Genomic DNA, 139564 nt, shown 5'->3' with positions numbered 1-139564 from the left:
CTTTGAAATATTCCGGATTTAGATTCAAATATTCTATTTTGTTCATGTGAATTCACTTACTTTTCATTCAACTCATTTAAACTGAAATAAGACACCAATAGATTTAACATCTATAATCTTTTAAATAATTATCTATACTTGTGTTATCGTTGTTGCAAAAATATTTATGTTTTGAAAGTATTTGTAATTTTATCGTTACTATATAGTTTAATCATTTTGAATATATTTGTAAATTATTTTATTCTTAGTTATTATCTCATGTTTGTTTAAATGTAGTTTCCGTATTGGTATATAATATTTCATTAATATCTTAAATCTGTGATCATTTTATTAACAATAATTTGATGTTTATCTTCAGTTACAAATGCAATATTATCATTTCTCTGTGTTGTTATTTAATTCATTCCTGAATAATACTTACTATTAATTTACTTGATAATTTTGTCGTCTTTGTCTTTCTTTAGTTATTTTTACAATATTTTCATCCAGCTTTTTTTTTGTGTGTTCTGTAAAATATATAATGGAGACAGCTGTTAACGTTGATCTTTCCTTTATTGAGTCTCGTCAAAAAGTTACAAACAAATATCAAATACAAGTAATCACAGTCTGATTATAAGACTTGTTGTAAATGTACATGATACATAATGAAATTATCGAATATAAATTTAACTGACAAGTCATCTGTGTATATGGGGAAATTAGAGGTAGAGATAAATAAATCTTGGCTATGTGAGGGTTTTACAATATGAAAGCCAGGCCATAAATATCATTAATTGGTATTTAGCCAATTAAAACTAAAATTAATTAAGTTATATGAACATCAATATATATCTTCCAATGATTCTGAATAGAATTTAAGTCCTCACAATTATGCGTATTAAAACCTGAACTCAAGTTCTAATAATCATTATAAGGAACAGTAATAATAATACATCATAAGTACATATATTTCAATCAGATTCTAAACTGAGATAACAAATTACAAGATCTGACAGACAAAAACAATTTAAGATAATTTCATAACTTTGCAAGATAAAAGTATATATTAATATTTAAAATTCAATACAAAGAAATGGAACTAAATCTATTAATAATTAAGTATCAGAATTAAGGGGCAATAACTCATAAATAATTCATAAAATGATATCTAATTGAAACATACAATATTTCACAAGAGACTAATAAATTGTGCATAAAATGCTTATGGTTGAAAGCTTTACAATAGATAAACATTTTCAATTACGGGAACACTATTCTTTGCATTTCACAGACAAGAATAAAACATAAATATTTAACTACATAAATCAATGCAAATACAGACGTATGAAAGATAATATCGAACACAGAAAAATAATAATAAAATACAAAGTGTGTCAATTAACAATATGGAAATAGACTAAATGTACATTAGTAAGAAAGTGTGCTCACCTGTAAAATATATAATGGAGACAGCTGTTAACGTTGATCTTTCCTTTATTGAGTCTCGTCAAAAAGTGATACGAAAACTTAGATTTTATGAAGATCAAGCTGTTCTCCGGACACAGGCATGCGCAATGGTAAGCGTCGGTAAAATTCCAAAAATATCTAAATCACTAACAAGTGGGCTCCTAGCCATAACCTATTACGTAATGGCCACTCACCACACAAAGGGTGTTGACCAAGGGCTAATATAAAATACTAGTGTAAATCCTTAGTGCCGATACAATCACAATTGACCCTTCCGTGTCTATGACACTTTACAATTTAATTGCTTTAACTCTTCCTAACATATGAAAGGTTAAATATATCTTTGTTGACTTGTGAATGTTATAATTATGTAACAAGATTAATTGACCAAATGGACATTTAGTGTATAAAAAAATCTGTATTGAATAAATTGTACTTTTTAAAGAAATTCGTTTGTTCCAAATGAATTTCATATTTAACTTTGAGAATATTTAATTTATATATAGAAAATGAACTATTTAAAAGAAAAGAGAGAATTTTATCATGAAAATATCATTGCTGAAAATGTAGAACTGTTCTGCCGGATGTTTATTTTTGTGTTTGTGTGCATAACGAATATTGACAAAGCGTACAAATACTGGTGTGTTGATCAAGTAATAGAATTATTCTTGACCTTACTGGCGAGAGTAGTCTAAAAAAAAAAAGGTTGTACTACGTCCCTGCGGAAGGATACCATCAACTCTGGTCGTACTACGTCCCTGCGAAAGGATACCATCGACTCTGGTCGTGCTACGTCCTTACGGAAGGATACCATCGACTCTGAGTCATTTATCTCCAGTACTACGTGCAAGTTGCTAGGCTGCTGGGACCTTTTTAGTACTGAAAAGCATAACAGATAAGATAATGGCGGTTTCTCAACCTTGCTGAAATAAAGATTTGAGCAGGAAATTTATCGATCAAAACCAGATCAAGGAACCACGTGTTAACATCTGAATGAATAATGGTTGTCTCGTGAGAACAGGGCTTGGAACAATAGTAATTAAACCCTCTCAACAGTTTGTATTGTTTTCGTTTGTCTTTACCGTCCAATGTCTACCTCTTACGTCAACATGACATGAGGATGATACAATGTAAAATAATGATAAAAAATGTTTTTTTTACGATACGTCTATGATATATTGTCACGTGATATACATTTGAAGAACCAGTGGAAATACATCACAACAGTAAAATTTCGATCTGCATGTTTATTTATACTTTATACAAAACATACTATACTAGTGCAGATTAACAGCTTAGAAACCTTTGCTCTTGGACCTCAGCTAAGTATCCGAAGACAGTCACACACTCGTCTGTTCTCTACAGAGTTCGAACCCTTAGCTATAGACCTCAGTTAGGTATCCGGAAACAGTCACCCATACGTCTGTTCTCTACAAAGGAACTCCCCCCTCTCCCCGTATGAATAGACCTGAAGCCTTGACAGCCCCATTGACCTAAGGTCAACTCCCGGCTAAGCCATTAGCCGTGTCAATCTGTCGACTATCAGCACGGTCCCCCTTCCGGTGTCAATAAACACTGAAATATATAACAAATCATTCCCCATTACCATATATATGCCTTCTCCCCGAATGCATTATATACATGATTAAGAAGACACAATACTAATACATTACACTTCATAGTGATCGCACCTGTTCAAGTCATGATACCGCTCAGATACCATAGGTGCTCAATACATACACACTGTATAGTATAGTAATAATCCCGGAAAATGTGGTAATATCGCCGACCGTAGATATATTGATAAACAGACTGGATAAATATTGGCAAAATCAGGAACTGCTCTATAATTATAGATCTTAGAATCATTAACAAGTAACGTCGCATTCACTTTCATTTTAATTTTTATGTCATGTTTTTAGTCCGATGAAGAGGATCTTATAAGTGTATTGGTTAATAAACTTGACTTATAAGTTAGGTATGTTGTGTCCTATATCAAGAACTTAGATATGGAAGGAAAGGCGACTATATATAAGTCCGTGCATATATATAGTTTGTGGAAACAATATTGTCAAATAGCACTGAACTTCTTATCATTGACATAGATTTTAATTACAAAAAATGTATGAAACACTCAAACGAAAGCTTATTCGACAAAGTCGATATTGATATTTATAGTTTTCTAAACGTAAAATGCGTATTAAATATTTAATAGGAATGCAATTACCTGTTTGTTTTTCAAAAATATTTTTATTATAGAAAATATTATGTTAATTTAGAAAATGTGTATTGAAAAGATAAGTTTGTTTACAAATAAAAAAAAACAACGAGGCATCATTATTCCAGCAAATATAAGCTTTATTCTAGCAACCAATAAGATATTTCCACAAAATAGCTTTATTCTAACAACCAATAAGATATTTACAAAAAATATAAGCTTTATTCTAACAACCAATAACATATTTACAAAAAATATGCTTTATTCTAACAACCAATAACATATTTCCACAAAATATCATTATTAAACCATTACATTACGTCCAAGTAGTTTTAAACAAATTACTTAAATCATGTTTCAACTAATTCACCTGAGTTCAAGGTGTCAGGTCATCAATATATGCTTTACTGTCTGACTGAATGTTAAAAGACAGTTTCAAAACCCCTATTCAGGTTTGAGAGAACAATACCAGTTCAAATATTCTCCTTTCACATTGTATTCTCACAAAATCTGGTAAATCGTCTCAAGATCCTGTCTAGGACAAACCCCAAAGTTAGTAAAAATTAATTTTTAGCAACATTGTCATAGATATTTGAACGTATATTTGCAAAACCCGCTTTATATCACAATTTATATAGCTAGGAAGATAGCGATAGGAATTCGATATCATAAAATAGTTACAATTATTTTCTTTGATCAGCTCAACTAATGGAATGTCACGATATTCACATATAGCTTCAATTAACAGGTGTCCTCGACCTTCAATTTATAAAATCCTATTACACAACTATAAAAAATGCACCTTGTGCAATTAACATATTATCAAAATGGTTTTATTTCAATCTCAGTAGAGACTGTATACATGACACACAATTGAATAGTAATTCTTCATATATATTTTGAAATAAAATAATTTTGTGATTTATTGGGATTGATTTAGAATTATATACAAAAGGGCCAAATAATGGATTAACTGTATGTTATATCTGTTTCGTCCTTCCAGCAAGACAGAGTCGAATTATTATATTATTTAAAACACCAAGACAGCTAACTCAAAACTGAAGATGCCATCGGTAACTTTCAAAATACAAAGATGCGTCAATCTGAATATTGTAACAGATGTGATGGTTTTGTCGAATAAATTCCGATTGAATATCCCTATTTAGTCATTTTTAAAGTCATTTTTTTACTATTGCAAATGTTTTGGCCCATGCATCAGCGAACTGAATGTCGGCTTCTTCGAGATATCCTCGTGAATATAAATCTTTGAACAACTCCAATAGGTTTGGGTGATTTCTACTCGTTTCAGATGAAAGAAGATTCACAAATTGTTTACTTTTTTGGTACAAATCCAACTCTGCATTAAAATCTCTTAAAATATTGTGGGTATTTCTTTCTTGTGTGACATACGGTGGCGAAAATGCCAAGCGGACATCATTTTGGTGAAGAAAGAATTGAGCAATGTAGCTTCTCCAAATATCACTGACACGCCCATTTACACTGATAGGTAATGCTAGGTAAGGAAACGCCGACGGTAGCCATAAAGTCGCCTGGGCATTGAATGGGGCAAACATATTAGCTGGCACAACAATTGGAAGGTGAGATTTTGTTGTTGCGCGAAAGGTAAAAGGAGCGTCACGTGTAAGTCTATAAATAGCATCAATGTCCGGCTGTTGATTGGCTAATGATTGTACTATGCCCAGGTGGACAGTATCACTTGCGTGACAGAAGTTAGGCATTGAAGTTTTGTTTTTAATGTCTTGTAGTGGAAAACCTCTTGGCCAGGTATATGTTTCTGTGACACCGAAATAGGGATAGGGGTTCATAAGTGGATTATGAGTGGTGTTACAGATTGTGACGTAATCAAAATGATCTGTTTTGAAATCGTCCAAATCCACTATACCATTATTATCATCATCGAAGTCCCAGATGTATTTAGCTTTGTGATGTATAGCATACATGTAACCGATATTTTTCCTTCCAAAGTGTTGGATTGGGATAACATCCGCTAACAACGGGTACAAGGTATATTGTTCCTCCAACGAAAGATATTTTACTGTTTTTGATGTTTCTTTATTAAGTTCAATCTCAGAAAGGTATGCAGCTTCAGGTGGAGTCTTTGTGTCAGCTACTATGACCAAACACCAGTTTAAAAGCGATGATATATATTTCACAGCTTTCGAAGGAGGAAAAATTGTAGTAACAACCGCCCAGTTGTCACATGCTGGTATCTTGTCTAAAACTGCCAAACACTGATATTGCTTCGTTGGTACCTTGGGTAACCCTGACCGAATCACATCACCCGAGAACAGCGATCCTGTCACAGCACCAGTGTAGGAAATGTTTAAGGATGTGAGACGATTGTTATGTTCATGTAATTGTTTCATTATTTCCACAGATGATTTATGGTTCAAAATGAATTTGGAACAAAAGTTTGGCTTTATGTTTTGTTTAATTTCTTCATTGTCAATGATATGGACAATGATATTGTTATCAGGGCGGTAATCTACGTCATCATATATCGACAACCAGGATCCCAAAGATGTACCTCCAAAATTAGTATCGATTAAATCTATACTAGGATTACATCTCCTTCCATAACAATATTTTCGCTTTGAAATTCTTTCTAGTAGCTCTCTACCAAGAACTACAAACATTTCATCCATACGTGTACGTGTATTTATTTTCTGCCCCGAACCATGGGTCCATCCGTAATACAGTTTCGTTGATTTTAGTTGATCAATCCTTGTGAAAACTTGTGGAACACATAGAAAAACGTCATCATCAACCTTGGCCCCAAGTAAAACGTCTGGATAATTTTCATAAATATATTTAAACCACACATACAATTTCTCTCCGAATCTTACTGCCCTTCCTTGACTTGTGACATTCAGAAAAACAATATCGTTGTAGACTTTTTGTTCTATTATAGTCTCGTTTGTAGGGCGGTCGATAAGAAATTTATAAGTAATCGTGAACGGCAGCTGGTTTTGTAACATATTTACAGTTGACAGCCACGTCGATCGCTGTCCGTCCCTGTACGCGGTATTGGCATGTGATGTTAACATTCCTAATACGAAACGGGGTCTTTTAATTGACACGTGACTGTCATATACCTCGTTATAATGCGTATTCAGTGCCGTGTTGGAAAATGACATTTTCTTAAGAAAAGTCATGAAATAACAGACAATGAAGATAATCCCGACAGAGACTACGACAACCTTTATCTTGGGCTTTCGCAAATAGTTTCCGTTGTTCCATTTCATTTTGTTGCCTTTTAGCCGCTACTGGAATAATCTGAAAAGAACGATTTCCATATTCAATTAAAATATTCACAATTATCCAGTTAATGCAATAATAATTTATTTAACAGTAACCTTTGCTACAGTAAGTAAATATCGAAAAAATAACAGCGATTTTTTACATCGATTTTTTTATTCTTTTGTAAGTTTATATACAACAATGTTACTTAACACTGTGATATAAATTTTATACATTTTTAAGAGTTCCAAATGTTAAACGGTTTTACCACTTAATTATATAAAGAATGATAAGACAAATGTATATTATTCTAATATTATTAAGTTAGTTCATAACATCATTTACAGTTTTTGAGTCACCAGATATTTCATCCTTGCCTTTCTTTTAATAGATCTTATCCTTCATTGTGTATTTTTCAGTCTGTTTTATGTAAACGCGACGTTCATATATTTTTTCAGCCATTTCCCGAATAATTATAGCAGTAAGTATTGTAATTTTGCATTGTTTCGAAGGCAATTGGTTTGTGTGTATTAACGTTATTTAAAGTAACAACAAATAAATAAACAGTTTATTTCAGGGATTAGATTGAACGCGTTATTTTCCGTCTGTAGAGCACAATTCTCATTCTAATGTCATATTAACTTTCTTCCATTTCTTTCATTTGAATTCTAGATATATCTTGTTTAATAAATTGCTCCATTTTCACAGCTTTGTGTGAGAAAAATTACATGATATTAAAAAGTCTTATTCTTTTGCGAAATTAATCGTCATTGAGACGACAATAAATTTTGGGATCTTTCATTTAGGTATACTTGATAGTATTTCGTTGGAACGTAAAATACAACACGGACGCCAATAAATAATTAACAATTTATATAATAAACCAACAAATTCAAGATAGACCGATCACATGTTTTTCCCTACTAACAGTGTGTGAAAGTCACTTCCCTCACAGCGCTCGAGCTCGGGTTCTCGCGGTCATGGTGTACAAATACAGAGTCAAAGTTCTCTCTTTAACCCACTAGTTAAACTCTTAAACAACACATGGGGTCTGTCTTTTCTTCATCATGGTATCAGCATAGTCTTCTTCGCTCACCATCTTCCCGCCTCCTCTACCCAAGCCGATCATCCGAACCTCTCGGACTTCTTCGCGATAACATATTGCTTTTAATCGTAAACAATTTTACTTGAAATAAAAAAAAATTGGTTTTCAAACATGATACAAAAGTCTTTCTCAAAATCTCGCTCTCTGTCTCTCTCTGTATATATATATGGGGGTTGAGAACTATTATATAGAGGTTTGTCTCAAGTTTCAGCAATGGGATTGGTCATGAACTCTTATATTACACAAATGAAGGATTTTTTCTATTATCTTTAAATCCTATAGTTTTGTTTAATTACCAAATAACTACAATCAGAATACAATATTAAATCTCCTTGATCAGTTTTCTAAATCTATTACCCACGGTTCCATCTTACTAGCATCAAGTGCAAATAAAATGTAAATCTAAAAACAATTGAATTGGTTGAAAATCAATCAAATCTGAGAAAAAGACCAGCTCCGTAATGCTCCCGTTTACACACAACCTGGTAAATTTTTATATCTTATAAACGAATATCATTAGGCACACAATTCCTTTACTCCATCTAAAACAGTCCGTTACGATACAAGATCCAAACAATTCCTTTAATCCATCTAAAACAGTCCGTTACGATACAAGATCCAAACAATTCCTTTAATCCATCTAAAACAGTCCGTTACGATACAAGATCCAAACAATTCCTTTAATCCATCTAAAACAGTCCGTTACGATACAAGATCCAAACAATTCCTTTAATCCATCTAAAACAGTCCGTTACGATACAAGATCCAAACAATTCCTTTAATCCATCTAAAACAGTCCGTTACGATACAAGATCCAAACAATTCCTTTAATCCATCTAAAACAGTCCGTTACGATACAAGATCCAAACAATTCCTTTAATCCATCTAAAACAGCCCATGCTAAGATAGCATAAATAAAGCTAAATCGTATCACGCGGGTTTAATAACGAAAATAAAGATGAAACAATACCCATATCCTAATGCTTCTAATTATATTTTGTGTTATAATTTGGAGCGAGGCTAAAAGTCTTACATCAACGGTAAATTATTCAAGATTTGGGTCCTTCACCACGACTTTCGTTGAAAGAATGAAGTTCGATGTTTTTGTCACTTGTACAAAATTCTGGAAACAAATGTTGTCAGTACCAGGCCTTCTGTCAGATTTGTTTATCGTTACACCCCTTTTGAATGTAAGACCATTCAAAGATTGGCAGCCGCCCTTATAGAGAGAATATTTCCTAACAATTTTACATATTGTTTCTATACAGTGTTTGTGTTTAGTGAGCATTCGCTACACAAAATGTGAGCCGACCAACATAGATTTTCGTCAATTTTACCTCTCAGAAGGTTCTTTCATGCTTTATCTGTCCGAGATTCTCTTAATTTAATGACAGGTTAAGTACATCATTATTTCTACTTTCTGTTTGTGTTTATAACTTTACATTTATCATTAATCATTTAATTAATATAATACCGTCTAATGAATCCAAATTTTATGTTTGACCATATCAAAAGCTTTTGTTAAATGGTTTTCTCAATTATTCATGATACTGGGAAAGACAGTCTCACGTGAGTGATTTTTATGAAACCCTAATTGTGAGGAAACTTGTAGCTTATGATATTTTATGTAGGAATAAAACATCGATGAATATGTCTTTTAAAATATTTGACAAAACAGACACATTGTAAGACCGAAAGTGTCTTTCCAACTTGGAAATTTGTTAGATGTGTGTGGTTATGTATGTGTGTGTGCGCGCGTGTGTGTGTTTTTTCTGTTTTTTTTTTCAGTTAAATTAACTAAGCAGGGTGTTGCAGAAATATCCTAAACACCAGTCTATAACATTAACTAAGGAGGGTGTTGCAGAAATATCCTAAACACCAGTTTATAACATTAACTAAGGAAGGTGTTGCAGATATATCCTAAGAACCAGTCTATAACATTAACTAAGGAGGGTGTTTATTTGAAATAACATCCCAGCCTAAAGTTGATAAGCATACAGAAAAGATATCGATATGTAGCACATTTCATAGAACAACAAGGGAGGTAACTTCTCCATCCTTATTCTTGAGTACAGCTTTAGCTCGTCGCAGCACGAGCTACAACTATTTGGACAGTGAATTTAGTAGTTTGTGCCTTTGGCAGCAATGATTTCATTATTCGCTGATTCCTTTTTTAGATCCTCGTATATTACGACAAAAACGACGTAGTTATTATTGTTTTATATCAGAACATTTTTTCTAACTTAAGAAGTTCCAACGACTTCGTGTCCCCTTGCTGATTAAATAGAAAGTAAAAGTTCTTCATTAATAACCTCCTAACTGCAAAATACTGTCATCTTTGGTTAGGACTGAAGGCAGTCCCCTTGTGGTATTGTTGATTTCAGAATACATCTGAGTTGACGGTTTTTTTTCTCTTCATACATTGAATCTGGCGTCGGTCAGAAACAAAGGGGACTTTCAGTGTGAGTGTGTGTGTGTTGGGGGTGTGTGTTTGGAGGGGGATGGGGGGGGGGGCTTGGCAGGGTAGTATGGGAACTGACATGTTACTATAACTTATATGTTTACCCCGATATGGAATTCCGTGTCATGATGCTCAAGCAGAAAATTCGATTTGTTTTTAGATATATCATAAAAGATGATATTGAATTAGCACGCTTTTCTTATGACCCTGCTCATTTCAATTTCTAGAGTGCTCTTTTCCTGAGGTCATGCTTGGCAGACTATCTTCTAGTATTGTGTCCCCTGAGTAGAATCGGGGCTCTAGCATGAACTGTCTTTTCCTGCTGTCATATCAAAGTGTTGCTTTCCTGTTATTAGCTGATAATCTGAACAGCTTATTTTCTGAAGTATAAAATTTACTCTTTTTTCCAGACTGAATTCTGTCGCAGGTTCTGTTTAGATTATATTACATGTAAATAAAAATGTAAACTAGTTTGCTGAATTACACGGTTGTAATACTGACTAGTACATAGAAATACACTGTTGTAATACTGACTAGTTTACAGAATTACACAGTTCTGATAATAACTAGTACACAGAATTACACTGTTGTAATACAGACTAGTATACAGAATTACACAGTTGTAATACTGACTAGTTTACAGAATTACACAGTTGTAATATTGACTAGTATACAGAATTACACAGTTGTAATACTGACTAGTATACGGAATTACACAGTTGAAATACTGACTAGTATACAGAATTACACAGTTGTAATAGACTACTTCACAGAATTACACAGTTGTAATACTGACTACTACACTGAATTACACTGTTGTAATACTGACTAGTTTACAGAATTATACAGTTCTGATAATGACTAGTACACAGAATTACACAGTTGTAATACTGACTAGTTTACAGATTTACACAATTGTAATACTGACTAGTTCACGGAATTACACAGTTCTAATATTGACTAGTACACAGAATTACACAGTTGTGATACAGACTTGTACACAGAATGACCCAGCTGTAATACTGACTAGTACACAGAATCACACAGTTGTTATACTGACTACTACACTGAATTATACAGTTGTAATACTGACTAGTTTACAGAATTACACAGTTCTGATAATGACTAGTACACAGAATTACATTGTTGTAATACAGACTAGTATACAGAATTACACAGTTGTAATACAGACTAGTATACAGAATTACACAGTTGTAATACTGACTAGTACACATAATTAAACATTTATAATACTGACTAGTTTACAGATTTACACAGTTGTAATATTGACTAGTACACAGAATTACCCAGCTGTAATACTGACTAGTACACTGAATTATACAGTTGTAATACTGACTAGTTTACAGAATTACACAGTTCTGATAATGACTAGTACACAGAATTACACTGTTGTAATACAGACTAGTATACATAATTACACAGTTGTAATACAGACTAGTATACAGAATTACACAGTTGTAATACTGACTAGTACACTGAATTATACAGTTGTAATACTGACTAGTTTACAGATTTACACAGTTGTAATATTGACTAGTACACAGAATTACACAGTTGTAATACTGACTAGTACACATAATTAAACATATATAATATTGACTAGTACACTGAATTATACAGTTGTAATACTGACTAGTACACAGAATTACACAGTTGTAATATTGACTAATACACAGAATTACACAGTTGTAATAGACTACTTCAATGAATTACACAGTTGTAATACTGACTAGTACACAGAATTACCAAGCTGTAATACTGACTAGTACACAGAATTATACAGTTGTAATACTTACTAGTACACAGAATTACACAGTTCTAATACTGACTAATACACAGAATTACACAGTTGTAATAGACTACTTCAATGAATTACACAGTTGTAATACTGACTAGTACACAGAATTACTCAGCTGTAATACTGACTAGTTCACAGAATTACACAGTTGTAATACTGACCATTATACAGAATTACACAGTTGCAATACAGACTAGTATACAGAATTAAACATTTGTAATACTGACTAGATTACAGATTTACACAATTGTGATATTGACTAGTACACAGAATTACACAGCTGTAATACAGACTAGTACACGGAATTACCAAGCTGTAATACTGACTACTACACTGAATTATACAGTTGTAATACTGACTAGTTTACAGAATTATACAGTTCTGATAATGACTAGTACACAGAATTACACTGTTGTAATACAGACTAGTATACAGAATTACACAGTTGTAATAAAGACTAGTATACAGAATTACACAGTTGTAATATTGACTAGTACACAGAATTACACAGTTGTAATACTGACTAGTTTACAGAATTACACAGTTGTAATACTGACTAGTTTACAGAATTACACAGTTGTAATATTGACTAGTACACTGAATTACATAGCTGTAATACTGACTAGTACACAGAATTACACAGTTGTAATACTGACTACTACACTGAATTATACAGTTGTAATACTGACTAGTTTACAGAATTACACAGTTCTGATAATGACTAGTACACAGAATTACACAGTTGTAAAATTGATTAGTTCACTGAATTACACAGTTGTAATAAAGACTAGTACACAGAATTACCCAGCTGTAATACTGACTAGCACACTGAATTACACAGTTGTAATACTGACTAGTTTACAGAATTACACAGTTTTAATATTGACTATTACACTGAATTACACTGTTGTAATACTGACTAGTTTACAGATTTACACAGTTGTAATACAGACTAGTACACAGATTTACCCAGCTGTAATACTGACTAGTACACTAAATTACACAGTTGTAATATTGACTAGTACACAGAATTACACAGTTGTAATACTGACTAGTTCACGGAATTACACAGTTCTAATATTGACTAGTACACAGAATTACCCAGCTGTAATACTGACTAGTACAGAGAATTACCAAGCTGTAATACTGACTACTACACAGAATTACACAGTTCTAATACTGACTAATACACAGAATTACACAGTTGTAATAGACTACTTCAATGAATTACCCAGCTGTAATACTGACTAGTTCACAGAATTACACAGCTGTAATACTGACTAGTACACAGAATTACCCAGCTGTAATACTGACTAGTACACAGAATTACCCAGCTGTAATACTGACTAGTTCACAGAATTACACAGTTGTAATACTGACTATTATACAGAATTACACAGTTGCAATACTGACTAGTTTACAGAATTACACAGTTGTAATACAGACTAGTATGCAGAATTACACAGTTGTAATACAGACTAGTACACAGAATTAAACATTTGTAATACTGACTAGTTTACAGAATTACACAGTTGTAATATTGACTAGTTTACAGAATTACACAGTTCTGACAATGATTAGTACACATAATTACACTGTTGTAATACAGACTAGTATACAGAATTACACAGTTGTAATACAGACTAGTATACAGAATTACACAGTTGTAATACAGACTAGTATACAGAATTACACAGTTGTAATACTGACTAGTTTACAGAATTACACAGTTCTGACAATGACTAGTACACAAAATTACACTGTTGTAATACAGACTAGTATACAGAATTACACAGTTGTAATACAGACTAGTATACAGAATTACACAGTTGTAATACTGACTAGTACACAGAATTAAACATTTGTAATACTGACTAGTACAGAGAATTACCAAGCTGTAATACTGACTACTACACTGAATTATACAGTTGTAATACTGACTAGTTTACAGAATTACACAGTTCTGATAATGACTAGTACACAGAATTACACAGTTGTAAAATTGATTAGTTCACTGAATTACACAGTTGTAATAAAGACTAGTACACAGAATTACCCAGCTGTAATACTGACTAGCACACTGAATTACACAGTTGTAATACTGACTAGTTTACAGAATTACACAGTTGTAATACTGACTAGTACACAAAATTACACAGTTGTAATACTGACTATTACACTGAATTACACTGTTGTAATATTGTATAGTACACTGAATTACACAGTTGTAATACTGACTAGTTTACAGAATTACACTGTTGTTATACTGACTAGTACACAGAATTACCCAGCTGTAATACTGACTAGTACACAGAATTACCCAGCTGTAATACTGACTAGTACACAGAATTACCCAGCTGTAATACTGACTATTATACAGAATTACACAGTTGCAATACAGACTAGTTTACAGAATTACACAGTTGTAATACAGACTATTATGCAGAATTACACAGTTGTAATACTGACTAGTACACAGAATTACCCAGCTGTAATACTGACTAGTACACAGAATTACCCAGCTGTAATACTGACTATTATACAGAATTACACAGTTGCAATACAGACTAGTTTACAGAATTACACAGTTGTAATACAGACTAGTATGCAGAATTACACAGTTGTGATATTGACTAGTTTACAGATTTACACAGTTGTGATATTGACTAGTTCACAGAATTACACAGTTGTAATACAGACTATTACACTGAATTACACAGTTGTAATATTGACTAGTTTACAGAATTACACAGTTGTAATACTTACTAGTACACAGAATTACCCAGTTGTAATACTGACTAGTACACAGAATTACACAGTTCTAATACTGACTAATACACAGAATTACACAGTTGTAATACAGACTAGTTTACAGAATTACACAGTTGTAATACTGACTAGTACACAGAATTACACAGTTGTAATAAAGACTAGTACATAGAATTACCTAGTTGTAATACTACCAGAACACTGAATTACACAGTTGTAATACTGACTAGTTTACTGAATGACCTAGGTTCATTAAAAATACGCTCAAAGATTAAATACTTCTCAACCAAACTGACTATAAAAGCCAAAACTTCGAAATAAAAGATACATATTTTCTGTTAAGTTTTTGTTTTATTTCACTTCTGTCGTCACAAAATTACTAAACCCACTTACTTATCTTTCTCCTCTTAGGTCGTGTTTTCCATCTTCCTTTGATCTTTAACTATTTCGTGTGCGCAATGTTCAAGGAGTTGAAAAAAAAAATTATGAAAACTTGTGTTGAATCCATTTGATGTACTAAAGCCAAATAAACGTTTACTTCTGTTGTAAATGCTGTTGGTTTACTTCAGTTATTGATTTTTGTGATCTGTACACCGACTTATATGTAATAGTATTTCATGTATGTCTCCGATCCCCGACGAAGAGGGATAGGCAGAGGGACGATGGTTGCGCAATCCCCCCCCTCTCTCTCTCTCTCTCTCTAATTAAAATAAGGGATCGAGCAGCTGTTCGTACTTCAATCATTTACCGATAGACGATACATTCTGGTAAAGTGATGTTGTGTAAGTGAAATCGGATTCTGACCCTATATTGACCCCTGCAGTCCCCATAAGCGCTACATACACTTGTGTTTTATCAGCGACTAAGCCCATTTTACTGACTTTTTTTCGAGACAACCTTCCATACACATGCGTGTACCACTGTGTACTTAACGTGTTCACCTGCCAAAATAGATTCTACTGTCACTCAAAGAAAACACAGAGAAGTCAAAAACCGATGTTATCTCGTATTAGCGTCCGATAAAGTACTCAGATTCCCTTGGTACACGCAGTTCACACATTACCATCCTCACCATCTCGTTTCCATAGCAACGCGATCACGCCTTATCTCTATATTTTTCATCATATAAATAACGCACTGATAAAGTTATCCCCCCTAACTAACAGCGTTTCACGTTGTCATGTCTGTGGTCAGCGTACGGTGAACTTCCACACCACATCGAATACTCTCGTTTTCTGTTTGTGATGCTTGTGTTACTACTGTTTGTAAATCTTGAAAAGAAAACTGGTGTTAATGCTGAATTTATGTATGAAATTCCCTAAATTAAAAGTTCAAGTATTTGTCTTCGTCACAAATCAGTTTTGAATGATAATTTCATTTTCATTTCTATATCAAACTCTAAAATTTGTTATCATCCTGTTTGTATCGAATTCGTTTCGCCTAATCCAGCCTAAGTTTTAACTTAAATTATGATTTAGTCGCCGTCATCTTTAAAAAAATATATTTAAAAACCAGTTACTAAAAATATCCAATTTTGAACTTTTTTAACAAATGGACAATGGCTATCGTTCTTTTGGTTATGAAAAGTCTGGTTTTGCTATTTGAATCAGAAATTAACTGGAACTGACTAGTGAAAGTATCCGTTTTTTTACTCTTATGTATAAAAAACCGAAATGTTTTGACAGGTATAATGTGTCAAGAGGTTATTCGTCTATGATATACACATGCAGGTTCACGAAATCACGCGGTGCGGGGACAGCACGTGACAGGACACACATTACATATTTATGACAAGCACACATACACGAGAGACAGCCGCGCAGCAACGACACTGAATAGTAAAGGGAAAAATGATAGGGAAAAACATCCCGGGACATATTCGAAGCAGACGACAAAAAAATAAATACTCTCCTGTCCAACGCAAGCATTTTACTTATTGAAACTTGATACTATTTTGGTATATTTGACCGTGATACTTAAAAGACGACAACTATGTAAATCAATTAAAACAGGATTAGAACATATTATTTAAATCAGACCTGCACTGACAGGTTATCCAAAATGTCTGCCAATGACAAGTTATGTCCGTCTGATGTTGAATGTGTGAGTCACGTAATGTTATAATACTCGGTACGTAAACATTACATATGTCTATAATATGAGGGCAATAAGACAAAGGAACTAGGATGATTGAATCAGACTTATATGAATCAATCTCATTTTCAATACTACCGTTATGACATCACTACAATCCACTATGATTCATCTTCGAAAAATAGTTCTCCATCATTGTGACGCGGAAGGATAGACCGCAGACTGAGCTAAAGACACGCCTTGTATTGCTACGACAGCACTACAAGCTCGCATTCGGACCCGTGTTGTCGTACAGGGAGGTAGTGAGGTACACTTTCTACGGTCGTAAAGCAACCTTATCAATGTAAGTATACAATCTTCATGTTTTATGTATAATATGCAGACATTTAATTATTTAGTTCGTTACGTCAATTCGTGTGCAATTATGTGAAATTTATCGCCAATCTATTTTAACGGGAATGAAAAAAAACTGGGTGAAATGAATTGGTGCTGGTGTGTTTAGTTAGTTACTCTCGCGAGACAAATAGAAATCATATGATTGGCATTTAAATGTACCGTGATTAAAACTCCGGTATAAACAGTTTAATTTCCATTTAAACTATTCAATTAGAAATGTTGGAGTTATTATGTTAATGACAAGAACGATAATCTGAATATATAAGCAGAATGATTTGAGGAAGCCTCGCATGATTCATGGCTTCAGAAATTCCAGGTCTTTCTCCAGATTTTTTTTTAAAAACTTTGTTATCGACGACGTTAGAAGATTTTATTTTGTGTTCATACAGAAAAAAATGGACGACAAACCAGACGTATCCGAAGTAACAAAATTCGATAAAACGAAGCTTAAAAAGACCGAAACGGCAGAAAAGAACTCATTGCCGACGAAAGAAAGTAAGTTTTGACATTGTTCTACATCACTCTCTCTAATCGTGAATTTTCAAGATTTTAATTGGCTTTGTGATTGTCTTCATTCTCATCATAAACCGTTACTGCTTCTTGTAATATATTATTGGGCAGGTTTTATAATGCTTCAAATATTATTAAAAGTGCATGTTTTATAACCTTGCAGACTATACTTGGTCTCAGCGTTAGTCTAGTGTTGTACAACTAGGGCCTGTTTAAGTCTGGATAGGAAATTCGAGTGTATGAAACGTAAGGATCGATTATTATAATAAACCAGTAAGCTGGCTGAGCTCCACACATCTCGCCATCGGCGTGCTCTCCACGCTGTAGACGTGTTAGCTTGGCAGGTTGAATGTCTGTGGTTTTACCTGTGGTATTATCCTGTTGGGTTTCATCTTCAAACAATGAAGAAAGACAGATGGAATTTAAAAAGTTTTACGCGATCTATTTATCAAGTCGTTGCTCGTGGAAAGACGGATTTTAAGATTTTGTAACACGGTTTTGATTGAAATGTCAGCTCCATGTGTGTTATAAGCTGCTTTTTGAATGGTCAAAAAGGAAGAAAGCTGATAAAACACCTATTCAGTGTTGGTAAATAATGCGTCCATTCGCCGCACAGGAAACTGATTACAGATGATATATTATGATGTTTTGTCAGCATGAACTTTTATGTCGAGGCTGAATAGATTTCATGGGTCACAAAATTTTCACCCTGGCCAGTTTAAATTTCTCCCGTCCCAAAATCTATTTATAGACCTATAGGAATGGGTATATTATTAATTTATTAATTTTATATGTAACAGAGCGAGGAGGTAGCCTAACTATGTTATGGATCGGTCATTTTTAACAGTATACCCCCTGTTCTCGTCCGTAACGCATGAAAGGAGGTTAGATTTCGTATGTAACAAAGTGTAATGAAAACAGTTTGTAAATATGATGGAAGTATACAGAGCATGACCTTCCATTTACATAGATTACTCTGAAGCACTGAAATACAGCGGGTCACATTCCAGGCATACAACATAAACTACAATCTTACTCCACTCACACTGAGGCCAGGACCCGCAGAATCTTACGTGTGTGATACAATAATCTATTGTACTTGCACCGCAGACGTAAACTTGCTGACATTCACATATGCATTACTTGCACGCGTGTTTTGTACGCGGTCGTGCCTCATTGCGTTTGATTGGCGAGTTCAGTCTGGTTAGTCATCATAGAACATCTGTCATTAAACTCGGGGCATTAAAGGGGGAGTCCATCCAGTCAGCAAATACTTTAAAGCAGGAATTTTTTTTAATCTCATAAGAAAGTTGACGACAGTCTGGGGTAGGGATTTCCAAGTGTTTCATAATCGTATGAAAGACATTTCATATTTGATCTTCAACCGAAAGCGAATGTTTAAGGGTCGTTATAAATTGTGCTGCCTGTAAACAATGGTCAGGCACATTAGCATTGCCTACGCGACATAATCCAAACATTTTTATTGTCGAACAGTTTCAAGTTCCCCATCATGAGCCCCAGCGGGTTCCTCGTTACTTGGTGAATGAAACACGAAATCTGATCTTGAGCATGTCTGATTTCATCGTCTGCGATTTTTCCGACACATCTGCTTGGCCTTTGTGACAGGGCTGTCGTATGCCCGTATTATTCTACTCCCATGTACATGGGATGCAGTGTTGAAATATATCCCATGCCAGCTTCTTCAGTCACCGGTAAACACGTGTTTTTATTGTAGTTGTATTGAAGTTTCATAGAAGAGGAAAAAACAAACGAGCATGACACACGGAAATTGGGATTTAATATGACTTAAAGATTTAATATATCTGTAAATATGGAATGGGTTTAGAAAATGTTAAAAGCCGGTTTTCTAGAGCGACGAACTTACAGCTGTGTATCCGGGTTTTATGCGTGTTATGTAGATGTGTAGATCAAGTGGCTACAGTGGAACTTACACGAAAACCTGGTTTGTTATTGATGCTGGGTCATTGTGTCGAGGTACAAATTAAATGCGGGGAGTGGCATTCACTAGTCCGATTCGTTAATCAGCGATGTTTTGTAACCAAGATCGTTGTCATGGATACTGGTTAACGCTTCATTGTTCAAGAAGCTGAGCTGGTCTAAAAGTTGATCACGCGAGCATTGCCCAATGCGACAAGATATGCACGACCTGACAGTTTCCCCCTATTGTATCAGAAACAGCATAATTATAAAAAAAATCAATAACATCATACCCAGCTCCCTACGTAATTCTAGTACGATCAAGTCCAGAAACCGAGTCGTGAAACCGTTAGTAATAAACATGGATACTAGATAATGGTGTAGAGAGATCCGGTAGTCACAAGAATCATAGTTTTTTTCTGACTACATAACAAAACTTGGAGGTTTTCCAATTCGGAGAATTCGTTTTCACGGTACCGATCTCCTCTACACAACTGGAATCAGACTTAGAATTTTTATCGGGCAATATTCCGAAGGTTTTAACGCTCCGAAATTCTTACGGGCTACACAGAGTAATATGCATGTTAAAAGCAGAATTAGATAGAAAATGAATTTACCAGACTTATGTAAATTTCATTACCCTATGGGATTTTTTATCCCCTCCCCCCAATTTTTTTTTTTTTTTTTCCGTTTAAGAGACAAGGCGGCAAATAAATGCTATGTCCGGAAATGAACAATCTTTTTCAATAAACAAATAAAATCTCATAAAAATGTTTTGGAAAATGAACATAAAACAAACCATAATGTTTCACAATACATACGCTGCCTATGTTCAGGGACGGGTTATGGACGAAACACCTGGCTGGGTATTTCACTACTTGCTTCAGAATTACAGATAAAGATATCGGGAATGTCCAGTATAACTTATCTCTAGTCCGGGTCTCTGAGTCACTCTTGGAGAAGATGCGTTGATACTGTAGATTACATTTATCTTGGCTCGCTCGCATTTAGACGGGCCAGGACGCATGTTCTGCTGTAATAATTTATTATTTAGTCCCCGATGTCCTGCTGGATGATAGCTGTACAGTTCATCATTCTGTCAGTACCAAATTATTCGTGACCATTTCGTTTTGATAAAACCCCGGGCATTATATGAATATTTATGCGTCCATGTAAGTATTCTGTTTTACAGCACTGAAACACTGGATGCTTATTTTGCGTTGTGAATATAGATTTTTTCAAAGTACAGCCAACATGTCTACATTAAACCGTGGTTTGGGAAAAGCGGGATCTGGTGTGATGATGGATTCCACTTCGTCATCCCCACTCCTCCTCCCCAATTCCCAATCCCACCATGGCTTGTTATGGGAAGGAGTGGCTAATGGGGTGATTCAATACAGCGAGCTCCAACTTTGCCCTAATATATTTACAAACTAGCACCATATGACTGTTTGGGTTTCAAATTATGTCTAAGCGGTACCGAGTCCCAGACGGAAAGCGTTGGTCAGTCCACACTAGAACCAGTTATCTTTTTGGAAAGTTGTGTTCACAAACAGCCAGCTTACAGAAACCTGTATACAGTCTAAAAGACTGTTTAGGGGTGGTGCGAGACTCGTGTTTGTACATCTCCACATGCACAGTCGCAATTCAATTCTAAACCTTACATTGACGACCATTCAACGGATTTATATAAGTCTACAACTTCAACTAAGCATCCAGGTGTGAAAATACATCTGAAGAAATTATGTAAACTAATATCATTCAAACATTTGATTGTTTTATAAAATCCAATATTAAAGGCGCAAGATTGAAACTGTTGCGAAATGCCATTATATATTTCAATAACACGGACTTGGCGACTCAGTTTTAACCTGCATTCCGCACAAGTGGGATAGGTGCATCATATATTATGTATAATCCTCTCTCGACAAAACTCAAGTGGGCGGTTATTCATTTTACTGACTATAAACACTTGTAGAACGTTCTGCTTCACCAGGGATGCTGCAGTGGCACGTGAATTCTATTGATCCCAGACATGACGTCATAGCTGATGGCGAGTAATCAATGCAGCATACAACAGGAATTGGTTTCAATTTCTGTTGCTAACTTTAACATTTCAATCAAGCACTGAATCTCCGTACTGTAGACCTTTGCGGAAGGGCTGCTACAAACACTGGGGAATGTCTCTGAATGTGTTTAACTGACGGAACTATTTTCCTAATGCCTTTTTATGCCATTCTTGTGTCAGTTTGTAGGTATGTAACAGGGATACAGTTTGTAGGTAGAACACAGTATTAGGTGGAAGTATGTCTAGCAGCTACAGCATCAATAGAAAACCACGAACATTAATGGAATTGTGTTATGAAATGAAAAGTTGGCTTGTTTCTGAAGAGGTATCGGATTGCCATACCAGAACAAATTGGTTTACTATTTCACGAAACTTGCACGCAAATCTCTAGTTTATGTGATGTAATACTTACAATTGAAATTACACTGACTTGTTCACTGTTGGAATTTCCTGGCTTTACTTAGAAGTAACCAACCCCATTTTTTTCTGTCTTTGCAGCGATCGAACAAGAAAAACAGTCCTGAAGAGGGTCTCAATGTCACGTGATAAGGATGGGGATTATACGTCCATGTTGTCTTTGCCAGTGGAAACAGTGCTTTTCGGAAATCTCGCGGGATTTCTGCTATCATTATACATATAAACATTTTATATTATAAGAATTCCATTTGTACATTAAAATGACCAATATCAGTAGAATGTTTTCATACCAACTTACTAACATTCAGCTTTCATATGTTTATTTCTTTGTGTATTTACTCGACGTGCCGTGATCGAAATCAGGAGTTTTATTGAAAATAAAATTTTGAGGTCGAGCTACGGCTCGCTCGAGGCTTCTTGTATCAAATGTGTTTGTTTCCCTTTTTACAACAATTGCATGCCAGATATGGGAGTTATACCGCGCAGTAAAAAAGTTATCGTCCATTGTCTAGACGGACAAATGTCCCATGTTATTTAACCACATACAAATAACTATTTACACTTCCGGATGTGAGCGGAACTCTGGTGTGAAACCACAGTACAGCGTATATTACTTTTAAGGCTTTTATCTTTTCAAATGTCAAAAGATATATTTACTTTTGTTGGGCCATGTCACCATATAAACTAACCAGAAAGATGTGTGATTTATGATGCAACAAATGCCATCCAGCGCGTGACCCGTTATGACGTCAGTATTGTTGGCATAGAAACTGCCATCAAAATGAATTCTATTTGAAGAAATACACAGTCGATAATGGAGTTTTTAGTTTAAATGACGAGCAATTAGGACGACTAAAAGGACAGAGAATGTAAATAATTATAAGATATGTTCTTTTTTATCTTAAAAATGCAATAACAAGGCAGTTTGTGTTTATTTTGCTTGTGACCTGAATTTCAACACAAACATTTTTACACAGCACAAGTGTTCACTCTTTGATACTTAGAAAGCAGATTTCTTAGAAATATTAAGTTATTACGAATTTTCATCATATTGAACAATAATATCTGGTTATAACTAAGAGGTTTATATAACCCAATGAATTTCATTATGGCGGTGTTAGTACATAAATATAAAATTTCTTCACTAAAACTCAGTTTTATTGATTGGTACTAAACTGTAGAAAGTTTAAATACCAAACGCATGTAGTCTGTAAATCGTTTCAAGAGAGGGTAGACAGTATGATGCCAAACGTCGGATTTTGCATGTGACGTTACTTGTGGAATAGCCCTCTGTATCTTTAAAAATCTCAGATCTCCAGTATATTTGTATAGAATGTGTACAACACGGACAGTGGTGCTGTAATAGATTACCGGACACATGGAACGGTCGATACCATAACTGTTTCCCGCAGTGGTGCTGTGTTTTGTCTAGATCATCAGGATGTTGGTTACACAAAACACCGGAAAATCAATAAGAAAGCATAAATCAAATGGTTTCTTATGTCATCCGTTGACGAGGCATTCCGATACAATTCAGTTGATATCGAATAACTATGTTACGTCTCGAGGCTGTTATTTTAGGGTCACGTGACGCGAAGGATCGGGATGGTCTATATCCATTGTTTTGTGTCCTTAGTGCGCCGTCCCCCGAGCGTATACTTTACATTCAAATGACTCCAAAGTAACCGAAATGTCTTACATTGTGCATATATCGGGCTGTCGTGAATGACTACCAAGTTTGTTCAAAAATGAATGACATTGACCCACTGTCAAGGTCTCGGGGAGAGGGGGTAAAAAAATATATAAATAACTTTTCAACCAAAACGCCCAGGGTGCTGATATTTGGCCTGTAGCATACTGGAATGAATGATATTGGCCAACTTCCAAACTCACAGAGGTCAAACGTGTTGAAAAAGACTTTAATAACCGAAGGGTCCAGGGTGTTGATATTTGGCCTGTAGCATATGGAGATGAAGGGCTACCACGATTCTTCAAAAGAATAATATTGACCGACTATCAAGATCACTATAGTCAAATATAGTAAAAACCTGAAAAGACTTTTCAGTAAACAAGGCCTTCTAAGGTGCTGATATTGGCTTGAAGCATGCTGAAATGATGACCTGCAAAATTTGTTCAAATGAATGACCTTGACCCACTTACAAAGTTTCGGGGGTCAGTTGCGTTAAAATATTTAAACGACTTCTCAATTACTAAAAAACTTCATTCATATTCACACTAGAAGACATTCACGCACAGTTCTACGCTTAATTTAGTCATTGGTCAAGGTTAAATAATCACAGGTAACATTTTCAAACACCGTTTTTCTTTGTGAACACATGACATCGAGGATAAATTTCATTGGTCGTCCGAAATAAGTTGATGTACAAATCATAAACTCCGCAACATTCATATTAACTCTGCTCTATCATGTATCACATCACGTTCAATTATTTTCAGAGAAGCAATGGATCAAAGCAAAGAAAATACCAATATATCAACAGAATCGCCATCTCTAATCTGACAAAGTACAAGGAGAATAAGACCAGGCGTTCTGTAAGAGTAGTCTTATGTTTCAAAGACGACACCCGCTATGTAAATATTCGTCAATAAATATAAATAAGAATTATCGTGTACTGAAATAAGAACACACAAGATAAACAACGGAATTAACAAAATACACAATGGAACTCGTTCGTAACTATATATATATATATATATATCGGAAGGAAGCTGGTTATGTCATTTGCTATGACAATGGATATGACTGAGTGTTTCTGTCCTTTCACAGCGGATTACAAATCAACAGGTTTTAAACTGCATTGTAAGTCCTTTGCTCTGATTACTCTCATTTCCATTGGACAAAGATAACCAAAATTCTTATAAATATTGATCAAATAATAATAATAATAATAATGTTGGTGTTTAAAGCGAGTCGGGCAGGATAAGGAAATATAAAGTCCGACTTTGACAAGTCTCTAACAGACCTTGTTTCTAGTGACCTCGTGTACTTATGCCTATCTGTAGTCTTTATGTATAGGGGATTAAAACAAAATAACTAAAGCACATTCTTTCTTCGTTGATGTGTCAGATATCCCGCGGAAAACTTTGAGAAGAGATTCAGAGATTGAATAATAACTAGGGCTGGTATGGTGCACGATAGAGAATGTTAGTATTTTCATTTTAAACTATAAGTCGTGCTACACAAATAAATGATTAATGGCGCCAAGAAAAATGGTTGTGCAACTAAAACACCAATATTATCATATTTATATTTGTGTTTGAAGTCGGCGAAATTCTAACACCCAGAATTTTAAAGTATATATGCAACTTCATAATTACATTTTTAACATCGAATTATACGGTCGACTTCACACAAACATTCTTGTTAGTATGTAAAGCAACACGCATCAGTGGGTTATCTTTGGGTTAAATCAGATTTGCACTCTTTATTTCAATAACTCAATGTATTACAACACTGTACTATGAGAACTACCAATGCACTCGAACTCTAGCTCCGCTAGGAAGTTACATAGCAAACTTGAATCAGATCAGCTTTATTTCCCCACTCAGCATGTTTTATGTGTGTTGTTTACATGTGGAATTATTTCCTGGTGGGATACCAGGAAATCATATCTTAAACAATGAACAAATAATTGTTGAAATCGATAATTGACGGGAAGAAGGAAGAAGACAACGGCTCCTCGGAGATTATACCCGAGATAAAGTTTGTCCGATCCCAGTTTACAGAGCAGGAAGGAAGGGTCCAAATAATTCCAAATCGAACCTTTGTCTGGCCTCAATCTATAGTGCAAGTCTTCAGGTTCAGTTAATTCTAATGGAGAGCGCCATGCAGTTTGGAAATCAGAGGCGCCAGGTTCGAACCCCGATCTAGATGTGATCGGGTTTAGACATCCCAGATGTTCAGCTGTATTCAAAACCTGTCTGAAATATGGCTTGTGTGTGACTCGATTCGTTAGATAAACTGTTGAAACGTCCATAACATGGACTTAATGTCGTTTTCTTCATGATCAATCGAAGAGGATAATGTAACACATTGTCTGAGTTTGTATATATTTAAGGACATTTCCCGTCATGAAGTGTGTTTAGTAAATATTTCAGAATATCCCTTGTTTAAATCATATGTATACAACAAGTCAACACCTAAGACATAAAATTATTGTCACCGATATCCAGACATGCGAATATTATCCCTAATGATTCCACGCGTTACATTCTTCATATATTGATAACATTGTTTACTAATTATAAATGTCTTGTCTTACAGTCAAAAGTTATTGTTTTATAGTCTGTACATACGGCGCTCCGGTACAACCTCACCCGTAAGGTACACGGTTCATAGTGAAAGTAAGGGAAGTAACTCATGTCGAACACTGTACAGTCTTTGTCATCATGGACGATTTGGTAGGCATATTTCCATTGTCATTTTTTCTACTATTCAGTTTTCCTTCCTGGTAAATAATCGTTAATAAAAATAAGGAAACAGTGGCCTTTATCAGTATACACTCGAGGCGTCGAACAATGTCAATTACACCACTATATCTTAGTACCTTAAAACGGAAACTATATATACTTCCGGTAGCCATTCATGGCCTAATGATTGTGACCCGAATGCCGTAACACAGCTAAAAGGTCATGACATTGGTACGTGTGTGTAACAGACGTCATTTATTTCAATGCCTCCGCTAGGGATCGAACCCGGGACCCCTGGCGTACTAGTCTGACGTTCAACAAATCGAGCTAAAGAGAAGTTCTCTCTAGCTGAGTGGTATATTGCAGCTAAGGTTTACTAGGGTTACATGTACAGAAGTGACAATACTTGTATGTTTTCTTCGTCTGACTAGAACTATTAATGGTATCTCGTCACTGTATCCAGTGCGATCCACGACAGTAAAACCTAAAAATTGTTTGTAGGATTCCCCCGATCCCTACACCAGCGAGTGACACTTTTCTATAAATTGTTACTCTGACCTTAACTTGACCTTCACAAACTCACAACACGACTTCGTCCGAGACACTATTGTTACTTAAGACCTACATGAATTTGCCAGAATGACGATGCAATGATTGAGGGAGGCAGAAGACATTGGTTGAGACATCCTTCTCCAGCCCTTTCCCAGCCCTCCACTGACAGGAAGTAGGAAATAGTGATACATTGGTTTCTTTTCGATTCAGTCTATTCTATTTCCGTATTTCCCTTGTAGCTCTGGACTGTTTTGCATGATTACAGATGCACGGTTAAAGGTATACGTAAAAGACAATGTTTAGTGTGATGATATGAAATAAGCGACTACATGAAGAGCCGCAACAGACGATCCCAGTAACAGTAAAGCTGTTTATCGCACGGGAAGAACTTTAAACATCTGACTTAAAATGGTATCTACACCGTAAACTGCCTGTAAACTGAACGAAGGACGTAATTTAATTAGTATTTATTTTCTTAACGGCTGACAAACCGGAAATTAGCTCTGCGCAAGCGTAACGAGGTGAGGTAGGCTTTGTTACAGCGCTTCAAATGCTGTTTAACAATTTGAAGAGGTAACAGATAGGAAAAAAATGAAATGAAAGACAGCACTAAGAATTATACATGTATTATCTCTTCTTCATATGCGAACATGTCATTTTTTGTAAATATTACACACACAAATTTTCAAAAGTGTCTAAATCTTCTGGAGATGGGAGCCTTCTAGAAGCACAGAAAATCGATCAGTCGTTGATTTTAACCATAGGCAACATATTAACAGTTTTTTGGCCCGAGTGATTTCGAGGCAACTCAGTATTCGGAAACGAGGCCGTTTACATTACACACACAACAAGTTCAACTTTTTGAGATCCAACGTTAGTTCTGAGGTAAAATGCGTATCGAGTGATGACTCCTAGTTATAACGCTTTATAGTCATCAGTGGCATACCTGGGAACCGTTCAACATTTTCATTTTTGATAAATTTTCATATTTTGATCTACATTTTATAAACCCAAATACAAAATTTACAATGAACACGATTCTTCGAAGTTCGTCGAGTGTTCATAATAGCCCACTTGGGTATCAAAGGAACCGAGTTATGGAGATATTCGTGACTGTACACATTAAGTTTGATCATTCTGCCCACGTTGTATAAAGTTACTAAGCCAGTGCTGGTTGTATCATTGGATTCGCCTCACCAAATTGTATTTTCCAACATACGACAGATTATCAGTATCATGTCGAGAAGATTGCTACTACATGAAAATCTATAATTCTCGCGGCGTCAAGCCAAGCGAGATCAGGATAATGACTGGCTGTCATCGTATATCTACTGGTGTTTTTGATTACGAAATGTAGTTAGAACAAGTCGTTAAACACGTTACAGTAGCTAGCATACGGGTAGTCTCTCAGATGTTGTATAAGATCATGTATAAGTTATGTAGTTCGAATATGTTTTTTCCAGAATCAATCCAAATGTGATCATACCGCCTTTTCCCCCTTGAAATTGACAAATAAATATGCCATTTTTTCTTTGCCTGCAACTTTTGAACGAGTAAATGTGACAGTTATCACATATGGTGCAAATGATTTTACGTTTGACGGTATTTTTTCCCCGCGAGGAACATGAGACTGGGTTGTTTTAATGAGGCGCTGCATTCATATGATGTGACTAAAAACTAGATAATGCTTAGTAAAGCAGTAGTGGAATACAGTTATGTAAAAGTTTAACAAAATTTATTTCGGTCGCTTCTGTTTCTACATTTTGTTGGGAGGGGTTCCCACATTGGTCGCCTCCTACAAGGTACAGTGTGTAGTAGTGTTAATGTGATTTATGAAACATATCTCTACACAAGTAATTAGCATTGCGTTAATGTGCACGAGTATAAGACGTAATTGTGAATCAATGATTATTTAAATACATTAAAAATTCTTGAAGATTTTGCTGACTTGCGTGTAGTATTCCATTAAACCACTAAGCTTCAATTAATATCAACAACTCAATGATTAAAGATAAATCAAACTTTGCGCCAAATTAGGCATCATTATCTAAAGGACACCGGTAAATGTACTGAGTAAAAAGTAAGATATTCAGTCACAGAAGTATCGCTACCATTAGCAGAAACGATAAATTAAAAGTAAAATTCTTATAACGAATAGGTACTAGGATTGACCAACAAATGCAATGGATTCTGCAAAAGTACTGATAACAACGGGCCTAGTTACGCTATACACAGTGGATATTCATGTGGGTAGGTTTTACTAAGCCAAAACTAAGTGACTTTGTTTCCTCCGTCACGAGATAAAATTACTTTCTGCTTCCGGAAAAATGTACAGCTAATTTCCGGAATAGCTAAGGGCTCTTAAAGGCAGACCTAGCTCGACAACATAATATCGTTTAGGAACGCTCTCTAACAATCTGTACATTATATAAGAGGAAAATTATGTTTATTTAATCACAAAATCCTAAATTATGTGTTTTTTGGTTCCTTTGATACCCAGTACTATATCGGTATACTGTTTTCTGTTGTGTACTTTGATACCCAGTACTATGTTGGTATACTGTTTTCTGTTGTGTACTTTGATACCCAGTACTATGTTGGTATACTGTTTTCTGTTGTGTACTTTGATACCCAGTACTATAATGGTATACTGTTTTCTGTTGTGTACTTTGATACCCAGTACTATATTGGTATACTGTTTTCTGTTGTATACTTTGATACCCAGTACTATATTGGTATACTGTTTTCTGTTGTGTACTATCCATTACTTTGATACCCAGTACTATATTGGTATACTGTTTTCTGTTGTGTACTTTGATACCCAGTACTATATTGGTATACTGTTTTCTGTTGTGTACTATCCATTACTTTGGTACCCAGTACTATATTGGTATACTGTTTTCTGTTGTGTACTTTGATACCCAGTACTATATTGGTATACTGTTTTCTGTTGTGTACTATCCATTACTTTGATACCCAGTACTATATTGGTATACTGTTTTCTGTTGTGTACTTTGATACCCAGTACTATATTGGTATACTGTTTTCTGTTGTGTACTATCCATTACTTTGATACCCAGTACTATATTGGTATACTGTTTTCTGTTGTGTACTTTGATACCCAGTACTATATTGGTATACTGTTTTCTGTTGTGTACTATCCATTACTTTGATACCCAGTACTATATTGGTATACTGTTTTCTGTTGTGTACTTTGATACCCAGTACTATATTGGTATACTGTTTTCTGTTGTGTACTATCCATTACTTTGGTACCCAGTACTATATTGGTATACTGTTTTCTGTTGTGTACTTTGATACCCAGTACTATATTGGTATACTGTTTTCTGTTGTGTACTATCCATTACTTTGGTACCCAGTACTATATTGGTATACTGTTTTCTGTTGTGTACTTTGATACCCAGTACTATATTGGTATACTGTTTTCTGTTGTGTACTATCCATTACTTTGATACCCAGTACTATATTGGTATACTGTTTTCTGTTGTGTACTTTGATACCCAGTACTATATTGGTATACTGTTTTCTGTTGTGTACTATCCATTACTTTGGTACCCAGTACTATATTGGTATACTGTTTTCTGTTGTGTACTTTGATACCCAGTACTATATTGGTATACTGTTTTCTGTTGTGTACTATCCATTACTTTGGTACCCAGTACTATATTGGTATACTGTTTTCTGTTGTGTACTTTGATACCCAGTACTATATTGGTATACTGTTTTCTGTTGTGTACTATCCATTACTTTGATACCCAGTACTATATTGGTATACTGTTTTCTGTTGTGTACTTTGATACCCAGTACTATGTTGGTATACTGTTTTCTGTTGTGTACTTTGATACCCAGTACTATGTTGGTATACTGTTTTCTGTTGTGTACTTTGATACCCAGTACTATGTTGGTATACTGTTTTCTGTTGTGTACTTTGATACCCAGTACTATGTTGGTATACTGTTTTCTGTTGTGTACTTTGATACCCAGTGCTATGTTGGTATACTGTTTTCTGTTGTGTACTTTGATACCCAGTACTGTGTTGGTATACTGTTTTCTGTTGTGTACTTTGATACCCAATACTATATTGGTATATTGTTTTCTGTTGTGTACTTTGATACCCAGTTCTGTGTTGGTATACTGTTTTCTGTTGTGTACTTTGATACCCAGTACTATGTTGGTATACTGTTTTCTGTTGTGTACTTTGATACCCAGTACTATATTGGTATACTGTTTTCTGTTGTGTACTATCCATTACTTTGATACCCAGTACTATATTGGTATACTGTTTTCTGTTGTGTACTTTGATACCCAGTACTATATTGGTATACTGTTTTCTGTTGTGTACTATCCATTACTTTGATACCCAGTACTATATTGGTATACTGGTATACTGTTTTCTGTTGTGTACTTTGATACCCAGTACTATATTGGTATACTGTTTTCTATTGTGTACTTTGATACCCAGTACTATATTGGTATACTGTTTTCTGTTGTGTACTATCCCAGTTATATTGGTATACTGATACCCAGTACTATATTGGTATACTGTTTTCTGTTGTGTACTTTGATACCCAGTACTATGTTGGTATACTGTTTTCTGTTGTGTACTTTGATACCCAGTACTATATTGGTATACTGTTTTCTGTTGTATACTTTGATACCCAGTACTATATTGGTATACTGTTTTCTGTTGTGTACTATCCATTACTTTGATACCCAGTACTATATTGGTATACTGTTTTCTGTTGTGTACTTTGATACCCAGTACTATATTGGTATACTGTTTTCTGTTGTCTACTATCCATTACTTTGATACCCAATACTATATTAGTATACTGTTTTCTGTTGTGTACTTTGGTACCCAGTACTATATTGGTATACTGTTTTCTGTTGTGTACTATCCATTACTTTCATACCCAATACTATATTGGTATACTGTTTTCTGTTGTGTACTTTGATACCCAGTACTATGTTGGTATACTGTTTTCTGTTGTGTACTTTGATACCCAGTACTATGTTGGTATACTGTTTTCTGTTGTGTACTTTGATACCCAGTACTATGTTGGTATACTGTTTTCTGTTGTGTACTTTGATACCCAGTACTATATTGGTATACTGTTTTCTGTTGTGTACTTTGATACCCAGTACTATATTGGTATACAGTTTTCTGTTATATACTTTGATACCCAGTACTATATTGGTATACTGTTTTCTGTTGTGTACTATCCATTACTTTGATACCCAGTACTATATTGGTATACTGTTTTCTGTTGTGTACTTTGATACCCAGTACTATATTGGTATACTGTTTTCTGTTGTGTACTATCCATTACTTTGGTACCCAGTACTATATTGGTATACTGTTTTCTGTTGTGTACTTTGATACCCAGTACTATATTGGTATACTGTTTTCTGTTGTGTACTATCCATTACTTTGATACCCAGTACTATATTGGTATACTGTTTTCTGTTGTGTACTTTGATACCCAGTACTATATTGGTATACTGTTTTCTGTTGTGTACTTTGATACCCAGTACTATGTTGGTATACTGTTTTCTGTTGTGTACTTTGATACCCAGTACTATGTTGGTATACTGTTTTCTGTTGTGTACTTTGATACCCAGTACTATATTGGTATACTGTTTTCTGTTGTGTACTATCCATTACTTTGATACCCAGTACTATATTGGTATACTGTTTTCTGTTGTGTACTTTGATACCCAGTACTATATTGGTATACTGTTTTCTGTTGTGTACTATCCATTACTTTGATACCCAGTACTATATTGGTATACTGTTTTCTGTTGTATACTTTGATACCCAGTACTATATTGGTATACTGTTTTCTCTTGTGTACTATCTATTACTTTGGTACCCAGTACTATATTGGTATACTGTTTTCTGTTGTGTACTTTGATACCCAGTACTATATTGGTATACTGTTTTCTGTTGTATACTTTGATACCCAGTACTATATTGGTATACTGTTTTCTGTTGTGTACTTTGATACCCAGTACTATACTTTGATACCCAGTACTATGTTGGTATACTGTTTTCTGTTGTATACTTTGATACCCAGTACTATATTGGTATACTGTTTTCTGTTGTGTACTTTGATACCCAGTACTATATTGGTATACTGTTTTCTGTTGTGTACTATCCATTACTTTGATACCCAGTACTATGTTGGTATACTGTTTTCTGTTGTGTACTTTGATACCCAGTACTATGTTGGTATACTGTTTTCTGTTGTGTACTTTGATACCCAGTACTATATTGGTATACTGTTTTCTGTTGTGTACTTTGATACCCAGTACTATGTTGGTATACTGTTTTCTGTTGTGTACTTTGATACCCAGTACTATGTTGGTATACTGTTTTCTGTTGTGTACTTTGATACCCAGTACTATGTTGGTATACTGTTTTCTGTTGTGTACTTTGATACCCAGTACTATGTTGGTATACTGTTTTCTGTTGTGTACTTTGATACCCAGTACTATGTTGGTATACTGTTTTCTGTTGTGTACTTTGATACCCAGTACTATGTTGGTATACTTTTTCTGTTGTGTATACCAGTACTATGTTGGTATACTGTTTTCTGTTGTGTACTTTGATACCCAGTACTATATTGGTATACTGTTTTCTGTTGTGTACTTTGATACCCAGTACTATATTGGTATACTGTTTTCTGTTGTGTACTTTGATACCCAGTACTATGTTGGTATACTGTTTTCTGTTGTGTACTTTGATACCCAGTACTATGTTGGTATACTGTTTTCTGTTGTGTACTTTGATACCCAGTACTATATTGGTATACTGTTTTCTGTTGTGTACTTTGATACCCAGTACTATGTTGGTATACTGTTTTCTGTTGTGTACTTTGATACCCAGTACTATGTTGGTATACTGTTTTCTGTTGTGTACTTTGATACCCAGTACTATATTGGTATACTGTTTTCTGTTGTTTTCTGTTGTGTACTATCCATTACTTTGGTACACAGTACTATATTGGTATACTGTTTTCTGTTGTGTACTTTGATACCCAGTACTATATTGATATACTGTTTTCTGTTGTGTACTTTCCATTACTTTGGTACCCAGTACTATATTGGTATACTGTTTTCTGTTGTGTACTTTGATACCCAGTACTATGTTGGTATACTGTTTTCTGTTGTGTACTTTGATACCCAGTACTATATTGGTATACTGTTTTCTGTTGTGTACTATCCATTACTTTGATACCCAATACTATATTGGTATACTGTTTTCTGTTGTGTACTTTGGTACCCAGTACTATATTGGTATACTGTTTTCTGTTGTGTACTATCCATTACTTTGATACCCAGTACTATATTGGTATACTGTTTTCTGTTGTATACTTTGATACCCAGTACTATATTGGTATACTGTTTTCTGTTGTGTACTATCCATTACTTTGGTACCCAGTACTATATTGGTATACTGTTTTCTGTTGTGTACTTTGATACCCAGTACTATGTTGGTATACTGTTTTCTGTTGTGTACTTTGATACCCAGTACTATGTTGGTATACTGTTTTCTGTTGTGTACTTTGATACCCAGTACTATGTTGGTATACTGTTTTCTGTTGTGTACTTTGATACCCAGTACTATATTGGTATACTGTTTTCTGTTGTGTACTTTGATACCCAGTACTATGTTGGTATACTGTTTTCTGTTGTGTACTTACCCAGTATATATACTGTTTTCTGTTGTACCCAGTACTATGTTGGTATACTGTTTTCTGTTGTGTACTTTGATACCCAGTACTATGTTGGTATACTGTTTTCTGTTGTGTACTTTGATACCCAGTACTATATTGGTATACTGTTTTCTGTTGTGTACTTTGATACCCAGTACTATATTGGTATACTGTTTTCTGTTGTGTACTATCCATTACTGATACCCAGTACTATATTGGTATACTGTTTTCTGTTGTGTACTTTGATACCCAGTACTATATTGGTATACTGTTTTCTGTTGTGTACCCCAGTACTATATTGGTATACTGTTTTCTGTTGTGTACTTTGATACCCAGTACTATATTGGTATACTGTTTTCTGTTGTGTACTATCCATTACTTTGATACCCAGTACTATATTGGTATACTGTTTTCTGTTGTGTACTTTGATACCCAGTACTATATTGGTATACTGTTTTCTGTTGTGTACTATCCATTACTTTGATACCCAGTACTATATTGGTATACTGTTTTCTGTTGTGTACTTTGATACCCAGTACTATGTTGGTATACTGTTTTCTGTTGTGTACTATCCATTACTTTGGTACCCAGTACTATGTTGGTATACTGTTTTCTGTTGTACCCAGTACTGTTTTCTGTTTTCTGTTGTGTACTTTGATACCCAGTACTATTTGGTATACTGTTTTCTGTTGTGTACTTTTATACCCAGTACTATATTGGTATACTGTTTTCTGTTGTGTACTTTGATACCCAATACTATGTTGGTATACTGTTTTCTGCTGTGTACTTTGATACCCAGTCATATGTTGGTATACTGTTTTCTGTTGTGTACTTTGATACCCAGTACTATGTTGGTATACTGTTTTCTGTTGTATACTGTTTTCTGTTGTGTACTTTGCTACCCAGTACTATTTTGGTATACTGTTTTCTGTTGTGTAGTTTGATACCCAGTACTATATTGGTATACTGTTTTCTGTTGTGTACTATCCATTTGATACCCAGTACTATGTTGGTATACTGTTTTCTGTTGTGTAGTTTGATACCCAGTACTATATTGGTATACTGTTTTCTGTTGTGTACTATCCATTACTTTGATACCCAGTACTATGTTGGTATACTGTTTTCTGTTGTGTACTTTGATACCCAGTACTATATTGGTATACTGTTTTCTGTTGTGTACTTTGGTACCCAGTACTATATTGGTATACTGTTTTCTGTTGTGTACTATCCATTACTTTGATACCCAGTACTATATTGGTATACTGTTTTCTGTTGTGTACTATCCATTACTTTGATACCCAGTACTATATTGGTATACTGTTTTCTGTTGTGTACTTTGATACCCAGTACTATATTGGTATACTGTTTTCTGTTGTGTACTATCCATTACTTTGGTACCCAGTACTATATTGGTATACTGTTTTCTGTTGTGTACTATCCATTACTTTGATACCCAGTACTATATTGGTATACTGTTTTCTGGTATACTGTTTTCTGTTGTGTACTATACCCAGTACTATATTGGTATACTGTTTTCTGTTGTGTACTTTGATACCCAGTCTATATTGGTATACTGTTTTCTGTTGTACCCAGTACTATATTGGTATACTGTTTTCTGTTGTGTACTTTGATACCCAGTACTATATTGGTATACTGTTTTCTGTTGTGTACTATACCCAGTTTGATACCCAGTACTATATTGGTATACTGTTTTCTGTTGTGTACTTTGATACCCAGTACTATATTGGTATACTGTTTTCTGTTGTGTACTTTGATACCCAGTACTATATTGGTATACTGTTTTCTGTTGTTTACTCTCCATTACTTTGATACCCAGTACTATGTTGGTATACTGTTTTCTGTTGTGTACTTTGATACCCAGTACTATATTGGTATACTGTTTTCTGTTGTGTACTTTGATACCCAGTACTATATTGGTATACTGTTTTCTGTTGTGTACTTTGATACCCAGTACTATATTGGTATACTGTTTTCTGTTGTGTACTTTGATACCCAGTACTATGTTGGTATACTGTTTTCTGTTGTGTACTTTGATACCCAGTACTAGATTGGTATACTGTTTTCTGTTGTGTACTTTGATACCCAGTACTTTGATACCCAGTACTATGTTGGTATACTGTTTTCTGTTGTGTACTTTGATACCCAGTACTACATTGGTATACTCTTTTCTGTTGTGTACTTTAATACCCAGTACTATATTGGGATACGGTTTTCTGTTGTGTACTATCCATTACTTTGATACCCAGTACTATATTGGTATACTGTTTTCTGTTGTGTACTTTGATACCCAGTACTATATTGGTATACTGTTTTCTGTTGTGTACTTTGATACCCAGTACTATGTTGGTATGCTGTTTTCTGTTGTGTACTTTGATACCCAGTACTATGTTGGTATACTTTTTTCTGTTGTGTACTTTGATACCCAGTACTATGTTGGTATACTGTTTTCTGTTGTGTACTTTGATACCCAGTACTATATTGGTATACTGTTTTCTGTTGTGTACTTTGATACCCAGTACTATGTTGGTATACTGTTTTCTGTTGTGTACTTTGATACCCAGTACTATATTGGTATACTGTTTTCTGTTGTGTACTTTGATACCCAGTACTATATTGGTATACTGTTTTCTGTTGTGTACTTTGATACCCAGTACTATGTTGGTATACTGTTTTCTGTTGTGTACTTTGATACCCAGTGCTACATTGGGATACTGTTTTCTGTTGTGTACTATCCATTACTTTGATACCCAGTACTATATTGGTATACTGTTTTCTGTTGTGTACTTTGATACCAAGTACTATATTGGTATACTGTTTTCTGTTGTGTACTTTGATACCCAGTACTATGTTGGTATACTGTTTTCTGTTGTGTACTTTGATACCCAGTACTATATTGGTATATTGTTTTCTGTTGTGTACTTTGATACCCAGTACTATATTGGCATACTGTTTTCTGTTGTGTACTTTGATACCCAGTACTATAATGGTATACTGTTTTCTGTTGTGTACTTTGATACCCAGTACTATAATGGTATACTGTTTTCTGTTGTGTACTTTGATACCCAGTGCTACATTGGTATACTCTTTTCTGTTGTGTACTATCCATTACTTGGTAGACGTTCGCGTAGTAAAAACGAGAAAAAACAAACAAACAAATTCGAAAGACAAACAACAACAACAAAACGTGTACATTACTTGCTCGTTTTGATCCGATTGTGTTTTACTGGATTGTGGTCGGATCAGAAATACCACCGAGATTATGGCATGGGACGAGGTCTGTTTTCCCCGTATATGTCTGTCTGACATCCGGACATGAAGCATCAGAAAAAAATGTGTAAAAAATTTACACCGAAACACTATCACCAAAACCGTACAACCTATAAAAATATCGTGTATGATGGCATAGGGATCTTTCATTGTTAGTTACCGGCATAGAACGTAAGCTCACGTGATTCATTATTGAGAAGAGATATTAAACAGGACTGACTTTAAAGTAGCACTTCCATATCTTACAAGTACAATGTTTCCTTAATGATTTGAGTTTAAACACTGCTATGTGATCCCGTCCGATTAACAGATTGACATGATATAGACTGTGACAGAGACACAACAAAACATACATAATTGACACAATCAGATAAGACAGTTCAACTTTAAAAAAAAGTTGGGGAAGTAGACGAATCTCTGAGAAGTGTTAGATTCTTCGAGACCATCCCATTTCCTGGTACGCCTAAAACCCGCCTGGCCATACAGGTTTTTTCTGGTACATATCTACTGTTCATTCTTTTATATTCGTGAAGCGTTATGGTGTAGTTAATGGTTACTTCCTGGTACCTGCTACCAGGAAGTTCGGTTTTAAATATCTCTTTATTTAACACGATATGGTTACGTGTAAGATGTATTGTTTCTCAGTTTTCTAACAACTTAATACAATGTCACACTAATTTTTCTTTGCGGGGATTACTTTACACGATGTAAGAATGATTTCTTTGGTGTTGTATTAGGTTCAATGTAATCTTAAACTTGATAGTTACTTTCTGGAATATGGTAACCATTACACCAGGAACTTGTCACAAATGTTTCTCAGAGTAAATTAAAACAACATGTATTATGATATTTAAATGTTCCTGGTGGTGAAATAGAGCGGGTAAGAGAGAAAGGATGGGAAAAGGAAGGGAGAGAGAGAGAGAGAGAGAGAGAGAGAGAGAGAGAGAGAGAGAGAGAGAGAGAGAGAGAGAGAGAGAGAGGTGAGGGGGTAGAGAGAGCGGGGTAGAGAGAGGTGAGGGGGGAAAGAGTAGAGAGAGAGCTCTGATAACACCGTAGTTAGGCGACATTTTCCCGACTTTTACCCACGTTGTGGGACATCCTAACGACTGTGGAACATCCTTACGACTGTGGAACATCCTTACGACTGTGAGACATCCTTACGACTGTGGAACATCCTTACGACTGTGGGACATCCTTACGACCGTGGAACATCCTTACGACTGTGGGACATCCTAACGACTGTGGCTTACGACTGTGGGACATCCTAACGACTGTGGAACATCCTTACGACTGTGGGACATCCTAACGACTGTTGGGAACATCCTTACGACTGGGGAACATCCTTACGACTGTTGGGAGCATCCTTACGACTGGGGAACATCCTTACGACTGGGGAACATCCTTACGACTGTGGGACATCCTTACGACTGGGGAACATCCTTACGACTGTGGGACATCCTTACGACTTTTGGGAACATCCTTACGACTGTTGGGAACATCCTTACGACTGTGGGACATCCTTACGACTGTGGAACATCCTTACGACTGTGGGACATCCTTACGACTGTGGAACATCCTAACGACTGTGGAACATCCTTACGACTGTGGGACATCCTAACGACTGTGGCTTACGACTGTGGGACATCCTAACGACTGTGGAACATCCTTACGACTGTGGGACATCCTAACGACTGTTGGGAACATCCTTACGACTGGGGAACATCCTTACGACTGTGGGACATCCTTACGACTTTTGGGAACATCCTTACGACTGTTGGGAACATCCTTACGACTGTGGGACATCCTTACGACTGTGGAACATTCTTACGACTGTGGACATCCTTACGACTGTGGGACATCCTTACGACTGGGGAACATCCTTACGACTGTTGGGAACATCCTTACGACTGTGGGACATCCTAACGACTGTGGAACATCCTTACGACTGTGGGACATCCTAAAGACTGTTGGGAACATCCTTACGACTGGGGAACATCCTTACGACTGGGGAACATCCTTACGACTGGGGAACATCCTTACGACTGTGGGACATCCTTACGACTTTTGGGAACATCCTTACGACTGTTGGGAACATCCTTACGACTGTGGGACATCCTTACGACTGTGGAACATCCTTACGACTGTGGGACATCCTTACGACTGTGGAACATTCTTACGACTGTGGACATCCTTACGATTGTGGGACATCCTTACGACTGGGGAACATCCTTACGACTGTTGGGAACATCCTTACGACTGTGGGACATCCTTAGGACTGCTGGGAACATCCTTACGACTGTGGGGCATCCTTACGACTGGGGAACATCCTTACGCCTGTTGGGAACATCCTTACGACTGGGGAACATCCTTACGACTGTTGGGAACATCCTTACGACTGTGGGGCATCCTAACGACTGTGGGACATCCTTACGACTGTTGGGAACATCCTTACGACTGTGGGACATCCTTACGACTGTTGGGAACATCCTTACGACTGTTGGGAACATCCTTACGACTGTGGACATCCTTACGACTGTTGGGAACATCCTTACGACTGTGGGGCATCCTTACGACTGGGGACATCCTTACGACTGTTGGGAACATCCTTACGACTGTGGGACATCCTTACGACTATGGGACATCCTTACGACTGTGGAACATCCTTACGACTGTTGGGAACATCCTTACGACTGGGGAACATCCTTACGACTGTGGGGCATCCTAACGACTGTGGGACATCCTTACGACTGTTGGGAACATCCTTACGACTGTGGGACATCCTTACGACTGTTGAGAACATCCTTACGACTGTGGACATTCTTACGACTGTTGGGAACATCCTTACGACTGTGGGACATCCTTACGACTGTGGGACATTCTTACGACTGTGGACATCCTTACATCTTGGGAACATCCTTACGACTGTGGGACATTCTTACAATTATGGGACATCCTTACGTGGGGGCATGTACCTACAATTATGGTCACTTAAATTACATTGAAATTCACGAAATGCCAAGAAAATACATTTATTTAAAACCCCTACAAACTTTTTACTATCTCCATAATGCCCACAAAATCATACATTCGTCCTCTCTTCCTCGTGACTGCATAACGACATTATATCACATTTCTGTGAAGACATTGCTTAGATGTCCTTGCACCTTCGCGGATAAATAACTGCCCTTAAAAATTGTCTATTAAATTGAAAACTGACCAAGACTTATTCAATATTCAGTATAGATTGAGTTGGGTTGTTGAGTGATGTACACAAGCCTCTACCATACATGTATCTATGATATGTTCTCACAGTTACAGTGGAATCAGACAGGGGGAAGGGGAGAGAGAGAGAGCAAAACATTTAAATTCCAAAGATATTAATACATCATGAAAACACATGCAAAATGTTATGGAAGGGAAACAACTCCAACTGCTTTCCATGACGTAAACATTTTCTCTAGATGAATCTCCTGCGAGAAGAGAGAAATATGGGGTAGCTAGAAACAGTTCATTTGCATTTCTCTTGAAATTATTGGCCATGTTTGAGATATACAGGTATATGTATAGCAGATAGATTATGAAAAATACATCCTTACATGTATATATATATGCAATCTAGTCGGTCGTTATGTTTACCGACATGAATCGAAGATCACGTTGTGTTGTACACATAAATTGGAAGATATAATATAACACAAAACAATTTCATCAACCTCTCTCAGACCTTTAATAGAATATAAACGGAAACCGGCAGCGATACGTAATTATATATAAAAATAGATTTAGACGATAATTATTAAAAATATAAACATAGTTACATACCGTAACGACTGTCGATCACCAACGTATCGATGTCAAGCTCGGCAGTAGATATATATATAATTACATACCGGGAACGACTGTCGATCACCAACGTATCGATGTCAAGCTCGGCAGTAGATATATATATAATTACATACCGGGAACGATTGTCGATCACCAACGTATCGATGTCAAGCTCGGCAGTAGATTTATATATATATATATATATAATTACATACCGGGAACGACTGTCGATCACCAACGTATCGATGTCAAGCTCGGCAGTAGATATATATATAATTACATACCGGGAACGACTGTCGATCACCAACGTATCGATGTCAAGCTCGGCAGTAGATATATATATATATATATAACGATTTGTTTCTGGTACGCGATTTAGAAGTAATTGAAGGGAATTGAAAGAGAACTCTGTAATCTGAAATCGAAATGGACTGGTTGTAGAACCCCCATTCGCTCTCTCTACAGCCCTGATTCTCCGAGCCATAGTAAATTTACACCCCTCATTGGGATGTTGGCTCATTCTTCCAAGAGGGTTGGTCTCAGTTGGACCAGAATAACAGGGGGAGGCTGGAGTCGTCGACCCCGTCTACCCAGCTGGTCTCACAGGTACTCAATAGGGGATAGGTCGGGCCTGTATAGCGCCCAGTCCAGTTGGTGAATATTGTTGTTAGTGAGAAAGTCGCGCCATATCCTCGCTACACGGGGCCGATCATTATCCTACTGGAATGTGAGGTTGTTTTGCTGCAATAGCAGGGCAACATGGGGTCGGAGGATCTCATCTCTATACCTAGCGGCAGTTAAATTACCCGCTACCACAACCAGTAGTGATTTAACTTCATGTGAGATGCCTCATCACACCACTGCCACTGCCTTATTGGGAATATTCTGGGGGCATGTGCCGCCGCCTAGGCCGATGCTGGCGACGAGAAGCGGTAAGGGGCCGATCAACTTCCTGCGACCGTTTCCTTATAGTTTTTGCGTGGATAGGACGGTTATAGGTACCTATGTCATGAAGGGCACATTCAGTGGCAGTAAGGTGCCAATTGCGCAAATGCGCGAGACGAATAAACCCGTTGTGACGTTACGCGCGGACGCCCAAATCTAGGTCTGTCAGCGACCCGCCAGGTTCCACTTAAACGACTAACAAGACTTTCTATAGTGCAAAATATGCTGTATACCTGTATATGCCTTTAACTTGCATAATCATCGCAATCGGCCTGGCCTCTCTGAACTTCCGTCAGTCGTGCCATTATTTAATGCTATCAGAAATTAATCAAAATGTCGGAAAATGATGTGTAACTCAATGTCACGAAACTGCTGTCCACAAGATTTTCCCGTTTCGTGCTTTCCCTGGAAGGCATCGTCACGCAATACAATAAATGCAACGTCCATAGCCAGACTTCAATAATAATAATCTGAACTCCGCATAGCCGGGATCTAAAATTGGGGAGGGGGGGGGGGGGGCAAAATCCGGCAACGCCAGCGAAGCCGTGCGTCTCGAGTGCCGAAGGCGCAAAGCTTTGGCGAGGGGTCTGGGGGCCCTCCACCAGAAAATTTTGAAAATTTTGGCTTCATCTCCTGCATTTTTAGCGTATTTTGAAGGAAAATAACGACACGATAATACTGGGATAAGTCGATATAATATATTGAAATAAATCAAAGTTAGAAAAGATACAAATGGAAACAAGATAATGTCGGACAACATGTACATAACAATCAATAAAAAATATCAGTAAATGACAACATACTATAAACATCAAAAATCAGCATAGACTACTGCTCAGGTAAAAAAAACGAGTTGGTTAGGGTCAAATGGAGAGTTAGCTGGCGTTTTCTTTTTGATCAACAATATTCAAGCTCAAAGCTTTCTCGTTTAAAAAAAAACTCAAATTCAGCGTGTGCAACACATGTTCGAGTAGCTTAGATACAAACTGAGGTCGCTACTGTCATCCTTTTTCGCACGAACAAAACCAAACCATACTACAATATTAATCATATCAAAATCAAGTCGTCTCTTCCTTGTTGATCAACAAACTCGGACTCGCATCGATCAACCTGTCTTCGCTGCATTACTTGTTTATCCGAATTCGGATTTAAATGTGTTTATACATCATTCGGTTCTTTTGGGATGAATGAAATCTGACCGGTCAAATAATTTGTTGCATTTTATTTCTAATTTATATTAATGATATAGCAGATGTATTTGATTCAGCTTCAAGACTTTTCGCAGATGACACTTCTCTCCAATGTTCTTCTTCCTCCTATCAAGAAATTCAAACTATCCTTAACAAAGACCTTGAATCTCTTAATTCATGGGCTAAAACATGGCTTTAACTTTTAATCCTGACAAAACGGATGTACTTTTCATCTCTAATAATAATGAAATAGAAGGTTTGTTAGAATTAAAATTTGATGGAAATATTTTAGATTTCACTGATAGTCACAGACATCTAGGTGTTATTCTCAACTCAAGTATTAAATGGGGGGATCATATTAAAGTGAATTACTCATCTGTTATGAAAAAATAAATGTTTTGAGAAAATTGAAATTTGTATTAAAACGGGATGCGCTTTTAAGAATTTATCGTACTTTTATATTACCCATTCTAGAATACGCTTGTGAATTGTGGGATGGTTGTTCAAATTTGGAATCTGAAAAATTAGAAAAAGCCAAACGTGAAACAGCTAGAATTATTACAGGCCTTCCTTCTTATGCTAGTATTCATGCTTTGAATTTTGAAACGGGTTTAGAAACTTTGTCTTCTAGAAGGAAAAGAAGAAAACTTCAACTCTTCTACAAAATGCATACTAACCAAACACCTGAATACCTTTCCTCGTTACTTTCCTCTACTGTACAAGATCTAGCTCAATATTCTTTGAGAAATAGTAATAATTAGAGAATTCCCTTTTTCCGTCTTTCTTTTCTTTTTTTTTTTTTTTTAATGTCCAAAACTTTATTAAATCTAGTAATAGGTTCACTGCACGTCATCCGCCTAAACTACCCCCTCAATCCTCTCTCTCCTAAAATATGTAGTTAGTGTATTTGTTGCCATATGGCTATTGCGTTGTCTAATTATATTTTGTTATATATTGGGGAAAGGGTGTTTCATAAGTTAATAACTTGTACCTAATCCTGTTGTAATAATTTTTGCAAGAAAATATGTTTAATTCAATTTGTTGCATCCGTTTCCATCGCGGCTAACGGGAAAGTGAGAGTTCTGATTCTGTTACCTGAGCTGAGTGTACTTTGTGTGGCGTTAGTTTCGACAGAATGCAAGTAGAATCGATAAAATCACTGAAATATAGATATGAAAAATACAGATGCAGAAATCTGAAAAATGGGACGTGTAAATTGAAAAAACGTGTCCTGGCTTTCTTTCACAATTGTCTCACGTTGTCAAAAGCCCTCATGCTAACACTATACAGCCGACAACTGTTACATGAACAGTGTGTTCGGCAGGCAGATGGGGATGCTTTGTGAATGGTTATAATGCAATAAATTAACAGTAAAAATATCGATGACCGCAACTGTTCTTTTTCAGACGTGTTTTTGTGGGTTTTTTGTTTGTTTGTTAGATTGATCTAAAAGAATTCTATCACATTTATTTACGCGATTTAAAAATCTGCTGATGAACAGTCGATCAAAACCGATCGCTGGATTTGGCACGAGGGACATGCGCTGTCACAACAGTTGCAGCGCCACCTGCGGCAGAAAATGGCTGAACGCGACAGTGAGAGTGAGATTAGTTTTGATTTAAACATATTTATTGTATCAGTTATATACAAGGGATTGGGCACAAGTTATCCAACTTATATTAAGCCTTTTCCCAACAACATATTTACAAAATATACATATTCAAGGTGGCGTTTTAAAATATATCATAGAAAATGAGTTCTGCTGAGATGAAAGGAGAGAGTAGAAAGAGAGCGAGATGGATAGACAGAAAGCGAGGAGAGGAGGAGGGGAGGTGGATCAAAATCTATTTGTATTAATAATAAATTGCCGAGTGTGAAGACATATTTTACTGTTTTCGTCTTTGGATAATTCATTACTTCCGTGTAAGATTAGTTGCAGGTTCAATGGGATAAAATCATTTAGTTCTCGGTAAAAAATAATTCTTTGGTCTGCATACTTATTACAAACAAAAAAGAAATGGTATGTGTCTTCAACAGAATGACCACATTGGCAGTGTTGATAATCAATTAAATTTGCATGAAATAAATCATTATTTAATGTACTAGATCCATTTCTTAGTCTTGCATGCAAAACATTACTTTTTCTATCACCAATTGTATAATAAATAGGAACTTTGGCATTTTTTAGTGAACAAAGAGATTTTTTGAAAGCTGTGACTGACTCATTCTGTCTGATATTGATATCTAAATTGTTCCAGAGCCGAATAGAAGAAGGGAAAAATGATTTGTTAATAAGCTGTAATCTGAAGTTAGGTAAAATGTAGTTGTTCGCATTACGGAGATCACATGGTGAGTTTTCAGCTACTAAAGGAGGTAAAAGAGAGGTGAGATAATTTGGAGTGAGGTTGTTATGGATTTTATAAAAAAGCTGTAATTTTCTCCTACTTCGTCTGCAAGACAGGGGTTCTAATCCACATTCGGAATATAATGATTCTCTGCTCGTATAAGAGGGCAACCTCGTGATAATACGAGCGGATTCGAGTTGAAGTTTTTCTAGTTTCTCTGCGTCATCGAGAGTACACCCATCCCATACCTCACAGCAGTATTCTAATAAAGGAAGAATGTAAGATCTATATATATTTCTCCAAGGTACGTCTATTTAACACATATTTCAATTTCCGTAAAACACTTACCTGCTTAGACACATTTTTACATATATATTCAATATGACTACTCCATTTACAATTTTCGTTTACTACAACTCCTAAGTGCTTATGGTTTTCCACAAAGTCAACATTTACGTTATTAAATTTAATATCTATTACATAGTCAAGCTCAAAATTTGTTACAAGTAACGCTTCTGTTTTTAAAGGATTGAACTTTACTAACCACTTTTCTGCCCAGTTTTGAATTATTTCTAAATCATTATTAATCTTTGTTTCAATGTTCTGAGGAGAAGCATCAGAGCACAATAAGGATGTGTCATCAGCGAATAATTTAGAAAGACTTTCAAGATTATCAGATATATCATTAATATATAAAATAAATAGTAGAGGACCTAGTACCGAACCTCGAGGAACTCCGGCATTAGTAGTTTTAACAACAGATTTACTATTTCCTACAAAAACTTGTTGCTGTCTATCTCTTACATAATCATTTAACTAATATAAAAGTTTTCCCGAAATTCCGTAACTTGCTAGTTTCACTTTCAGTCCCTTGTGCCACACACGATCGAACGCTTTAGATATATCACAAAAAACTAAACATGTAGGATGTTTTTTTTCTAAATTTGCGCACAAAGTATGGAATATTTCAATCATTTGATGAACTGTAGAATGACCGGGTTGAAAACCGGACTGGTATTTGTAAATCAATGAATTATCTAATAAATAATTTTTTAAAATATTTTACAACTACACGTTCAAAAACCTTGCCAACAGTACTAAGTAACGCTATAGGTCTATAATTAGCAGAATCATGTTTATCCCCTTTTTTGAATAATGGCATCACTAAGGCTTGTTTCCACTGATTTGGAAAGATACCAGTTTCCAAAGAAGACCTAAATATAAGTGATAACGGGTAAGCTACTGATATTGCAGTATTTTTTTTAACATATTATGGCAAATTTTATCGATGCCCATAGCCTTACTAATATTTAAAGATTTCAGTATGCCAATTATGTCATTTAACTGGAAGTGTATGTCAGATATGTTTGCGTCCGTCCTCAGTTCAACAGATGGTATGTCGATGTTAGTATCGTCAAGAGTAGAAATGGAAACAAAGTAATCATTTAGAATGTTGGCTTTACCTTCATTTGTCATTTCAATTTGTCCAGTTACATTTTTAAGAGGAGGTATAATATTACAAGTATCAGATGTTTTTATTAGCCTGAGGACAATTTTCCAAAAATGCCTAGGGTTCGAATCAGAATAACGATCTAAAATGCCATTTATGTCCGCATAAAAAAATTCTTTAGTACTTTTTTTAAGATTGTTAACATGATTACGTTGTTTCCGAAAGTTACTAAGGTTATTTTGAGTCCGATTAGATTTAAAAATTTTTAGAAGTCTGTCTCTTTTTCTAATTTCTCGTCTTAAAACTGAAGTAAACCAAGGTTTGTCGTCCGGTCGAATAGTAACTGTTTTTGTCGGTATACACTCCCCAGCTATAAACAAAAATCTAGAGGTAAACAAATCACACATATCATCTGGGGAGTGTGCCCTCGAAAAAATGTCTACCCAGTCCGTTTTCATAGTCTGCGTCATTATAACATGTTATTTTTCTTTTGTATGTCCTTTCCATAGTAGACCCTATAGTTAAATCTACAGTTATTGCTTTGTGGTCAGAGATTGTGTTTTCAATGTCTATGACGTCAGCAAAATTAAAAGTACACGTGTCCGTCAGTAGGATTATGTCGAGCAAAGAGGAACGCGTGGGTCCCGTGCGAGTCGCTTTGTTGATAACGTTTGATAAGTGAAAAGAGGTGATAATATCATAAATGATGTGATTATTCGATACAACCAGGAGATCAACGTTAATATCACCAACTATTACTACATGTGGAGTTTCATGTATGGCTGTTTCTAGTGAAAAACGAAAATGATTCCAAAAGGAGTGTGTACAATTAGGAGGTCTGTATACAGTACAAAGAAGATATTTTTTGTTTGGAAACTTGATCTCTGTCCAAATACACTCACCTACCCTAAATTCCAAATCACTATACATCACTGGATTTTTATCAATCAGTATACATCATGGATTTTTTTCCAATCACTATACATCAATAGATTTTTATCAATCACTATACATCAATAGATTTTTATCAATCACTATACATCAATAGATTTTTATCAATCATCATACATCAAACATCAATCATCATACATCAAACATCAATCATCATACATCAACATCAATCATCATACATCAACATCAATCATCATACATCAACATCAATCATCAACATCAATCATCATACATCAACATCAATCATCATACATCAACATCAATCATCATACATCATCATCATCATACATCATACATCAATCATCATACATCAATCATCATACATCAATCATCATACATCAAACATCAATCATCATACATCAATCATCATACATCAAACATCAATCATCATACATCAATCATCATCAACATCAATCATCATACATCAATCATCAACATCATCATCAATCATCACATCAATCATCATCATATCATCATCAACATCATCAACATCAATCATCATACATCAAACATCAATCGTCATACATCATACATCAAACATCAATCATCATACATCATACATCAAACATCAATCATCATACATCAATCATACATCAAACATCAATCATCAAACATCAACATCAATCATCAAACATCAACATCAATCATCATACATCAATCATCATACATCAACATCAATCATCATACATCAACATCAATCGTCATACATCAATCATCATACATCAACATCAATCATCATACATCAATCATCATACATCAAACATCATACATCAACATCAATCATCATACATCAACATCAATCATCATACATCAACATCAATCATCATACATCAAACATCAATCATCATACATCAAACATCAATCATCATACATCAACATCAATCATCATACATCAACATCAATCATCAAACATCAATCATCAAACATCAATCATCATACATCAACATCAATCATCATATCATCAATATCATCATCAACATCAACATCATCATACATCAATACATCAATCATCATCATCACATCAACATCAATCATCAACATCAACATCAACATCATCATACATCATCAATCATCATACATCAATCATCAATCGTCAATCATCAATCATCATACGTCATACATCAATCGTCATACATCAACATCAATCATCATACATCATACATCAATCGTCATACATCAATCATCATACGTCAACATCAATCGTCATACATCAACATCAATCATCATACATCAAACATCAATCATCATACATCATACCTCAATCATCAAACATCAATCATCATACATCAAACATCAATCGTCATACATCAATCATCAAACATCAACATCAATCATCATACATCAACATCAATCATCAAACATCAACATCAATCATCATACATCAAACATCAATCATCATACATCAATCATCATACATCAACATCAATCATCATACATCAACATCAATCATCATACATCAACATCAACATCATCATCATCAATCATCAACATCAATCATCATCAATCATCAATCATCATCAATCATCATACATCAACATCATACATCATACATCAAACATCAATCATCATACATCAAACATCAAACATCAATCATCATACATCAATCATCATACATCAACATCAATCATCAAACATCAACATCAATCATCATACATCAAACATCAATCATCATACATCAATCATCAATCGTCATACATCAACATCAATCATCAAACATCAACATCAATCATCATACATCAACATCAATCGTCATACATCAACATCAATCATCATACATCAACATCATACATCATCATCATCATACATCAACATCAATCATACATCATACATCAACATCAATCATCATACATCAACATCAATCATCATACATCATACATCAATCGTCATACATCAACATCAATCATCATACATCAACATCAATCGTCATACATCAATCATCAATCATCATACGTCAACATCAATCGTCATACATCAACATCAATCATCATACATCAATCATCAATCGTCAATCATCAATCATCATACGTCATACATCAATCGTCATACATCAACATCAATCATCATACATCAAACATCAATCGTCATACATCAATCATCATACATCATACATCAAACATCAATCGTCATACATCTAACATCAAACATCAATCATCAATCATCATACATCAAACATCAATCATCATACATCAATCATCAAACATCAAACATCAACATCAATCATCATACATCAAACATCAATCATCAACATCATCAATCATCATACATCATCATCAATCATCAATCATCATACATCAATCAATCATCAATCAATCATACATCAATCATCATACATCAATCATCATACATCAATCATCATACATCAACATCAATCATCATACATCAACATCAATCATCATACATCAATCATCATACATCAACATCAATCATCATACATCAACATCAATCATCATACATCAACATCAATCATCATACATCAACATCAATCATCATACATCAATCATCATACATCAAACATCAAACATCATCAAACATCATCAATACATCATACATCAATCATCATACATCAACATCAATCATCATACATCAAACATCAATCATCAATCATCATACATCAATCATCATACATCAATCATCATACATCATACATCAACATCATACATCATACATCAACATCAACATCATACATCAACATCAATCATCATACATCAACATCAATCGTCATACATCATACATCAAACATCAATCGTCATACATCATACATCAAACATCAATCATCATACATCAACATCAAACATCAATCGTCATACATCAATCATCATACATCTAACATCAATCATCATACGTCAACATCAAACATCAACATCAATCATCAAACATCAACATCAATCATCAATCATCATACATCAATCATCATACATCAATCATCATACATCAACATCAATCATCATCAATCACATCATCAATCATCAACATCAATCAACATCAATCATCACATCAATCATCATACATCAACATCAAACATCAATCATCATACATCAATCATCAATCATCAAACATCAATCACATATACATCAACATCAATCAATCATCATATACATCAATCATCATACATCAATCATCAATCGTTATAACATCAATCATCATCATCATCAACATCAATCATACATCAATCACATCACATCAATGTCATCAACATCAAACATCACATCAATCTAATCAACATCATACATCATACATCAACATCATACATCAACATCAATCATCATACATCAACATCAATCATCAAACATCAATCATCATACATCAACATCAATCATCAAACATCAAACATCAATCATCATACATCAACATCAATCATCATACATCAATCATCATACATCAATCATCATACATCAACATCAATCATCATACATCAACATCAAACATCATACATCAACATCAATCATCAAACATCAACATCAATCATCAAACATCAACATCAATCATCATACATCAACATCAATCATCATACATCAACATCAATCGTCATACATCAACATCAATCATCATACATCATACATCAATCGTCATACATCAACATCAATCATCATACATCAACATCAATCATCAAACATCAACATCAATCATCATACATCAACATCAATCATCAAACATCAAACATCATACATCAAACATCAAACATCAAACATCAATCATCAATCATCAAACATCAATCATCAAACATCATCAATCATCATACATCAACATCAATCATCATACATCAAACATCATACATCAACATCAATCATCATACATCAACATCAATCATCATACATCAAACATCATACATCAACATCAATCATCATACATCAAACATCATACATCAACATCAATCGTCATACATCAAACATCAATCGTTATACATCAATCATCATACATCAACATCAATCATCATACATCAAACATCATACATCAACATCAATCGTTATACATCAATCATCATACATCAACATCAATCATCATCAACATCATACCTCACATCAATCATACATCAATCATCAATCATCAACATCATCATACATCAATCAATCGTCATACATCAACATCATACATCATACAATCATCACATCAAACATCAATCATCAATCATCAATACATCAACATCAATCATCATACATCAATCATCATACATCAAACATCAATCATCATACATCAACATCAATCATCATACATCTAACATCAATCATCAAACATCAAACATCAAACATCAATCGTTATACATCATACATCATACATCAAACATCAAACATCAAACATCAACATCAATCATCATACATCAACATCAATCATCATACATCAAACATCAATCATCATACATCAAACATCATACATCTAACATCAAACATCATCATGTCGTCAATCATCAATACATCACATCATCAATCATACATCATACATCAACATCATCATCATCACATCATACATCAATCATCAAATCATCATCAACATCAATCATACATCACATCAACATCAATCATATATCATACATCAATCGTCATCAATCATCACATCAATCATCATACATCAACATCAATCATCATACATCAACATCAATCTCATCATCAATCATCATCAACATCATCAATACATCAACATCAATCATCATACATCAATCATACATCAACATCAATCGTCATAATCATCATACATCAATCATCAAACATCAACATCAATCATCATACATCTAACATCAATCATCAAACATCAACATCAATCATCAATCATCATACATCAATCATCATACATCAATCATCATACATCAATCATCATACATCAATCATCATACATCTAACATCAATCATCATACATCAACATCATACATCATCAATCATCAACATCAATCATCATACATCAACATCAATCATCATACATCAACATCAATCATCATACATCTAACATCAATCATCATACATCAAACATCAATCATCATACATCATACATCATACATCAATCATCATACATCAATCGTCATCAACATCATCATCAATCCATACATCACATCAACATCAATCATCAACATCACCAACATCAATCATCATACATCAATCATCATCACATCAACATCAATCATCATACATCAAACATCAATCATCATACATCAACATCAATCATCAAACATCATCAATACATCAACATCATCACAATCATCATACATCAACATCAATCATCATACATCAACATCAATCATCATACATCAACATCAATCATCATACATCAACATCAATCATCATACATCAACATCAATCATCATACATCAAACATCAATCATCATACATCATCACATCAATCATCATACATCAAACATCATCATACATCAACATCAATCATCATACATCATACATCAATCGTCATACATCAACATCAATCATCATACATCAACATCACATCATACATCATCGTCATACATCAATCATCATACGTCAACATCAATCGTCATACATCAACATCAACATCATCATCACATCAATCATACATCAATCATCATACATCTAACATCAACATCAAACATCATACATCAAACATCAAACATCAACATCAAACATCATACATCAAACATCAACATCAATCATCATACATCAAACATCAATCATCATACATCAAACATCAAACATCAATCATCATACATCAATCATCATACATCAACATCAATCATCATACATCAAACATCAATCGTCATACATCAATCATCATACATCAATCATCATACATCAATCATCATACATCAATCATCATACATCAATCGTCATACATCAATCATCATACATCAAACATCAATCATCATACATCAATCATCATACATCAACATCAATCGTCATACATCAACATCAATCGTCATACATCAAACATCATACATCAACATCAATCGTTATACATCAATCATCATACATCAACATCAATCATCATACATCAATCATCATACATCAACATCAATCATCATACATCAACATCAATCATCATACATCAATCATCATACATCAACATCAATCATCATACATCAACATCAATCATCATACATCAACATCAATCATCATACATCAATCATCATACATCAACATCAATCGTCATACATCAACATCAATCATCATACATCAATCATCATACATCAATCATCATACATCAATCATCATACATCAACATCATCATACATCAATCATCATATCATCAATCAATACATCAACATCAATCATCATACATCAACATCAATCATCATACATCAACATCAATCATCATACATCAACATCAATCATCATACATCAAACATCAATCATCATACATCAACATCAATCATCATACATCAACATCAATCGTTATACATCAATCATCATACATCAACATCAATCATCAACATCAATCATCATACATCAAACATCAATCATCATACATCAATCATCATACATCATACATCAATCATCAAACATCATACATCAAACATCATACATCAACATCAATCATCATACATCAAACATCAATCATCATACATCAATCATCATACATCAAACATCATACATCTAACATCAATCATCATACATCATACCTCAGCGATTTTGTTTTTTAGTCTCAATAATTCTTTTATCTGCATACATCTTATATATATATATACACCAATAATGATAGAGTCAGTAAAACGGCTATAACTCTGGGACGTTGAGGAGTCACGCAGCGAGACGAAGGGTTGGAAGGTTTTCATACATGTCACTTCGGCTTTTGATGAGGACTTCCTGGGGTTGTTATGGAATTTGAAGAAAATCCTTCCGTCATTTGACCAAAAAGATTCCAGTTCTCCTCGAGATTTAGCAGTGTACAGATCTTTCATGATAGTTTGCCGAAATCTGGTCAGATCTTCAGTAATGAATATGCGGTCGGTGTTGCCCTTGAGTGATTTTTTAGCGCGATAAACACTATTTTTCACTTTCCAGTTTCGGAAACGGCAGATAATCTGATATTTACCATCTGCGACTCGACCAATAATATGTGACCTGAAAATGTCATCCTCTGAGATATCTAGGGACATTTTTCGACAGATGTTGACAATGTGTGGGTCAGTGTTAGAGATCTCTGTGCTGGATAATTTGACATTATGGAAGCGAAGCGAATTCCGTCTGCCGTACTGTTCTAGTTCCTCCTGACCACTTTCTAGTGACTCAACTTTATTTTGTAGGGCATGACATGTGGCTTTGAGATCAGCGTTACATTTGTTTAGGTCTAATAGTTTGGTTGACTGGTATTTTACCTGATCTGTAAGATCACTAATTTTCTCTTTCATAGGTCTGACAATTTCGTTCATCATTTCTGAGACTACTGTTTCCATCATCTGTTTAAAAAGTGGTAGCATAGCATCGACCCATATTGGTGCAATAGTAGACACAAAGGTTGGATTTGAAACAGCGTTTTGTATCACGGAATTGAGATCAACCACTTTACCTTTTCCGATGTCCATTTTCCAAGATGGCGTCGGTTCAATGGCGAGGTCGCTAAGTGAATTCCTTCTCCTTAATCTGGGCTGGGTAGGGACGCTCGGACTTGGGGATTTATCATCAGCTTTGCGTTTATAAGTTGGTGTATTAACTTACGCAGGTTCCATAGGAATATAAGTATAAGTTGGTGCTTATAATCACAGCTGAATGAATATATGTACCAGTACGTAAATGTTCACCTATGAGATGAAAGTGACACAAAGGAAAGCTCACCTCGGACAACAAACACTCGAGTACTAATTTCTTCCTGGAAAGTTCACTGAATAAACCTAAGATATATTTCGGAAAGTTTGTATAGAGACTATGTGCTGATTTCCGATAACATTTAGCACTTCACATACACTATAATCAAACTTATATCACCAGAGTACTTACTGGACGTTCTCTACATCCGCCATCTTGAATCTTGAATGTTAGTAAACATTGAAACATGTGCTTTCATTATCACAATGTGTATACAAAAGAGAGTTTACGTGCAAGTGGTTGGTATTGCGCCTCTTGTATTATATATATATATGGTTGTGTTCAATCGTTGCTTTCTTCTTTTTTAGCACGTGCGCGATATGCGCATGCCCCAGATTTAGTTGCTTCTTCGCCGCCCACAACTTTACAGAATATATCGCGTCCCGGCGCTTATTCTTAAGCCAAACTAAACAAATTGATAGCGTAACTTGTACATTTTGGTAATTGCGAAAAGTCCATGGATCCCGGGATACAGGAAAAATAAAGTGTTGAGCAAGGTTGTTTTATAACGTAAATTAGAACCAAAAGTTCGTATGTATACCCCTTTTATAAATTGCGTATTTCAAACATAGTAAAGAATTATTCAATCGCGTACGTATAATAACAATGAATATAATGTATAAATGGAAATCAAAATAAGGGCCCTGATGTATGGGTTATATTTTGTAGAGGACGAAGACAGTATTGAAGTCATTTTTGTCTTTCTGTCTCGAGCCAAAATGCAGCTTTATTTTAAGACACTAATCATGCTTTCTATTTATCCTGCAACACCAAAATAATTGCGCTGCGCAGTTCTTAATTTCAACGGATTTTCGTAAATAAACTTGTTCATTATAACATATAAAACCGCTGATTTCAACAGTTGGTTATATTTGTTGTTAAACGCAATATTGAGTAAATTCAGTAACTAATTCTGTCAAATTACCACACGTGCTAAAATACAACAAATATTTCTGTCACTGCCGATGTCACAGTGTCTGAACGGAAGTGTACGCGTAAACGTAGTCACTGTTCAACGAAGCGACAGCAAAGGTAGTAAGCGTTCACGGCTTTATACAAACAGCCATTAAAAACATGAATCTGAATATTTCCAGATCGTTCTTGCGGGAAAGATATCCGGTAAGTGATCTTTGGTTTTGAGATATATCTTTGATCTCTTCTGCCTAACAAGAAACTAAATATTCTTGAAGAAATTTATTTCGGAACATTAGAAGATAGATGTTTCGGCGGCTACACTTGCATTGAAAATACTGGCATTTGTAAGTTTCAGCGAAAGTCTATGACAAATAACACTTCCAACAGATGTAAGATACCTTCACCTAAATATACGCAAGTTTACAGCATATGTGTAGCCAGCGAACAATGAAAATATGGATTTGAATAACAGACATTTCCAAAAGAATTTGTACCGGTAGTACATTTTAAATCTGTACCAGTAGTTACTTTTCGGAAGGATAAAACTGTACCGGTAGTGTCTGTCCAATATTCATTATTATTATTATTTATTTCAGTGACAAATATGGCATCAAACACATCTTACATATGTTGCTACTGTGAGGATATCTTTCACAGCTTTGAAGTGATAATAGAACACTGCACAATTTCACACGCTGACCTGGAACTGAAATTGAGAGCTGCGAGAGGCATGTCAACTAAAATTCTAAATTTTCGCATCATTCCAAAAACCTATAAACTTTTAAACAAAGCAATTACAACCATTCCAAATTCTGAAAAAATAAAAATTTCAAGAAGTGCTGCAACCGCCATTTCTTCGCCGTTTCAAACTCCCAAAAAACCGAAATGGTCTTCAACACCAAAAAAGATTTATCCACAAACAGATGAGGATTCCGTCAATGTTTGTAATCTGTTAAGCAGTTTCGATAATATGTCTATTGTCGAAATAGAATTGACAGATACCGACACTAAAGGATGGCAAACAGATGCTTCTGTCACAGTTCCGATACCGGCCGACAAAGATTTAGACAGAGGACTTTTAAATGAAATTGTAGAGATACTCCCAATGGTCTTGGAAACATTAGAGGAACACGGGCATCAACATGCATATTTAAAATTCAACAAGTTACTTCGTGACAAAAAACTCCCGATGAGTAATGTAGCTTACCTGTTGTTCTTGGACATAGTTCAGTGGTTTTCCAAAACTGACAGCCACCAAATGCGATATTCTGAAGATGTTAAACAGTTTTGGCGCGTTGGTATGAAACTCTTTAAAGGCAAGTTTCTACGTTTCATGGGCGGATGGAAAAACCAAGGCCAAGAACCTTAAGGAAGACTTGACCCACAGGCATCAAATGTAAACTTTGCAGTTCCTCACAGAAATCAAATCGATGACAAAAACACACCGGAAGTGCTCAAGAATATTAAACCAAGAATCATACAGGAAATGATAGACTTGGTTAATGCTGATGATGTTGCCCAAAGACAAACATATAAACTGTGCGTCGACGGAAAGAAAATCAATGCCGGGGTCCAAAATCAGTCAATGGGCGATATAGATCTATTTCGAAAGATGGTTACAATATTTTTCACATCGTGCAGGTCCTTACGGTGAAATTAAAACTTTGAAAGAATCGACAATCAGGGGACCAAGTGAACGAAAAAAACGTTGCTACCCGTACAGAAAACAAATAATTGAAATATACTACCGGTACAGTTTCCAATTTAAACAGTGTGAATGAAAATGTCACTTTTTAGTGGTAATCTAGCAGATATACTGAAACAAACTATGCTTTTTCGAGAAACAAAAGTTAACCAACTCGCCCTTTTTGTCGATTCAAAGTGTTTGACAACGATTTTCTCTTACATTTAGATTCTTCAATGAGTGAACGTACACATCATTTGCGTATTACATACTTAAGATTTGATATATAGACGAATATTTCTCCATTAGTTTAAAGCGACCTAGTCTCGCTTCGTAAAACATTGACTACGTTTACGCGTACACTTCCGTTCAGACACTGTGGATGTGGCAGGTGTATTCCAACGATGACCGCGGCAGCTGCGGGATAAAATATATCTATTCCGGACGGTTAGAAAGGTGTAACCAACTGCAGTTCAACGGGAGGAGACTTCTAGTTTTCGGTGTCAAAAACTTCGTACGAAACGTAGACAGCAATGTTGCCTTCCCTACCAATAAAGAAACAACATTTCATCCCAACTTTTATTCATTACGCCCCAATTTTTAAAACTATTTCGGCCCAAAATTTACATATTGCCCCAAAGTTATTTCACCCCAAAACTTAACTTGTCCGGAAAAAATGGCTTTTATAATAATGCACATTTGTATGCTCATCTGATTACATACTTTAGCAATAATAATTATCACATAATTTTAGGTAAGTACGTAGTTAACAACTTAGGACAGAGGAGATGTAGCTCTTTCGAATTTACTGTTAGAGATATTCCAGAGTTTTAGCCACGATGCAATGATTTACAACTGCGAAAGCTGGCCTGTCCTCTTTTATCTTAGTTTGGTGAATATGAATATTTTAATGAAAAACGAGGTCACGTGACATGTGACGTCAGAGTGTTACTTTGGAGATAACGATACTCTTTTGATTTAACTACTAAGACACTATCTCACTAGTCACGCTGATACACATTTACAGACGTTTAAAATCGTTGATAAGTTAAAGTTACCTTCGTTCATAGTGTATTGAATTAATCATTTATTGAGTACAGAATCAATATTTTATAAGATCTGAAACAGTCAGAAATTATACGATAGCCGGAAAAAAATTTATTTAATTCATGACCTATATCGTCTATCTCTATATTGATGTGATACAAGCAAATTTGATTGCAACAACTGAAATACAATAAAACATAAAAACGAGTTTTTCGGTATTTCAAATACAATAAATGTTACAACACTAACAGTTTGAATTCGTTCCTTTTGCTTTATGTTATTCCTTTTTCGTTACGTTGTGTGTAATCTTTTAATGGTCGATTTGGGCTAAACTCTTTGGCATGCAATGTCCAGAAACAATAACATTTGAACATCGGTTTATATATATTCATAACTCCCGGTCAAAATAGTGAATTGAAAATTTGGTGTGTTCGACAATTCTTTTCTTAGATAAACCATTTTACAACAGCATATATAACATCACCATCAATTTTCCATGAAGATAACATCAGTATCCTTAACATGTAACATCACAGAAAGGATGCATTAAGTCAAATATATTTACTGTAAATTGAACGCTGACAGGATGCATTAAGTCAAATATATTTACTGTAAATTGAACGCTGACAGGATGCATTAAGTCAAATATATTTACTGTAAATTGACCGCTGACAGGATGCATTAAGTCAAATATATTTACTGTAAATTGAACGCTGACAGGATGCATTAAGTCAAATATATTTACTGTAAATTGAACGCTGACAGGATGCATTAAGTCAAATATATTTACTGTAAATTGAACACTTACAGGATGCAGTAAGTCAGATATATTTACTGTAAATTGAACGCTGACAGGATGCATTAAGTCAAATATATTTACTGTAAATTGACCGCTGACAGGATGCATTAAGTCAAATATATTTACTGTAAATTGAACACTTACAGGATGTATTAAATCAAATATATCAACGGTAAACCCAACACTTACAGGATGTATTACAGGGTGTATTAAATCAAATATATCAACGGTAAACCCAACACTTACAGGATGTATTACAGGGTGTATTAAATCAAATATATCAACGGTAAACTCAATACTTACAGGATGTATTAAATCACATCTGTAAACTGTAAACTCAACACTTACAGGATGTATTAAATCACATCTGTAAACTGTAAACTCAACACTTACAGGATGTATTAAATCAAACTGTAAACTCAACACTTACAGGATGTATTAAATCACATCTGTAAACTGTAAACTCAACACTTACAGGATGTATTAAATCACATCTGTAAACTGTAAACTCAACACTTACAGGATATATTACAGGATGTATTAAATCACATCTGTAAACTGTAAACTCAACACTTACAGGATGTATTAAATCACATCTGTAAACTGTAAACTCAACACTTACAGGGTGTATTAAATCACATCTGTAAACTGTAAACTCAACACTTACAGGATGTATTACAGGATGTATTAAATCACATCTGTAAACTGTAAACTCAACACTTACAGGATGTATTACAGGATGTATTAAATCACATCTGTAAACTGTAAACTCAACACTTACAGGATGTATTACAGGATGTATTAAATCAAATATATCAACGGTAAACCCAACACTTACATGATGTATTACAGGGTGTATTAAATCACATCTGTAAACTGTAAACTCAACACTTACAGGATGTATTACAGGGTGTATTAAATCACATCTGTAAACTGTAAACTCAACACTTACAGGATGCATTACAGGGTGTATTAAATCAAATATATCAACGGTAAACTCAACACTTACAGGATGTATTACAGGGTGTATTAAATCCAAATATATAACTGTAAACTCTACACTTACAGGATGTATTAAATCACATCTGTAAACTGTAAACTCAACACTTACATGATGTATTAAATCACATCTGTAAACTCAACACTTACAGGATGTATTACAGGATGTATTAAATCACATCTGTAAACTGTAAACTCAACACTTACAGGATGTATTACAGGGTGTATTAAATCACATCTGTAAACTGTAAACTCAACACTTACAGGATGTATTAAATCACATCTGTAAACTGTAAACTCAACACTTACAAGATGTATTAAATCACATCTGTAAACTGTAAACTCAACACTTACAGGATGTATTAAATCACATCTGTAAACTGTAAACTCAACACTTACAGGATGTATTAAATCACATCTGTAAACTGTAAACTCAACACTTACAGGATGTATTACAGGATGTATTAAATCACATCTGTAAACTGTAAACTCAACACTTACATGATGTATTAAATCACATCTGTAAACTCAACACTTACATGATGTATTAAATCACATCTGTAAACTCAACACTTACAGGATGTATTACAGGATGTATTAAATCACATCTGTAAACTGTAAACTCAACACTTACAGGATGTATTACAGGGTGTATTAAATCACATCTGTAAACTGTAAACTCAACACTTACAGGATGTATTAAATCACATCTGTAAACTGTAAACTCAACACTTACAGGATGTATTAAATCACATCTGTAAACTGTAAACTCAACACTTACAGGATGTATTAAATCACATCTGTAAACTGTAAACTCAACACTTACAGGATGTATTACAGGATGTATTAAATCACATCTGTAAACTGTAAACTCAACACTTACATGATGTATTAAATCACATCTGTAAACTCAACACTTACAGGATGTATTACAGGATGTATTAAATCACATCTGTAAACTGTAAACTCAACACTTACAGGATGTATTACAGGGTGTATTAAATCACATCTGTAAACTGTAAACTCAACACTTACAGGATGTATTACAGGATGTATTAAATCACATCTGTAAACTTTAAACTCAACACTTACAGTGTCACGTAAGCATGTATAGTTTGCCTATAAATGGTAAGTTTTAATTTGAGTTTGTTTTGCTGTGTAAGGACTCTTAATTGTCCGCACCACTGGGCGGATATACGTCACGGGCTTGACCGGTTGTGCACGGAATGGACACTTGTTTAAGGTCCACAGTTTTGTGAGTTCGTGTAGCCGATATGTAAATATAGCTGTTTCCGATATTGTGAACAAGGCACAGACGACAGACTGTGGTAAGTAATGTTTCTTTCTTCCGTTTCCATATGTTTTTTTTCTGGCATTATTTTATCCATGCCGTCAAATCTATCGGGTCAAGCAATCGAGGTGTCGGTGCGCTCCAATCATGCGTAACTATTGTTGATACATGTAGTACACTTGTTTTGTGGTGTGTTTCTGCTATATCATTATAATTTCATACTTCCTATTGATTTCTGGTGTATTTAGATAATATAAACATAATAGATTGTTGTGTGTAGAATTATTTAATACATATAGGGTTCTTGTCCGTTTTAAAATTCTATGGAAGCCCTGAGCTAGAGCTATAGCGTTAGTTGGAGTGTGTACGCGCACTGGGTAAAAAAATATGGAAGCCGTGAGACGCCAACTTCTATGAATTGTGCTGAGTCGTGTTTTTATAGCCATTTGGAGCCGCACACTTATCCCTTTATCTTTATTATATTGATTTACGTATATTTACAATATATTAATGAATATTTATATTATTGATAATTAATTATTAGTTAATTAGTATGCCAGGTAAGAGTGAATCTGTGTGACTACAGCATTATTTTCAACTATGTATTATTGTAGCTTCACATGACGGACTAGGAGTCTCAGCTATCAAACCAGGACCAGTCAGCTGTGCCAACTCATTGCGACTCCAGTGTCAGGACCGACCGGATGAGTTCTCTTCACCAGGGTCAAGGTCAGCATGGAATACATGTGTTGGGTCGTTACGTAGGCCAGGGTCAGCGACTTGCTTGGAGGCTGAGTCACAGTATATCTACTATTGGGATGGCTGTCGTGTCAAGGACACTAGTGTGTACATCCCAGCTTTCCTGTTGTGTCTTGGACACCAGTGAGTTTGCCAATTTGGGCGTTTCAAGCAAGCATGGTGCTGCTTGATGTGTTTATACCTCTTGGCTCTGGATTGAGCGTGGTTGCAGGTTAGCTACCGTCTTGCACCGGAACTGTACCAGGATCCCATTCGTCGTTGTGTGTGTAGCTACAGACTGTAACTTGTAATAATTGTGTTTGTGAATGAGTGAATTAGTGAGTGTGACGTGTGGGTATTATAGGTTTTTTTTATTTAATCTCTTTATTGTCATCATTGTAAATAAACATTTGTCATTGCAATCAATCTTTTCGGTGTTCATTCCCCGGATCGCTGACCGACGCTCGTTCCACGTTAACATACAGGATGTATTAAATCACATCTGTAAACTGTAAACTCAACACTTACAGGATGTATTACAGGGTGTATTAAATCACATCTGTAAACTGTAAACTCAACACTTACAGGATGTATTACAGGGTGTATTAAATCACATCTGTAAACTGTAAACTCAACACTTACTGGATGTATTACAGGGTGTATTAAATCACATCTGTAAACTGTAAACTCAACACTTACAGGATGTATTACAGGGTGTATTAAATCAAATATATCAACGGTAAACCCAACACTTACAGGATGTATTACAGGGTGTATTAAATCACATCTGTAATATATTACAGGATGTATTACAGGGTGTATTAAATCAAATATATCAACGGTAAACCCAACACTTACAGGATGTATTACAGGGTGTATTAAATCACATCTGTAGACTGTAAACTCAACACTTACAGGATGTATTACAGGGTGTATTAAATCAAATATATCAACGGTAAACTCAACACTTACAGGATGTATTACAGGGTGTATTAAATCACATCTGTAAACTCAACACGTACAGGATGTATTACAGGATGTATTAAATCACATCTGTAAACTGTGAACCCAACACTTAAAGGATGTATTACAGGGTGTATTAAATCACATCTGTAAACTGTAAACTCAACACTTACAGGATGTATTACAGGGTGTATTAAATCAAATATATCAACGGTAAACTCAACACTTACAGGATGTATTACAATTAAATCACATCTGTAAACTGTAAACTCAACACTTACAGGATGTATTACAGGGTGTATTAAATCAAATATATCAACGGTAAACTCAACACTTACAGGATGTATTACAGGGTGTATTAAATCAAATATATCAACGGTAAACTCAACACTTACAGGATGTATTACAGGGTGTATTAAATCACATCTGTAAACTGTAAACTCAACACTTACAGGATGTATTACAGGGTGTATTAAATCAAATATATCAACGGTAAACTCAACACTTACAGGATGTATTACAGGGTGTATTAAATCACATCTGTAAACTCAACACGTACAGGATGTATTACAGGATGTATTAAATCACATCTGTAAACTGTGAACCCAACACTTACAGGATGTATTACAGGGTGTATTAAATCAAATATATCAACGGTAAACTCAACACTTACAGGATGTATTACAGGATGTATTAAATCACATCTGTAAACTGTAAACTCAACACTTACAGGATGTATTAAATTACATCTGTAAACTGTAAACTCAACACTTACAGGATGTATTACAGGATGTATTAAATCACATCTGTAAACTGTAAACTCAACACTTACACGATGTATTACAGGATGTATTAAATCACATCTGTAAACTGTAAACTCAACACTTACAGGATGTATTACAGGGTGTATTAAATCAAATATATCAACGGTAAACCCAACACTTACAGGATGTATTACAGGGTGTATTAAATCAAATATATCAACGGTAAACCCAACACTTACAGGATGTATTACAGGGTGTATTAAATCACATCTGTAAACTGTAAACCCAACACTTACAGGATGTATTACAGGGTGTATTAAATCAAATATATCAACGGTAAACCCAACACTTACAGGATGTATTACAGGGTGTATTAAATCAAATATATCAACTGTAAACTCAACACTTACAGGATGTATTACAGGGTGTATTAAATCAAATATATCAACGGTAAACTCAACACTTACAGGATGTATTATTAATCACATCTGTAAACTGTAAACTCAACACTTACAGGATGTATTAAATCACATCTGTAAACTGTAAACTCAACACTTACAGGATGTATTACAGGGTGTATTAAATCACATCTGTAAACTGTAAACTCAACACTTACAGGATGTATTACAGGGTGTATTAAATCACATCTGTAAACTGTAAACTCAACACTTACAGGATATATTAAATCACATCTGTAAACTGTAAACTCAACACTTACAGGATGTATTAAATCACATCTGTAAAATGTAAACTCAACACTTACAGGATGTATTACAGGGTGTATTAAATCAAATATATCAACGGTAAACTCAACACTTACAGGATGTATTATAGGATGTATTAAATCACATCTGTAAACTGTAAACTCAACACTTACAGGAGGTATTAAATTACATCTGTAAACTGTAAACTCAACACTTACAGGATGTATTACAGGATGTATTAAATCACATCTGTAAACTGTAAACTCAACACTTACAGGATGTATTACAGGGTGTATTAAATCAAATATATCAACGGTAAACCCAACACTTACAGGATGTATTACAGGGTGTATTAAATCACATCTGTAAACTGTAAACTCAACACTTACAGGATGTATTACAGGGTGTATTAAATCAAATATATCAACGGTAAACCCAACACTTACAGGATGTATTACAGGGTGTATTAAATCAAATATATCAACGGTAAACCCAACACTTACAGGATGTATTACAGGGTGTATTAAATCACATCTGTAAACTGTAAACCCAACACTTACAGGATGTATTACAGGGTGTATTAAATCAAATATATCAACGGTAAACTCAACACTTACAGGATGTATTACAGGGTGTATTAAATCACATCTGTAAACTGTAAACTCAACACTTACAGGATGTATTACAGGGTGTATTAAATCAAATATATCAACGGTAAACTCAACACTTACAGGATGTATTACAGGGTGTATTAAATCAAATATATCAACGGTAAACCCAACACTTACAGGATGTATTACAGGGTGTATTAAATCACATCAGTAAACTGTAAACACAACACTTACAGGATGTATTACAGGGTGTATTAAATCAAATATATCAACGGTAAACTCAATACTTACAGGATGTATTACAGGGTGTATTAAATCCAAATATATCAACGGTAAACTCAACACTTACAGGATGTATTAAATCACATCTGTAAACTGTAAACTCAACACTTACAGGAGGTATTACAGGATGTATTAAATCACATCTGTAAACTGTAAACTCAACACTTACAGGATGTATTACAGGGTGTATTAAATCACATCTGTAAACTGTAAACTCAACACTTACAGGATGTATTACAGGGTGTATTAAATCACATCTGTAAACTGTAAACTCAACACTTACAGGATGTATTAAATCACATCTGTAAACTGTAAACTCAACACTTACAGGATATATTACAGGGTGTATTAAATCAAATATATCAACGGTAAACTCAACACTTACAGAATGTATTACAGGGTGTATTAAATCACATCTGTAAACTGTAAACTCAACACTTACAGGATGTATTAAATTACATCTGTAAACTGTAAACTCAACACTTACAGGATGTATTACAGGATGTATTAAATCACATCTGTAAACTGTAAACTCAACACTTACAGGATGTATTACAGGGTGTATTAAATCAAATATATCAACGGTAAACTCAACACTTACAGGATGTATTACAGGGTGTATTAAATCACATCTGTAAACTGTAAACTCAACACTTACAGGATGTATTAAATTACATCTGTAAACTGTAAACTCAACACTTACAGGATGTATTACAGGATGTATTAAATCACATCTGTAAACTGTAAACTCAACACTTACAGGATGTATTACAGGATGTATTAAATCAAATATATCAACGGTAAACCCAACACTTACAGGATGTATTACAGGGTGTATTAAATCAAATATATCAATGGTAAACCCAACACTTACAGGATGTATTACAGGGTGTATTAAATCACATCTGTAAACTGTAAACTCAACACTTACAGGATGTATTACAGGGTGTATTAAATCAAATATATCAACGGTAAACTCAACACTTACAGGATGTATTACAGGATGTATTAAATCCAAATATATAACTGTAAACTCAACACTTACAGGATGTATTAAATCACATCTGTAAACTCAACACTTACAGGATGTATTACAGGGTGTATTAAATCAAATATATCAACGGTAAACTCAACATTTACAGGATGTATTACAGGATGTATTAAATCACATCTGTAAACTGTAAACTCAACACTTACAGGATGTATTACAGGGTGTATTAAATCACATCTGTAAACGGTAAACTCAACACCTACAGGATGTATTACAGGGTGTATTAAATCACATCTGTAAACTATAAACTCAACACTTACAAGATGTATTACAGGGTGTATTAAATCAAATATATCAACGGTAAACTCAACACTTACAGGATGTATTACAGGGTGTATTAAATCAAATATATCAACGGTAAACTCAACACTTACAGGATGTATTACAGGATGTATTAAATCACATCTGTAAACTGTAAACTCAACACTTACAGGATGTATTACAGGATGTATTAAATCACATCTGTAAACTGTAAACTCAACACTTACAGGATGTATTACAGGATGTATTAAATCACATCTGTAAACTGTAAACTCAACACTTACAGGATGTATTACAGGGTGTATTAAATCAAATATATCAACGGTAAACCCAACACTTACATGATGTATTACAGGGTGTATTAAATCACATCTGTAAACTATAAACTCAACACTTACAGGATGTATTAAATCACATCTGTAAACTATAAACTCTACACTTACAGGATGTATGAAATCACATCTGTAAACTGTAAACTCAACACTTACAGGGTGTATTAAATCACATCTGTAAACTGTAAACTCAACACTTACAGGGTGTATTAAATCACATCTGTAAACTGTAAACTCAACACTTACAGGGTGTATTAAATCACATCTGTAAACTGTAAACTCAACACTTACAGGATGTATTACAGGGTGTATTAAATCAAATATATCAACGGTAAACCCAACACTTACAGGATGTATTACAGGGTGTATTAAATCAAATATATCAACGGTAAACCCAACACTTACAGGATGTATTACAGGGTGTATTAAATCAAATATATCAACGGTAAACCCAACACTTACAGGATGTATTACAGGGTGTATTAAATCACATCTGTAAACTGTAAACTCAACACTTACAGGATGTATTACAGGGTGTATTAAATCAAATATATCAACGGTAAACCCAACACTTACAGGATGTATTACAGGGTGTATTAAATCCAAATATATCAACGGTAAACTCAATACTTACAGGATGTATTACAGGGTGTATTAAATCACATCTGTAAACTGTAAACTCAACACTTACAGGATATATTAAATCACATCTGTAAACTGTAAACTCAACACTTACAGGATGTATTACAGGGTGTATTAAATCAAATATATCAACGGTAAACTCAACACTTACAGGATGTATTACAGGGTGTATTAAATCACATCTGTAAACTGTAAACTCAACACTTACAGGATATATTAAATCACATCTGTAAACTGTAAACTCAACACTTACAGGATGTATTACAGGGTGTATTAAATCACATCTGTAAACTGTAAACTCAACACTTACAGGATGTATTACAGGGTGTATTAAATCAAATATATCAACGGTAAACCCAACACTTACAGGATGTATTACAGGGTGTATTAAATCACATCTGTAAACTGTAAACTCAACACTTACAGGATGTATTACAGGGTGTATTAAATCACATCTGTAAACTGTAAACTCAACACTTACAGGATGTATTATTAAATCAAATATATAAACTGTAAACTCAACACTTACAGGATGTATTACAGGGTGTATTAAATCTATATCAACGGTAAACTCAACACTTACAGGATGTATTACAGGGTGTATTAAATCACATCTGTAAACTGTAAACTCAACACTTACAGGATATATTAAATCACATCTGTAAACTGTAAACTCAACACTTACAGGATGTATTACAGGGTGTATTAAATCACATCTGTAAACTGTAAACTCAACACTTACAGGATGTATTACAATTAAATCACATCTGTAAACTGTAAACTCAACACTTACAGGATGTATTACAGGGTGTATCACATCTGTAAACTGTAAACCCAACACTTACAGGATGTATTACAGGGTGTATTAAATCCAAATATATCAACGGTAAACTCAACACTTACAGGATGTATTACAGGGTGTATTAAATCACATCTGTAAACTGTAAACTCAACACTTACAGGATATATTAAATCACATCTGTAAACTGTAAACTCAACACTTACAGGATGTATTAAATCACATCTGTATTGTAAACAACACTTACAGGTGTATTAATTAAATCAAATATATCAACGGTAAATCAACACTTACAGGATGTATTACAGGGTGTATTAAATCACATAAACTCAACACTTACAGGATGTATTACAGGGTGTATTAAATCACATCTGTAAACTGTAAACTCAACACTTACAGGATGTATTACAGGGTGTATTAAATCAAATATATCAACTGTAAACCCAACACTTACAGGATGTATTACAGGGTGTATTAAATCAAATATATCAACACTTACAGGATGTATTACAGGTATTAAATCACATCTGTAAACTGTAAACTAACTTACAGGATGTATTACAGGGTGTATTAAATCAAATATATCAACATCTGTAAACTATATCAACTCAACACTTACAGGATAAACTCAACACTTACAGGATGTATTACAGGGTGTATTAAATCATCTGTAAACTGTAAACTCAACACTTACAGGATGTATTAAATCACATCTGTAAACTGTAAACTCAACACTTACAGGGTGTATTAAATCACATCTGTAAACTGTAAACTCAACACTTACAGGATGTATTACAGGGTGTATTAAATCAAATATATCAACGGTAAACTCAACACTTACAGGATGTATTACAGGGTGTATTAAATCAAATAAAACTCAACACTTACAGGATGTATTACAGGGTGTATTAAATCACATCTATAAACTGTAAACTCAACACTTACAGGATGTATATATCAACGGTAAACTCAACACTTACAGGATGTATTACAGGGTGTATTAAATCACATATATAAACTGTAAACTCAACACTTACAGGATGTATTACAGGGTGTATTAAATCACATCTATAAACTGTAAACTCAACACTTACAGGATGTATTACAGGGTGTATTAAATCAAATATATCAACGGTAAACCCAACACTTACAGGATGTATTACAGGGTGTATTAAATCAAATATATCAACGGTAAACCCAACACTTACAGGATGTATTACAGGGTGTATTAAATCACATATGTAAACTGTAAACTCAACACTTACAGGATGTATATTATTAATCACATCTGTAAACTGTAAACTCAACACTTACAGGATGTATTATATTAAATCAAATATATCAACGGTAAACCCAACACTTACAGGATGTATTACAGGGTGTATTAAATCAAATATATCAACGGTAAACCCAACACTTACAGGATGTATTACAGGGTGTATTAAATCACATCTGTAAACTGTAAACTCAACACTTACAGGATATATTAAATCACATCTGTAAACTGTAAACTCAACACTTAATATATATTACAGGGTGTATTAAATCACATCTGTAAACTGTAAACTCAACACTTACACTCTGTAAACTGTAAACTCAACACTTACAGGATGTATTAAATCACATCTGTAAACTGGAAACTCAACACTTACAGGATGTATTAAATCACATCTGTAAACTGTAAACTCAACACTTACAGGATGTATTAAATCACATCTGTAAACTGTAAACTCAACACTTACAGGATGTATTAAATTAAATCAAATGTATCAACACTGTAAACTGTATTACTCATGTATTACAGGATGTATTAAATCACATCTGTAAACTGTAAACTCAACACTTACAGGATGTATTACAGGGTGTATTAAATCACATATAAACTGTAAACTCAACACTTACAGGATGTATTACATCACATCTGTAAACTGTAAACTCAACACTTACAGGATGTATTGACTCTGTAAACTGTAAACTCAACACTTACAGGATGTATTAAATCACATCTGTAAACTGTAAACTCAACACTTACAGGATGTATTAAATCACATCTGTAAACTGTAAACTCAACACTTACAGGATGTATTAAATCACATCTGTAAACTGTAAACTCAACACTTACAGGATGTATTAAATCACATCTGTAAACTGTAAACTCAACACTTACAGGATGTATTAAATCACATCTGTTAACTGGAAACTCAATACTTACAGGATGTATTACAGGGTGTATTACAGGATGTATTAAATCAAATATATTAACGGTAAACTCAATACTTACAGAAAGAACTTCAGACCTGAGAGAGATTATTTTTCGTAGTAACAGAAAGTTTTAAGTTTTGCAATGTATGATATTTACAACAATCTTTCGGTCTAACTTTTTCAAACAATTAGAATAAGTCTTTGTTGGCGATTTAGCACCTATAAAGCGATATATTTTTACAGACTTACCTTCCTCGCAATTTCTGTGTTGCCAACGTGCGCAGATGTTACACCGCAGACCCTCCTGCCTAGGTCTCGCTGCAATTGAAAAAAAAACTGCAATCACATGAGATTTCTAACGTCTAAATCGATTGCGATTCTGCATTGATAATGAAACTTTATCTCTATCGTATATACTTTGCTTCTGCTGGTTGATCGTAATGACTTATGGCAAGGTTCTGTGACATCTTGTTGGTTTATTTTTGTTGTGTATAATGACTTGAATGATACAATTAATGGCATTTGTAGAAACATTTTTCTCTGTTGTTTTCTCTTGTTGCTGAAACAAACATCGCATCAAGATGTAGTAGTCGTGCTTCTTCGCATACCAAAACCACAACTCCGACTGTTCGTTTAAGCTTTTATTTTCACAGATAGTAATAAAAAAAACCTGCAACAGATACAACATATATTACTACGAATCACACCTATTACACACTAAGAATATCACACAATCAATTAATGTCATCCTGACCGTAGTCAGTTACAGTATAAAAAACTAATTTAACAATTACACTGTTAACTACATTCCTATAAATTATACAGAAATTACAGCTTAATAATTATATATTAACGAATATATAATATTAGACATTTTAATACACACGTATAAAATACCCACCTTCTAAAATGCGAAGAAGGTTTTTTTTCCGGACGAAGTCCGCCGAGCACCAATTCTGGCTCGAAGCTTACACTATACAAAAGGAAAGTACGATACACATCAAAGTCTTCTTCTTTAAAACTATATAACGATATTTGAATTTACTCGATTCCGAAAACATTTACTTTTACTTGAAACAAAACTATTACGTAAATTAAGTTTAAGTATGTATACTTGTATATGTTAAAAAGTAGTTATGTTTGTGTTTAATTATCCCCCTTCTCTGTTGTCCCTTTCTCTCCCCCCCACCCATCTCTCTCTCTCTCTCTCTCTCTCTCTCTCTCTCTCTCTCTCTCTCTCTCTCTCTCTCTCTCTCTCTCTCTCTCTCGCTCTCCCACCCTCTCCCTCTCTCCTGTATATATAGATATATATGTATGTAACGTGCCATCTTATAAATATGTGTATTGTTTTATTTTTTGGGTAAGGGCTTAAATAAATAAAAAATATGTTTAAATCAACACACACACACACACACACACACACACACACATATATATATATAGCAGTTGCAGCGCAGTTGCTCAATCACCATATCAAATGTCAATTAAAATTAATATACAACAATAAATATTCATAAGTATTTCTCCATTGTTATTTGAGTTATTCCCCTTTAACTTTTTATAGATTATCTCTGACTGATGCATGAATACCAGCGGATTGACGTACACAGCGTGTCAGCCGTCTATCCGCAGTTATTCTTGTATCAGATAATGATCATAAATTGCACATGAGAAATCTTATATCATCACGATAGAGAAACTACTGTGATGTGTAACGAAGTCTGCATATACCGGAAGGACGAAGTCATTTTATGTTTACGAGCACAGATTTGAATTACCTGTCGTAATTATACCCGAGCTTCATATATGTATATATTGATTTATATATATATATTCGTTATATACGTCTGGGAGAGCTACCCTAATTTGGCTTTGGGTTATCTCGCGTTTGTCCACGTAAAAGTGTAAACGATTCTGTGTAACATGGACTAAAACCACGTTTAACAAATCACAATCTATAATATATTTACCAAATGAACTGGATCTTTCCACCTCTAACAAAGATTAAAGAAACATTTGTGAATCAACATGAAACGCCAATAGCAGTATTGTTTCTTGTGACCAAAAGGTTCAAAAGCAGAAGTGTAATTAATGTGCAATTAATTAAGTATTCCATAATGTAGGATATTTTGGGACGATACCTGTTAAAATTAAGCTGACAAAAGAACGTGAAAATATCTACACATGTCATAATTCCAAAGTAATAAGTTACCATCCAATACTTGGCATAAGAATACACAGTTCCTGATTATTAGCGCATGTATCAGATTAGATGTAGTCTCCTTTCTTTATGATAGGTTAATCAGTTTTGTGACATTTGTGTCACTGTCTGTCTTTTTATAAGTTTCATTAGTTTCATTTTAATTAACGTTTTACTCGGACCAACAAAATTTACCAATATTTAGTTTAAAAGATCACAAGTACACAAAATGTATCATCTTTGAAATAAGGCGCCATGTACAAAGCACACGTGGTGACAACATCAGGGCCCAGTTTCACGGATCTTCCTTAAGTTAAATAATATTCCTTTACTTAAAATAGTCTATTAAAAAGCATTACATAATTTAAGGATATATCCTTCAATATACGTTTTACATAACTAAAGGATATTTACTTCAATTTAAGTTTTACATAACTGAAGGATATCTACTTCAATATACGTTTTACATAACGTAATGATATCTACCTCATATTAAGTTTTACATAACTTAAGGATATCTCATTAAATTTAAGTTTTACATAAGTTAATGATATCTCCTTCAATATACGTTTTACATAACGTAATGATATCTATCTCATTTGAAGTTTTACATAACTTAAGCATATCTCCTTCAATATACGTTTTACATAACGTAAGGATATCTTCAATATACATTTTACATAACGTAAGTATATCTACCTCATTTTAAGTTTTACATAACTTAAGGATATCTCATTAAATTTAAGTTTTACATAAGTTAAGGATATCTCCTTCAATATACGTTTTACATAACGTAAGGATATCTACTTCAATTTAAGTTTTACATATCTCAATGAGATCTACTTCAATTTAAATTTTACATCACTTAAGGATATCTCCTTCAATGTATGTTTTACATAATTTAAGGATATCTACTTCAATTTAAGTTTTACATAACTTAAGTATATCTCCTTCAATATACATTTTACATAACGTAAGGATATCTACTTCAATTTAAGTTTTACATAACTGAAGGTTATCTCCTTCAATATACGTTTTACATAACGTAAGGATATCTCAATTTAAGTGTTACATAACATGGGGATATCTACCTCATTTTAAGTTTTACATAACTTAAGGATATCTCATTAAATTTAAGTTTTACATAAGTTAAGGATATCTCCTTCAATATACGTTTTACATAACGTAAGGATATCTACTTCAATTTAAGTTTTACATATCTCAATGAGATCTACTTCAATTTAAGTTTTACATCACTCAAGGATATCTACTTCAATTTAAGTTTTACATAACTTAAGTATATCTCCTTCAGTATACATTTTACATAACGTAAGGATATCTACTTCAATTTAAGTTTTACATATCTTAATGATATCTGCTTCAATTTAAGTTTTACATAACTGAAGGTTATCTCCCTCAATATACGTTTTACATAACGTAAGGATATCTCAATTTAAGTGTTACATAACATGGGGATATCTACTTCAATTTAAGTGTTACATAACTTAAGGGTATCCACTTCAAATTAAGTTTTAACATAACTTAATGATATCTACCTCAATTTAAGTTTACATTACTTAAGGACATATACTTCAATTTAAGTGTTACATAACTTAAGGATATCGACTTCAATTTAAGTTTTACATAACTTCAGGATATCTCCTTCAATATAGTTTTACAAAACGTAAGGATATCTACATCAATTTAAGTTTTACATAACGTAAGGATATCTACTTCAATTTAAGTTTTACATCACTTAAGGATATCGACTTCAATTTAAGTTTTACATAACGTAAGGATATCTACTTCAATTTAAATTTTACATAACTGAAGGATATCTCCTTAAATATAAGTTTAACATAACTTAGGATATCTACCTCAATTTACGTTTTACATAACTGAAGGTTATCTCCTTCAATATACGTTTTACATAACGTAATGATATCTACCTCAATTTAAGTTTACATTACTTCAGGAGATATGCTTCAATTTAAGTGTTACATAACTTAAAGATATTTACGTCAATTTAAGCTTCACATAACTTAAGGATATCTACTTCAATTTAAGTTTTACATAACTTAAGAATATCTACCTCAATTTAAGTTTTACATAACTGAATGATATCTCCTTCAATAAACGTTTTACATAACTTAAGGATATCTACCTCAATTTATGTGTTACATAACTTAAGGGTATCTACTTCAATTTAAGTGTTTCATAACTTAAGGATATCTACCTCAATTTAAGTGTTACATAACTGAAGGTTATCTCCTTCAGTATACGTTTTACATAACGTAAGGATATCTCAATTTAAGTGTTACATAACTTGAGGATATCTACCTCAATTTAAGATTTACATAAATGCAGGATATCTCCTTCAATATACGTTTTACATGACTTAAGGATATCTACTTCAATTTAAGTGTTACATAACTTAACGATATCTACATCAATTTAAGTGTTACATAACTTAAGGATATCTACTTCAATTTAAGTGTTACATAACTTAAGGGTTTCTTCTTCAATTTAAGTTTTACAGATCTATATACCTCAATTTAAGTTTTACATAAAGTAAGGATATCTACTTCAATTCAAAATTTTCCTGAACTTACATAAAGCTTCACTGGTAGTTAAAATTAATGTTAAAACAAGTTAAGAATGATTCGTGAAACAGTGTCCACTGTTTGAGCTAGTCTTACGACGATGAATGCCTACAATAGTGTAAGGTGAATCAGATATTGAGCGAAGTTTCAAACGATTGAATCAGTATCTCAGATGTAAGGGAAATATTATCAATGTTACAAACTCTATTTATTATGATACTGTATAAATTCAACATAGTTGAAATAATGACGACATTTTACGTAGATTACATGAGAAACGGTGTTCCGTAAGCCAGTTTTTATGAGATTTTTGTAACACAGAGACCTATATCCACATGTACATTTGTCATCAGTTCAAATGCATCTCATTCGATGACAATGAGTGACTAATATATATTTAAAAATAGGATTTAATAGGATAATAGTGAACGCAGGCATTTCTGTCTCTGTATTCACATCAATACAATGTATTATTAATATAAACATAATATTAGACTAGATATAAGTCGCTGTATGATCGTACTTCAGTTCAAGGTCTTTCCAGAAATCGTCTAGGTGTTTTTCAAAATCATGAACTTTAAGTGATGAAATTACCCATTGAGGGAGACTATTCCAAGTATCAATTATTCTTTGAGTAAAATAATGTTTTCTGACATTCAAATGACAATATTTTTTAAATAATTTTTTACTATGTCCACGAGTTTTTCCTTGCGCTGCAGGGTCGAACATTCCCTCCACCAGCTTTGGATCAGATATCCCATTCATGAACTTAAACACGGTTATCATATTTCCATGTAGACGCCTGTATATCAAGGTTGGGAGATTCAAACGGCGTAACCTCTCATTGTAGCTTAAAGTTTTAAATCCCGGTAGTAGTTTTGTCGATCTCCTCTGAACGTTTTCTATCTGTTCGATGTCTGTAATTCTGTGTGGGGACCAAACACTTGCCGCGTACTCTAGGTGCGGTCGTACTAGAGCTTTAAACAAATTCCTGAACATATTTCGTCCAAATAAACAAAAGATCTTCTTATGACACCTATCATTCTATTAGCTTTATTTATTGCTTGTTGGATATGTGTTGTAAAACTTAAATCTTGATCTACCACAACTCCCAGGTCTTTTTCCAATGCAATGGTTTCCAATGTTATGATTTTACCTTCATTGTTTGTTATATGATATTGCGACTCTCTTTCTTTATGTTTTGTTGACACAGTCATAACTTTACATTTATTTGGATGGAATCGTAATAGCCACTTATCCGACCACTTCATCAAAGTACAGAGATCTTCTTGGAGTACTTGAAGTGCTCATCGTTACCATCCGATATTGTTCTATATAGTTAAGTGACGTCCGTAAACATGTAGGTTGGTGAAGATGTGCATTCCGGTAGATCGTTAATATATATGACGAAAAGTATCGGACCTAGTACGCCCCCTTGGGGTATTCCGCTAATAACTTTGTGCTGTGCTGATGGTGTACCGTTTACAATAACTCTTTGTTTCCGATCTGTTAAAAAACTTTCAATCCATCCAACTAACTGAGGGCTAAAACCATAACCTCGGAGTTTGTTTAGAAGGTGTTTATGTGGAACTTTATCAAACGCCATCATAAAGTCCATGTACACTATATCCAATTCTCCGCCATTATCTAAAATTGTAGTCCATTCATCCATGACTTTCAGTAGTTGTAGCACTGTTGACCTCCCAGACAAAAATCCAAATTGTTTATCACTTAATAATTTGTTTTCCTCCATATGTAGTATCATCTTGCTTCGAATTAATCTTTACATTATTTTACAGACAACACTTGTTAGATTGTCTGGTCTATAGTTTGCAGGGTCTGAGCGATCGCCCTTTTTAAATGTGGCCGTTATATTTGCAGTTTTCCATGAATGAGGAACGGTCCCTTGGTGAAGGGATACATTGAAAATAGTTGTTAACGGTTTACATATTGAATTGGCCAATTCCTTTAAAATATTGTTTAGCATCATAGTACCACTTAGCCATCATAATAGTGTTTCAGTTTACATTTAAACTTTCATCCTTAATGCAGAACAAGAAAAGAGGGTTGAGGGATTTTCGGCGGGAATGTTATCGTTACTATGTACTGATGTAAGTTTTAGCCTTTGGTAGTCATGACCACTACTTGTATTTGAAGAAATATACCTGAATTATCTAAATACGGCCAGACACTAACCATGTGAGGTTTGTATTAATAATTTTGAAATAGAAAAAAAAAACAATTATCAACTAAACCTGCTAAAAATCAATGCGAAATGTAGGTTGACACTGTGTACGCCAAGAAATGGCAAGGTATGTGTTTGTACGGTATCTAGATCTATAAATAATTAATGAAATATAGTTATTTTCAATAGTACAAACTCAAGTAAGAAAATAAGATCCAGCAGGCTACATCTTTATTGGTCAGTACTTTTCTATAAGCGTGTGAAATTAATAGACGCTAACTTAAGTCTATATGTATCTTGTTAATTTTATTTCAAGTCAAAAAATAAAATGAGTTGTTTCCCCTGGGCGAGATAATGAACATTCTATTCAACAGATGGCACTGAGACTATACATTTTCTACTCTCGCTGTACGAAAGAGTTCTCGACAACAATGTACACAACCTGCCAGCACTTGTATTTCAACAAAATGGAACAAGAGGATTACAGGACACGTGAGTCAATATTTACACTTTTCTTGTTTGTTTTTTATGCCACATTAGCTAAAATAACCCATTTTCCCAGTTCAGCATTGAAAGCGAAACCCCAAGTTAAAACCAATTGGCTTAAGTAAAAATTTAACCAGCACTGACACAGTTATCGACGAATTGTATTTTACATATGTAAATTATCCAAAAATATTGTGTAATGCTCTGTAAACGTAAGTATGTTTTTTTTCGGTATATGAATGGTATTCGTCTGACCACAGGAATATAGTTACTATTTTGATAAATATGATACAAACGTCGTTGATCAATATTTATAAATGAAGTAAAAAAATAAGATTAAGAAACGCACACAGTTAAACGCACGCAGTTATCATGTTGTAATAAAGCTTCGTGTGGAATATCGATTATCTTATTCTTGTGCTGAGACGCAGAATTAAGATAAAGATGAACATTTCCTTCGTCTTGTAGCCGTGGTAAATTTTATGCCAATGCTGGAATTCGAACCCATAACCTCTCGCCTACGTCTAATGGCGTAATGCATAGCTCTTTCTAGCCAAGCACTGTATTATGACAAGTATTTATCAGGGCGACATGCTCCTGCTCCAGGAAGAAACTTGTCCTCAGCAAATGCTCACTAGGCATGGTTCGATAATTTTTAAGGAGTTCCTAGCTACAGAGGTTGCCAATGTAATAGAGGTTGATCATTATTTATGTCAGTGCATCCATTCAGATTCAAGCTCAGGACCTCTGGCTTACTAGTCTTACACTCAACCAATAAAGCTGAAGATATCTGTCTACCAAAGAAGTTTATTGTGGCTAGTGTTTCTAGGGTTACACTATGGTAGAACACTAATTGATAATTGGTAGAGATGTTCTGTTTTGATTTAATTAGAGACTGGATTTATTCACGAACATGTATTTGTTGCAGCTGAAGGACTAGCCCAAAGGGACCTGACTATCTGTCAGCTTTTGAATTTTTGTCTTGGTCACGGTTGATATCGACCACAAATAAAACAAAAATAACATCGTAGATTGATAGTCAGAACCTTTCGGACCTTTCAGACACTTTAAAATATATATCACCATTGTCATGCCCTTACTATTGGATGAATGCTTTGATCAGAACATTTTGTATTGTCACTGTGTATTGAACAAATGTTGGTCATTATTTAAGGGTTTTTTCCCAACTCGTTTGTGGAAAAGGACCTTTTTATCTCATTGTAAAGAAACTTGAACAATTTGGAAGGAAATTTTAAATAGTAATATATATATATGTTTGGAATTCAGCTATATCATGAAATAAATCCAATTGGAAATGTGACCCATGTTCTTCTCCACAGAGGCTCTAGAAAAACCCTGTTATTTATAGCCATAGTCTCGATCCCACAGATGGTGACATAAGATTGTGTCCTTGTATAAGTTATCATTGATGGTGAATTCATTGTATGATGGCTTGTTAAATTGTCAGTATTATATTAAGATGTATCAGAAACACCGATAAATTTGCATTAAAATCAGGTAAGATATCACTTAGGTCCATAAGTTTATTTCATATTTTTCAGGTCCCTTTGGTTAAAGGAGATGAAATATTGTCATTAAGAGCGATGTCTGCATACCGAAGGGTTCAACGTGACAAAAGGTAAACAGTAGCACTTCTTTGTATGTGGTGACTGAGACTTCACGAGTGGGTGTGGCAGTTGGAATTATTCTGTCAGAATATGTAATCTTGTATATAATTAATGGGTTTGAATTTTAAGTAAGTATTAGAACAGAATTCCTTAAAGGTAAATCCTGTAATGTAATGGTGTATGCTACCTTAAAGTTGGTGAACAGGTGAGATATTTTAATTATATTCATGTATTGACATGTGACTGACTATAGCGAAGTTGATTGGACGAGACTAACATGTGACTGACTATAGCGAAGTTGATTGGACGAGACTAACATGAAGTTCTTGCTATGAATTCTTGATTTTCACCTGACTCTAAGTTCTTGTCACTCCACACCTGGCACTCTTAGTGGTTGCACTCTTTATTGTAAAGGAGTATGTTTAGGCTGCATTTGGTGGTAAGATAAGTTTTTATACTAGTTTTGGTAAATTATTTTATACACTGAAGTTTCTTACATTAAGTGTAGACTCATTCTGTATAATGTTCAAATATTCTTTATAACTGATAATGAAACAGGGACTGTATACGGAATAGAAATTCTCATAACTAGTGGAAGATTTGAGTGTGACATTTCAATAATTACCAGGTACATATTCACCTTCATCAGAAAAATGACCAGTATGAAGCCTACTGGTACTGACCTATATAGCGTAAGGGATGGTAAGGAATTGACCCAACTTTTTTGGCTATACTATAATCCGATGAACACTAATGTACGAAATAGGTGATGAGATAAACAGATGATAGGAAAAAAAAGTACAGAGGATGGTAATAATGTACTCTAGTTGATTTGGCGAAGCTTTGTGTAACACTTGTTGACAGATGTGCCAGAGTCTGGGGCCCCCCTCATCCCTGTTTGTAAATGGATCACTGTGGCTTATTCCAGATAATCTCCAGAACCAGCAGGGCTGTTGATCTATCAGATTTGGGGCCAAATATTGGCCCCATTCCCAATGTAAAATAGTATCTTTTTTCCCAATTTAGACCCGAAGTTTTCCCAATTCTAAGGAAAACACCATTATTTTTCCCAATTCTAAGGGCCCCGGGCCCCAGTCCCAAAATGGGGTGTGAGAGCCCTGACCAGTGACCTGAATAGGTTATTTTTTATTTTTGTCTATATATTTTCCCACTTAATGAAAAGGGCCACAGACTCTTGCACACTATTTTTGACCTTGGTTTACATAGGATCATAGTATATTAAGTATGGATGGCCTGTCAGAGTGTGGTGAGTATTGAGTATGAATAGCCTGTCAGAGTGTAGTGGGTATGAATAGCCTGTAGTGAGTATGAATAGCCTGTATTGAGTATGAATAGCCTGTATTGAGTATGAATAACCTGTATTGAGTATGAATAGCTTGTAGTGAGTATGAATAGCCTGTATTGAGTATGAATAGCCTGTATTGAGTATGAATAGCTTGTAGTGAGTATGAATAGCCTGTATTGAGTATGAATAGCCTGTATTGAGTATGAATAACCTGTATTGAGTATGAATAGCTTGTAGTGAGTATGAATAGTCAGTATTGAGTATGAATAACCTGTATTGAGTATGAATAGCTTGTAGTGAGTATGAATAGCCTGTATTGAGTATGAATAGCCTGTATTGAGTATGAATAACCTGTATTGAGTATGAATAGCTTGTAGTGAGTATGAATAGCCTGTATTGAGTATGAATAGTCAGTATTGAGTATGAATAGCCTGTATTGATTATGAATAGCCTGTAGTGAGTATGAATAGCCTGTATTACAGACATTATTGAATAAAGAACGTGTTACTGTTATAGACTTGATCACCTGAAGAAGGAGAGTGTCAAACTGAACGAGGATGTAGAACACTTACAGGATGCATTACTATTGCACCAACGCTTCCGGGAGGACGAGGGATCAACTATCAGGGGCATGCTTAAGTAAGTAAAAATATAAAACATTTTAATTTGTATTGAAATCTATCCATGTAAGGATAATAAATTATGTTATTGCGGTAGAAATGTTACTTAATTGTAGACATGAACATGAGTTTTGGGAGAATTTATCTATTTACTTTGTTTATGAAATTAATTACAGATAATACCAGTATCATCTTTAGACACAAATGATCTTATTGTAAGTTTGAGTTTGTGTGTTACATACACTGAAAGTAGCATTCATTTACATCAGTGCACAATCTGTGTCCATAGGTTAAAACAAATCTGTATCGACCCTTGTCAGCTGGATGAAACCACATATATTTTGTTTAAGTGAACCTCAAAATATTTATTAAGAAAACTATACCAACACTCTGTACTTGCAATTATTTGGGGTTTTTTTTGTAATTATTTTTCAGAAAGGAGATAGGAGGGTCAATTTGGCAACATGGTGGAGCAGGAAAATTAAGAACATATAAATCTACAAAGGACCTTGCTGATCCTTATGGTACAGGTACTCCTAATTCTAAAACCAAGGATTCTAGTAGGTCAAAGGTCACAAAGATCGTCAGCGATGGAGTGGAATCAAATTATGTAAAACACAGGGGCTTAAATGGAAGTTCCAAACCTTCTGAAAAGAATGGTCCATCCAAAACTGCAGGGAATAGGCTTGATAACGAAAATGATTCTTATCATTCTAATGGTAGTAATGGCATGGAAAGGATCAAGGTTCAAAATTCCATTGGGAGAGATATTCCTCCTGGGTGTGAAAGTTTTGGAAATACAAGACAAGATAATGAGGCAGATAGCAGAAAAATTGGAAATTATGACTTACAAAAAATGGAATTGTTAAAAACAAAAGTGATTGAGAAAGCCAGTGCTAATGTAATCACACGTAAGAAATGTGCTGGAAAATACAACATTCCAGATAATAAAAAAGAAAATCCTTTGTCAAATACATCAGGCAGAGTGAAAAGTTCACCTGTAAAGTCACGACGAGAAAATAGCAGGGAAAGAAGAAGTGAAACAGGAAAAGTAGATAAATTACAGAGAGAAAATCAGAAACAACAAACAAAACATGAGAATTCAGCACCAAGAAATTCAATGGATCTTGAATCTAATGAAATTCAAGAAGAATCTCACAGATTGACTAGTCCCAAATTTCCAAAGCAAACTAATAGAATTTTTGTAGATGATTCTGGAAGAAAGTCACCATTGGGAATAGACAACCAAGCTATTCTTCATGATACTGATCAGCAAAATGTTTGTCACTCACTTGATACAAGTCCAAAACAGGTGTTAAAATGTGACCCAGATGTGCAACTATGGTTACGCAGGCTTGGTTTACTAGAAGAGGAAAAGTATATCCAAATCTTTGCCAAAAATGAAATAGACATGGAAGAATTGCTACTGCTCACTCCAGAGCAGTTAACAAGACTTGGAGTGGTTGCAGTCGGAGCATTTAACAAAATTGTACGAGGAATTCAGGAACTACAGCAGAAATCCAGTTGGACTGGTGAAATGTTGTCACAGAAATCCAATAACACATTGTCACAAACTACAGCAGATATCTGTTCATCAGTGTCCAAAAATGACTGGAACACTAGTCAGGAGAGTTCACCTTACAGGACCACACCATGGAAAGATAGATCTATACAAGATCCTAAAGGGATAGTTGATGGAGTTAAAAAGCCAGAGTTCAGAGCTTTAAACAGTCAAGACAATGCCTCAGATAAGATGAGTTCGCATTCATCTGAACCAAATAATTTTGACAAAATGTCCTTTTTAGAACATGATTTGAACAATGAAAAACACAAGCCAGTGGATGAAGGAGGTGGGAAAAGGGATACAAAAAAGCTTGATATTGATGGAAATAAAAGGATTTTATCACGATCAAATAGTTTTAATTCTAGGTCTTCAACATCAAAGCCACCAGTGAAGCGAGAACAAGAGAGGGCAAGTAAGAAAGACATAGAGAAAAATTCAGACAAAAAGAAAAAAGGTCAGGGAAAGTCACAACCTCGACCAAGGTCAAGGTCACTCACAAGACGTGGAAGTATGAGCAAAATTGACAGTAAGGCTCCAACCTCAGAGAATGTAAAACAGAAGATGTTGATAATTCGACCAGAGTCAGCCAAAGTGGAAGCTGTTGACACAAATGGACAACAAAAGAAACATCCGGGTAAGTAACTTTTATCTCTGGTGCTGCTTGTTATTAGAGTTACTTGATGCTTCACCTTGTTAATTATCTGCTACTACAGAGTTGTACTCACTTTCTAAAATTTGTGTGAAGTAAGCAATTAACCGAAAAGCTGTTGTTATATCAGTCACAATAAATTGATTTTCTGTGATTTGACATGTTACAATGAAATGATGAAGAATTAAAGAAATAAAGAAAATATCGGTTATGGATAAGTGACTAGGAAAATTTCTGTTTTTAGCTCAGGTTATGGTTATTAGGTTGGTAAGCTTTCTGTATTGTTTCCTATGATACATCATGTAATGTTTTGTTAGCCCACTATCTACTCAAATAGATGGTGGGTTATTCAAATCGCCTTGCGTCTGGTTCGTCGTCCGTCCGTCCGTCCGTCTGTCCGTAAACAATTCTTGTTACCGCTATTTCTGGAAAAGTACTGGATGGATCTTTCTCAAATTTCATATGCAGGTTCCCCTTGGTCCCTAGTTGTGCATTGTACCTTTTTTGAACTGATTCGCATTCAAGATGGCCGACAGGTGGCCATCTTGGATTTTGGAAGTAAAAGTTTGTTACCGCTATTTCTGGAAAAGTACTGGATGGATCTTTCTCAAATTTCATATGCAGGTTCCCCTTGGTCCCTAGTTGTACATTGTACCTTTTTTGAACTGATTCGAATTCAAGATGGCCGACAGGTGGCCATCTTGGATTTTGGAAGTAAAAGTTTGTTACCGCTATTTCTGAGAAAGTACTAAATGGATCTTCCTCAAATTTCATATGCAGTTTCCCCTTGGTCCCTAGTTGTGCATTGTACCTTTTTTGGACTGATTCGAATTCAAAATGGCCGACAGGCAACCATCTTGGATTTTGGAAGTAAAAGTTTGTTACCGCTATTTCTGAGAAAGTACTAAATGGATCTTCCTCAAATTTCATATGCAGTTTCCCCTTGGTCCCTAGTTGTGCATTGTACCTTTTTTGGACTGATTTGAATTCAAGATGGCCGACAGGCAACCATCTTGGATTTTGGAAGTAAAAGTTTGTTACTGCTATTTCTTGGAAAGTACTGGATGGATCTTTCTCAAATTTCATATGAGTTTCCCCTTGGCCGACAGGCAACCATTTTGGATTTTGGAAGTAAAAGTTTGTTACTGCTATTTCTTGGAAAGTACTGGATGGATCTTTCTCAAATTTCATATGCAGTTTCCCCTTGGTCCCTAGTTGTGCATTGTACCTTTTTTGGACTGATTCGAATTCAAGGTGGCCGACAGGTGGCCATCTTGGATTTTGGATGTAAAAGTTTGTTACTGCTATTTCTTGGAAAGTACTGGATGGATCTTTCTCAAATTTCATATGCAGTTTCCCCTTGGTCCCTAGTTGTGCATTGTACCTTTTTTGGACTGATTCGAATTCAAGGTGGCCGACAGGTGGCCATCTTGGATTTTGGATGTAAAAGTTTGTTACTGCTATTTCTTGGAAAGTACTGGATGGATCTTTCTCAAATTCCATATGCAGTTTCCCCTTGGTCCCTAGTTGTGCATTGTACCTTTTTTGGACAGATTCGAATTCAAGATGGCGGACAGGTGGCCATCTTGGATTTTGGATGTAAAAGTTTGTTACTGCTATTTCTTGGAAAGTACTAAATGGATCTTTCTCAAATTTCATATGCAGTTTCCCCTTGGTCCCTAGTTGTGCATTGTACCTTTTTTGGACTGATTCGAATTCAAGGTGGCCGACAGGCAGCCATCTTGGATTTTGGAAGTAAATGTTTGTTACTGCTATTTCTTGGAAAGTACTGGATGGATCTTTCTCAAATTTCATATGCAGGTTCCCTTTGGTTCCAAGTTGTGCATTATACCTTTTTGGACTGATCCGAAATCAAGATGGCTGACAGGCAGCCATCTTGGATTTTGAGAGTAAAATCTTGTTACTGCTATATCTGAGGAAGTCCAGGATGGATCCTTCTGATATTTCATAGATATTGGTTTCCCTTGGTCCCTAGTTGTGCATTGTACCTTTTTTGGACTGATTTGAAATCAAGGTGGCCCACAGGCAGCCATCTTGGATTTTGAGAGTAAAATCTTGTTACTGCTATATCTGAGGAAGTCCAGGATGGATCCTTCTGATATTTCATAGATATTGGTTTCCCTTGGTCCCTAGTTGTGCATTGTACCTTTTTTGGACTGATTTGAAATCAAGGTGGCCCACAGGCAGCCATCTTGGATGTCGACAGTAATACAGCACAAGCATATTGTCCATTATCCACCTGTACCTGACTGCTATCTAATAATACCTTGGGATCTTTTTCAAATGATATTTGCTAATAGGTGCTTAATGAAAATATCTTGTGCCATCATTGAGTACATTCAATGAAGACCAGTTCATGAACATTTACAACACCTGTAACAAACAAAAAAAAATCTTCAAGAACTGAAAACAGATCCTCAAATGGTGGGCGCCAATATCCCTCTGGGATCTCTTGTTTACTTTCTAGATTGTTTATAAATATAAATTTTTGTGTTTTCGTTCTGAAGCTGTTAATGCAGCAACTCAGAGACTGGAAGAAAGACAGAAAATGGAGAAAGATTTGGAAGAAAAAGAAAAGAAATCAAGAGAAAGAAGAAAGCAACATAGAGATGAGTTAGCTGCCAAACATTTATCTCGAGAACGGGGACGAGTAAGTATAGTTTTTGTATTGTTTCCAGAAAGCGGAGAAAAATATTGTCAATAAAAGCAGTAAATAGTATTTCAGTGTCTAGTAATAAAGCTATATCTCCATCGGAGGTATAAACTCACTGTATTTATTGCTGTAGAGACTCTTGTTTGTTGATAGTAAAAGGAATCAGTTTTTTATCATCTTTTTATGACACAACAGTAATATATGTAGGATTTTTTCAAGTGAGTCAAGAATGCCAAAATTGTGATGAATCCATTGCCGAGAGACAAAATTGTGTCCCAAAATTGTGATGAATCCATTGCCGAGAGACAAAATTGTGTCCCAAAATTGTAATGAATCCATTGCCGAGAGACAAAATTGTGTCCCAAAATTGTGATGAATCCATTGCTGAGAGACAAAATTGGGTCCCAAAATTGTGATGAATCCATTGCAGAGAGACAAAATTGGGTCCCAAAATTGTGATGAATCCATTGCTGAGAGACAAAATTGGGTCCCAAAATTGTGATGAATCCATTGCAGAGAGACAAAATTGGGTCCCAAAATTGTGATGAATCCATTGCCGAGAGACAAAATTGGGTCCCAAAATTGTGATGAATCCATTGCCGAGAGACAAAATTGGGTCCCAAAATTTGAATCTCACAAGTAAAGCATGAGTCCAGTGTTTAATTATTCTAATCCCTAAAATCACTGCACAAATAAGTATTGTCTTATCTCTTTGTTGACAGTATATAAAGGGAAATAGAATGTTTTTTTTTAACTATTTATGTAGCGAGGTGATGAAGAGGAGGTGGACACTATGGCCCACATACAGCAGTGGGCGACTGAGGTGACCAATCATACACTGGCTGATCTGCTGACCGTAAGCGTGTTGGACACTGGGAGCCATACAGGTCAGTTGATGCGGTCAAATTCTTACTGTACCTCGATTAGTAAGCTGTGAATAATAGTGTTTTGTGAAGTCATGTATTGTGGTGTATTAGACACATTTTAAATTCGGTCAGTCTCACTGGTCAAGGGACAAGATCAAGGATATTGATGTATGTAAACTAGAGTGTTGTTCATCTGGCCACCTTAATAACCAGCAAAAGTGCATGGATTTTAAAACTAATGAAACACATATAAGCTTTGTTGAGAAAAGTTGAATTTAGAAATTTTTGAAAACTTAATGGAAAGTGAGAAAGCTGGATGAGTGATGTTGGATAGTGAAAAAACCACATTAATAGTGGCTGGAGTGATGTGGCTGGTCAGTAAGACAGCCAGATAAATGGTGGCTAGAGTGATGTGGCTGATCAGTGAGACAGCCAGATAAATGGTGGCTAGAGTGATGTGGCTGGTCAGTGAGACAAACAGATTAATGGTGGCTGGAGTGATGTGGCTGGTCAGTGAGACAGCCAGATAAATGGTGGCTGGAGTGATGTGGCTGGTCAATGAGAAAGCCAGATTGATGGTGGCTGGAGTGATGTGGCTGGTCAGTGAGAAAGCCAGATTGATGGTGGCTGGAGTGATGTGGCTGGTCAGTGAGAAAGCCAGATAAATGGTGGCTAGAGTGATGTGGCTGGTCAGTGAGACAAACAGATTAATGGTGGCTGGAGTGATGTGGCTGGTCAGTGAGACAAACAGATTAATGGTGGCTGGAGTGATGTGGCTGGTCAGTGAGAAAGCCAGATAAATGGTGGCTGGAGTGATGTGGCTGGTCAGTGAGAAAGCCAGATTGATGGTGGCTGGAGTGATGTGGCTGGTCAGTGAGAAAGCCAGATAAATGGTGGCTAGAGTGATGTGGCTGGTCAGTGAGACAAACAGATTAATGGTGGCTGGAGTGATGTGGCTGGTCAGTGAGACAGCCAGATAAATGGTGGCTGGAGTGATGTGGCTGGTCAGTAAGACAAACAGATTGATGGTGGCTGGAGTGATGTGGCTGATCAGTGAGAAAGCCAGATAAATGGTGGCTAGAGTGATGTGGCTGGTCAGTGAGAAAGCCAGATTGATGGTGGCTGGAGTGATGTGGCTGGTCAGTGAGAAAGCCAGATAAATGGTGGCTAGAGTGATGTGGCTGGTCAGTGAGACAAACAGATTAATGGTGGCTGGAGTGATGTGGCTGGTCAGTGAGACAGCCAGATAAATGGTGGCTGGAGTGATGTGGCTGGTCAGTGAGACAAACAGATTGATGGTGGCTGGAGTGATGTGGCTGATCAGTGAGAAAGCCAGATAAATGGTGGCTAGAGTGATGTGGCTGGTCAGTGAGAAAACCAGATTGATGGTGGCTGGAGTGATGTGGCTGGTCAGTGAGAAAGCCAGGTAAATGGTGGCTAGAGTGATGTGGCTGATCAGTGAGACAAACAGATTAATGGTGGCTGGAGTGATGTGGCTGGTCAGTGAGACAGCCAGATAAATGGTGGCTGGAGTGATGTGGCTGGTCAATGAGAAAGCCAGATTGATGATGGCTGGAGTGATGTGGCTGGTCAGTGAGAAAACCAGATTGATGGTGGCTGGAGTGATGTGGCTGGTCAGTGAGAAAACCAGATTGATGGTGGCTGGAGTGATGTGGCTGGTCAGTGAGAAAGCCAGATTGATGGTGGCTGGAGTGATGTGGCTGGTCAGTGAGAAAGCCAGATAAATGGTGGCTAGAGTGATGTGGCTGGTCAGTGAGACAAACAGATTAATGGTGGCTGGAGTGATGTGGCTGGTCAGTGAGACAAACAGATTAATGGTGGCTGGAGTGATGTGGCTGGTCAGTGAGAAAGCCAGATAAATGGTGGCTGGAGTGATGTGGCTGGTCAGTGAGAAAGCCAGATTGATGGTGGCTGGAGTGATGTGGCTGGTCAGTGAGAAAGCCAGATAAATGGTGGCTAGAGTGATGTGGCTGGTCAGTGAGACAAACAGATTAATGGTGGCTGGAGTGATGTGGCTGGTCAGTGAGACAGCCAGATAAATGGTGGCTGGAGTGATGTGGCTGGTCAGTGAGACAAACAGATTGATGGTGGCTGGAGTGATGTGGCTGATCAGTGAGAAAGCCAGATAAATGGTGGCTAGAGTGATGTGGCTGGTCAGTGAGAAAACCAGATTGATGGTGGCTGGAGTGATGTGGCTGGTCAGTGAGAAAGCCAGGTAAATGGTGGCTAGAGTGATGTGGCTGATCAGTGAGACAAACAGATTAATGGTGGCTGGAGTGATGTGGCTGGTCAGTGAGAAAACCAGATTGATGGTGGCTGGAGTGATGTGGCTGGTCAGTGAGAAAGCCAGATAAATGGTGGCTGGAGTGATGTGGCTGGTCAGTGAGAAAACCAGATTGATGGTGGCTGGAGTGATGTGGCTGGTCAGTGAGAAAACCAGATTGATGGTGGCTGGAGTGATGTGGCTGGTCAGTGAGAAATCCAGATTAATGGTGGCTGGAGTGATGTGGATGGTCAGTGAGACAAACAGATTAATGGTGGCTGGAGTGATGTGGCTGGTCAGTGAGAAAGCCAGATAAATGGTGGCTGGAGTGATGTGGCTGGTCAGTGAGAAAGCCAGATTGATGGTGGCTGGAGTGATGTGGCTGATCAGTGAGAAAGCCAGATAAATGGTGGCTAGAGTGATGTGGCTGGTCAGTGAGACAAACAGATTAATGGTGGCTGGAGTGATGTGGCTGGTCAGTGAGACAGCCAGATAAATGGTGGCTGGAGTGATGTGGCTGGTCAGTGAGACAGCCATATTTAAATATGAAAGTTAAGTAATGGTACATGTGCTTTTATTGAAAATCTCATTGACATTTCAAGAATTTGATATATTATATAGAAAATCTCATTCAGTTCTTCAAAACCTTTAGATTCTCTTATAATGTAAGGACCTTGAATTCGTCATTTTTTTATGGCTAAGGAAAGATGTGCAAATATTAGTGTGAGATTGTTGTTGTTATAGATGAGGTAGAGGCTAATGGACAAAATGTTCCAACTTCTGGTGATCTGAAGGATGAAGGATCTAGACCATTCTACAGCAGACGTACCCCTAAAGTGTCCAGTAGACAGAGTATAGCTCTCCCTTCAAGTGATGTCACCAAGGAAAACCCTAGTAAGACTCATTGCTGTTGAGCACTTTTTTAGTTTCGTATGTTCCTGACATTGGTGTAAAAACTTCTCCCTCATTATTGTGACAAAGAAATTAAGGCTGTATGCTGCCTTTTTATGACATGAACCTCCTCATTTAAACAAGCAGATAAGTGATATAGAGATATATGTGAAGATGTTTATATCTGTAGGAATATCACTCCAGGTTTCCTTGGTATAAGCATTTTTATCACTGTTAATTGAAACAGAACACAAGAAAATATCTTTATTCCTTTTTGTTTAGATAAATTTCTTGTATCGTCCTCACTGAGAATTTCTTCAAGACCTCCAAAACACAGCTCTACAAAGCAGGGTTCATCCACGGCTGTCCGCGACCTTGAGCAGCAGGTAAACTTCTTGTCTTTCAAAAATCATTGAAAAGAAAAATTATGAAATATAATGACAATTTCATTTGGTAGCTGGTAAAAATCATGTTTGTTGCTATGTCAGATTCAGTCCCTGCAGGACCGTGCAATGTCGGGAGAACTCATCACCATGGACCTAGTGAGAGACCTCCAAAACCGATTGGTTCAAGTGGAAAACCAAGTAACCAATCAGAAGTTAGAGCAGTTTTCAAAATCCCTTGGAAAGAACCAATCAACTGATGTCACAAACTCCAATCTTGGGAATGAAATCACAAGGTTGAATTTGGATGATGATTCGTCAAGGTCAGATGTTGACGACAACCGGGGTTCAAGGTTAAAACAGGAGGAAAGCAACAGTTTATTTGAAGATACAGTTACTGTTCACAGCAATGAAAGTGAAGATGATATTGAAGATGATATTAGTATGATGAAAGAACAAATAAAAATAAGGAATTCTTATCATAGAAATACAAGATCTTCTACCGTTTCCATGTCGATGAGTAAACAAGCTTTACTGTCTGAAATCAAGAAAGAAAAAGCACAACATAGAAAACAGATCAGGTGAGTTTTTTATAATCATGTTGGTTAAGACTTGAACCCTAGATCAATCATTTAGCCAGTGATTTTTATGGGGATGATATTTTAGCAGTTTTGCGTTACATTTACATGATCATGAAAATTTAATCCATGAATTAATGACATGCGTTTATTCAATGTTCTTTTTAATCCAGATAACAAAATTTTAATTTGTTGAAATATAATTCAATCGTTTAAAAAAGTAAATTGTGAAAGTTTTGACCCTTGAAAATGATACGCTATATTTCATATCAATTAGAAATCTGTGCAATTTAACTCTCAAAGTTTTATGTCACATGTGATCAGGTGTTGCGACAGATTGAGGGAACAATAGTGGTTTGTTAGTCCATATATGACTGTAAACATTTGAAGTTAGTGAGTTTATAATGTGAGACATCAACATTGCGAAAACTTCCTCAACATCCCTGAATCACTGAAAGATTTTTTGTTGTTTTTTTACCATTATGTTTTTGTTGGTTTTTTTTTTTCATCATTACTTTGTTTTGGTCTTTGTTTGGCAAACAACAGCTATAGGTTTTTTCACATAAATACTTTTCTGTAATACTGTGAAGTAATTGTCAATGGAAATGAAGATTAAATCACAAATGTGTTTGATAAAAAAATATCAGATATCCCATCAAAATAAAATTGGTGTGATAGTCTATATGGATAGAACAAGGCTAAGTCATCAGCCATGCCTGGTTTTATTGTGATATCATGTGAATATAACTTCAAATTTTTCTTTTTGTGTCTCGGACCATCATCAGGAAAAAAAATCATTGCTATATACAGTGTATATATGTGTGTTTTTCTGGTTTTTTTCTCAGACACTTGAATTCAGAACTAAACAGGATACGCCAAACTGAACCTGTTCGAAGCATAGAGGTGGATCGTAATGATGTTCAGTTTGATGAACAAGGTAATCAGTTTTTCTAATGCCATGCTATTCTTTACAGCAGTCTCTTGTGTGTTATACAAAGTTATATTTATACCATGTGACTTGTGTGTTATACAGATCTGTGATTGTGTGTTATACAGATCTGATAGTGAACATTCTCTCAGGTATATATTTATACCATGTGACTTGTGTGTTATACAGATCTGATTGGTGAGTGACACATTCTCTCAATGTATATATTTATACCATGTGACTTGTGTGTTGGGTAGAACATCTGATATATTTATACCATGTGACTTGTGTGTTAACATTCTCTCAGGTATATATTTATACCATGTGATGTGACTTGTGTGTTATACAGATCTGATAGGGAACGTTCTCTCAGGTATATATTTATACCATGTGACTTGTGTGTTATACAGATCTGATTGGTGAGGGAACATTCTCTCAGGTATATATTTATACCATGTGACTTGTGTGTTATACAGATCTCATAGTGAACATTCTCTCAGGTATATATTTATACCATGTGACTTGTGTGTTATACAGATCTGATTGGTGAGGGAACATACTCTCAGGTATATATTTATACCATGTGACTTGTGTGTTATACAGATCTGATTGGTGAGGGAACATTCTCTCAGGTATATATTTATACCATGTGACTTGTGTGTTATACAGATCTGATTGGTGAGGGAACATTCTCTCAGGTATATATTTATACCATGTGACTTGTGTGTTATACAGATCTGATTGGTGAGGGAACATTCTCTCAGGTATATATTTATACCATGTGACTTGTGTGTTATACAGATCTGATTGGTGTGAGTGTTATACAGAACATTCTCTCAGGTATATATTTATACCATGTGACTTGTGTGTTATACAGATCTGATTGGTGAGGGAACATTCTCTCAGGTATATATTTATACCATGTGACTTGTGTGTTATACAGATCTGATTGGTGAGGGAACATTCTCTCAGGTATATATTTATACCATGTGACTTGTGTGTTATACAGATCTGATTGGTGAGGGAACATTCTCTCAGGTATATATTTATACCATGTGACTTGTGTGTTATACAGATCTCATAGTGAACATTCTCTCAGGTATATATTTATACCATGTGACTTGTGTGTTATACAGATCTGATTGGTGAGGGACCCTACTCTCAGGTATAAATTTATACCATGTGACTTGTGTGTTATACAGATCTGATTGGTGAGGGAACATTCTCTCAGGTATATATCTATACCATGTGACTTGTGTGTTATACAGATCTGATTGGTGAGGGAACATTCTCTCAGGTATATATTTATACCATGTGACTTGTGTGTTATACAGATCTGATTGGTGAGGGAACATTCTCTCAGGTATATATTTATACCATGTGACTTGTGTGTTATACAGATCTGATTGGTGAGGGAACATTCTCTCAGGTATATATTTATACCATGTGACTTGTGTGTTATACAGATCTGATTGTTGAGGGAACATTCTCTCAGGTATATATTTATACCATGTGACTTGTGTGTTATACAGATCTTTATTGGTGAGGGAACGTTCTCTCAGGTATATATTTATACCATGTGACTTGTGTGTTATACAGATCTGATTGGTGAGGGAACGTTCTCTCAGGTATATATTTATACCATGTGACTTGTGTGTTATACAGATCTCATAGTGAACATTCTCTCAGGTATATATTTATACCATGTGACTTGTGTGTTATACAGATCTGATTGATGAAGGAACATTCTCTCAGGTATATATTTATACCATGTGACTTGTGTGTTATACAGATCTGATTGGTGAGGGAACATTCTCTCAGGTATATATTTATACCATGTGACTTGTGTGTTATACAGATCTGATTGGTGAGGGAACATTCTCTCAGGTATATATTTATACCATGTGACTTGTGTGTTATACAGATCTGATTGGTGAGGGAACATTCTCTCAGGTATATATTTATACCATGTGACTTGTGTGTTATACAGATCTGATTGGTGAGGGAACATTCTCTCAGGTATATATTTATACCATGTGACTTGTGTGTTATACAGATCTCATAGTGAACATTTTCTCATGTATATATTTATACCATGTGACTTGTGTGTTATACAGATCTCATAGTGAACATTCTCTCAGGTATATATTTATACCATGTGACTTGTGTGTTATACAGATCTGATTGGTGAGGGAACATTCTCTCAGGTATATATTTATACCATGTGACTTGTGTGTTATACAGATCTGATTGGTGAGGGAACATTCTCTCAGGTATATATTTATACCATGTGACTTGTGTGTTATACAGATCTGATAGGAAACATTCTCTCAGGTATATATTTATACCATGTGACTTGTGTGTTATACATTTATATATTTATACCATGTGACTTGTGTGTTATACAGATCTGATTGGTGAGGGAACATTCTCTCAGGTATATATTTATACCATGTGACTTGTGTGTTATACAGATCTGATTGTGTGTTATACAGATCTGGAACATTCTCTCAGGTATATATTTATACCATGTGACTTGTGTGTTATACAGATCTGATTGGTGAGGGAACATTCTCTCAGGTATATATTTATACCATGTGACTTGTGTGTTATACAGATCTGATTGGTGAGGGAACATTCTCTCAGGTATATATTTATACCATGTGACTTGTGTGTTATACAGATCTGATTGGTGAGGGAACATTCTCTCAGGTATATATTTATACCATGTGACTTGTGTGTTATACAGATCTGATTGGTGAGTGACTTGTGTGTTATACAGATCTGATTGGTGAGGGAACTCTCAGGTATATATTTATACCATGTGACTTGTGTGTTATACAGATCTGATTGGTGAGGGAACATTCTCTCAGGTATATATTTATACCATGTGACTTGTGTGTTATACAGATCTCATAGTTAACATTCTCTCAGGTATATATTTATACCATGTGACTTGTGTGTTATACAGATCTGATTGGTGAGGGTGTGTTAACATTCTCTCAGGTATATATTTATACCATGTGTGTGTTACTTGTGTGTTATATTTATACCATGTACAGATCTGATTGGTATATATTTATACCATGTGAGTGTGTTAACATTCTCTCAGGTATATATTTATACCATGTGACTTGTGTGTTATACAGATCTGATTGGTGAGGGAACATTCTCTCAGGTATATATTTATACCATGTGACTTGTGTGTTATACAGATCTGATTGGTGAGGGAACATTCTCTCAGGTATATATTTATACCATGTGACTTGTGTGTTATACAGATCTGATTGGTGAGGTATATATTTATACCATGTGACTTGTGTGTTATACATTCTCTCTCAGGTATATATTTATACCATGTGACTTGTGTATTATACAGATCTCATAGTGAACATTCCCTCAGGTATATATTTATACCATGTGACTTGTGTGTTATACAGATCTGATTGGTATATATTTATACCATGTGACTTGTGTGTTATACAGATCTCTTCTCTCAGGTATATATTTATACCATGTGACTGTGTGTTATACAGATCTGATTGGTGAGCATTGTGTGTATATATTTATACCATGTGACTTGTGTGTTTTACTGATCTGATTGGTGAGATCTCATAGTGAACATTCTCTCAGGTATATATTTATACCATGTGACTTGTGTGTTATACAGATCCATGTGACTTGTGTGTTATACAGATCTGATTGGTGAGGGAACATTCTCTCAGGTATATATTTATACCATGTGACTTGTGTGTTATACAGATCTGATTGGTACACTAATCAAAGCATTTTTGAATGATATCATTTAACTGTCATTGACATTGTACTAAATATTGTAATTTAAAGAACTCTTCTCAAAATTTGTTCTTTAAGCTCAAGTCACATGTTTGTAAATGTAAAAAGTGATAATATAAAGGTGTACTGTTGTATAACAGAGAGCCCCTGGATCATGCTGAGTATTTCCGTATCTCTCACGACATCGCTCTCGGGATGGCCTACCTCCATCAACAAAAACCAGCAGTTCTGCACCTCGATCTCAAATCCATGAACGTCCTCATCTGTAGTAATGACCGCGCAAAGATTGCGGACTTTGGCTTCTCAAAATTAAGGTAGGCTTGCTATTGTTATAGTGAATTAGCTGGTGCTTGAAGAAATATGTGATCTCAGTAGCTTGTCATTGCGTTAGTTATACACATATTGTTGTAGCTAATACAAGGTATTTAGTGTTGTAAATTAAATGATGTATTGTCTTGCTGTTGTTTGCTTCGAGATATCTTTCAATTTTTTTAAAATGATCAGTTTTGCATGTCAATATTTAACAAAACATAAATTGAATTCATTGAGTAACTGAAACGTCTGTAACAAAAGTGAAACTTGTTTAATCTGACATATGTAGGTCACATTTATAGAATCATTCACCCCCTCATTGGGGGATCTTAACCCAAAGGGAAAGATTAAAAAGTTGGCGAAAATTTGGCTTACCTAGTGTTTAAAACTTAATAACCTTTCCTCAAGAAATGAGATCTCCCTATCTCACCAACAAGGAGTGAATTATAGATTTTCTCTCACCCTGCTTGCCTCCTCATTAGGTATTCATTGTTAACATTATGTAGGGGAATTTAACCCATCTAATTTGACACCCTGTTTCACTCTACAAATTGGTCATGTTTAGCTCTATATCTTAATATTATTATTTAGTAGAGTTTTTTGTACAGAAAAAATTGATATTTTAAGAAGACACTTAAAACAATGACAGAATACTCAAGGTCTGGATAAGACAGGCTTCACTTTGACCTAATGTACCTTTATTTGTTAGATCTGTTTTAGATATGAATTGTCAATGTATAATATTTCCTACACTTTATGATTTCTTTGATAATTTTAATTAATATTTTCAAATCAAATAGCAACATCTCTTTTCTGTCTTCTTGTTCAAGGAAACAAAGGATTTGAATAAATCTGAGACAAACTGTTTAGTAATAAGTCTTTAACTTTGTTTTCAGACAAGCACCGCTACAGCTAATACGAAAGTACAAATGTCAATAACTGCTGCACGCCACACATGTTTGATGTTAAACTTTGCATTATACATGTAACACACATACACACACACACCCTAACATGATGTCTATTTCACCATGTGGCTTCTGTGTGTGTGTGCATTTTGAGTGGACACTTTATTGCTAGAAACTGTAAGCTAGATAGAAAGAAATCTGTCCCTGAAATGAAATATAAAGAAGGTGACTTAAAGAAAAATTTTAATTTTCCACAGCTGATAACAAATATTTTATTCTAAAGATTTGAATTATACTACTGTCTAACATGAAATGTTCCTGAGTGTTTTACATTGAAAACATCTTTTTAAATATTGTTGATATCACATATAGGAAACTACTGTAAAAGCATATTTTTGCAGGCTCATTTTTCATTGATTAAAACCCCTTTGAAAAGTAAAGATTACACAGTACAGGCAATTCTTTCCTCTGAAGTTTTATTTGTCATGTTTTATTTTTGTGTTTTATCTGTAGCTATAAAAACATAGAAAGATTTATATTTTTACATCTACATGAGATTACTTCAAACCATAGAGATATAGAGCTTTTCTTAGAATCAGTATAATGATATTTCATGTCCATATCTAAAATACATTGATTTCCTTATGTAAATGTTGTTAACGTATGCTTTCAAAATAGTTGTAACATGATTTTACAGGTCATGATGGTAAAGATTCTGTTATTCTTCAGAGGAAATTTCTTTTTCTTCTTACTCCAGAGAAATTATGATTAATTACATACACCTTACCTTTATCTCTCTACCAGGGATAGATTTGTGTATCTTGTCTGTTTTACAATAAAAAATCATGAAATAAATAGGAAATAATTACCAAATATGGTAACATATGCTGACTTTGCTGAATCCTGACTCAGAATTTTCCTGCACTGCATGATCTATAAAAAAAGTTCCTCCTACTTTGGTGGGCAAGAGAAACTGCTTCTGGTCCACATCATTTTGCTGTTGCATGTGAAAAACTCATCAAAATAGTACACATATTTGACAAGAACATTTTGGAGTTTGTGATGAGTTTGTTCAGCATGATGATTGTATCGCGTGTGTTGTAGCCATGATTTAGTGGACAAATGGTGGCCTAAACACTTATTTGAGTTGGCTTTAGCTTTAATTGTTTTCTTGGATTATAGTTGTATGGTAGTCCAGGGGATTACCTATTCAATGATCAATAAAAATGGAATCATTTATTCTGCTAAAATTTGGATTTAGTAATGTTAAGTTTAAAGTGTATGAAATAAACATTTGGTTGACCTTGACTTGTTTGTTTCTACATATTTTGTAACCTCTACACTGCACAGTGATCTCGCAAATTATTTATCTGGGATGCTCAATCTATCTTAGGCTTTGTCTCTTCTCCACTGGGCCGCATGTTATGATTAATGAAATACTTTACAGTATTATAGAGCAATCGACTCTGTATTGTGTGATTTTAATGGACCTGTCTTGATGGGGTATATATATTGTATTGTCTAGCTGTTCTTGTTTAGGACAACAACATTTCTTAATATTGTTGAAAACATTGATATAAAAATATTATAATTGTTAATTAGCTCTCACTAGTAGATAAATTTTGTAAATATTTTAAAAGCTATTATCACAGTACTGGTATGCCAAGAGTTGAACTTTTAAAATGGTGATAGAAGTTGGAATATGTATTGCTTGTTTGGATCGTCATTTCATGAAGGCATTATGTTGGTACAATGTTTCTAGACTCTATTTCACAAAGGTCAAAGATCAGTATTCAACTGCTTATTAGGTGTCAAACTTACTTGTCACATATACTGTAGCATTGAAACTCATAGAAATATACATTATAGAACTTCACTTCGAGGTTAAACTGTTTAGTGGAGGTCAAATTTCAATTTCAGTATTATTTTTTTTTCATATTGATTTTATCAAAGATACAATATGTAAATATACCTGTATTTCATTTATGGTACCAAGAAATTAATTATAATGAAACATAAAATTCATTTGATGAGAGAAAATGATTGCATCCTTGAAAATGTGATATAAATTTCAACACATAATTTATGGAATCATACAATTTACTATATAAAGTATGTTAAGAATATGTGTCTGTTATAAATGAAATTAAAAATTAAAACCATTTTCTGACACATTATGCTAAAATAAGGGTGGCAAATTGGGGTGTCATAGATATGTAAATCACTAGATATGTTGTATAAATACTGATACAAGCTCTGACTACTGTTATGCTCATGCTGCACATATTAGGAAGTTGTAATAAAAACAAAAGAAATTTGCTATAATTTTAAATTCAATTTGCAGATATGATGCTAACTTGAATGCAACAAAAACATCAAAAACAAAACCAGTACATGGGAGTCCTGCATGGATTGCACCAGAACTACTGGAAACAGGGGAGGTAACTCCCAAGGCTGATGTATACAGCTTTGGTATTATACTGTGGGAAATGTTGACGAGAAAGCAGCCATATGATGGATGTTCCGTGTTTCAGGTATGTTGTGATAACATGTAAGTAAATATACACTGGAATCACAAGCTTGGTGATCTTTCAGAATTACATCACTGAAGTTTTGTAACATTTTATGTTATCATTGGTATAGTGACTACATGGAAACATTATACAGTTGTAGCTCTGATAAATAATAACCAAAATATCCTGCTTGGCTGTAGAGATGTTCTATTTAGCTTGATCAGTTCACTGTAATACTAGCACATCAAGTATCCCAGGTATGAATCCTATAACATAACAATACCATGTATTGATGTACTTGTGTTATATAGATGGTATTGGAGTGATGGAAATTGTAGCATTGATATGGAAATAATAGTTATGGAATTTGGATGTAAGAATCATGGTATGGTGTGTTGTGATATGGAGAACAGTTTGTATTGACTGTTGTCCCACAATAATAACCTTTGTTGCTAATTGTAAAGGTCCTGGAGAGAGTAAGGTTGAACAAGAGACCGGAGATACATCCAAGTTGTCCTGAACAACTCTCTAAATTTATTCAGCAGTGTTGGGCACCTGTCCCTGCCAAACGACCTCCATTCAAGGTAAAACAAAGCATTAAAAAGTACTGTCAAGATACCACAAAAATGAAATCAAAGGAAAAAATCACAGGCAGTTTTATGATATCTGTAAACAATACATTGTTTTTCTCTTCAAGAATTTGGTTTAATTATGAAAGTTTGAAATATCAAAATAAACATATTTTACAGCAGCTGAAAATCTTGTAATCATTTCAAACAGGTAATATATTACAGTGTTCTGATGTCCTCTCTGTTTCCTTGGGGATAGGGTTCACTTCCAGCTACACTGTTGCATCATGAGTATTTCAGAATTAGTGACATGTTTTGAGAATTTCTCAACAGTATTGTTCATGTTAAACCCTTAGTATCATAATGTCAAGTTCTATACCTTACCATATCATGGTGGACATCAGTCAAAGTTATAAGGCCAAAGGTCATGTTTTATATCTGTCATGTATGTATTGGTTGATGGCCATTCATGTTCTTTCTGTGAACAGGTGGTAAACCACTGGAATTCACTTCCTAATGCCGTTGTAACGTCACCAACGATCAAAACATTTGAATCCCGATTGGATAATCATTGGAGGCAAACTGAATGTGTTTATAATCATGAACTAGACAATAACACACTGATCCATATTTGGGATACTAACTCTTTAAATTCTGGATATATAGGCTTGATAAGCCTGCGTCCAGTTTATTATTATTATTATTATGTTTTACAGACATTTTCTAGTTTTTCAAGAAATCTTGTTTCTCTTTGAAGGAAATCTCACCTAAATAAGAACTATATTCCATTTGTGTGTTATATCAGTGTCTGAAAATTTGAAATAATAAGAAATAGTGTGACATTAATTTTATTTAATTCTTTTTTTTACAATAGGATATTCTGACACAGTTGGAAGATATGACTTTCCCATCTGAGTGGCAGGATTTGTTTCGGGTTGCAGGAGTTCCGCCCGAGGCACTTGAGGATGTACACTCAACTCGAACCATAATCAGTCTTGTCACAAATTCTCTAGACACAGCAAATGCCAAAAGTCTTATTGAGGATATAAAACTTAAACGATCATTCGGTACCTACGTAGAGGACAGACCATATACAGACACCCAGGGCCCTCTATCACCCAATCAAAGTGATCATACCAAAACGTCGACAGAGATTAGGCCAACATGTTCTACTAGGAAATCTCAGGACATTTTAAATGAGGTGCTTCAGTCAAGAGACTTGAGCCCAAGAAAAATAAATTCCAGTCGATCTCCAAGAGAACATTTAGCACAAATGAATAAAAGTGAAACACGCCGAAAACCTGTTGAACCCCTTGTTATTCCAACAGGGAAAGACGATAGCTCCCAAGGTACACCTAGATCCGTCAGTCTTAGTTCACCAGACACAAAACCTCTAGGAAGTAGTCGTGGCTCTCCAGACACAGCTACACCTCTCAGGAACAGTCAGGACCTTAGGACCAGTTCTCCAGACACAGCTACATCTCTCAGGAACAGTCAGGACCTTAGGACCAGTTCTCCAGACACAGCTACACCTCTCAGGAACAGTCAGGACCTTAGGACCAGTTCTCCAGACACACAGATGAGGACAGAAAAAGTCAGAAACAGTGTTGCTTCAGAAACTGACAAGTCAGTAAGAAAGAGCCTTGCTGCAGAAATTGATACATACCAGAAACAGTTCAGTGTAAGGAAAAGTTTCACAAGTACAGAAGGTTGCTCTGATGTCAAACATTCCTATGATGTCAAAAATCCTATGGTTTCAAATTCTCCAAGAAAGCAGATTAATTCTTTGCATTCCGATTGTGATAATAAATCCAGAAATGCAAGTAACAATTCTGTTTATTTAATGAGTTCAAGGAGAGAGAAAAATGATTTCAAAACAGATGAGACGAAAGAACTCCAAAACAGTGATGTCGTGGAGCTCAAGAGAAATCAGGATTTGAATAAAAATGTTATGAGCGACACCTGCAAAAGTACTGATGCACAGAAGAAAGGTGTAGATTTAAGACAAAGTTTACTTAGTGAAGTGAGAAATAGTAAAAACATATTAAAGGGCAGTGTTCAAAATGTAACTCCAAAATCACATAATCAGAAGGGTTCAAGTGTCCAATCCAGTATACAAAAAACACCAAGATTGCAAAAAGATGGAAATGTATTCCAACGTCAAGTCATAGATACACAGAACTCTCTCAGGAAAAGTTTACAAAAAAGCCCGCCATCTGCAGCAAGAATGATGGAGGTTGACCCTCGTGGGGCGGTGATCGATCCTATCAAAACACCAGCAGCTATTCAGAATCAAAGAAAGGTGATTCGGAATATAAGTCGGGACAGTCTCAATATGTCGCAGGATGTAGAGTTACAAAGCGTGGGCAGTATTGATGATGATAGTTTAGATTCTCCACAGTTACGAGACAGTCTAGAAGAGAATTTTGAGAACAAAGCAAAGACTAGTTCTCATGTCTGTATAGACAGAAGTCCTCGACCACAAATGAAGCCTAAACCTACAGGATTGAAATCAGACAAAAACACTGTGAAAACTTTAGACCCAGAACAAGTTAGTGGAAAGTCAAGAGCATCTACAAACTGGATGGCCGAGTTAAGTTTTAAACTCCAGAATTTGGGAAATTTCTCCGACCTGGAGAATTCTCCAGATGTGATCACATCAGGAAAGACACTTTCCTCACAGTCTGATGAACTGAAGTGGAAACCAGACAGGACAGGTAACAGTGTCACAGGAAATGTTCATTATCCTACATACAAGTCTAATAACAATGTATCTCCTCACTCAAAACATGTGTCTAGTCCTTATAAAGCAAATCTACAAAATGGTGCTGAAGATGAATGTGTCACATCTGAGCCTTCTCAGCCACAGATCCCAGCGCCCCCACCCCCACCCCCACCCCCACCTCCTGTTATCTCAGCGACAGGTGGCAAGAAACAGATTATAAAGCCTGCCATTGTCTCAAAAGACCTCCCACAGCCATCCAGGGCGACAAACCGTGGACTGCAGTGTGGTGTTCCTCAGATAGAGAATGTGGACAATTCTCCAATGTTGTTGAAGTCCAAGGAACTGCGTGATCAGAAAGACATCCTACAGTCAACCTCCAAACCTCACCCTAGTCAGCTCCACGACCTTCGACATGTCAAAAAGAGTACCATGGTGTCCATCGCTGAAATACTCAAAAAGGTCAGATATGTACATGTTTTGTTGCATCGTCAGGCATACAAAGCCTTTGTCACTAGGATTTACAATATTGTATATTCCTGTATATCATTGAAGAGAAAAATATTTTATACTATTTGATATCACTTCATGTGTATGATAGCTAGAGTGTTGAGGTTTTCATTCGATTTTGAATAAATTAATTTCTAGCAGAACAGGATTTTATTTTAAAGCTGTCACATCTGACATTGTTTAGTTATGACTTCACAATAGTGTTATATTTACAACATGAGTATATTGCGTATGTGTTACCCCAACAGCTTCCTTAGTAGATTTTTAATAGATTTGATATGGGCAGACATGTTAGGTGCACAATGTACATGTATTTCTTGACAAATTTTTCCTTAGTGACAAGTTGTAGGTATCTGATAATAAATCTGTGATAAATAACAACCCCATGTATCCATATCTAATGATTTTCACCAGAAATGCCTACAAATGTTGTTTCATTGAACTGGTTCTTTGAATCAATGGCTATCTTGTGGTCATATGTTCATGCTGAATTGTGATTTGTTTGTAGGCTGTGTCCAGCCGGCGGATGGCATTAGGAGAAGACCCGAACAGTCCTCCACAGTCAGTGGCTAGTAGCTGGTCAATCATGGATGACTGACCACATGTCCAAAATACCAAAGGATTTGTATGACTCTTCCATCGTTTAGGACAGCCCCATCGTGACATCTCCAGTTACCATGGTGACAGTGGAATCTGGTCTTTATGAAAAATACTACTCATTACAATCAGTTCACATGAATGTTACATTTTAAAAGATGAACCTGAAAAATTTGTTGAAATTGGTTTTGTTTAATGTTTACACTTATCCAGAATTTGTTATGTTTATGACACAATCATAGGGCTGGTGAAAGGTTTCATACAGAATACTGTAACTAGCTGTAAAACTTAGGACAACTTCTGATGTAAACTTTACTGAAAAAACAAGAAAAGTGATTTATAATTCCAACCTTTAATTCTCCAAAAACAAAAACAGAAAAGAAAAAACCCAAAAAACAGAAATTCTGAATTAGATTCATATTCTCAGTTTTCATATTTCAGAATTCCTCTTTGTTGAATTCAATAGAAGTATAAGATACTGATGTTAGGTATTGAATATTTATTATGTGAACAATTTTGTATGATTTAAGTAAGTTTTAAATACATTGGAAATGGCTCATTTGTAATTAATAGACCTTATATATGATATGGATAAAAACTGTATTTAAGGAGATTTTTCTTTCTTTCTTTTTGTCTAAGTATAAACAAAATCGTTCAATTCTTTCGTTATATTAAAGAATTATGATACAACTAATACAGTGCCAGAATTTAATTTTGGAAATACAAACTAGTGTGACTTCTGTTTGTTTGAAAAATGAGGCCCTACTAATCGAAACAGAAAGTGTTTCAAACTACGTGTATACTCGTATGTTACAGCATGGCTTTAAAAATCCCGTAAAAGTTGTGATGTGTTGATGATGTTTTCAATAGAAATACTGACCTATCTGTGTGATATTGTTTGCTAGTATTATAAAAACATGCCTGAATTGCTGAGCATATGTAAACAAACATTGTTTTGTATTACTGTGTAATTATGATGCTTAGATCTAAATGATTATTTATTATTAAAGATTCTGTTACATATTTATATTCTGTATAGATTAAGTATACTTTGTGATATTACATTTGTCTCATTATGTTTGAGTTACCTATCATTGTCAGAGACTATGTCGTCAGTAGTGTAATGTCTTGTTGTATGATTGAGAGAGAAATTGTGAGACATGAGGTGTACGGATGACAGAATTTCTTTGCCCCAGTCTGCGTCCAGAGGTTACAAGAATCTCATTTTTTCACTTTAGTTGATTTTATCTGTGTTGGCAACCTTGAAAAATGGGCTTCTTTATCTGTACACTGGGTATAATGTAATCCATGATATAGCAGAGTGAAAATATTTCACAATATTTAAATTATATCATTGTTTTAGTTAGATAGTCAAATAGGTAACTTTATTCATGTATGTATGCATCAATACATGTCAATTCTCTTTATTACACAGGAGTGATTTACTGAAAATTTTAACATTCCGATATATCTTATATACATCCCGTCATTGTCCCGTTGATAAGTTGTTTATTGTGTTTTTCATTTAGTTTTTACATTGTGTTCATCCTTTACTTGTGTCCGTCCAGTAAATTTTTCTGTTTTCTGTTCCGACATATATACATCCCGTCATTGTCCCGTTGATAAGTTGTTTATTGTGTTTTTCATTTAGTTTTTACATTGTGTTCATCCTTTACTTGTGTCCGTCCAGTAAATTTTTCTGTTTTCTGTTCCGACATATATACATCCCGTCATTGTCCCGTTGATAAGTTGTTTATTGTGTTTTTCATTTAGTTTTTACATTGTGTTCATCCTTTACTTGTATCCGTCCAGTAAATTTTCTGTTTTCTGTTCCAACATATATACATCCCGTCATTAATCCCTCTAATTTGAGTTGTTTATTGTGTTTTTCATTTAGTTTTTACATTGTGTTCATCCTATACTTGTGTCCGTCCAGGTACATGTTCAATTACTCTGTCCATTGCAGAACAGAAACGACAAATTAAATATTGTATTTATTTTCTATTTTATCCGTCCCCAAGAAAAATGACCAGATGTCTTGTATTTGTTATTTAATAGGATTGATTTCAATGTACATTTTGTGTACAGGAACAATTTATTGAAAAATAAAAGGATACATATTTAGGTTTTAAATTGGAAACAGAATTGTTTTCTGTCCAGCCTCTGTGTTAGGATGTAAACTTGTAATCATAATTTAAAGTACATAATAAGGCCCCACCTGTCTACCATACATCTTATTCAAATCATAATAACTTGCCTACCTCTATTTTTTCTGAATATAATTTTCTTAATCACTTTTGCACTTTGGAGTAGATTGTGATAATCTGTTGATGGTAAACTGTTCTCTATAAATGTCCTGTAGATATATAGATCTATGGAGTAGACCTTTGGTCCATATTCTGTATAATTTTGTCATTCATTTTCACTTTCCATCTTTACCGTGAACATTCCCAAACTACAGCATTTTAAATGTTTCTTCACTTGAAAGTTTTTTATTTATATGTCTTTGTACAGACTGAGATATATCTGGTCAATTTAGATGCCGTAAGTTTGAGATATATACACATGTACTTTTTAAATAATTTTTTCTCCATTTTAAAATACCCATAACATATGGAGGATCAGATACTCGTAGAATGATTTCTCATGTAGAAATACCAACATTCCGTAATCACTTCTAGTCACTGAAAAATTGTTTTACACTGCACAGTCTGTTAAGTTTTATACAGTTTTTAAAAATGATGTTTTGTTACATAGGTAGTTTAATTAGTCTGTGGTGTATTTATCAATAATGAGTCCCTGAATAACTTCTCATTTTCAGTAGTCAGTGTAATATTTGTTTCAAATTTTTCACCTATATTACAACAAAGATTTTTCTCAACAGTTATTGGTTAATAAGAGGTTGTATTGGTTATCATTGGTGCAGTCAAATTATGCACATTCTCACATACAAAACATAGCAGAAAGTAAAATATTGTGAAAAAAATGCTTCAGTAATTTCTTCATATTAGAAAAAAAATAATATTCAAAACTCTTTAGATGTATTTTGTATCACAGATTTTAAAGATCTGTTCTAAGCCCTAGGCTGAATGTTTATGAAAATAATAGAAGTTTTGATTGATTGTGATTTGGATGTAAAAAGTACATCAAAGTATACTTCAATGTTACTTTTAGTACAAACATTTTGTACAGAAAAAGTATAAACCAACATGATGTGATGATGGAAAAAGAGCAGTGACACCTGTGGTAGTTTCAGGAGAAAATAATGTTTAATACGTTCTCAAGAAATTAAAATATAGGGAAGGTAATGGACTGATGAAATTCTGTAGAGACAAGATAAATGTGTAGTACAACAAAGTGTTCTCTCACAATTCTGGAAATCATTTTAGTTTTAGGTTACTTAGTAAATGAATATATTATAAAGACTTATTCCTAATTTATCCACTATCCAAGATATCAGACTGTGAATTGGGCTTGATGAGTATGTGTGATACAATAGCTGAATTTGACAATATATAGATTTAAGTAGATTGAATAGCCAAAGCCAGTACATTTTTTTGTTTATTTTTAAAGACAAAGTTAAATTTTGTGAATATTTTTGTCTTATTTTTGAGATTTATTCTTTGCTTTCAGTCCATACTTGCCATCTGTATGTAGAATAGTGATACACATTTTTTAGACAGAACTTTTCATTTTGGAAGGTAAATTGTTAAGAACACAAGCTTCTAGCCTAGTGAGAAGTAAATGCAGATACCATAGCATATGATGAAATAAACAGCCAGAAAAGTTCACATTCCAGGTTAAAATTGATTGCACATGATACTGAGAAACCAGTTATATCATACACACTGTGTGATCAGGTGTCGAAGTGCTCAGGTTTTAAATGTCAAATTTATCAGAAGGATTTTCAGAACCCTATGGACTAATGTTAAATATGATGAAATGTCAGATTACATAGTGCTCAGATTAGAAAGGTTTCTCAAAATACAAAATTCCAGTAAAACTTTAACCAAAACACATCATAGATAATTAGCTCACCCAATATTGTCTGCAAATATATTACGTTGTCTAGAAAAATAATTCAGGTGTTTTATAATCATTAGACTTTAGCTACAAATAAAAGTGACTTATTGGACTGACAGGGCTTGAAGAAACATTGCCTCATACAACCATACAAAGTGTGACATGTATTACATTTTTTACTTTAGCATTAGCTCAGAAACAAGTTGAGTTTGAATTGTTGTTTAATTTTTTAAATGATTCTGTTGTTATATAATTGTGCTTGAATCATTTAGCAGTTGTGTGCAATATATAGATTTGTTTATTAACCTATTAACTATATGTTGAGTAGAGTTCAAATGTCATTATTTACAAAAATTGGAAAACTGGAACTTTGATGTGGTATAGTCAGTTGTTGGTAACTGTGGGCTTCAGTTGATGTTAAGTTACAATACCAGATACATGGAATCAATTTTTGTCAGATGATTTAAAAGCTTGGAGGTTTCAGGATAATAAAAAGTTTTATTTCAGGATTTTTTAAGAATCTAAAAGTCTTTTCAGAAACAGGTGAAAAAAGTCTGGTGTTGTGTAATGTTAAATTGTGGCCATGAGCAGGCTGTGGGGACACAGAGAGTTGATTCTGATACATACCTAACTACAGATATAGGTTATAATTCTACTGATTTTTCTACAAATTATTTAATAGTGGGTCCTTTTTATTACATTCCACAGAATTTAAATAAATGAATCCTTTAGTCAGTTTTAATGGTGTCTATTTCAATGAGAGTTGAATATGGTCTGATCCTCATTTTCTTTCTTTAGAATCAAATATCTAAATGATCCTCATATAACAAATGTTCCAAAATTTCTGTCAATATCATGAGACTTGGCACAAATACACAAAACCCAACCCAGGGGCATTAGCTTGAGTTTTCTGGAGTTCAAACAGATGTTTTTAAAACTTAAAGATATCACTCCAGAGTCATTCAAAGTATATATAAAGTCTTTGGGTGGAGCCAGTGGGTCTGTGAGTGGAGCCAGTGGGTCTGTGGGTGGACCCAGAGGGTCTGTCGGTGGGGTCAGAGGTCTGTTGGTGGATCCAGATGATCTGTGGGTGGAGCCAGGGGTCTGGGTGGATCCAGAGAGTCTGTGGGTGGAGCCCCTTTGTTAACAAAGAAGAATCTTTTCTTTTTATCTGGGTAAAACAGAGTGATTACAGACTAATTTGATTACCTATAATTGCCTTATTTTGTATTATTATAACCATAATATTCTACTCCAGAGGAGTGATATAGGGAACTCAAAAAATGCCTTCTTGTCTTGTGTGTAGTATCTCACTCTGTGTCCTAGCTGGCAACAATGTGTGATGTTGTCCTAGCTAGCTACAATGACTGTGATGTTGTCCTAGCTAACTACAATGTCTGTGATGTTGTTGTCCTAGCTAACTACAATGTCTGTGATTATGTTATCCTAGCTAGCAATGATGTCTGTGATGTTGTCCTAGCTGGCTACAATGTCTGTGATGTTGTTGTCCTAGCTAGCTATGATGTCTGTGATGTTGTTGTCCTAGCTAGCTATGATGTCTGTGAAGTTGTTGTCCTAGCTAGCGATGATGTCTGATGTTGTCCTAGCTAGCTATGATGTCTGTGATGTTGTCCTAGCTAGCTATGATGTCTGTGATGTTGTCCTAGCTAGCTATGATGTCTGTGATGTTGTTGTCCTAGCTAGCTATGATGTCTGTGATGTTGTCCTAGCTAGCTACAATGTCTGTGATATTGTTGTCCTAGCTTGCTACAATGACTGTGTTGTTGTCCTAGCTAGCTACAATGTCTGATGTTGTCCTAGCTAGCTACAATGACTGTGATGTTGTTGTCCTAGCTAGCTACAATGTCTGTGATGATGTTGTCCTAGCTAGCTACAATGTCTGTGATGTTGTTGTCCTAGCTAGCTACAATGTCTAATGTTGTCCTAGCTAGCTACAATGACTGTGATGTTGTTGTCCTAGCTAGCTACAGTGACTGTGATGTTGTCCTAGCTAGCTACAATGTCTGTGATGTTGTCCTAGCTAGCTACAATGTCTGTGATGATGTTGTCCTAGCTAGCTACAATGTCTGTGATGTTGTTGTCCTAGCTAGCTACAATGTATGTGATGGTGTCCTAGCTAGCTACAATGACTGTGATGTTGTTGTCCTAGTTAGCTACAATGACTGTGATGTTGTCCTAGCTAGCTACAATGTCTGTGATGTTGTTGGCCTAGCTAGCTACAGTGACTGTGATGTTGTCCTAGCTAGCTACAATGTCTGTGATGTTGTCCTAGCTAGCTACAATGTCTGTGATGATGTTGTCCTAGTTAGCTACAATGTCTGTGATGTTGTTGTCCTAGCTAGCTACAATGTATGTGATGTTGTCCTAGCTAGCTACAATGACTGTGATGTTGTTGTCCTAGTTAGCTACAATGACTGTGATGTTGTCCTAGCTAGCTACAATGTCTGTGATGATGTTGTCTTAGCTAGCTACAATGTCTGTGTTGTTGTCCTAGCTAGCTACGATGTCTGTGATGTTGTGGTCCTAGCTAGCTACGATGTCTGTGATGTTGTTGTCCTAGCTAGCTATGATGTCTGTGATGTTGTTGTCCTAGCTAGCTACAATGTCTGTGATGTTGTTGTCCTAGCTAGCTACAATGTCTGTGATGTTGTGGTCCTAGCTAGCTATGATGTCTGTGATGTTGTGGTCCTAGCTAGCTATGATGTTGTTGTCCTAGCTAGCTACGATGTCTGTGCTGTTGTTGTCCTAGCTAGCTACAATGTCTGTGATGTTGTTGTCCTAGCTAGCTACAATGTCTGTGATGTTGTTGTCCTAGCTAGCTACAATGTCTGTGATGTTGTTGTCCTAGCTAGCTACAATGTCTGTGATGTTGTTGTCCTAGCTAGCTATGATGTTGTTAACGGTATACTTGTATATGTACTACATTTTACACACAAATGTATATAATGAGATTTTTATGATATATAGTTTATGAGAAAATTCTTTGAAGCTATTTGTAGTTATACTTAACACTTGTACGTCTTGCTAGGTATTCACAGTATAGTGAAGGTCACATGATGCCTTAAATGTAGGTTATTCCTACCAGGTATACTATACCTACATTTGACAGGTAAAAGCACACGCAAAGAAAGCACACCCTCATTTAAATTTACATATATATTATATACATATCTGTAGTAAATAAACTGCTAGTTTATGCTATATACATTATGTATTTACTATTGACTGTTTATATTTAACATTTGAAATCCTCCATACTTACCAGCTGTACGCTGGTCTGGGACATTTCCAATGAATAAGTAACATAACTGGTTAAATGTTAGAAGCTTCCCAGTATGGGGCTCTGTCTAGTAGTGGTATCTAACCTTTTACAATAGAGGCCTCCCAGTATGGGGCTCTGTCTAGTAGTGGTATCTAACCTTTTACAATAGAGGCCTCCCAGTATGGGGCTCTGTCTAGTAGTGGTATCTAACCTTTTACAATAGAGGCCTCCCAGTATGGGGCTCTGTCTAGTAGTCGTATCTAACCTTTTGCAATTCGGACCACATGAGATAAGGTTTTGTGTGTCTTCATCACAGGATAAGGGAGATGTAGCAGTAACAGATTCTAGGTTGTGAAGCCATTGGTAAAAATATCCCTGCTGAGTTTGGAAGCCCCAAGTTTGAATTATTGATAGTTTTTTGCCATTTTTTTCTATAACACTGGCAAAGAACAATACACATCTAGTGTGTCTTGTCTACACTGCACCAGCACACTTCCCATTATAATGGAAGGGCTTGGTGAGAGGATAACAGCTGTTGATTTTAGTTTCTTATCTCAGAATGGTCAGTGTCCTTTAATTCTCCAAAGCAGTAAATTATAAGTTAAAGTCAATTATTATTATTACTATTATTATTATTGCATTCTTAACGGCCTGTCAACATATAAAAGGTCATTAAGGCCATCAAACGATAAAACACACAACAATCCAAAAGGAAATAACATTAAACAAACAAAAAGGTAAAAGACAAATGTTAAAAATCTTAAATGGGTATGTTAACGCAGAAGATAAAAATGGTACATCATAGTCTATTATATAGACCAACATCTTTCAGGTAATGTAGAAGTTAAAGTCAAAGGCAGACATGAAAACCAACACCTTATAGACCTGAAGTTAACCATAGTTGTGTTAAACATCTGGTTTCCCAAAAGCTGTTACAACAAAGTGAAAGACTTCGTAAAATGTGTGAAATTCGTCAAAGTTACATAAATTGTTACCTGTGAAGTAACATAAATTGTTACTTGTGAAGTTACATAAATTGTTACCAAAGAGGAATAACAATTACTCAGAGTAATATGTCTGTGTACCAAGAGTAAAATTAATGACTTGTAAGTGAGTACAGCTTATAGAGAGTTGTTTTGTGTATATATAGATGACTTATGGTCTAAATTTGTGTACCATTGTGTACAGTATTATAATTTTTTTGTAATTCACTTGAGGCAATTTTTGCACATTAATTTACAATTTGTTTGTATGATTAATTCAAGCAAGTTTTGAACAAATGAGTTGTAATACATGCTATTGTACAACTGAAGAAATCATATGAATGTGAATGAAATGTACACTGGGGAAATTTAGAATAAGTTTTAGTACAAATTTTTGGTTACATGCTATGTTAACAAAATTAAAATTATAAATACATTAATTAGAAAAACATCATTTTTTAATTTCAGCTGTTACACTGGACACAAACCATGCCACCTTTCAATTGTCTTTTGTATTCCAAAACATCCGAAAATTTAAACCCCCTAGGTTTATGTATAAAACATTAATGGAACTGCAGTTGTTTAATTATTTTCTTATAAGTTTTTGCAAAAGATTTCTTACAGGTTTGCAAGAATTGTCCTTGCCTAGTTGCCAAGCTTACACACAAAACAATTTGATAATTCTGCCTAAACAGTTGATGATGTTTAGATTGTTTTAGTAAATTCAATGTATTGTGTACTCTCATTATCTATATTATTAATGATTACTAATCAACAAAATACAAAATAAATCACAAATATCAGTTTGATGTTTTATTGTATTTTCTGGCACGACGTTCACCACAAAATGGTGAAGCAAAGTCTGTTTATCAGATCCTCACACAAAGGAGGCTGTCAGTCACTTCCATGCTGCATATATATATATACTTACTAAATGAGGGGTCGGACGATTTACAGGATCCTGTAAATTGTCTAACCACTAAATGAGTCCATGTTTTATACTAAATACTGGTTCTTCTTCCTCATTAACACAATACTTGGTACTTTTCTCCATCACATACAGAATCCTACACTGCCTGTCACCGATAGGTAGTGAATATTTATACCAGTTGTTTACATGTTACAGTATAGTCACTCCATCATGACCCCTTCACTAGCATGTTGCCAGTCACATACGCAATCAAAGTCTTTAGTAGTTCTATCCCTGCACCAGAGTGGGAACTGAAAAATTAAAAAAAAATGAAAGCAAATGTACGTATTTAGATGTGAGGCACCTTACTGAAAATTTAATATGTAAACAATCTCATCTTGTATATAAGACAAATATCATTGGTCCTGAACTAATGTGTCAGATACATATGTCCTTATAAAGATAATTCTATATACCTGTTATGTAATTAACATCTAGGTCCTGAGTGGTACAGAGATAAATCAGGGATATCTGACAAGGAAGGGCTGTGGTACACAGATAAATCAGGGATACCTGACAAGGAAGGGCTGTGGTACACAGATAAATCAGATACCTGACAAGGAATGGCTGTGGTACACAGATAAATCAGATACCTGACAAGGAAAGGCTGTGTTACACAGATAAATCAGATACCTGACAAGGAAAGGCTGTGGTACACAGATAAATCAGGGATACCTGACAAGGAAGGGCTGTGGTACACAGATAAATCAGATACCTGACAAGGAAGGGCTGTGATACACAGATAAATCAGGGATACCTGACAAGGAAGGGCTGTGGTACACAGATAAATCAGATACCTGACAAGGAAGGGCTGTGGTACACAGATAAATCAGATACCTGACAAGAAAGGGCTGTGATACACAGATAAATCAGGGATACCTGACAAGGAAGGGCTGTGGTTCACAGATAAATCAGGGATACCTGACAAGGAAGGGCTGTGGTTCACAGATAAATCAGGGATACCTGACAAGGAAGGGCTGTGGTACACAGATAAATCAGATACCTGACAAGGAAGGGCTGTGGTACACAGATAAATCAGATACCTGACAAGGAAGGGCTGTGATACACAGACAAATCAGGGATACCTGACAAGGAAGGGCTGTGGTTCACAGATAAATCAGGGATACCTGACAAGGAAAGGCTGTGGTATACAGATAAATCAGGGATACCTGACAAGGAAGGGCTGTGGTTCACAGATAAATCAGGGATACCTGACAAGGAAAGGCTGTGGTATACAGATAAATCAGGGATACCTGACAAGGAAGGGCTGTGGTTCACAGATAAATCAGGGATACCTGACAAGGAAAGGCTGTGGTATACAGATAAATCAGGGATACCTGACAAGGAAGGGCTGTGGTACACAGATAAATCAGGGATACCTGACAAGGAAGGGCTGTGGTACACAGATAAATCAGATACCTGACAAGGAAAGGCTGTGGTACATAGATAAATCAGATACCTGACAAGGAAAGGCTGTTGTACACAGATAAATCAGATACCTGACAAGGAAGGGCTGTGGTACACAGATAAATCAGGGATACCTGACAAGGAAGGGCTGTGGTACACAGATAAATCAGATACCTGACAAGGAAGGGCTGTGATACACAGATAAATCAGGGATACCTGACAAGGAAGGGCTGTGGTTCACAGATAAATCAGGGATACCTGACAAGGAAAGGCTGTGGTATACAGATAAATCAGGGATACCTGACAAGGAAGGGCTGTGGTACACAGATAAATCAGGGATACCTGACAAGGAAGGGCTGTGGTTCACAGATAAATCAGGGATACCTGACAAGGAAAGGCTGTGGTATACAGATAAATCAGGGATACCCGACAAGGAAGGGCTGTGGTACACAGATAAATCAGATACCTGACAAGGAAAGGCTGTGGTACATAGATAAATCAGATACCTGACAAGGAAAGGCTGTGGTTCACAGATAAATCAGGGATACCTGACAAGGAAGGGCTGTGGTTCACAGATAAATCAGGGATACCTGACAAGGAAAGGCTGTGGTATACAGATAAATCAGGGATACCTGACAAGGAAGGGCTGTGGTACACAGATAAATCAGGGATACCTGACAAGGAAGGGCTGTGGTTCACAGATAAATCAGGGATACCTGACAAGGAAAGGCTGTGGTATACAGATAAATCAGGGATACCCGACAAGGAAGGGCTGTGGTACACAGATAAATCAGATACCTGACAAGGAAAGGCTGTGGTACATAGATAAATCAGATACCTGACAAGGAAAGGCTGTTGTACACAGATAAATCAGATACCTGACAAGGAAGGGCTGTGGTACACAGATAAATCAGGGATACCTGACAAGGAAGGGCTGTGGTACACAGATAAATCAGATACCTGACAAGGAAGGGCTGTGATACACAGATAAATCAGGGATACCTGACAAGGAAAGGCTGTGGTATACAGATAAATCAGGGATACCTGACAAGGAAGGGCTGTGGTACACAGATAAATCAGGGATACCTGACAAGGAAGGGCTGTGGTTCACAGATAAATCAGGGATACCTGACAAGGAAAGGCTGTGGTATACAGATAAATCAGGGATACCCGACAAGGAAGGGCTGTGGTACACAGATAAATCAGATACCTGACAAGGAAAGGCTGTGGTACATAGATAAATCAGATACCTGACAAGGAAAGGCTGTTGTACACAGATAAATCAGATACCTGACAAGGAAGGGCTGTGGTACACAGATAAATCAGGGATACCTGACAAGGAAGGGCTGTGGTACACAGATAAATCAGATACCTGACAAGGAAGGGCTGTGATACACAGATAAATCAGGGATACCTGACAAGGAAGGGCTGTGGTTCACAGATAAATCAGGGATACCTGACAAGGAAAGGCTGTGGTATACAGATAAATCAGGGATACCTGACAAGGAAGGGCTGTGGTTCACAGATAAATCAGGGATACCTGACAAGGAAAGGCTGTGGTATACAGATAAATCAGGGATACCTGACAAGGAAGGGCTGTAGTACACAGATAAATCAGGGATACCTGACAAGGAAGGGCTGTGGTACACAGATAAATCAGATACCTGACAAGGAAAGGCTGTGGTACATAGATAAATCAGATACCTGACAAGGAAAGGCTGTTGTACACAGATAAATCAGATACCTGACAAGGAAGGGCTGTGGTACACAGATAAATCAGATACCTGACAAGGAAGGGCTGTGGTACACAGATAAATCAGGGATACCCGACAAGGAAGGGCTGTGGTACACAGGTAAATCAGATACCTGACAAGGAAGGGCTGTGGTACACAGATAAATCAGGGATACCCGACAAGGAAGGGCTGTGGTACACAGGTAAATCAGGGATACCTGACAAGGAAGGGCTGTGGTACACAGATAAATCAGGGATACCTGACAAGGAATGGCTGTGGTACACAGATAAATCAGGGATACCTGACAAGGAAAGGCTGTGGTACACAGATAAATCAGATACCTGACAAGGAAGGGCTGTTGTACACAGATAAATCAGATACCTGACAAGGAAGGGCTGTGGTACACAGATAAATCAGGGATACCTGACAAGGAAAGGCTGTGGTACACAGATAAATCAGATACCTGACAAGGAAGGGCTGTGGTACACAGATAAATCAGATACCTGACAAGGAAGGGCTGTGGTACACAGATAAATCAGATACCTGACAAGGAAGGGCTGTGGTACACAGATAAATCAGGGATACCTGACAAGGAAGGGCTGTGGTAAACAGATAAATCAGATACCTGACAAGGAAAGGCTGTGGTACACAGATAAATCAGGGATACCTGACAAGGAAAGGCTGTGGTACACAGATAAATCAGATACCTGACAAGGAAGGGCTGTGGTACACAGATAAATCAGGGATACCTGACAAGGAAAGGCTGTGGTACACAAATAAATCAGGGATACCTGACAAGGAAGGGCTGTGGTACACAGATAAATCAGATCAGATACCTGACAAGGAAGGGCTGTGGTTCACAGATAAATCAGATACCTGACAAGGAAGGGCTGTGGTACACAGATAAATCAGGGATACCTGAGAAGGAAGGGCTGTGATACACAGATAAATCAGATACCTGACAAGGAAGGGCTGTGGTACACAGATAAATCAGATACCTGACAAGGAAGGGCTGTGGTACACAGATAAATCAGATACCTGACAAGGAAGGGCTGTGGTACACAGATAAATCAGATACCTGACAAGGAAGGGCTGTGGTACAAAGATAAATCAGGGATACCTGACAAGGAAGGGCTGTGGTACACAGATAAATCAGATACCTGACAAGGAAGGGCTGTGGTTCACAGATAAATCAGGGATACCTGACAAGGAAGGGCTGTGGTACATAGATAAATCAGATACCTGACAAGGAAGGGCTGTGGTATACAGATAAATCAGGGATACCTGAGAAGGAAGGGCTGTGGTACACAGATAAATCAGATACCTGACAAGGAAGGGCTGTGGTAAACAGATAAATCAGATCCTTGACAAGGAAAGGCTGTGGTACACAGATAAATCAGGGATACCTGACAAGGAAAGGCTGTGGTACACAGATAAATCAGATACCTGACAAGGAAGGGCTGTGGTACACAGATAAATCAGGGATACCTGACAAGGAAGGGCTGTGGTACAAAGATAAATCAGGGATACCTGACAAGGAAGGGCTGTGCTACACAGATAAATCAGATACCTGACAAGGAAAGGCTGTGGTACACAGGTAAATCAGATACCTGACAAGGAAGGGCTGTGGTACAAAGATAAATCAGGGATACCTGACAAGGAAGGGCTGTGGTACACAGATAAATCAGGGATACCTGACAAGGAAGGGCTGTGGTACACAGATAAATCAGGGATACCTGACAAGGAAGGGCTGTGGTACACAGATAAATCAGATACCTGACAAGGAAGGGCTGTTGTACACAGATAAATCAGATACCTGACAAGGAAGAGCTGTGGTACAAAGATAAATCAGGGATACCTGACAAGGAAGGGCTGTGGTACACAGATAAATCAGATACCTGACAAGGAAAGACTGTGGTACACAGATAAATCAGATACCTGAGAACGAAGGGCTGTGGTACACAGATAAATCAGGGATACCTGACAAGGAAAGGCTGTGGTACACAGGTAAATCAGATACCTGACAAGGAAGGGCTGTGGTACACAGATAAATCAGGGATACCTGACAAGGAAAGGCTGTGGTACACAGGTAAATCAGATACCTGACAAGGAAGGGCTGTGGTACACAGATAAATCAGGGATACCTGACAAGGAAAGGCTGTGGTACACAGATAAATCAGGGATACCTGACAAGGAAGGGCTGTGGTACACAGATAAATCAGATACCTGACAAGGAAGGGCTGTGGTACACAGATAAATCAGGGATACCTGACAAGGAAGGGCTGTGGTACACAGATAAATCAGATACCTGACAAGGAAGGGCTGTGGTTCACAGATAAATCAGGGATACCTGACAAGGAAGGGCTGTGGTACATAGATAAATCAGATACCTGACAAGGAAGGGCTGTGGTATACAGATAAATCAGGGATACCTGACAAGGAAGGGCTGTGGTACACAGATAAATCAGGGATACCTGACAAGGAAGGGCTGTGGTACACAGATAAATCAGGGATACCTGACAAGGAAGGGCTGTGGTACACAGATAAATCAGATACCTGACAAGGAAGGGCTGTTGTACACAGATAAATCAGATACCTGACAAGGAAGGGCTGTGGTACAAAGATAAATCAGATACCTGACAAGGAAGGGCTGTGGTACACAGATAAATCAGGGATACCTGACAAGGAAAGGCTGTGGTACACAGGTAAATCAGATACCTGACAAGGAAGGGCTGTGGTACACAGATAAATCAGGGATACCTGACAAGGAATGGCTGTGGTACACAGATAAATCAGGGATACCTGACAAGGAAGGGCTGTGGTACACAGATAAATCAGATACCTGACAAGGAAGGGCTGTGGTACACAGATAAATCAGATACCTGACAAGGAAGGGCTGTGGTACACAGATAAATCAGGGATACCTGACAAGGAAAGGCTGTGGTACACAGGTAAATCAGATACCTGACAAGGAAGGGCTGTGGTACACAGATAAATCAGATACCTGACAAGGAAGGGCTGTGGTAGACAGATAAATCAGGGATACCTGACAAGGAAGGGCTGTGGTACACAGATAAATCAGATACCTGACAAGGAAAGGCTGCTGTACACAGATAAATCAGATACCTGACAAGGAAGGGCTGTGGTACACAGATAAATCAGATACCTGACAAGGAAAGGCTGTGGTACAAAGATAAATCAGGGATACCTGACAAGGAAGGGCTGTGGTACACAGATAAATCAGATACCTGACAAGGAAGGGCTGTGGTACACAGATAAATCAGATACCTGACAAGGAAGGGCTGTGGTACACAGATAAATCAGATACCTGACAAGGAAGGGCTGTGGTACACAGATAAATCAGATACCTGACAAGGAAGGGCTGTGGTACATAGATAAATCAGGGATACCTGACAAGGAAGGGCTGTGGTATACAGATAAATCAGGGATACCTGACAAGGAAGGGCTGTGGTACACAGATAAATCAGGGATACCTGACAAGGAAGGGCTGTGGTACATAGATAAATCAGATACCTGACAAGGAAGGGCTGTGGTACACAGATAAATCAGGGATACCTGACAAGGAAAGGCTGTGGTACACAGATAAATCAGATACCTGACAAGGAAGGGCTGTGGTACACAGATAAATCAGATACCTGACAAGGAAGGGCTGTGGTACACAGATAAATCAAGGATACCTGACAAGGAAGGGCTGTGGTACACAGATAAATCAGGGATACCTGACAAGGAAGGGCTGTGGTACACAGATAAATCAGGGATACCTGACAAGGAAGGGCTGTGGTACATAGATAAATCAGATACCTGACAAGGAAGGGCTGTGGTATACAGATAAATCAGGGATACCTGACAAGGAAGGGCTGTGGTACACAGATAAATCAGGGATACCTGACAAGGAAGGGCTGTGGTACACAGATAAATCAGATACCTGACAAGGAAGGGCTGTGGTACACAGATAAATCAGATACCTGACAAGGAAGGGCTGTGGTACACAGATAAATCAGATACCTGACAAGGAAGGGCTGTGGTACACAGATAAATCAGATACCTGACAAGGAAGGGCTGTGGTACATAGATAAATCAGGGATACCTGACAAGGAAGGGCTGTGGTACACAGATAAATCAGATACCTGACAAGGAAGGGCTGTGGTACACAGATAAATCAATCACAAGGATACCTGTGACAAGGAAGGGCTGTGGTACACAGATAAATCAGATAAATCAGGTATAGATACCTGACAAGGAAGGGCTGTGGTACACAGATAAATCAGGGATACCTGACAAGGAAGGGCTGTGGTACACAGATAAAACAGCGATACCTGACAAGGAAGGGCTGTGGTACACAGATAAATCAGGGATACCTGACAAGGAAGGGCTGTGGTACACAGATAAATCAGGGATACCTGACAAGGAAGGGCTGTGGTACACAGATAAATCAGATACCTGACAAGGAAGGGCTGTGGTATACAGATAAATCAGGGATACCTGACAAGGAAGGGCTGTGGTATACAGATAAATCAGGGATACCTGACAAGGAAGGGCTGTGGTACACAGATAAATCAGATACCTGACAAGGAAGGGCTGTGGTACACAGATAAATCAGATACCTGACAAGGAAGGGCTGTGGTACACAGATAAATCAGATACCTGACAAGGAAGGGCTGTGGTACACAGATAAATCAGATACCTGACAAGGAAGGGCTGTGGTACACAGATAAATCAGATACCTGACAAGGAAGGGCTGTGGTACAGAGATAAATCAAGGATACCTGACAAGGAAGGGCTGTGGTACAGAGATAAATCAGGGATACCTGACAAGGAAGGGCTGTGGTACATAGATAAATCAGATACCTGACAAGGAAGGGCTGTGGTATACAGATAAATCAGGGATACCTGACAAGGAACGGCTGTGGTACACAGATAAATCAGGGATACCTGACAAGGAAGGGCTGTGGTATACAGATAAATCAGGGATACCTGACAAGGAACGGCTGTGGTACACAGATAAATCAGGGATAGCTGACAAGGAAGGGCTGTGGTACACAGATAAATCAGATACCTGACAAGGAAAGGCTGTGGTACACAGATAAATCAGATACCTGACAAGGAAGGGCTGTGGTACACAGATAAATCAGGGATACCTGACAAGGAAGGGCTGTGGTACACAGATAAATCAGATACCTGACAAGGAAGGGCTGTGGTACACAGATAAATCAGGGATACCTGACAAGGAATGGCTGTGGTACAGAGATAAATCAGGGATACCTGACAAGGAAAGGCTGTTGTACACAGATAAATCAGATACCTGACAAGGAAGGGCTGTGGTACACAGATAAATCAGGGATACCTGACAAGGAATGGCTGTGGTAGACAGATAAATCAGGGATACCTGACAAGGAAAGGCTGTTGTACACAGATAAATCAGATACCTGACAAGGAAGGGCTGTGGTAGACAGATAAATCAGGGATACCTGACAAGGAAGGGCTGTGGTAGACAACATTTGTTGTGTTGGTCTCTGTATTCTATCACAGACATTAAGTTTCTCAGTAACTGGTGCTTGGTAGTCTTGTCAATTTTTGTCAACACCATCTGAAATCAAAAACACAAACAATGAGGTGATGTATGGAAAAGATTGAAACATTATCTCAACTCTCTACCCTAATGATGAGCAAAGAAATAATTGTCAATAAACATCGATTAAATTTCTAACATAATCTGTTTTTTCTTTTTCATTATGATGGTACTAGGAGTCATGGAATATCAACCTTTAAAGCTTATTTCATTCTCTTTTCACTTGATAAGAATGAAAAAATTTCCCCAACATTTCAGGTGTAGCAACTCTGTGTAGCAGTATATAAAAAACATCTACCTGTTCTTTTTTCAACCTGAATTTTACAACACCTTGCATCAGTTGGGAAAAATAGCAAGATATTAATTTGTTTTGGGTAAACAGATCAAAACAAGTACCTGATTAGTATTAAAATTACAAACTGCTTTTCATGCCTGTATTTGATTTACAAATGTCCTTCAAGTATTTTCCTATTTAAGAAAGGACATCTAATATATAATGAATTGCTGTAATTGATAAAAACTTTAATTTGTGATAAGAATATAATGAATTGAAATAGACCAGAAACAGCGGTAATGCCGGTGGTTTAGCTACGTACACAGTGAACTGTGGAGAAGATCTCTAGCTTCTCTAACATCTCCTTATCCAGTGTAGTTAATCCTATTTCACCGTCGATCAGAATAAACACCATCTCCAAGCTACAAAATTCAGCCATAATCAACAAAAGTCTTATTTACTTTTCACTATCTACAATCCTAATCAAACATCTACCTGACCCCAGAACTCTATCATTAACTTCCTGTAGAAGTTATAGGCAAATCATTTTAAGGTGGTACCCCTATAAAAAATGAGGAGTACAGGGGCGGGGTGTTTTATGTGATCAATGCCTAATACAGATTGCCAAGGTAGACAACTCACTACATAAGGGATAACCATTTCCTCCATCATTTCCAGGCCTATTCGATCACTCTCAGTAATTCCCATCACTGCATCTATTAATATAAATGACCTGACTAGCCTGAAATAAACAAGTATTAGTGTTTCAATAATACTGATAATGATGTGAAGATCAATTTCAGACCAAGCACACTGGTATCTGAACAGCTCATTTTTGTTAAATTTGACAAAAAAAAGGAAGTTGGAATTTGTTTAATTGTTGTGTTTAATAAGCATTAAGCCCTGTCTGGTAATAAGTCCACTATCATTAATTGCCTTTTCTGTGGAAATGCCAACAAATTTGACATTGTTTTTTAAGTAATAAGCCCACCTTTGTTTTTTTTAGTCACACATATATTGTTGGCCTATGCATACAGAATCTATTCTGTTAAAATTTATCAGCAAAGATAAAAAGATTACATGTAATATATCATGGGAACTTCCAGATGGATTTCTTAGTGTACTGAACAGCTTTACCTGTTAGATAATGTCACCTGTCGAAACAGGACATAAATGAATCACAATGTCACAATGCAATCAAATTTGGTATATCTCTAAAGTCATCTTTAATAGTTTATTTATTGTTGCTTTACATCCTCTTAACAGACAGGGTCACTTAAGGACCTGTCAGGTTTGAGTGATGGAGGAAGTTGAAGTTTCAAAAGAAAATCCACCAACCTGCAGCCAGTACCTGGTAACTGACCCACTTAGACCTGGTGACCTTGACCCAGAGGTGAAGGACAAGTGACCTCCAAGAGCCTTAATTACTCGGCAACCCTCTTTTATTTAATATGAACTAGTTATCACAATTGTAGACTGAAATTCTTTTAAAAAGCATAACTTCATTGATACAGAATACATACTTTTTTCTTTCTTTAAAATAGGTTTCCACACAATCTTTGAAGTAGGACGGCATATTGTGTCCATAACCAGGCATATCCACTAGTGTGAAGGCAGTACCAGCCTGGTACAGCTGTAGCGCCTTTGTACGACCCTGTAACCCAAAACTTCCAGCAATGTAACCCGATACAATAAAACAACTACATAACCAGTCTGGTACAGCTTAGTGCCTTCGTACGACCCTGTAACCCAAAACTCCCGTAACCCCATACAATAAAACATAATGGGCAACAAACATATTGTCAGGTCAAACATAACAAGCATGTCAACCTAACTAATGTTTTTTTTCCCACCATTGACACATAAACATTTTCCTTCATAAAACAATGAAGTGCTGGATTCCCATTATTGGCAAACTTGAAGATCATAATAACTATTAACATTATAAACTCATCCGATCCTTTGTTAGACAAAAAACATTATGAAAAAGTTTTGAAATCCATTTCCAAGCAGCTTTTGTAAATGAAAATGTATTTTACATATTTTTATTTAATTACTTCACATATTTCAGATCAATGCAATACAAAGGAATACAGAAGTTATTACTGATATAAATATATAGCAGCCATCTTGTTTCATGTGAAATCTGACATTTGAAAAAACTCACAGGCTTCGAGGACACTGCCACTTTTCGATGAACTTCATCTGAAGCGCTGGAAAACAGGGCTCGTATCAAAGAGGATTTACCAACATTGCTTCGTCCAATAAATGCCACCTGAAATTGTGAACTGAAGTCATGACTTTTTGAGCTAGATTACAGGTGTTTCATAACAATTACAGTGAAGAAACACTGTACTGTCATAAAAAATTATATGATACAACTGTCTCATTAACAAAAAGTATAAATATTCATGTCAAAATTCATGTCTTATTGTAGCATTGAGAAATGAAAAATTCAAACAACAAGATTCCCCTTTGATTTCCTCATGAATCGGAGTAATATCTACCAGCACTTGCATTTAACTCACTCTCTGCATCTATATAAACAATACATGATTTTGATATTAACTTCAATTGTTTTTCTCTGTTGATGTCATCGATGTGAACCAAGATTTTAAAGTAAGAAAAAGTAGATGAAATTAACTTCAAACTGAAAAAGAAAATCTTACCTCTGGAATATCATATGTAGGTAGTTTAGACATGTCAGCAGCTGTCCCTATGTGTTGTATTTGATGTGACCTTCCTCTCGGTGTGAAGAATTTTGAAGCAGATTTTATTTCAGGTTCAGATGGATTGAAAGGAATGGCTCCTTCTTGGATTATTGGCACAGATATAAAAGGCTGTAGCTCACTGATTGGATTGTATTTTGTAAGTCCTGTCTGATTTGTTCGTAATGAACAGAATTTCCTCCATGATGTGCAAAAACCAAAAGATCCTTGGGTTTTTTTTTTCAGCAAGATGGACAGTTTGCTCCAGGTGTAGATGTCATTTGAAAGCACATGCATCCCTTGTCGTTGAAATAATCTGTGAAACTTCATTCTGTCTGGCAGGTGTTACAAGATGTACAGGTAACTAAATGAATTTGGTTGAATTCTGAAGTTAAATCTAAAATATCAAAAGATCATAAAATAATATGGGGCGTGGCAGATCAATCTGAATTGTTATGTAAATGGGACGAACATGAAATACAAACAGTGTTGGTTCAGGATCATTCGCTAGATTTTGTAACTGAGCAATTTTACTTTAAATCAGTTTGTAAAAACTGTAGATTCATCGCCATGTGTAATATAGAAACCTGAAGCCTGCTACAAAAGCCGTTTTTTCAATTTGGCGTTCAATTGCTGCGATGATATATATACTGAACAAAATAAGTTAAGGATCATAAACTTGAAACAGTGCAGTTTTACATACAAATAATAATATGATTATATTTTAAATTTTAATGACAGAACATTCATTTTAGTCTTTAATTACACAAAACAAATTCATTTGTGGTAATTGCTACCAAGAGCAGATAACCCTGAGTAACAGCACCCTTGAAATCAAAGTGTAAGAGGAAGTAGAGCAAGTTAATCATGTAGACAAGGAAAACTCATCAAACTGCAATTGGCAATTTAATAGGCAGTATGACCTCCGTTGACATCAATAACTGCCCTGCAACGTCTGCACATGCTCCTTATTAGTCGTCGGTGGCTGATCTGTGGGATGCGCTGCCATTCCTCTTGCAGAGCAATCATAAGCTGTTGGCGGTTCTGTGGTGGATTAGGTCGAGCTGAAACCCGGCGTTGCAAGGTGTCCCAAGCATGCTCGATAGGGTTCAGATCAGGAGAACGACTTGGCCAGTCCATGCGAACGATTGCTTCACGTTGAAGATAGTCGTTGACCACACGAGCACGGTGAGGACGAGCATTATCATCCATCAGAATAAAATCATGGCCAACAACTCCTGCAATGGGCCTTACTATAGGGTGTAGAATCTCGTCCCTGTATCGAACAGCTGTTAAAGATCCATTGTCTATGATGTAGAGGTCTGTATGGAAGTCAACACTGATCCCTGCCCAAACCATCACTGACCCACCACCAAAGCGATCATGCTGGACAACACAGCAGTCTGCATAGCGCTCTCCTTGGGTTCTCCATACCCTCCTCCTACCGTCATGGAAGTCAACACAAAACCTAGACTCATCTGTGAACATAACATTTCTCCAATGACGTAATTGCCAATTCAAATGATGAGTGGCCCATTGATGTATGGATTGTCGATGACCTCTGGATAAAATTGGTCGGACTGCTGGTCTTCTAGCTCGTAAATTAGAGGCATGGAGTCTGTTTCTCATTGTCTGGGATGAAATCCTTAGATTTGTAGCACGCTGAAACTGAAGATTCAAGACAGGAGCACTCAAAAACCGCTGACGTCGTGCCGTGATGCAAATGAATCTGTCCTGTCGGGCTGTCGTACAGCGTGGTCGTCCAGATCTGGGGCGTTGACGGACGTTATTTGTCTGTTGATAGCGATTCCATAGCCTACTAATCACGCTCTGAGAAACATGAAGCTGTGCCGCCACATTTCGTTGAGTTTGACCAGCTTGAAGGAGCCCTATAGCTCGCGCGGCTTCCATATCATTTAAATGTCTTCGCATGATTAGTTTTTCAAGTTTTCGTTACAAATTGATTAAATGTTTCCAAATTCAACTTTTTTTAGCTTAGAAGTAACAGAATCAAAACCTGCAAGATTCCTCTGTAGTAATAGACCAGTCAGTTTTTCACACCACCATAGTTAACTAGAGCGGAACGGCAAGACCTTCAGATGCACGTGCTTTCACCTTTGACATGACTTTAGGTACATATTGGAGAAACTACGAGTGCAATTACCGGCAATACATGATTTGAATTTTTAAAGATATTATGGTCACAATTTATGATCCTTAACTTATTTTGTCCAGTATATTTAACGATCGAGGTACACTGTCAAACGTCTAATATAAATGAGGAATCCCGAAGAGGATTAGCAGGCACGGTACGAAGCCATCTTTAATGCAGCACGAGTCCGAATTGAGAATGTTCATCAGTTCATGAATATATTCGCCCATCATATACTAGCTTTGGTGTCCGTGCATATCCCTTGCGTATATTTCAAGCATTTTCGGGAAAACCCACAAATTACAAGTTAGTAGCTTTCGCCGATCTGTTCAGACTTCAGTGCTTGTCTTCGGTATGGGTTTTGTTACGCGTCTGTAACAATATTTTATTAAATTGAGACATTTCTGTATTTAGCTATGCTTACTATTTTGTCATCAGGAAGTGCTGCTTCTGTTATTCATAGCCATGGTGAAGAAATTTAATGACAGCGGTATAGCGACATTCAGCTGCACGCTGATTTACAGGGCGCAGCCATCTTGGAAAATACCCGGATGTTGATTACCCTGTACTAAACGGTGGATTTAATTTTGAGATCGACAGAGGTATACATAATAATAATTATACATAAATCGTCATTACAACTACATGTATTAATGCCAGAATGGTATCGATGTTTATCTCAGACTATAGATCCATGTCTGGGGACTAGAAACTTCATTGTCACAATATATTTTTCTAGAGATATAAATACATAACGACCTAGCTATTATAACGTTAATAAATAAGGCAGTAAATTGGGGAAAACCGCTACAGAGCAGTGTTTGTCTGATAGAGCGTTCTACTTTGCAATTGAAATGACCTTGGCCTACAAACGTTGTTAAGTTAAAGACCATGCTAAAAAGTACTGATGTAAATATGTTCTGACCAAAATATTTTGAGTAAGATGCTGTATACAGGATATCAGTAACAAAGCTTGAAACTCACGAGAATGTCGATGCCACAGCCATAATTACATTGTTCATACATACATGTATGTGTTCAGGTCAAAGGTCATCTTACTGCGAGTGTCTTCAGGTCAAAGGTCATCTTAATGCTCTTAGTGGTCTAATATTGTTGAGAAAAGTGTAATTATGGATCAACAGAGGATTTTGATGTAAACTGCAGTAAATCATTGTGGGGCAGACTCAATTAAATTACAGTTACACATTTTCATTGTAAAAATTGGTTCATGTGTATAAAACTTTGCATTACAAAACTACTAATAAACATGTTTTTTGTAACTTCCATGTTTTAGGTATCAATATAAATGCCAGGTTTATTTGGATTACAAAAAACAAATGTTGAACATTTTTTGTGTGAATTAGTTTTAGCAATAATTCTTATTCATATAATTATATGCAGTTGAGTGAAGGCAAAATCTATAAATGTGTATAAGTTATCAAACAATTATACATATGTATAATGCTTTGAAGTGATGTTTCTGTTTTAAACAGGAGTTAATTATATATAGGCAGCAATGGTGCAATGCCTGGGAGACATGTTAGGATGAGTGTGAGGTGGGCGTTTAACTTCCGGGCGTGGTCCCCGACCGCTGAAGACTGGACACTATGTAACCAGTGTATACAACCTGAAGAAACACATAGGATCAGCAAGTTTGTGTTCAAGAAAGATGCCAAGTCTTCCATGGTAACGTACCACGCCAGATCTAGTAATAAGACTTATTCCTTTTGTTAGTGGAAGGTTATAGTGTTTTTATTTAGAAATCTACTCCAGTGATGAAGTTTGTTGTTAATATTTGACTTGGTGCGTTTAGGTTTTAACTAAAAGACTGAATGAGTTCAAACTCTGAGGATGATTCTACAACAATGATTCCTTCCACCATGTCTGATGTTGATGATTATGTGTGTTCCTTAAATGATTTCCACGAAAATTAATGTTTGAAAAACCATCTGACATAATTTGCTACAATAATGTTGGATCAGGGTTGTGTAATAGAGAGAATGAGATATGTGCTCTAACATCCTGGTAACACTTCCAATTAAAAAGGAGAAAATTCATTGACTCATAGCCAATTGCAAATGGTTTCATTAATGACTGAGGTACACAGAAGCTGCCATTTCTGTTTTTAATTTCGTGGTCATTAATTAATTCAATTGGTTAACATGTCAGTTGTTTGTTATTTAATTGGTTAACATGTCAGTTGTTTGTTATTTTCCTGTCTGCGGATGTTATCAGTAAACACTTGAAAATAGTATAGGAAAAGGTACAAGTCTAGAATAATTTCTCACATCTTTTCTCCAGAAGTGTCTTACTAATATTCTCAAAATCAGTGGTTTTACAGAGAGCTGAATAATTTTCACATCAGACAAGCTTATTTTTAATGATATTTTATATTAGCTTGTGATACTTGTCAAATGTATACACATTTACATGATTTCTTTTTTGTAAACAAATGAGATTAAACTATATTTTAAACTACATTCAGACCAAACTATCAAGGCATCATCTCAGTAACACCTAAAAGCTGAGTCACAATTCAGTCCTTTTTTTATAGTTTTCTCCTGGAAATGAAGGGTTTAAAGGTCTGATGTCTTTTGGTTCAAAACTTTTGAGCTATTCAATTTCAGATTGGACGGTTGATGATCAGAAAGGTTGTATCAGAATACCTTAACATTCCATATAAGGAGGTGGCTTTAGGGAGAACAGAGAAGGGAAAGCCTTTCATAGCCAACAGGTCCAATGTTGATCATTTTAGCTTCAATGTTTCCCACCAGGGGGATTATGCTGTCCTTGCAGCACAAGGGAACTGCATTCTTGGTGTGGATATCATGAAATTGGAAACACGTTAGTAAGTTTATAGGGATAAAGCTGTTCATGAGAAAGCATTAAAATAGTTCAATGTAGTTAATATTGAGTAAGGACATAAGCAAAGGAGTTAGATGACAGGAGGACTTAAGTTAAATGACAGAAGTTATTGGGTTTAATGACATAAGTTATTGAGGTTAATGACAAGTTATAGAGGTTAATGACATAAGTTATTGATGTTAATGACAGAAGTTATTGAGGTAAAATGACATAAATTAGTGAGGTTAATGACATAAGTTAGTGAGGTTAATGACATAAGTTATTGAGGTTAATGACATAAGTTAGTGAGGTTAATGACATAAGTTATAGAGGTTAATGACATAAGTTATTGAGGTTAATGACATAAGTTAGTGAGGTTAATGACATAAGTTAGTGAGGTTAATGACATAAGTTATAGAGGTTAATGACATAAGTTATTGAGGTTAATGACATAAGTTATTGAGGTTAATGACATAAGTTATTGAGGTTAACGACATAAGTTATTGAGGTTAATGACATAAGTTATTGAGGTTAACGACATAAGTTGAAGAGGTTAATAACACAAGTTATTGAGGATAATGAAATAAGCATTGAGCCTTTGATAAACCTGTGTCTTTGTCAGTTCGTTTTTGTGTGTAGTTTGTACTCTATAGCTTTGTAAATTATGGATGTTTTTGTGGACAGGAACTGATGTGGCTAGCTTCTTCAAAACAATGAGGAGACAATTCACTAATGAGGAATGGAGGGTTATCCAATCACCCGCCACTGACAAGGAAAAACTCAGACTGTTCTTCAGACTCTGGGTATGATTATAGTTATCCTTGTTACAAGTTATTAAAGGAATCTGTAGCACCCTTTGTATTATCAGCCTTACCTCAGAATGATGGTTTTTTTATGGAAACATCCTATAGTTAAGAGATATTTGTTAAACTGGGTCCAATTAGATTTTTAAAAACCCAAGAAAAGCAGCAATGTTATCACCGACATTTATTCTTTGATATTATTCATTCATCAGGTGCTTAGATTATAAACACTACTGGAGTTTAAGATATATTTACATTTGTCCTCTATATTTTGTTAATTTTCAGTGCTTGAAGGAAAGTTATGTGAAAGCACTGGGTGTAGGCATTGGATTTGAGGTTGGCAGATTGAACTTTGACCTTACAACTCGAAATATAGACTCTAATGTTACTACAGATACCACATTGAAAATAGATGGGACACCAATGTCAGAATGGGCTTTTGAGGAACAGTTGCTAGGCAACCATTGTGTTGCAGTAGCTGTAAACAAAAATAGTAGAACATCCCTAGAAAACATGGTAAGTATTATGATAATATTGTAGTGTTATGTATCTTATGGTACCTATTATGTCCCCAAAATAACCAGGTATTAAAGTCACTCTGGTTGTTGTAGTTGCTCTCATCCAATAGCCATTCACAAAAAACAAAAAAAACACAGAAGGAAAGAAAAAAATCAACAAAATCTTCCTAAGGCTATGTTCTTCAATTTTCCTTGGTTTAGAATCAGTTCTGTCTTCTTTAAGTGGTAAACAGGTATCCTTGGGCTAGGTACTTTACACCAATTGGTCGATCTGACAAGCAATGGATTTCCTGTATGTAGCTGAGTGAGGTAGCCACCAGCTACTGATAGGAAACTGCCTTATATTGACTCTGACTGTTAACAGGACAATATTCCGGTAAACAAAACAAATAGATGTTATAATTAACATTGTTGATTATGTAAGATATGACTATTTAGCCCCATATTCATTCTGACATCTATTAACATTCATTTGACAAATATTCCTGCATTTCAGAAAAAAACAACACATAAAAGTGATTGTATTGTGGCCCCCGGTTATAACGAAATGTATTGAATTCTACAAAATAGATGTAGTTAATATTTCTGTTGTAAATATATTATAAAGATTTTTTTACAGATCACGAAAAAAAAATACTCTGAGGACAATGAAATCTTGATTCATTTCTAATTGTTGTTTCACACATGAAATGCTCTAATATTTTTAAACCAATGATTTCCAGTAATTTTAAGTTTTCATAATGATATAAATGATGTGTTGTTTTGCAGGAAAACAAGAAGATAGCGACAGAATTGCTGTCTTCTGCTGGAGAGTTCAAGGTGCTAGATATTAAAGATATTATCAAAAATGTTGAGCCTCTTTCAGAACCAGATATGTCATTTTGGGAGAACTTTCAGCCAAAAGCAGAAGACCCTAGTCAGTGGAAAAGTAAACAAGCACAGAAGTCGTGACAAAATTCCAGCATACATATGTTATTCCAGTGCCTCGTCATAACATCATAGATTGTTTATAGATCTGAGTAATACTAAGATCAAGAACAAGTATTGCATGTAGCTGCACTGAATCAAAGAACTTGAGGTGTGAAAATTTTCAACAAATTATGTTTGAGAAGCTGTTTAGGAAAAACTTATCAACACTGTTTAAATTACTGCTACTTTCGGTTTCGGATCTTCTGTTTGGCAAACTAGGCTAAGATACACAATTCTTTAAGATAACAGCGAGGAAAATAGTCCTCAAGTTGATTGTCATATTAATCAGAATATTTCAAGGCAAAAACAGAGGCAAAGTCACAAACAAAGTAATTTGATTGGTGTAGAGCAGGTTTCAAGACAAAAAAATCTGACCCATCACCAACTGATATAGTCCTTTGAAGATTACAAAAGAGTGACACCCATCTTCAAAGCCAGTACGGTATATGGTTATGGGAGATGGAGATTCCTTTGATATATATCAAAGAATCAAGCTAGACATTTCGTCTTAACAAGGTGACACATACAGAACCTTACATTTTGTCATGAAATGTTCCAGAGGTGTAGAGAGCGAAGGTGATTGTAACCCCTGGAGTATCTAATATGGAATTTGTGCTAATAAACTGATAATTACATTTGATACCATATGGCAGGTTATTTTCATAGGGATATTTTTCACTATTCTATGGTACATTAAAATGATCATTAAAATTTAATGTATGAAATAACGAGATACATGAATTGTATTACACATGATGAATAAAAATAATTTATTTGTTTTAAAAGAAATCGTTAAAATTTTGACCTGTGAAAATTACAGACTGTACAGTATTCAAATATGTTTGAAAGGGAACATTTGCAACTGAATAACCTTATAACATCACTCACTCTGACTTTATAGTTACGTTGAGCTAAAACATTTTGGTTTCGTTATTTTCTGTTGATGTTCAGTGTTTTGTGTTAGCAAAGCTGTCTTTAAGAGATGAGAAATAGTCCTAGCATTATTATGTAATTATTGCTTGTGACTATTTTGTGATTTATGTTGTTGACACATGCTGGTTAAAAGTAACAGTAGTTTGATGTCATCAAGTGATTTGTAGAATCATCATTAAAATTACTGCAGTGATGAAAACAGTGTTATAAATATTCTTTTATTTTCTTTAAAAATCATTTATGGACAATATTACATTGATAACAATTTAGAAATGATCAATAAAATATATTTGTAAAAGATGTGTTTTGTCATTTTAATATTGCCTACTTACTAATTCTGAATTGATTTGAAGTATTGAAAGCAATTTCAAATCCTCAATACTTTTAAGTATTACTCAGTGATTGTAGATTTTGTTTGTCTAGGTCTGATTTGGTTTGTTTATACCAAGGCCTAGCATTCTTCGCCGATCTAGTGTGGCCTGTACAGATTCCTAAGTGACGAGTCTGGAATAAATAGGTCAGTAGCATTTATGGCTATTAATAAATTATATTCCTTATGGATCATGTTTTATGGTCACATACCAACGAACCTTGATCGAAATGATAAGGAAATGTTTTTTGTCTTTATATAATCCAATGATGAGTCCTTGCAACATTTATCAGACAAGTCCTTACTTTACCCTTTTTTGTGGGAAATTATTTTTGCCACTGTGGTTCATGAACTCTTTCATGTCATATTGATATAAAATCCAAAATGGCTATCTTCTCTTATGGAAGTCCGGCAAGATTGTTCATTGTGCAAGGACTGGCATTTAACGAAGAATTGACACCTAGTTCAATGTTTCAGTGATCAATTGTGTTGATACATCAATCATTGTACCTTTTTTATTTTTCCCTTAACCTGGATGCAAAGGGTGATTATGTATAACCCAGGTATCATGATGGGATGATATGCTGTCAAGTTTGTTCAGATAAATGATCTTGACCTACTTTCAAAGCTTTATGGGTCTTTATGACTTCTGACTAACCAAAAGACGCATGGTCACAATTTTACAGAATCAATCTAGGCTGACTTTGATCCACTTTCTAAGTGTTCGGATTGTTTCATCATTAAGGACATTGACCTTTTGCAGATTACATGACGGAAAGGCTGTTCTATGTGTCATTATATTTCAACAATACTGCTAGAAATTCAAATATTCAGTTTATTCATAGATGTTACAGGGTATAGTCTGTATATACACAGCGACGGTTTATATTACATTTTTACTACACCTACGTCCCAAAGGGAATTTATAGGAAACCTCTGCACCACAGTTGTAGGGTTTTTTTTCTGTTATCCATCATGGGAAATAAAAATGCCGTGAGAACTCACCCAGTGGTCCTTGTGTTCTTTTGCTAGAAACCAAGAACATTGGCACCCAACGTGGGGCACAAACCTACGACCCCGAGATTAACAGTCTCGTGCTCTACCGACTGCGCTAAGGATATAGCTCATAAGTCTCCGGTGCTAACCAGAAAAATTAATAAAAAGAAGGAAAACTGATGGAAATGACTGAAACAAAAGGAATTTAAAATAAAGGATTCAACATAACTATAAATCTAACTTTTAATTGATAATGAAATAGACAGTTACAATAAGGTTAATCTAACTTTTAATTGATAATGAAATAGTTACAAATGTTCCAGAACTGCAAATATCTATTACTTCCACTGAGGTTTGAACTCAGATCTCTTTCCAAGAAAGGAAAGTGTTCTTTCCAGTTGAACTACAGAAGTTCTCTCTTCTTTGCAGAGCCTGGTATTTGTAACTGTTATGGTTGAAAGTTTGTGGCTAAGTCCCCTGACAGAACAACATCATTTGTTAGTGAAACTGACAATCACTCCAAAAACCATAAAAAATTCTCCTCTGCTTTTACAAGGGCTTGGAACCTTCTACTATATGACAAATATATGAAAATTTTGCAATATAGTAGGCAGCATTCAAATTTTTTTATAATAGGTTGTTACCATTTCCTTCTCAAGAAGTTTTTTCTTTTTACAACCTTGCAACACTTCATATTTCAAGCTCGGTTCATCAGGTGAGGGGCTCAAACTGTGCACTGCAAGCACTACAAGGTATACAATTAAAATTTAATCAAAGCTACAAGTTTGTGCAGTTATAGGTTTGAACGACTATCATGAAAAAAGAGCTGTTAAACATGAAGAGAAAGTTGAAATTGGTTTTCACACTAAAATACCAATACTTATCAAGAACTCACATCATCAAGGAGATTTGTGGATAAGTTTGAGGCTGAGACCATCGACTGGTGACAAAAGACGGTTCTATATGAGACTGGGATTGTCCACAGTGGCAGGAGACAACTCTACAACATGCGGTTTCGATAGATCTCTTGTGGCAACAGATGGTTCTAGTTGAGGCTCAGACTGTCCACAAGTGGCAGGAGATGACTCTAGATGAGGCCAAGACTGCCCAATCTTGGCTGCTGACAACTCCAGAAAGTAGTGGCAAAGACAGTGCTACACAGGGCAGGGCACAAACTTTCCACTAATGACAGGAGATGACTATGGACAAGGTTATATTTGTCCAGCGAAGGCAGGAGATGGCTCTAGATGAGGCTGGAACTGTCCATGTGTTGCTGGAGATAGATCTGTCCAGTCAGGCCACTGAATGATATCCTAAGCAATTGAGGTAAAGTGCCTTGACTAAATACACAACAGTACAGGATGATCTGTGAACTCAGAGCCCCAAGAAACACAAATTTAGTCCTTGTAGCAATCAAACATCACACCCTGATCTTAACCAAAGGCTGATATGTCTGATGTTCTTCAAACTGTGCTAGTACAGCCAGACCTCATGCTTGCTGTCCACAGTTGGCAGCAGACAGCCATACAAGCAGTACTTGTTGTCTGTTCCCCTTCCAGCAGCTTTTCTTTTCCTTGCCACTCCTATATCTTTTAACTCTGCCCTCCATTTGTCAAAAGATGCAGCTTCTGTCTTACCACAGTTCCTGTATCCTCTATACTGCTGATGAATGGGAGGAGTACTGTCACCTCCACACTTTGGACATTTCACAGATGTTGCCTGTCTGGTGTGTTTGCATTTTACCACCCCCACATCATCTGTTACATTTTTTCTTTTCTGTCTTGCTTGTACAGTTGGTACTATCATCGGCGTAGTCAGTTGAGTTATCACTGGTTGTGTCAGTATAACTTGCAACTGTACATGCCCAGGTGCAGCTAAGATGGTATGGGGAGAATTGGCCAATGAAAACCTTGTGTTGGTGGTGGCATTGAAGCTCGGATCTTTAATTTGGGCATGGCAGCAGTATCTGGAGGATATACAAACTGAAAAGGCGAAGTCTGTCCTAACTGTAAGGCTTCTGGCTTCGACTTTGGTTCCTTTTCCTTTTCCTGTCATCAAAGCCTTTGACAGCTGAATGCTTTGCAGCAGGATCTTTAGATCTCTCTCTTTCCCCTTCTTGTTGTACCTAAAACAGAATAGTTGTTGTTATTCAGTTCTTGCATTGAATGAATAATCTAG

At 35.6% G+C, this 139564-nt stretch overlaps 4 protein-coding genes across 6 annotated transcripts; 2 read left to right on the top strand and 2 right to left on the bottom strand.

Annotated features, from left to right (window-relative positions):
• Positions 1–4842: 4842 nt before the first annotated feature.
• On the bottom strand, positions 4843–6822 carry LOC132544768 (uncharacterized). Its single transcript, XM_060208417.1, has one exon. The coding sequence runs from the start codon at positions 6820–6822 to the stop codon at positions 4843–4845; it is 1980 nt and encodes a 659-aa protein (XP_060064400.1).
• A 56703-nt stretch (positions 6823–63525) lies between these two features.
• LOC132544767 (uncharacterized) lies at positions 63526–106831 on the top strand. The gene is given in 21 exon segments (XM_060208416.1): positions 63526–63547; positions 64325–64592; positions 83984–84106; positions 84523–86285; positions 88829–88971; positions 89741–89861; positions 92869–93018; positions 93298–93401; positions 93504–93979; positions 94822–94913; positions 96305–96333; positions 98391–98404; positions 98840–99013; positions 102264–102453; positions 102897–103016; positions 103876–104368; positions 104399–104424; positions 104500–105307; positions 105310–105348; positions 105467–106185; positions 106742–106831. Coding segments are annotated over 21 exon segments (5964 nt in total).
• Positions 106832–115917: 9086 nt separating this feature from the next.
• On the bottom strand, positions 115918–130479 carry LOC132544719 (GTP-binding protein 8-like). Of its 2 annotated transcripts, none has more exons than XM_060208362.1 (7): positions 130378–130479; positions 127763–128198; positions 127261–127368; positions 126617–126747; positions 125736–125835; positions 124719–124837; positions 115918–116340 (listed from the first exon to the last, which is right to left on the bottom strand). In XM_060208362.1, exons 2-7 carry the CDS (start codon positions 128129–128131, stop codon positions 116259–116261), a joined length of 909 nt encoding a protein of 302 aa, XP_060064345.1. In that variant the 5' UTR covers positions 128132–128198; positions 130378–130479; the 3' UTR covers positions 115918–116258. The 2 variants fall into 2 exon arrangements, with proteins under 2 accessions (XP_060064345.1, XP_060064344.1); XM_060208361.1 differs by lacking the exon at positions 125736–125835 and adding an exon at positions 125416–125515.
• A 40-nt stretch (positions 130480–130519) lies between these two features.
• On the top strand, positions 130520–136260 carry LOC132544733 (L-aminoadipate-semialdehyde dehydrogenase-phosphopantetheinyl transferase-like). 2 transcript variants are annotated; one of them, XM_060208383.1, is made up of 6 exons: positions 130520–130555; positions 131447–131639; positions 132728–132797; positions 133482–133600; positions 133886–134116; positions 134887–136260. In XM_060208383.1, exons 2-6 carry the CDS (start codon positions 131478–131480, stop codon positions 135067–135069), a joined length of 765 nt encoding a protein of 254 aa, XP_060064366.1. In that variant the 5' UTR covers positions 130520–130555; positions 131447–131477; the 3' UTR covers positions 135070–136260. The 2 variants fall into 2 exon arrangements, with proteins under 2 accessions (XP_060064366.1, XP_060064363.1); XM_060208380.1 differs by having other exon boundaries at positions 132581–132797.
• The last annotated feature ends 3304 nt before the right edge of the window (positions 136261–139564 follow it).

The sequence above is a fragment of the Ylistrum balloti genome, unplaced genomic scaffold (genome assembly GCF_031769215.1).
Source record: "Ylistrum balloti isolate Yb309-2 unplaced genomic scaffold, AGI_CSIRO_Ybal_v1 Utg369808, whole genome shotgun sequence".
Taxonomy (NCBI): domain Eukaryota; kingdom Metazoa; phylum Mollusca; class Bivalvia; order Pectinida; family Pectinidae; genus Ylistrum; species Ylistrum balloti.
This window is presented reverse-complemented; position numbering and strand designations above follow the sequence as displayed.

Bases quoted from the DNA above. Each gene is read 5' to 3' on its own strand.
- LOC132544768 (XM_060208417.1), bottom strand. From the start codon at position 6,822: ATGTCATTTTCCAACACGGCACTGAATACGCATTATAACGAGGTATAT.
- LOC132544719 (XM_060208362.1), bottom strand. From the start codon at position 128,131: ATGAAGTTTCACAGATTATTTCAACGACAAGGGATGCATGTGCTTTCA. The intron at 126,748-127,260 runs GTGAGTTTTTTC...TTTGGGTTACAG, and splicing joins TGGCAGTGTCCTCGAAGCCT to GGTCGTACAAAGGCGCTACA. The intron at 125,836-126,616 runs GTATGTATTCTG...TGTTTATTTCAG, and splicing joins TATTTTAAAGAAAGAAAAAA to GCTAGTCAGGTCATTTATAT.
- LOC132544733 (XM_060208380.1), top strand. From the start codon at position 131,478: ATGCCTGGGAGACATGTTAGGATGAGTGTGAGGTGGGCGTTTAACTTC. The intron at 131,640-132,580 runs GTAACGTACCAC...ATTCAATTTCAG, and splicing joins AAGATGCCAAGTCTTCCATG to ATTGGACGGTTGATGATCAG. The intron at 133,601-133,885 runs GTATGATTATAG...GTTAATTTTCAG, and splicing joins GACTGTTCTTCAGACTCTGG to TGCTTGAAGGAAAGTTATGT.